We start from the raw sequence: 121,896 nt of genomic DNA on the forward strand, positions 1-121,896 counted from the left end.
ATACGCCCTGATGGCAGAGCAGTGGCCCAGGTACAGTAGGGATCAGCCCACATGGGAGCTCACCATCCTCAGGGCAACAGAGAGCTCAGTGGAGCATCTCAGCTCTATCAGTAACAGCTACAGGTCAGCGGAACCACAAGTGGGTTTCAAGAGAAATCAGGTGCTATCAAATAACAAATACCCACAATATTTGTGCACAATTACAGTACTTACTGTTTGTCCAAGTGAGTTGATTCCATTGCTCTAGATCACAACTGTGAATGAAAATAATAATATCCAACAAGACGGAATTTTCTGGGTTAAGAGCAATTAACTATTCACGTCAGGCATAATGTCTCCATAAGTCTTTTAATTCGGAGGAATAAATACTGTATACATCAAGAATGAAAACACAGCAACAGGGTATTGGAGTGACAAATTAAATTCTGTCCCAGCGCCATATACAGTAGTCTATGAAGTATAAGGCGGTGTGAAAGCCTGCCAGCCATCAGGTGCTGTTTAGGAGCTGATTGAAAAATATTCTGTGCATTTTTATGGAGGGTGGTTTATTACACAGGCCATACATCATTGTCATATTGGTGTCCATGTTGGTCCTGCATGTTTAGACAAGCTCTGTGTGTCAATCTGTAGAGCAGTGTCCTTTTCACCAACATGTTATGAGTTCAGCTCAGTGCTACTCATTCTTTCTGCTTTAGAATGCTCTGTAAACAATTTCTTTCATTTTTGAGATTTTACTGCATACACTACTTACCTGACTGAAAATCCTTTAGTTATTATTGTGTAATTCTTATGCAACTGTCTAGGATATTAAAACACACCATTATCAATTCACATATTTGACTCATTCTACAATATATGCATCTGTTTCCACAGCACTGTATCCTTTCTGGCAAATATAGTCCTCTATCATCTGGTGAGGAAATCATGTGATGAAGCCAGTGCCAGCTTCCTCCTGGTGCTTCCCAGCAACCCCTGGTGACAGTTGAAGGTTTCAGGTTTTAATGCTGGCCTGAGAACAAGCATTGACACCCTCTAGGTTCAGAGGTACTGTATGTGATGGACATCACCCGGAGCGCGGTTCATAAGAAAATCATTATTCTACCCCACTGTGCCTGTGTCTTCCAGCCATACTGATAAGGATGTCCTAGGGGGTGACCATTAAAACATACCTAATGAGAATGTATCTGTAAGGCAGGATTTGGATCCACTTTGGGAGTTTTTATTTTATTTTGTATCACCAAGCACAGTGCGCATTCAGTACTGCTGCCGGATGAGCGAGCCTTGTGAAGCTTCCTCTCACCTGTGACAAAGTGCCCACATTCATCCCTCCTTCACTCTATACGAATAGGGCTTTTGAACGTGTCCCCCATGAACGGTAATGCTGGGAAGGTCCTGTTTAATCAGGTTGTGGGAGGCTGTAAGCGAGGCAGATTGTCAGTGAGATTCCCATAGGTGCAGGGACACTAGCCTTTGTACCTGCGGTTGATTCTGGATTGCTAACTATATACTCCGTGGGACAGTGAGAACAATCTTCCCTGCAAACTGTCCTGCTGGCCTAAAACCTAAAACCTTGTTGCGCTGAAACAATCCGGTGAAATTGTGTTTGCCTTCAAGATAAACAGGACTGAGTCTTGTAAGAATATTGAAAGGGATTTACACACATAGTTTTAGATAGGCCTAAACTTAGAATATATATTTGAATGGATATGGAATGTGCATGCATGGCACATGGTATTGAAGTCTAGAAAAAAATACAGTGCAGCATGATCTCACAAACCCACTGCTAGAGTCTTGTTTTTTTACAGTCTTGAAAAAAATGTCAAGCAAACAATAATGGACAAATTGAGAATGATGTTGTCTTGTCTCACACAGTATTACAGTATAATACCCATATTTAATGGAGGGGCAAAAGACTGGATTGTTTTGGAAACTGTAAAGCAAGACAAAGTACTGATGTTTTAAACTGAATTACATATGGATTGAGTGGCCTTCTATCAATGCGGTTGTTCTGTTGAGATTCCTCTGGCAGTCTCCTAGGTTAACAGATTATTAAAAACAAAGTAGCGATTTTGGGTCCTGTGTGTCTGCCACAGTCTTGACAAAATAAATATCCCTCATGAAATATTGATCCACCTTCCCAACTCCTTTCCCATTAGCTGTATAAAGAATTTCTGAAACACAAAGTTATCAGAGTACACATACGATTTGAGAGAGAGCAGGCAGAATGTTGATGAGATGTTCCAAGAAAACATGTCTTTGATTCATCAAGGCCTCCTGGAGTCAGGTGAGGATGAACCACTTCAAACTCCATACAAAGAATGACTTCATCAAAACAACACTGGTTGACTCACTAATGCACTATGTTCATTTCATCTCTTGCTGGCTACTTGTTACATCTGCTCTTGCCACGCCCTCTACTGCTCATCTTGTGTCTCCTTGACCTGCCACCACTCCCCCAGTGCTCTCTCCCTCTCCCTCTCTCTGTGTGTGTGATTGTGTGGGCAGAGACAGGTGTGCTGGAGTCCGAGCAGATCCCCACCAGCTGCAACCTGTTCCATAATCAAGACCTCTACAAATACTCAGTCCTGCCACTTCCACACTGCCAGATCGTAATCTCTGCTCAGTCCACATTTCTAGCCGTTTGTTACTATCTAGATCCTGTAATCCTGTTGTGCCTGTTTTCCTTGCCTGACACAGTTTTCCCCTCCGCTACAGTTCTGCCCGCTCTGACTCTGGTCCCTGTCTCCAGTCCCACGTCTCCTCATCCTGCTACTCTGCCCTGGATTCCCCACACTACTGCTCCCTTGGATTCCCCTCCGGACCTGCTTACCCTGTCCCAACCCCTCTCGCTCCAGCCTCAGCACCTGGTTTCCTGCAACCCACCCGAGCTTCCCCTGGCCTGCATTCCATCTTCCCAGTGTTTCAATAACCACCTTGGTTACTTCATCCCAGTCTCCTCGTCGGAGTCTGCTCTTGGGTTTCCTTGTTCCACTCCATGTAACGCTACATTTTGTTAAAAATCACTTTCGACTAGATGAGTTCATGACACCAACATGATTGGACTTTTTCAATTGATAATGGTGCCTTAGGATGTAAGGTATCCCATTTTAAATGTATCTGGCATGTCATTTACACTGACTGTGACAAGTATCTGACTGGTCAAAAGTAGTATTGCTACTGCCCCTATTTTCCTCTGCATTAAGAGGTGTGATATTGTCCTCTGAAAGGGATCAACTCATACACCTGTCATGTTATTTGGTGAATTGTAAAAAATATCCACATAGTTTTGGGATTCTTGATATACTGATAGAAATAGTTTTCACTCTCAGAAAAGGATTTGACTTGCAATAATTCTATTTGAAATAATGATGTAAAATCCAAAGACGTCAACTGAATCAAACATCAAATAATGTTTTAGTAGCGCATATGTCTATCAGATGTTCCAACCTGTTGAATTTAGGTTGAACATTTTCTCAGTTATGTTTATTTGTTTCAATGACACATCCAGCCAGTGCCACACATCATAAAATGAGAAAATATCCAACAGCCATCTGTGGCCACTTCCTTAGTTTATTTTGTTTGGATACTTGATTAATGGTTTTTGAGCTTAAACATCAGTGAAATAATGTGCTGTTTTGTTTGACGGCCATCTGCTTGTACTCAAAGTTGTGATATTCCCCATAATTAAGCTCAACAACATCTAGACTAAACAGCTAAACCCACTTGATCCAGAGAGTCTTACAACAAACAGTAGGGTGGAACAGGTAGCAGAACATCCTATCAGGCAAAGGATGAATTCATACTCCAACATACCACTTGCTGAAGTGAGGACACACGGCAATAGTCTGTCCTAACTGTGGCTGGAGTGCAGATTACATGAACAGAGTGGTTTGAAGACATACAGTACATGCAGAAATGACAAGCTGGTTGTAATGCCACACTGTCATTTCTGTAGCGCTCTACTTTAATTGACCTTCATAGTTCAAACCCCAGATGGTGTCTAAAAGATGGAATCCATTAGTACACCCTGCCGGCTAATTTAGCACTTTAAAGACTGATGTTTGATAGCACTAAAAATAACACATCTCTGTCGTAACCACATGGATGCCATCAAGAATGGAAGAACAAGCAAAGCAAGTAAACTATATTATGCTGAAAGTAAGGTGAAAGTGACAAATGTCATGTGTTGCATTTGTCACTGAAAACCTTGCAAAATTGGATTCGAGGGAGTTGGGTTATATGACTGATTTATATTATTTGCACTGAATAAAACCACAAGCATAAACAATACATCCTCTATTATTTTCCAATGATAAACTATTCTGGGGCTAAAAATGCATACCTCTTCTCAGGATAGCTTTACTGCTTTATGAGGACTTGGAGAGTGTATGGATGCACTGAAGCTGTGAGGTTACTGCATTACATGGAGGATCAGGGTACTTCTCGCCTCTGTTGCGCAAAGGGGCCTGCTGCATTTCAGCCATGGTGTAAATTGATTTCTCGTGTTGCCACCACTGGTGCTATTGGGGGAGAAGAAGCGCCATGTCGAGGAACTCACAACATATTTGGGTCAATCAATAAAAAGAGCAGAACCAGCTCTGAATACAGTCCCTCGAGTGGTGTCCTTTAGCTCTCCCAAGAAAATGTCAGAATACACCAGTCGAGGAAGTATCAGCTGGTGCAGTGAAATATCAACCATCAATGCCTGATGATTCCGAAAGGTCGCTAGTTTGAATCCCTGAGCCGACAAGGTGAAGAATCCCTGATTGCTCCAGGGTCACTGTTGTAATGGCTGACCTTGGCCGTGACCCCACTCTCCGAGGGTGTCTCGTGGAGTTGGGAAATGCAAAAAACACATGCATATAATACACACTTGTACAAATATGACATAAGCACCCAGCAAATTATTATTATTCAAGGTCCAGTTACAGTTAAACTAGACATGATTTTGGCAATAACCTAAGATTTGAAAATGGATGTGATTTTAATCGATATGAAATGGACAACCACCAAATCAATCAATAAAAATATCTGTATAAACTATATAGCGAGTGTAAACGTCACGAATGCTCTTGCACTTTTCATAAGTCTATGAATTTATTCTGAGTAGTGGCAGCACTTCAGTAATTGTACTGAACACCTATTGAAGATGTTATCTTACTTTTTAAAACCAGTGTGGTGTGTTATTGAGTTCATCTTTGCACAGACACGCATTCTGTCAAAATGAAAAAGTGGCTCTGGGAAAACAAAGCGCCTTCAGACACATTTAATTGTCACTAATTTTTTTTGTTTTATGTGGTGCAGATAAATTATACGCTGCAGGTGTTCGGATAACGGAACCATAGTTATTTCTACTAACTGCCCTAGCATGATTATCTTTTACCGTTGATTTGGAGAGTAAATCATCTGCGGTCCCTCTGATAATGATGTAAAAAGTAATAGGCAATTATAGTTGTAGTAATCTCCCCAATATAATATAGAGACATAGGCCAGTCTAAAGAGTCATTCTAAATTTAAAATAACAATTCATATGACATGATCGGTGCAGATCTGGGTTTTAAAGAGCTGGTCTGGTCATCCTGGTTGTTCAGATGAAGATGCTACTGTAGGTTTGATCATCTTTAGGGAACTACCATGTTAGAACATATTCTGTACGTGAATACAAATGTCATCTCAAGGAGACATTTTCCAAATCAAATCAAACTTTGTTTTCCACGTGCCAAATACAACAAGTGTAGACTTTACTGTGAAATGCTTACTTACAAGCCCTTAAAGAACAGTGCAGTTCAAGAAGAAGAAAATATTTACCAAGTAGGCTAAAATAAAAAGTAATAATAAAAAGTAACACAATAAGACTAACAATAACGAGGCTATATACAGGGGGCACCGGTACCAAGTCAGTGTGCAGGGGTACAGGCTAGTTGAGGTAATCTGTACATGTAGGTGGAGGCGAAGTGACTATGCATAGGTAACAAACAGCGAGTTGCTGCAGTGTATAAGAGAGGGACAGGGGGGGGGGTGTCAATGTATATTGTCCGGTGGCAATTTTTATGAATTGTTCAGCAGTCTAATGGCTTGGTGGTAGAAGCTGTTGAGGAGCCTTTTGGTCCTAGACTTGGCACTCCGGTACCGCTTGCCGTGCAGTAGCAGAGAAAACAGTCTATTTCTTGGGTGACTGGAGTCTGGGTGACTGGAATTTTATGGGCTTTCCTCTGACACCACCTATTATATAGGTCCTGGATGGCAGGAAGGATTGGCCCCAGTGATGTACTGGGCCATTCATACTACCCTCTGTAGCGCCTTGCGGTCAGATACCGAGCAGTTGCATACCAGCCTGTGATGCAACCGGTCAGGATGCTCTCATGGTGCAGCTGTAGAACCTTTTGAGGATCTGGGAACCATGCCAAATCTTTTCAGTCTCCTGAGGGGGAAAAGGTTTTGTCAAGCCCTCTTCACAACTGTCTTGGTATGTTTGGACCATGATAGTTCATTGGTGATGTGGACACCAAGGAACTTGAAACTCTAGACCAGCTCCACTACAGCCCCGTCAATGTTAATGTGGGCCTGTTCGGCCCGCCTTTTCCTGTAGTCCACGATCAGCTCCTTTGTCTTGATCACATTGAGGGAGAGGTTATTGTCCTGGCACCACACTGCCAGTTCTCTGACCCCTCCCTATAGGCCGTCTCATCGTTGTCGGTGATCAGGCCTCCCACTGTTGTGTTGTCAGCAAACTTAATGGTGTTGGAGTCATGTTTGGCCATGCAGTCGTGGCTGAACAGGGAATACAGGAGGAGACTATGTACACACCCCTGAGGGCTCCCAGTGTTAAGGATCAGCGTTGCAGATGTGTTGTTGCCTACTCTTACCACCTGGGGGCGGCCCATCAGAATGTCCAGGATCCAGTTGCAGAGGGAGGTGTTTAGTCCCAGAGTCCTTAGCTTAGTGATGAGCTTCGTGGGCACCATGGTGTTGAACGCTGAGCTGTAGTCGATGAACAGCATTCTCACATATAGGTGTTCCTTTTGTCCAGGTGAGAAAGGGCGGTGTGGAGTGCGATTGAAATTGCATCATCTGTGGATCTGTTGGGGCGGTATGCGAATTGGAGTGGGTCTAGGGTGTCCGGGACAATGCTGTTGATGTGAGCCATGGCCAACCTTTCAAAGCACTTCATGGCTTCCGACGTGAGTGCAACGGGGCGGTAATCATTTAGGCAGGTTACCTTCGCTTCCTTGGGCACAGGGACTATGGTGGTGTGCTTGAAACATGTAGGTATTACAGACTCAGTCAGGGAGATATTGAAAATGTCAAGACACTTGACAGTTGGTCCGCACATGCTTTGAGTACACGTCCTGGTAATCCGTCTGGCCCAGCAGCTTTGTGAATGTTGACCTGTTTAAAGGTTTTGTTCACATCGGCTACGGAGAGCATTATCACAGTCAGCCAGAACAGCTGGTGCTCTCATGCATGCTTCAGTGTTGCTTGCCTCGAAGCGAGCATAAAAGGCATTTTGCTCGTATGGTAGGCTCGCATCACTGGGAAGCTCGCGTCTGGGTTTCCCTTTGTAGTCCGTAATAGTTTTCAAGCCCTGCCACATCCAACGAGCGTCAGAAACAGTGTAGTAGGATTCAATCTTAATCCTGTATTTACGGTTTGCTTGTTTCATGGCTCGTCTGAGGGCATAGCGTGATTTCTTATAAGCATCCGAATTTGTCTCCCGCTCCTTGAAAGCGGCAGCTCTAGCCTTTAGCTCAATGCGGATGTTGCCTGTAATCCATGGCTTCTGGTTGGGATATGTACGTACAGTCACTGTGGGGACGATGTCATTGATGCACTAATTGATGAAGTCGATGACTGAGGTGGGTTATTCCTCAATGCCATTGGATGAATCCCGGAACATATTCCAGTCTGTGCTAGAAAAAGTCCTGTAGTGTAGCATCCGCGTCATCTGACCACTTCCGTATTGAGCGAGTCACTGGTACTTCCAGCTTTAGTTTTTGCTTGTAAGCAGGAATCAGGAGGATAGACTTGTGGTCAGATTTACCAAATGGAGGGTGGGGGAGAGCTTTGTACACACCTCTGTATGTGGAGTAAAGGTGGTCTAGGATTTTTTTTCCCTGTTTGCATACAGTGCCTTGCGAAAGTATTCGGCCCCCTTGAACTTTGCGACCTTTTGCCACATTTCAGGCTTCAAACATAAAGATATAAAACTGTATTTTTTTGTGAAGAATCAACAACAAGTGGTACACAATCATGAAGTGGAACGACATTTATTGGATATTTCAAACTTTTTTAACAAATCAAAAACTGAAAAATTGGGCGTGCAAAATTATTCAGCCCCCTTAAGTTAATACTTTGTAGCGCCACCTTTTGCTGCGATTACAGCTGTAAGTCGCTTGGGGTATGTCTCTATCAGTTTTGCACATCGAGAGACTGACATTTTTTCCCATTCCTCCTTGCAAAACAGCTCGAGCTCAGTGAGGTTGGATGGAGAGCATTTGTGAACAGCAGTTTTCAGTACTTTCCACAGATTCTCGATTGGATTCAGGTCTGGACTTTGACTTGGCCATTCTAACACCTGGATATGTTTATTTTGGAACCATTCCATTGTAGATTTTGCTTTATGTTTTGTATCATTGTCTTGTTGGAAGACAAATCTCCGTCCCAGTCTCAGGTCTTTTGCAGACTCCATCAGGTTTTCTTCCAGAATGGTCCCGTATTTGGCTCCATCCATCTTCCCATCAATTTTAACCATCTTCCCTGTCCCTGCTGAAGAAAAGCAGGCCCAAACCATGATGCTGCCACCACCATGTTTGACAGTGGGGATAGTGTGTTGCTTTTACGCCAAACATAACGTTTTGCATTGTTGCCAAAAAGTTCAATTTTGGTTTCATCTGACCAGAGCACCTTCTTCCACATGTTTGGTGTGTCTCCCAGGTGGCTTGTGGCAAACTTTAACCGACACTTTTTATGGATATCTTTAAGAAATGGCCTTCTTGCCACTCTTCCATAAAGGCCAGATTTGTGCAATATACGACTGATTGTTGTGCTATGGACAGAGTCTCCCACCTCAGCTGTAGATCTCTGCAGTTCATCCAGAGTGATCATGGGCCTCTTGGCTGCATCTCTGACCAGTCTTCTCCTTGTATGAGCTGAAAGTTTAGAGGGACGGCCAGGTCTTGGTAGATTTGCAGTGGTCTGATACTCCTTCCATTTCAATATTATCGCTTGCACAGTGCTCCTTGGGATGTTTAGAGCTTGGGAAATCTTTTTGTATCCAAATCCGGCTTTAAACTTCTTCACAACAGTATCTCGGACCTGCCTGGTGTGTTCCTTGTTCTTCATGATGCTCTCTGCGCTTTTAACGGACCTCTGAGACTATCACAGTGCAGGTGCATTTATACGGAGACTTGATTACACACAGGTGGATTGTATTTATCATCATTAGTCATTTAGGTCAACATTGGATCATTCAGAGATCCTCACTGAACTTCTGGAGAGAGTTTGCTGCACTGAAAGTAAAGGGGCTGAATAATTTTGCACGCCCAATTTTTCAGTTTTTGATTTGTTAAAACAGTTTTAAATATCCAATAAATGTCGTTCCACTTCATGATTGTGTCCCACTTGTTGTTGATTCTTCACAAAAAAATACAGTTTTATATCTTTATGTTTGAAGCCTGAAATGAGGCAAAAGGTTGCAAAGTTCAATGGGGCCGAATACTTTCGCAAGGCACTGTATGTGACATACTGGTAAAAAAATTGTAAAACTGATTTAATTTTGCCTGCATTAAAGACTCGGCCACTAGGAGCGCCGCCTCTGGGTGAACATTTTCTTCTTTGCTTATGGCCTTATAGAGTTGGTTGAGAGCGGTCTTAGTGCCAGCTTCTCTTTGTGGTGGTAAATAGATGGCAACGAATAATACAGATGAGAACTCTCTTGGTAGATAGTGTGGTCGACATCTTATCATAAGGTCCTCTACCTCAGGCGAGCAATACCTCAAGACTTCTTTAATATTAGACATTGCGCACCAGTTGTTATTGACAAAAAATACTCACACCCCCACCCCTCTTCTTACCAGAGGTAACGTCTCTGTTCTGCCGGTGCAAGGAAAATCCCGTCAGCTCTATAATGTCCGTTTCTTCGTTAAGCCACGTCTCGGTGAAAAATAAAATGTTACAGTTTTTAATGTCCCGTTGGTATGATAATCTTAATAGTAGGTCATCAATTTTATTTTGTAACAATTGAACATTAGCAAGGATAATGGAAGGTATTGGGAGTTTACTCGCTCTCCTCCGGCTTTTCAGAAGGATCGCCGATCTTCGTCCCCTTTTCCGGCATATTTTCTTCATGCAAAAGGCATGGATTTGGGCCTGTTCCAGTGAAAGCAGGATATCCTTCTCATCGGACTCGTTAAATTTCTTCCAGTCTGTGGTGAGTAATCACTTTTCTGATGTCCAGAAGTTATTTTCGGCCATAAGAGACGGTAGCAGCAACATTATGTACACAATAAGTTAAATAATAAGTTACACAAAACGCAAAAAAAAATAATTCCATGTGTGGAATGAAGATATACTGTAGATATTTAGTTTCAATGCTGGTTGTCAATTTGAATTATGAAAACCATGCAGCCTACCATGCAGCTCTTTGCACACTACAAGTATGTATGGTTGGCCAGGAGCATTGGAAGATGAAATCTGAAGCCAGACCATCTGGCCCCTCCAGACAAGGCCACAGCATGCGTCTCTCTCCATCCCAGTGAAAAGCACCAGGGCCAGCAAAGAAGCCAGCGGTACCCCTGGCCAACACCCGTGATCTAGACACCCCTCTCTCACACTCACTGGGAGAGCCTGTACATGGCCACAGCTCTGTGGGGCCCACTCCCAGACCAGCTACAAACACCTGGTTAAACTGCATGTACTCTCAGCAGGGAGCCTCAGACAGGATTTCCTGAAATTGAGATATAATGGAGGCTTGTGACCACTCAGAAAAACATATTTAGACATTTTCTTTATACATATTGTAGGACTGTATTTATTACGGATGAACCAATAGCCGTTTCTCCCCTGCAAACATCTGACAGCGCTCTGACAAAATAGTGGAAGGACAAACTTGAACTTAACATAAATATAATTGTTATATTTACTCTATGAGGCTAATAGTGGCTGCATATACCAAACATTGTCATCTGGATGCTGTTGAATGAAGACATTTTGAGAGGAAAATAAGGGTGAAGCAGTGAACCAAAGATAGAGCTAACTATTCATTCTTCATGTTTTAAAAGCCAGGGAAAATCTTACATTCTGAGAATGGATCATATTTTTCATAACAAAGGCATTTTGTTTTACAGCGAGAGCTGCTGATGCTAGCATAGCCCCTCATATCATAACTGGAGGATGGAAAGTGCTTTGTGTTGGGGTGGACTCCCAATGTTTTGTGCTGTGACACTTTATATTTATGCAGAGGACTGTCGGGACATCAACAAGGTAGTTAGAGTCAGGCTGTTTTTACCTGTGGAGATGTCTTCTTACAATTGAATCCTGACTTGAATGTGCTGCACTATAGTAAATGTTGGTTGAAACCCAGTTTCAAATGGTTCAATCACTTCTCTGTGTGTGGTCACTGCTTGATATGGACACTTATCAGTGGAAATGCTCTCATACTCTTGCCTGGCTACCCAGACTCCTTGCTCCGGCCTAACTCTACACCATGCCCACGGACGTTAGTTTCTTCTCCGCAATGAGTCTGGATCTAAATTACTCCCTGATGATTTCTAGAGCGCAAACACATTCTAACAGTTTTGATTAGTCCCAGAAACTGATGGGTAGGGCCAGAGCCAGAACACGTGGGTAAAGCAGCGTTTTGAAAATGTGTCACTGGCTTAGATACTCTGAATGGTACAACTTTGTTTTGTACAACAGCCCTTGTTTTGACGTCCCCAAACGACTTCAACGATGGCAGTCTCAGACTGACGTATGTAGCGAACATAGAGCAGCGTAACAATTCAGTTTTACTCATGAAAAGCCCTGAAAATAAAGACTTAAGAATTCAGACTTCAATTGGTTTTATTCACAGCATGAATCCAAGTAAAACATTTGGACACTTGACCTAAAACAGATGACCACCACATCTTGTGTTTTCTTAATTTAATTTTAACTAGACACTCCGTCAAAGGGATTACGTAATTAACAGAAATGAGAGATCTTGATCTCACATATCCCCTCAGAGCTCCAGTAGGATGATCACAGGAATTTCCAACAGGATATGTAAGATTATACTGGTATTATTACAGTCCGTTCACTAAGGTGATGTGAGCAGGAGAATATAATCCATGTTTTGTATTCAATAAAGTACAACTCTCTCTCACTCACTCACTCGCTCACTCGCTCACTCGCTCACTCGTTCACTTACTCGCTCACTCACTCACTCGCTCACTCGCTCTCTCTCGCTTTCTCTAGTGTGCAATCCCTCTTCACCAGTCGTGAATATTTATCTTCATTCTGACAGCTCAGCTTGAATTAAACTCACCCATTCTCATTAGCATGCCCACTCTTGACAGGGACATTAAGTGCTATATCCCATGTATGACAGGTCTTGAAGCTTGATTTGTATGCCCTGTGAAGGCAGTATCTCTTTCACATCAGACAAGAGATGATTCCAAAGTTTAATTTTCAATAACAAGAGGTACTGGGAGAAGATCATGTCTCAGACTGACAGAATCTGTCAATGCTGTCAAGAAGCTGATGGGAATGAAATTTTATTTCTCCCAAACACAAGAACACTCAAAAACTCAAGACAGAAACTGGATGCAAACATATCATTTGAGAACTATGACTATTCAGACTATTTTTGTATCATCATTCAACAAGATATAGCATTTTCTAAACATCTCCATAAAGATATTTGCCACTAAGGACCAGACCTGATATACTAACTGTAAAATAATTAGAAAATGAAGCACCCATATCAGAGCACCAATTACCTCCAACACTTTACGTATCTCCCTGCCACCATACATTTTTCAATCCCTCCTTTCCCCCTTGAACTTCATGTGCAAAAGGTATTGCATATGATGTGCTTCACTGACCAACCGCTGTAAAATGTTTATGCAATGCCATATGAATGGCATATTCATACATTTAAAATTAGTTTGGAAACAAGAGTAATTGAGGAGATATCCATATTAGGCATTCATTCATATTAGGCATTCAAGTTGCCGAAAAAATTATAGCCAAACATGCATATGATGGGAAAGATCGATGATAACACTTGATAGAGGAATATCTATACATCCTTTAAAAATAAGCCCCAAAAAGACTATGTCCATGTTGCTCAGCTTTGTAACAGGTTGTAGAGCCATTATTTTATTAAATAGACTTTTATAAGATTTTGCCAAATATATACAGCATCTTTACCAGAGGCATTCCTTTTTTCTTTATATAGACAGTACATGCCAAGCCAATGAAAATGGAAGATTTCTCTATCAGAACTTTTGCAATGCTTTGCAACTATAAATTACAACAACCCAATGAGCCAAGGCAGCTCTGTCCTGAAACCCTTTCTCCAACAAGCCACCTGTAGATGCTCTCACACAATCAGTTTGAATACACCAAAGATAAATTATCTGCCAAAGGTCCATTGATGTCAGGCAAATAAATTGCCCTTGCCTGTGTTTTGAGAGAACTAGTTTTCCTCACCCCGGTAATAAACGACATGGTAGTTTGGCCTTGCTAGAAGCATGCCCATCAGACCCAGAGCTGTGTACCTCGTTTGTCTTGACAAATGGGCATATTCAATAACAGGCTGTGCTCTTTAATCTGGAGTTAGTGTGCAGACTGCTTCTTGGTGTACTCTATGCTAATAAAAGTACCAATGTCTTGTTTGATTGCTTCCTTCAATCATACATTCTTTCCCCCTCTCCTTTCCTCTCACCTGGAGAGAAGGTTTGACTGAATGCATGGATGACTTGCAAATTACGCCACGTTAATCACAGAGAACCCATCGAACCAATGTCTTATGAGGATATGGAGGCCATCCCGAATGTCTCCTGGAGGAACTTGATTTGCTCCCCACAGAAATTCAATCGCCAAGCAGCCTTGCAGCAGGAATCCAATAAGAATTTCAAGAATCCTAATAAACATCGGAACAAGGAACAAGTTAATGTAGCTTTTCTGCCCTACTGCCAAATACTTTCCAAAGATTTTATGGGTTTTACTTTAAAAATGGTTTAATAATCATTCATGTCAGTCAAAATTAAGTATGGCACCTTAAAGCTAGAGTCCTTAATTGAAACAATAGCAAAGAGGTGACCCAGTTTTGTTAAAAAGCTGAGGAATGGGCCTAGAGAAATGTAACCACTCAAATTCACAGAAAAAGCTATGAATGCAAGGACTGGCCATTCATGATATCAAAATTGTAGTTTTAACCATATTTTGAGACTATACAGTGTTTGTTTACATTTACATTCCCACTGGGCACAGATGTAATTTCAATGTTTAGTTTTGATTTACATTTGGTTGAGTTACAAACGTGAATTCAACATTACAACGTGAAATCAACCAAAAATGTCCCCCTGCCATTGGATTTAGATTAGATGTTGAGTGAAAAAAAGAAATCCCCTTACGTTGATGACTTTTTGCAAATCCAAACAGTATTCCACTTTGATTCAACATCACTTTTTAAGTTTTTGTTGAAATGACGTACAAACATTGAAGTTAAACCAGCTTTTTTTGTGTGTGGGGGGGGGGGGGGGGGGGGGGGGGGTTCTGATGGGGTACGAGTTGAACTAAGCTCTTGAGGTATTGTATATTCTTCAAGAGTCAATGGGGTATACAGTATATAATTAACGGATGTAACGGATTTAAGAACTAAGGATTCAAGATTTCCATTCTTCAAGCTTTATCTCAACCTAGCTTAAATCTAACAATTAATGGGATGAAACCCAGAAAGGATGTCATAGATACAGACGCCAGACATAATTTTCCTTTATTCATTGACCTGACTATCCTTAACCAACACAAAAACATCCTATGGCGATCTGCATCAGCATTGAACAGCCCCCGTGATATGCAACTTTTCAGGGAAGCTAGAAACCAATATGCACAGGCAGTTAGAAAAGCCAAGGCTAGCTTTTTCAAGCAGAAATTTGCATCCTGCAACACAAACTCAAAAAAGTTCTGGGACACTGTAAAGTCCATGGAGAATAAGAACACCTCCTCCTAGCTGCCCACTGCACTGAGGATAGGAATCTCTGTCACCACCGATAAATCCACAATAATTGAAAATTTCAATAAGCATTTTTCTACGCCACCGATAAATCCACTATAATTGAGAATTTCAATAAGCATTTATCTACCCCTACCCCGGTCAACAGTACTGCACCCCCCACAGCAACTCGCCCAAGCCTTCCCCATTTCTCCTTCTCCCAAATCCAGTCAGCTGGTGTTCTGAAAGAGCTGCAAAATCTGGACCCCTACAAATCAGCCGGGCTAGACAATCTGGACCCTTTCTTTCTAAAATGATCTGTCAAAATTGTTGCAACCCCTATTACTAGCCTGTTCAACCTCTCTTTTGTGTCGTCTGAGATTCCCAAAGATTGGAAAGCAGCTGTGGTCATCCCCCTCTTCAAAGGGGTGGGACACTCTTGACCCAAACTGCTACAGCCCTATATCTATCCTACCCTGCCTATCTAAGGTCTTCGAAAGCCAAGTCAACAAACAGATTACCGACCATTTCTAATCCCACCGCACCTTCTCCGCTATGCAATCTGGTTTCAGAGCTGGTCATGGGTGCACCTCAGCCACGCTCATGGTCCTAAACAATATCTTAACGTCTATCGATAAGAAACAATACTGTGCAGCCTTATTCATTGACCTGGCCAAGACTTTCGACTCTGTCAATCACCACATCCTCATCGGCATACTCGATAGCCTTGGTTTCTCAAATGATTGCTTCGTCTGGTTCACCAACTACTTCTCTGATAGAGTTCAGTGTGTCAAATCGGAGGGCCTGTTGTCCGGGCCTCTGGCAATCTCTATGGGGGTGCCACAGGGTTCAATTCTTGGGCAGACTCTCTTCTCTGTATACATCAATGATGTCACTCTTGCTGCTGGTGAGTCTCTGATCCACCTCTACGCAGACGACACCATTCTGTACTGTTCTGGCCCTTCTCTGGACACTGTGTTAACAACCCTCCAGACGAGCTTCAATGCCATACAACTCTCCTTCCGTGGCCTCCAATTGCTCTTAAATACAAGTAAAACTAAATGCATGCTCTTCAATCGATCACTGCCTGCACCTGTCCGCCCGTCCAGCAACTCTGGACGGTTCTGACTTAGCATATGTGGACAACTACAAATACCTAGGTGTCTGGTTAGACTGTAAACTCTTCTTCCAGACTCACATCAAACATCTCCAATCCAAAGTTAAATCTAGAATTGGCTTCCTATTTCGCAACAAAGCATCCTTCACTCATGCTGCCAAACATACCCTCGTAAAACTGACCATCCTACCGATCCTCGACTTTGGCGATGTCATTTACAAAATAGCCTCCAATACCCTACTCAATAAATTGGATGCAGTCTATCACAGTGCCATCCGTTTTGTCACCAAAGCCCCATATACTACCCACCACTGCGACCTGTACGCTCTCGTTGGCTGGCCCTCGCTTCATACTCGTCACCAAACCCATTGACTCCAGGTCATCTACAAGACCCTGCTAGGTAAAGTCCCCCCCTTATCTCAGCTTGCTGGTCACCATAGTAGCACCCACCTGTAGCACGCACTCCAGCAGGTATATCTCTCTGGTCACCCCCAAATCCAATTCTTCATTTGGTCGCCTCTCCTCCCAGTTCTCTGCCGCCAATGACTGGAACGAACTACAACAATCTCTGAAACTGGAAACACTTATCTCCCTCAATAGCTTTAAGCACCAGCTGTCAGAGCAGCTCACAGATTACTGCACATGTACATAGCCCATCTACAATTTAGCCCAAACAACTACCTCTCCCCCTACTGTATTTATTTATTTTTCTCCTTTGCACCCCATTATTTATATCTCTACTTTGCACATTCTTCCACTGCAAATCTACCATTCCAGTGTTTTACTTGCTATATTGTATATACTTCGCCACCATGGCCTTTTTTGCCTTTACCTCCCTTATCTCACCTCATTTGCTCACATCGTATATAGACTTATTTTTCTACTGTAGTATTGACTGTATGTTTGTTTTACTCCATGTGTAACTCTGTGTTGTTGTATGTGTCGAACTGCTTTGCTTTATCTTGGCCAGGTCACAATTGTAAATGAGAACTTGTTCTCAACTTGCCTACCTGGTTAAATAAAGGTGAAATAAAATAAAAAATACAATTTATGTTCCAATTCAGATATTTTCAAACTATTTGTCATGTTAGCAATCGCAAGGGAGGTCATTTCCATATCTTTCCTTTTTATAGGATATTTAGGGCCAAATGAATAAACTGCAAGATGTAAATTGTCTGTAGGCATACGGATGCACCAACCTCCTTGCTTTATTTTTCCGATGCAGTAGATCATACATACATATACTTTCATATGAGTTTCTCATGTGGAGGACAGGAAATGTATAGAAGCATGTAGGGGATATGAGAGGATATTTGTTACGTTTCACAAATAAATTAATTTACAGTCTAATTCAACAAGTTTACCAGCCCCCAGGCCTCAGTGAACATAGCTTGATTTCATAAGCAGGTACACATCGAATAAATATGATTTCTTATCTTGTTGCTTCAGAGTGACAGTTTGGGTGCAGTTAAACGTGTTTTGGTGGTTCATTCTGTTATAATGTCACTGTCTGCCTGCACTCTAAACCTACATGTTAATGTAGCTTCTCTCTCTGTATGTTAACACACACACACACACACACACACATTTCCTCCATGGAACATTTGAAAATAATTTCACTTGGGTTCTATGGTTTGTCTTGTGGGTGTATGGAGCAACTAACACATTGGTCACCAATGTCAGAGTTATTTCTTTGGCATAAAACACATCAGCAGAGAACAGGTTAAATCTTCTCACTCCACTTTAGGGGGCCAAAATAAAGCAGCTTCCTGGCATGGCCTCTTCAACCTCAATATCACTTCCAGGACTGTTTCCACTGTTTATTCTCTCTAATCCAAAGATGGATGCATCGCATGCCCTGCCACTAACTCATTTCTCTGTCAGAATGTATTGATCCTTTTTCTTGCAGTTGCAGCTATGAATAAATTACAAGACCGTGACAAACAGTCTGCAGTGGCATCAGATGGATGTACTGCTGGCTAGCTGACTTGGGGGTGATAGGGATGGGATGCACTGCCATTTCTACAATGCGAACACAGCAAACAGGGAGCGAAGACAAAAATACAGGGTTGTGATGAAAAACAACGACATTTAGCCCCTTACTGGCAGCAAATGATTTAATTGCTGAGGGAAATGTCACTTCTTTGTCCGGCCCGGCAACAGTGTTTTTTCCTCCCACTTTCAAAGACAAGAGAACTAATTGGTTCATTATTCTGAAAAGAGCCCTGTCATCCTTTTCCCAATCTAAAGTCTCCCCAACCCCTGGCTGCCTGTCTGTGTGACCGATAGGCATCAGTAGTGTCATTAGAGTAAAAGCAATGTCTGTCAGGCTGAGATTTAAGGCCCATCTCCTCTGAACCTCCCCAGGTATCCCATTAGAAACACATCTCTATGGCGATGTGCTGACCCAATGCAGTCATGATCAACATGCACAAAGATCTGTAATGGCATTCCTCTGATGTTCTGTCTGTCTCAGTGTAGCTGAGGATAATCTGTGAGTCGTCTGCTCTGCCGTGCAGCCCTGCTACATCGCCTGAATTAAGATTGTAACCTCAGCAACAAGATCATGGCATGAAGTTGAGACAGGAAATAAATATCTTTGTAGCTGCATAATGAAGAATGAGTAACGTATAACCTTTAATTGACTCCTGGTTCAAGTAATTTTGTAAACATCTTGTTAATGTTCAACTAAAATGAGAATCAGAAGGTCATGTTAAAAGTTCAACAAATCCTTAAGAATTAAGTAGATGCTACAAAGCTTCCCTGTTTTATTTGCTGCCTGCATTAAATATTGATCCAGTGGTGCAGACAATGAACTGTTTATGCATTATCTCTTAGTAGAGGGAAGTATAGGTTTTAGTCAGGCCTTTGCATGGTGTACTCTCTTTATGGCAACAGGTTGTCAATTAGATATGGAATATAAGACAGACCAGAGACTCCACATCAACAAAGCCCTGTGGCATTCTTGAACTGACATTTGAGTCCAAAATAAACCAGACCAATACTGTAGGTTGCAGAAATCCCCCTCCCCCCGGGTTTAGTTTACTATTTTCTACATTCTAGAATAATCGTGAAGACATCAAAACTGTGAAATAACACATATGGAATCATGTAGTAACCAAAAAAGTGTTAAACAAATAAAAATGACAGCTCTGCACACTCTTGGCATTCTCTCAACCAGCTTCACCTGGAATGCTTTTCCAACAGTCTTGAAGGAGTTCCCACATATGCTGAGCACTTGTTGGCTGCTTTCCCTTCACTCTGTGGTCCAACTCCTCCCAAAACATCTCAATTGGATTGAGGTTAGGTGATTGTGGAGTCCAGGTCATCTGATGCAGCACTCCATCACTCTCCTTGGTCAAATAGCCCTTACACAGCCTGGAGGTGTGTTTCGGGTCATTGTCATGTTGAAAAACAAATGATAGACCCACTAAGCGCAAACCAGATGGGATTGCGTATCACTGCAGAATGCTGTGGTAGCCATGCTGGTTAAGTGTGCCTTTAATTATAAATAAATCCCTGACAGTGTCACCAGCAAAGCACCCCCACCCCATCACACCTCCTCCACCATGCTTCACGGTGGGACCACACATGCGGAGATCCAATCGAGAATCTGTGGAAAGAACTGAAAACTGCTGTTCACAAATGCTCTCCATCCAACCTCACTGAGCTCGAGCTGTTTTGCAAGGAGGAATGGGAAAAAAATTCAGTCTCTCGATGTGCAAAACTGATAGAGACATACCCCAAGCGACTTACAGCTGTAATCGCAGCAAAAGGTGGCGCTACAAAGTATTAACTTAAGGGGGCTGAATAATTTTGCACGCCCAATTTTTCAGTTTGATTTGTTAAAAAAGTTTGAAATATCCAATAAATGTCGTTCCACTTCATGATTGTGTCCCACTTGTTGTTGATTCTTCACAAAAAAATACAGTTTTATATCTTTATGTTTGAAGCCTGAAATGTGGTAAAAGGTCGCAAAGTTCAAGGGGGCCAAATACTTTCGCAAGGCACTGTAACTATGTCTCCAGAAGATAGAGCATTGCTTACAAGCATGAGCAAGCAGTTCAAAAAACCAGGAGCTATTGCCTGGGCTACTGGGTTAGGTTGAGGCCTTAAAAACAGGAATGGATTACAGTAATAATTGATGGAAATGATACGAGCGTAAAATAAGATATTGAAAACTCCCTAAAAGACACTACAGAGAGGGTACAGTATGACAATAAAACAATGAAAGCTGAATTACTTGAAGTGCAGAAGTAGGAGAAATAATATTGTTATAATGGGAATAAAGGAGGATGAAAACTATCAGTCAACGGAGGAAAAAGTCAAGGTGTTCATGAAACGTAATCTCAAGATGACGGACGAACAGGTGGAAACAATTGATTTTCAAAGAGCTCAACGTTTTGGTGGCAGAGCAGAGGGAAGGCCCCGTCCGATCGTAGCTATGCTAACCCACTACAAAATGAAAATTGTCAGGGTAGGGAATTGAAGAACACCCCATTCTCTTTTTTTTCTCTGTTAATGAACAATTTCCTCATGAAATAGTGGAGAGACGTGCCCTGTACCCCACTTTCAAAAGGCTCCGAGCCGAGAAGCAGAATGTTTGTCTCGTGGTTGATAAATTATATGTAAATAATCAAATGTTCAAGGACTCGAAGATTACAACGTGGCTGTGAGTGATCTCTACCTCCTGTTGAAGTAGTCCCCGATACATATTTGCACCGCATTATGCAATACAAATATGGATTCATTGATTTGTTTACAAAAAAAAAATGTTTTTGGTATGAACTACTTTTTGTTTTGTTTTATATTCATGCATTATGGAACTGTGGACTTAAAATAAGGTTGGATTTGTGGTAATGCAGAATGGGTATGATGAACTTATCCTTTTTCTATTTAGGCAATATGGAACTTTGGACTATATGGACATAATATCAGGTTTTGATTTAGGGGAAGGTGAGGATGGGAATGGCTGACCTTTTTTTCTTCATGATTTTTTATGTATTTAATTTGAAGATTGTACATAAGAAATACCAAGGTACTTTTTTTAGTTTAAAATAATATATCCTAATTGTAGAGGTCGGGTATATTATGACTTTAAAGCTGTTATATAGAGCGGCCCTTGTTCGCCGATGTGAATCGGAATGATTAGCTTTTAAGCTAAAACCTAATAAATATGTATAGATGTATTATAGGGCTAGGATAAAGGATTATATAATTAAAAACCTGCCTAGGTTCTCTATTGGAATAGGCCTATACGATCCTAAAATATTTGCTATTACTCTTTTACATTTAAAAAATAAATCTCAATATAAAAAATGTAAAGGATGATTATTCTTCCGATAAATGGATGGATTAGGTATTGTCAACAGGGTTGTTGTCTCTAGTGTGTGTGGGCTGGTTAACACTGGGATAAAGTGATTAAAGTTAACGGTAAAACTAATACAAAAACTGGCTTATGAAAGCACTTCTCTAAGCGAGAGAAAGGTATAGTATATATTTCTATATAAGCTATTTATGCTACCTTTAATATTCCTGATCCTAATGATATAGGCCTAGGTGTAAAACAGCCGAGGTAATAGAGCAACGACCCTGGAATAAAAAACAATGTGTAGGGTGGAGAGAGCGTTGGTTTTACAGGTTTACTTGCTCTAGATTGTCAGTACTGCATGTGTTCTTGGCTGTCGTGCCATGGCTGTGTCAGAATCGATTGTGAGTTGAACTTGAATATGCCTTCCCATAAGGAAGTGACCGGGGTTGGCTTGCGGTCGGCTCTGGCACAGCCATGGCACGATACAACAGGATAATGATATAATGTGATGCCTAAGACAATTTTTTTAACTTGCATTGTTAGAATCTATGTTCCTTTTTCCTTCTTCCTTTTTGGTCGGAATACAACAGGATATAATGAGGACTACATGAAATATGTCTTGCATGTAATTGGCCTAAAAAAAGGTGACTGGTCTTGCGGTATATTATGTTTTCTCTTTTTTTTCTCTTTTGTTTTATTTTTTACAAACAATTGAATCCAATGAACTGAGCAGGCTGGGCTGACATGCTTATAGCCTTGCTAGGACTTTCAAATTTGAGCATGCATGTTTAAGATTGTGCTGTTATTTTTTATATTAATATTATATATTATTGTTACTATTTATTTTTTTCTGACTGTTTTCCATGTTATTTGGTTAGTTCCTATAAGCACCCTCATAGATAATTATGTTATTAAATTATATTTCTCTCTGGCCAATGCCATTTGGCAACCAAGGGTTTGCCTTAGGACGCACAGGTGCGTCATGAGTCAGGGAGAGGGTCTGATGGTCTTAGTGACAACAGACCTAGACATGGGGGGAGGTTTTAGTGGGTGGAACATTAGGACAATTGGAGGTTTACAAAAATCATGGATACATTAGAACTTGTGGATATATGGAGGTTGAAAAACCCTGACCTAGTGAGATATTCTTGGAGGAGGCTTAATCAAGCTAGCCATCTTGATTACTTCCTAGTCTCGTTCTTGCTGTCATCAAAAGTTTAAAAAGTATTAATAGGAGACCGAATGCAATCGGGCCACCATCTAATTGGCCTCCATATAACTCTTACAGAATTTCCACATGGATGGGGATTTTGGAAATTGAATCAAAGCTTTTTGGCTGACAAGTTGTTCTTAACTAAGACAAAATAATTAATAATGAACTTTTTTTGTACGACATAGGTACAGCAGACACTTTCAAATGTACTTTTAGAAGCAATTCAATACAATACTAATCATTAAAACAAAAGTAGTTTAGGTCAAAAGAGATGAGACTAATAAAGGAAATAGAGGAAGTAACAGCGCAGGTAGATGGTAAAGGAAACTGTACTATAGAGGCACAAAATAGGTTAGAGGAAAAACAAAAAGAAATGGAGTTACTTATTCAAGGACGATTAAGTGTAGTGTTTTACAAAAATAAAACGAATTGGATGGAAAATTGTGAAAAATGCAAAACATTTTTCTTGATTCTTCCACACAGAAATTCTACCAAAAATAATTTACAGAAACTCGTTACAAATTATGGAGTTATCCATGATTCACCAAATTATATTTTGAAAGAGGAAGCAAAATATTTTAAGCATGTGTTTTTTTTTTCTCAGTCTCCTCCATGTCCACTGAATGATGTTAACTGTAAGGAATTATTTCCTAATAATAATAATAATGTCAAATTAACACATTTACAGTAAGACCGGTTTGAAGGCCAACTCACAGAAGGGGTAATTTTTGAGGCAATAAAATGTTTTCAGTCTGGAAAAACACCAGGGCTTGACGGTATACCAGTATACCAGTAGAGGTATATCAAACCTTTTTTAATATACTCAAATATCCATTATTAGCATGTTTTAATTACTCTTATACAAATGGTAGACTTTCAAGTACTCAACAAGAAGGTCTGATTTCATTACTACTAAAGCAGGACCCAGGTGGTAAGTATAAAGATCCAGTCCGTTTAAAGAACTGGAGGCCTTTAACACTTCAATGTTGTTATGCGAAAATCCTGGCGAAATGCATTGCATATAGAATAAAAAAGGTTATACCAGATATTGTTCATCCTGATCAGACAGGTTTTTTATATTTTTGCATGGATGATATATTGGGGATAATATATGACAATTATTTGAAACAATTGAACATTATGAAACATTGAAGATACCAGGTCTGGTCTTTATAGCTGATTTTGAAAAGGCATTTGATAAAGTACAATTAGAATTTATATGTAAATGCCTGGAATACTTTCATTTTGGTGAATCTCTTATACAATGGGTTAAAGTTATGTACAGCAACCCCAGATGTAAAATAGTAAACAATGGTTACTGCTCAGAAAGTATTGAGCTTTTAAGAGGAGTAAAACAAGGCTGCCCGTTGTCTCCATTTCTATTTTTTATAGCCATTAAAATGCTAGCTATTAAAATTAGATCCAAGAAGAACATCAAGAGGTTAGAAATCCAGGGGATAAAAACAAAAGTGTCAATGTATGCTGATGACTCTAGTTTGGATCCCTGCACAGTCTCATTGAAGATCTTGATCACTTTTCTAGCCTCTCTGAATTAAAGCCTAATTATGACAAGTGTACCATATTACATTTTGGATCGTTAAATAATACAGTGTTTACACTACTTTGTAGTTTGCCAATAAAATGGGCGGTTGGTGAAGTAAAAATACTTTGCATTCATATCTCAAAAAATATAAATGAACTTACCACAATTCATTTCAATAGAAAGTTAGCAAAAATAGATAAGATTTTGCAACCATAGAGAGAAAAATACTTGTCTATTTATGGACACATTGATTAACTATTTGGTCCTATCACAGTTTACTTATTTACCAATGGCATTGCCTATTCCAGATGATTCGTTTTTAAAATCATATGAGCAAAAAATACTTCATTTTATTTGGAATGCTAAGCCAGATAAAATTAAACGTGCCAATTTATATAATGAATATGAGTTTTATGGGCTACAATTATGAAATAGTAAAGCTTTAAACCTCACTAAATGCTTCACTCATAAGTTATACTTAAACCCAAAATGGTTCTCCAGTAGAATATTAAGAAAAGCTCATCCTTTGTTCAAAAATGGCTTTTTTTGCCTCCATACAGATTACAACTTCTCATTTCCGACTATTTGAAAATGAAATTTTGTTTAAAGTATTGCCCTTTCTTAAACAAGCCATACAAAGCTGGTTACAATTTCAGTTTTATCCTCCAGAAAAGATAGAACAAATATTAATACAAATGTTATGGTTAAACTAAAATATATTGATTAAAATAAAAAAACATTTTTTATGGAAAAAAGTTAAAAAATTGTATTATATGTATTAATGAAATTATGAATAAAAATGGAGGAGTTATGTCACATATGCAGTTATTGAAAATATATGGTAATATCTGCTCAATACAAATTTACAACCAACTGATTGCGGCACTACCACAACAATGGAGGAGGCAAGTGGAAAAGGGAGGAGGTAGGGAACTTGTTTGCCTGCCATATATTAAAGATACAAATTGGCTGAAAGGAACTTGCAATAAATAGAAAAACATACCAGTTTATCTGAGGACAAAAATGTTGACAGCTGCGCCATACAGGTTGCAAAATAAATGGGAGGAGATCTGATGTACCAATTCCATTGCACATGGTTTATGAACTGGTACAAACTGCACTTGATTCAACACTTAAGAGTTTTTCAATTTCAATTATTATATAAAATTCTTGCCACTGACAGAATGCTATATATATGGGGCATACAACAATCTCAGCTCTGTAGATTTTGTTGTGAAGAGACAGAATCAATAGATCATTTATTCTGGTATTGCCCCTATGTAGCTTGTTTCTGGTCACAGGTTCAATAACGGTTAAAAAAATCACAACATGCTCTTAAAATGAACCTTACAAACAGCAGTGCTGGGTGATCTGGAAAGCCATAGCCAGTCCATAAATAATATAATAATACTTGTATGAAAGGTTTTCATCTTTAGATAACAATCTGTGGATAATATACGATTACAAAGATTTTAAAAAGTAGTAAAACATCACAGCATAATAAAAAAATATATGGCACCTGGAAACCAAACAAGGGCAGTCTATGGTGATAGGTGGGATGGGCTGAGAGTGGCTGAGGGTTGGGATTAAAGAGCTGAGGTCTATGGTGATAGGTGGGATGGGCTGAGCGTGGCTGAGGGGTGGGATTAAAGAGCTGAGGTCTATGGTGATAGGTGGGATGGGCTGAGAGTGGCTGAGGGTTGGGATTAAAGAGTTTGTTTGGTAATGTTTGTTGTTATATATAAAAGTACCATGTATGTAAAATGTATATGTAAAATGTATGTATATGTAACAAAAAAAAACAAAAAAACAACGATGTTTGTCCTCCGTAGAGGACAGCTTTTCTTGCTACATATACATACATTTTACCTATACATTTTACATATACATTTTAAATATACATTTGACATACATGGTACTTTTATATATAACAATACATTACCAAACAAACTCTTTAATGGAGGTGTAAAAAAAGAAGAAAAAAAAGTATATTTTTATTATTTGTGTCCTTTAGTTGTGGTTTCTTTGCAGCAATTCGACCATGAAAGCCTTATTCATGCAGTCTCCTCTGAACAGTTGATGTCGAGATGTGTCTGTTACTTGAACTCTGTGAAGCATTTATTTGGGCTGCAATTACTGAGGTGTAGTTAACTCTAATGAACGTATCCTCTGCAGCAGAGGTAATTCTGGGTCTTCCTTTCCTGTGGCAGTCCTCATGAGAGCCAGTTTCATCATAGCGATTGAAGGTTTTTGCGACTGCACTTGAAGAAACGTTCAAAGTTCTTGAAATGTTCCGTAATTGACTTACCTTCATATCTTAAAGTAATGATGGACTGTCATTTCTCTTTGCTTATTTGTGCTGTTCTTGCCATAATATGGATTTGGTCTTTTACCAAAAAGGTCTATCTTCTGCATACCACTCCTACCTTGTCACAACACAACTGATTGGCTCAAATGCATTAAGAAGGAAAGAAGTTCCACAAATTACTTTTAACAAGGTGTAACGGATGTGAAACGGCTAGCTTAGTTAGCGTGGGCGCTAAATAGCGTTTCAATCAGTGACATCACTTGCTCTGAGACCTTGAAGTAGTAGTTCCCCTTGCTCTGCAAGGGCCGCGGCTTTTGTGGAGCGATGGGTAACGATGCTTCGAGGGTGACTGTTGATGTGTGCAGAAGGTCCCTGGTTCGTGCCCGGGTATGGGCGAGGGGACGGTCTAAAATTATACTGTTACAAAGTGTGCACACCTGTTAATTGAAATGCATTCCAGGTGACTACCTCATGAAGCTGGTTGAGAGAATGCCAAGAGTGTGCCAAGCTGTCATTAAGGCTACTTTGAAGAATCTCAAATCTCAAATATAATTTGATCTGTTTAACACTTTTTGGTTACTACATGATTCCATATGTGTTATTTTATAGTTGAAATGTCTTCACTATTATTCTACAATGTAGAAAATAGTAAAAATAAAGAAAAACCCTGGAATGAGTAGGTGTGTCCAAACTTTTGACTGGTACTGTAAGTGAATGTGTCCCAATACTTTAGGTCCCCTAAAATGGGTGGACTACGTCCAAAAAGGGCTGTAATTTCTAAACGGTTAATCCGATATGGATGAAAATACCCTCAAATTAAAGTCTGCACTTGAACCTCATTGTATCATTTCAAATCCAAAATGCTGGAGTATGGACCCCCCCCCCCCCAAAAAAAATTAAATCTCTCATTTGTTGCATGCCAAACAATACTCAGCCCAGTTTCATATTTTTTTGTTTAATCTCTTTGGGTCGACGGCACGATTTGCTAACCTTTGGAATATTCGGGCAGCCCTCCTTCTGTCAGCTATGATTTAGTATCTCTCCCCGAGGTATATTTACATTTAATGTGAGTCAGCGCTTTCCTGATGCACCACTGCCCTGAATGGAAGAAATCAAATGCCATGCATCTCTGAGGGATATTAATCAGCCCGTCTAATTTGGTGTACCCCCCCGCTGGGACCCTAGAGCCACAGGCTCAGCACTTGCTAATGTCCATGGAAGGTGAGAAAATGTAAACACTCCTTTTATGGGGCACATCAGATTCAGCACGTCAGGACTGGGCTGCACTTTTCAGGGGCTGGATTACTGAACAAAGAAAAACAAATCTGAACTTCCCGTAGAGGTGTTACTTTCACTGAACAACATGTTGTTGTTTACATTTGGCTGTCCTCCATTTTTTTGGTCTGCCCTTCAGAATAACGAGGAGATTGCAAGTTTGGGTTGTCTGACAAGTTTGTGGGGAAGTGGAAAGATGTATTGTGAGTCATGTAATAAAGACAAATGGACAGTGTCTAGGGCAACAGTATGCCTCTCAAGATTTAGGCCACTGGCTGATTCTGCATATTGATTTTTAGATAACTATCAGTGGAGACAATTATTTCAAACAAACAAGGATCAGACTTGGTCTTCATTAGAAAATAAGGTGTCAAGTCAGATTCCTCCACTAAATGGAGCTCTCAAATGCCATACCTTGTTTCGTTCCTGAGTTCTAGGCTGGATATAGCAAATGGATGTCTTCCTGTTTTTGAAAATACTACACAATAATACAGGTTTAGTGGTTTAGAGTTGGATTGCATTGTAAAATACGCTAAGGTATGAGCTTCAGATTTGACAGTCCTGCAGTTTTTCATGTGCATATACGGTCTAGTGAAACGTGGAGAACCTTAGGGATGCACCAAAATACTTCAAGCTGGTGCAAACAAATGTTATCATTATACTATGGGCAGAACATTTAAGTCTGGGGAGGGATTGCTCTGAGCAAGAAGGATTTAAAAGAAACAGACTTAGTATTTGCAAATGTAGCACTTTTATTTGCTCAACTTGAAAACATCCTTAATATGCCAAACCAGTATCTCGATGCACTTTAAACTAGCACATATAATACACACATGATAACACAATGGACTGTTACAGTAATATGAATATGATTCGGCACCAAATAAAAGAGGAAATCTCTGCCTATACACACGTCTCTGTCTGGACGGTTTCTATGTATAGTTGTGTTTCATTCCAAGATGTGTCAGTGATTGTATGTGATCGACAGAAAAACACAGCCGACATCTTACAAGCAAGCATGAGGTTCGGGGCAACAAAAGACAAATAAAGATGACGACACCGATGTCAGTCAGAAGACACAACATCTTTGCTCCAGCATCGAACTTATAATCAAATACATTCGATATTTTGTCTCTGCCGGAAACCTCCCATTAAATGATCCCCCATTACCTTCCATGTGAAAGACCTAATAGGCTGGAGCAGCATTTGGGATGTTATCTAAATGATGGCCATGTGTCCCTACATTTAACTCGAGACTAATTGACTTACTTTCCCTTCTAATTCACACTGGATCTCCTGAGAGTAATATAACAGGCCATTAGCTAGCCAAATCACTGCTGGGTATGGGATTGCAACATTTAGTCCAGATGAGGGATGCATTGTATCCCCTGTTCAATGGGGAATTATATTCTCCCTCTGCAATAACTGCCACATAATGTATTGAGTATTGTAAAAAAAATACAAAATAAGACTGCAAGAGCAGCACAGAGCGAGAGGCAAGGACTTGATTCACAGAAGTGTCCGTGAAAATACCACTGTGCCAAAACCAATCTGGCCTTTTTTCTTCAGGTCAATGATTCCTGAAAGCAAATGCTTTTGTCTTCTCTATCGTAGATGGGGAACATAAGAATATCAGAGACATCTTCTCCTAGTCATGAAGAGAAACACTCAAAAGAGAAAGAGCTAAAGAAACCTTTGGTTAAAAATACATTTTAAATGCAAGCATACCCCACTGTGAACAAAAACCCTGGTGAACGTATTTTCTCTGTAGCATTGAACTTGAACTTGTTTTATGTATCCACGCCAAATAGCGTAACTTGTTCTGTCTTTTCTTTTCAGTTCTGTTAAATAATCCATCAGAGGCTTTCTCTTCTCTTTCGATGTCAATCTATTCTTGGCAGGGGATATGTATCTCTAAGCTAACCCTCTTGATGAAATACATGTCTGTCAATCATGTTGGCTGATGATGGAACCTTGTATGACTCTCTCGCAGTATTTGCACTGTCTGAGTTTATATGAGCCAACTGATATAGGCTACAAGTGAATTTTTTTCTGCAATCTAAGAGGACACAGTATATGTCTGTTCCTTTATGATACAGTTTTAGACAATACAGTAGTTACTTCTTCATCAAAGAAGATGCCGTTGATATAGGCTACAACTGTATTCCTGATACAGTTTAAAGGGATAGTTCGTCATTCTGGCAATTAAACCCCTTTTTTCTACTTACTCAGAGTCAGATGAAATCCTTCTAGCTGCACCAGTAGAGAACCAGTCATTGCTCTAATGCTAGTTAGCAATGTATCCAGAAACGACCTTCAACTTCCTTCAAACTGCACTCAGACATAAAAATGGTAGAGTGGAGTAAGTAGAGCCATTTTTTACCTTCAGCATCACTCCATCAACAGAAATATAGTATTATTTCTAACAAAGACACTGTATATATATATATATATATATATATATATATATATATATATATATTCAGGATGTGGTGTATCCCTGGAAATAATCAGAATTAATTTAAACATTACAGTTTTGAAAAAATAGCTTGTCCAAAAAAAGTGGTCTCTTGGCACAGCTTACCCGTTATGGGTTAAGTTGAGCCAAGTTGAGCCCCCTACAAACTTCTGTACTGAATGAAATATTACCACTACCTTTTTAAAACCATGTCTATCTTTATTTCCCCAAACACAATTTAACTCAATCACAATCATTTTTGTATTTTAATAATTTTAAGGATCATTTAACACAGGCTTAACAATTACCAAAACCTTTGTACTTTAAAAAAACACTTTTAATATAGGCTAGGCCCTTTTGGTACCTCATATCCCAGCGATAATGCCTTCTATTATGCCTGGAAAGAAAACACTTCCATTTTCTAAACTTGCCATTGGCACAACCATTGCCACAACGTATCCCAAGGAAAACATTTTGACTATAATCCCACACAGCTACAAGGAGGCACTTTCATGCTAGGTTTAGGACCTCATATTGAAGCTTATAGAGACCCCAACTGATACATAGAAGATCTTAAAATTATCTACTTTGGTTTAGATACAAGCATCATGAAACATCTAACACAATAAATTAATTTGACTTGTTGAAAATCATTTTTTGGACCTAACTTGCTTACCATTTTTTCCATGGGATTTCTTCCTTCGGACTCCATGACATGATGACCTCTTCCTACATTTTGGTCAAATTATTACTTTTGTGTATGGTTTCCTAGAAACAAGGACGGCTCAACTAACCCTTTTGACTCAACTTATCCCACTCTCCCTTATCCATGAGTTCATTTGACTCTGGGTAAGATTACAAAATGGCTTAACTGCCTAAATGTCTAACTATCTCTTTAAGAGGAGACTCTAGAATCCCTCACCAGAGAAGATGTTGTTGATGTTCTCCAGTTTCTCCTGGACCCTGAGGCGAAGAATGTCCAGTAGGATGTCCTGAAGGTGCTCCCCCTTCACCCCCATCCTCTCCAACTGATGCTCACCCATCATCAGCAGTGCTCGGCCTGGGGAGGGGCAGAGCAAGGAGACAAGAGAGGTAGTGAGGGGAGGCCACTAGAGTTGGAGGCAAAATTATGCCTGTCAATTCAGGCTGGGTACATGGATTTTAAATTGAAAATTGTCTGAATTGCATGATCAACTTTATTTGTGTCAAACATGAGATCTGTGTTCGGTATGATTAACAGCAATTGGGAAGATCATTGGAGGCAGTTAATGTTCCATGTCATTTTGTGGTGAACTGTCTGCAGGCATCCGATGCACACAGTACAGGGCTGGAGTAGGCCAGGGATAAAATGTCACATATATTCACAATTTAAAAAAATATTTTTTAAGATCATAGCAGTGTATTAATAATGACTGATATACATGACCATATCTTGTTTTGTTCTAAGACAAGATTTGGTAAGTAGAGGAGCTACTGAAGATAGTTACCGGATATGTCATGCTTCACGATGGCCAGTTGGAGGACACTCTTTTGGTAGGGGTGCTTCTCCTTGACCCAGTCAAACACGTCCACCATGGTCCAGAGGGAGACCCTTTTAGGGAGGCTCATTGTGGATTTCTAGCATGGGCTGCAATGTATATGCCAGGGGAGGAATAAACAGCACAAGAATCTAGTGTAAATCGGAGATTAGCATCACACAATGGATCCTTGGATTGGCAACCCACTTTCAGTACATCACTGCATTCTATACCAGAAAGTAGGCTGGTCCTCTTTGAAGTCATGTACAGTAGGTCGATTCATTTCTGTCTTTCTATGTATAAAGCTCTCTTACAAAAACTTCCGTCTTTAGACGTACAAATTACCATGCCCGGTGTTAGGGTTGGCTAACTCTGGAGACTCCTTTGGTCTCCACAGAGTTAGGTAATTCTGCTTTTAGTTTGTTCCATACATGGGGTGCAAACAATCTACAGAGTTCCCTACAACTAGATGTACTGGTGCCTCTCAGACAGTTCAACATGTTGATTGGGGACATCTTTGCTGAGGAATGGGATTGTTCCTCTTGAGTGTGTTTTGAAATGGTGTATATTTGTATTATGTTGGATTAGTGAATTGTGTATATGCAGGGCTCCCTTGTAAAAGAGACCTTGGTCTCAATGGAACTCCCTGCTAAAACAAATTAATACTGCATTCACAAATGTTATGACAGTGAGATTGTTGCTTTTGTAAATCAACTTCATTATAGTACTATTTCCTCAGTCATGTCACCTAGGGTTCAACCAGTAACTTTTATAGAGCTAAAACTGCATCAATGTTTATTTGGCCTTTACATGCTGTGGGGCATAGTATTGTTTTTGTGATGTTGGATATATAGGAATGTAATTTTCTGATTTAACAAAGAGACTGATCTATGATGGAATGAGCTCCCATATGAGTAATTACTGGACAGTCAGACCAGACAATGAGAACCTCTCTCCTTGTACAGATGTAATTTGACCGCTCAGTTGCAGGGTGTAAAACGTGTAGTGTATTGAAGGTTTAAAAAGTCTTCTGAAGTTTGTAATTTCCATTTCACACTCGATTTTCCCTTACGAAAAATGTATCAACCCCTACAAAAGTGTCCATTAATTATAATCCATATAATTCATATTTCCTGTTACTGCAGGATTATTTTCCTGATGTAGCAAACTGGCTCAAATTAAGATCCACATCTGTATAGTACGTATCACCAGGAGTTTTTCCTGCCCACATTAAGAAAGCTCTAAACACTCTGAAATGTTGCAGTAAGATCTTCTCCCCGGAGCTAGGGGCAGTGGGATTAGATCTGTATACAAACCTCACGACAACCTGTATGAAACAATCTGAGCAGAGAAGCACCTTTCTTTATCAGTCTTGCTGCTTTCCAGAAGGATTACATCACCATCTTCCTGATCTGACCGGAATGAAACCACATAATCTGACCCAGTGCATTTCTGACTGGTGTGTAATTCGATGTTTTGTGTGATTCAAAGTGTAGAGTATTTCATTTCTTACAATACACCCGGGTTAATCACATGATACTGGAGAGATAGGATCTAAGTCGTGAAAAAGACATCCTGTGCATATTGACCATTACTCCCAACCCCAAATCTCCCCTTGGGCAGTTCCCTTCTGTTTGTTTTCACAAACTCTTGGAGAGTAGACCACGGACCAGACGGGGTATGAGGTTTGGAGTCAATTTCACTTAAGACTGACCTAATCAAATACTATATATCAGTTTTAGAGTAAAGCTCTGCGGGCCTGGAATGTTATAGGAAAAAGGTTCAATAAACATTATATGGGTTGGTGGAATAAAGATACATAGAGAAGGTAAGAGGAGAAGGAGGGAAAATGAGAGGGAGATGATAGTACGTTTCTATGTGAGGAGGTGCATACAGTAGGTTACCCTTGCTCAGCTAATTAATCAAACTTGCCAAGTAATTGAACATACCTTAAACAGATGTTTAATGTTTTGAAGGACCTGGGTATACAAGAAGTGTATATATATTACGGACAGTCTTTTGCCAACAGAACTCCCAGTGGGTTTTTACTGAACAACATTAGGCCCAATGTGAGAAATACACCACCTAGTGGTGACATGTAATATCACAGAACATTCACCTCCCAAATTCTACTACTGACTGTCATTCAATAACGTTATAGTGTATGTTCAAGCGCGACACAGGTATACATTTAATTAACCTTTCACTGCAGTGGGCTAAATCAGGGTCCCACAGAGTTTTTCTTGGTAGTCTTAAACAAATCTGCTTTGAAACAAAAGAATAAACCTCACACACATGGTTATGGGCTTAGAAAAAAGAAGACACCTGTACCATGTCAGATATAGAGTTGAAATATATTCCCATAAAATGGGGGGGACTACAGTGCCTTGCGAAAGTATTCGTCCCCCTTGAACTTTGAGACCTTTTGCCACATTTCAGGCTTGAAACATAAAGATATAAAACTTTATTTTTTTGTGAAGAATCAACAACAAGTGGGACACAATCATGAAGTGGAACGACATTTATTGGATATTTCAAACTTTTTTTAACAAATCAAAAACTGAAAAATTGGGCGTGCAAAATGATTCAGCCCCCTTAAGTTAATACTTTGTAGCACCACCTTTTGCTGCGATTACAGCTGTAAGTCGCTTGGGGTATGTCTCTATCAGTTTTGCACATCGAGAGACTGCATTTTTTTCCCATTCCTCCTTGCAAAACAGCTCGAGCTCAGTGAGGTTGGATGGAGAGCATTTGTGAACAGCAGTTTTCAGTTCTTTCCACAGATTCTCGATTGGATTCAGGTCTGGACTTTGACTTGGCCATTCTAACACCTGGATATGTTTATTTTGGAACCATTCCATTGTAGATTTTGCTTTATGTTTTGGATCATTGTCTTGTTGGAAGACAAATCTCCGTCCCAGTCTCAGGTCTTTTACAGACATCAATTTTAACCATCTTCCCTGTCCCTGCTGAAGAAAAGCAGGCCCAAACCATGATGCTGCCACCACCATGTTTGACAGTGGGGATGGTGTGTTCAGTGTGATGAGCTGTGTTGCTTTTACGCCAAACATAACGTTTTGCATTGTTGCCAAAAAGTTCAATTTTGGTTTCATCTGACCAGAGCACCTTCTTCCACATGTTTGGTGTGTCTCCCAGGTGGCTTGTGGCAAACTTTAACCGACACTTTTTATGGATATCTTTAAGAAATGGTTTTCTTCTTGCCACTCTTCCATAAAGGCCAGATTTGTGCAATATACGACTGATTGTTGTCCTATGGACAGAGTCTCCCACCTCAGCTGTAGATCTCTGCAGTTCATCCAGAGTGATCATGGGCCTCTTGGCTGCATCTCTGATCAGTCTTCTCCTTGTATGAGCTGAAAGTTTAGAGGGGCGGCCAGGTCTTGGTAGATTTGCAGTGGTCTGATACTCCTTCCATTTCAATATTATCGCTTGCACAGTGCTCCTTGAGATGTTTAAAGGGAAATATTGGGAAATATTTTTGTATCCAAATCTGGCTTTAAACTTCTTCACAACAGTATCTCGGACCTGCCTGGTGTGTTCCTTGTTCTTCATGATGCTCTCTGCGCTTTTAACGGACCTCTGAGACTATCACAGGGCAGGTGCATTTATACGGAGACTTGATTACACACAGGTGGATTGTATTTATCATCATTAGTCATTTAGGTCAACATTGGATCATTCAGAGATCCTCACTGAACTTCTGGAGAGAGTTTGCTGCACTGAAAGTAAAGGGGCTGAATAATTTTGCACGCCCAATTTTTCAGTTTTTGATTTGTTAAAAAAGTTTGAAATATCCAATAAATGTCGTTCCACTTAATGATTGTGTCCCACTTGTTGTTGATTCTTCACAAAAAAATACAGTTTTATATCTTTATGTTTGAAGCCTGAAATGTGGCAAAAGGTCGCAAAGTTCAAGGGGGCCGAATACTTTCGCAAGGCACTGTATGTACCCTCAAATTAAAGCTGCACTTTAACCTAGTAGTCATTGTATAATTTCAAAAATTATGTGCTGGAGTACAGAGCCAAAACAACAACAAAAAATGTCACTGTCCCAATACTTTTGGAGCTCGGTGTAGACATGGTTTTAAAAAGGTAACCTTAGTGGTAATATTTCATTCAATACAGGCAAATGCTTAACTTTGTGATCAAAACTGTAATGTTTATATGAATTCTGAATATTTTCAGGGATACACAACACCCTGAAATATATGTAGACATCATTTTTTTGGAAGAATACTATATTTCCCTTGATGGAGTGGTGCTGGATGTAAAAAGGGCTCAACTTAACTAAATGACCCCACTCCCTCTAAAGTAATGGTATGTGCCATTCACCGGAAATGTATTGAACTGCACTAAAAACCGATAAAGGTCTAAAAGTGATGAAACCAAATCGGTAGTCTTTGTTTACAAGTGCCACTAGTATACAATCTACCGTAAACCCCACCACGTCGTGTTTGTAAAGTAAACCTGGCTCTGGTAAGGCAGACTTGAGTAGGCTAGTCCTTGTCGATGTCCTGCTTTCACTATCACTATTCACTATTCACTATCTACTAGGCTAGAAATTCATAACAGTTAAAGTAAAAGTTGTTGTAGTGTTTAATCAAGTACAGTTCATCGTTTTATCGGCAGTCAGATCTTACCTGCCCAACCCTATCTGTGTCTGTTACGCCCGCGTCCTGCGCACCTGGTTGGAGGAAGAACCGCTACTCGAGGGCGGCCTCGTGTGATCTTGGACCACAGCCATATTCATCCAAATAAAAATCGCATTTCACGCAGAGGCAATAAAGGCTATTTTATGACGGACATGCTTTAATTTAGGCTATTTATATACTGGGCCCACAGAGTCATGTTTACAAAATAGGCCTAAAGACAGAAATTAACATTAGTCTATTCTAATATTTTTGCAGACGAATTACTTTCGATTAAGAATAGTTTATTTTCCTCTGACGATATTGAACTATCTATAATGTATGTATCTTATGAGGAATTAGGATGGTAGTCTTGGTAGGATCTGTAGAGATACATTGCGCCTTTTCTGTAGGCCTGACGTGCCATGCTTAAATGCCCAGAGGATGGCGCATTTGTTCAGAAATGTGTAAAAAAGTTTTACCGCGGTACAAAATTTATACTGGACCCTGCCCCGGGCGCATGAATTGAGAAACTAGATACTATATAGAATGAGATACGAACACATCTAATCAGAGTTGTCCAGGAAGCGGTATTCGTCACATCGTAGTCTCCATGCCTCCACTACAATTTTTAAACAGGGATTAATTGACCCAAGCATCACAGACTGGCTGTTGCACGGATCTCCACCCTGCGTTTATCTGCTGAGAGAGACTTCAGTGAATTGTCTTATGTTGAGAGGAAACATTTATTGAGATTTCAGTTCATTGGCAAAACATGCACCCTTTTTAGATAACATTTTGAGATGTGCATCTGTAATACTTTGTAGTCAGAACGTCGACAAGGTGAGTGACAAACTTTTCGAAAAGTTGCATCAATTTCTGTCGTGTAATTGTGACACCTGTTCTATGAGTTATTTGAAAACATCAACAGAGTGAACCTGAAATGCATTTATACCCGCGGACCTTCTTACATTTATGTATGTCCATAGATACATTATTTTCAGTATTTTTGCATCATGACTTTGAAATTGCAAAAAAGATAAACGAGACAATTCACCTGTAGCCTCTTCATAATGGCATCTGAATTAAATTATTGTGTGGACACGTTATTTTACACCTGTGCTCTGGTATCCAAAAAAATAACGGGTCTGTGTTTCTCGTTGACTTCATGCCAAGAAAATGCACATCCAAAACCATTGAACGTTTTTTGTTCTATATTTCTCCACTCATGGGTGAAATGTCTGCGCGTTTAATTAACTGGGAAATGGGTTAATTCCCCATGGACGGATGGACATGGGATGTCTCTATAAGGTTTCCGCTGATGTGAGACTTCTGAGCCCACATGTACTGCTGACCCAGTGCACTCTGCAGAGAGACGCCACTCAGCTGTGAGGTGCACCCGAGGACATTGGACATTTGAATTGTTTTCGCTCCTTTAGATTCCATCACTATCCAAGTATGCTGGTTTTCAGTGCGTCTAGTCTATTCAGACCTACCTGGCTGGCAGAGAGAAGGCAAATATTACAATGGCATAGTCATAGCCCACAGTGTGGCTTTTTGTCACAGTGATGGATGGAGAGCTCTGTCTTCTCCCTTTGCCTATAGGGACTTTATTTTTCATGATACATAATGACCTCGTGGAGATTGGACATGCTCAAGGGTTTGTTCCTGTATTTGAGGAGACATCACAAGGCGCACTCATTGCCAAGTAAAGCAATACCATGGAGGAGTTGTACTGTAGCTTCCGACCACAGAGGAAAAATACCCTGGTGGGAACCTATCAGTGCCCTGCCTCTGGGGAAAAACACACAGAGATGTGAATGAAGGCAGGATGGAAGGGGTGTACATTCTCATAGTCCTGCATGGGGTGACCATGATCAGGGATGGTGTTAGCATACTGTACAGGTTTCCTAGCAGCCTGGTTCGGTAATGGCTGTCTGCCCTGTATCCAAAAATGTCAACTGACACTCCCTCTGCGTAATGAAAAAGGCCAGATTGAACTCTTTTTAATGACTTTGTTCAACAGTCCCACATCCGTCTCTGTATTCACTATCTATTCTCTATTACGGAGTTATTAATGACCTACTCCCCACCCACTAAAGTCCAAATGGCACTGTTTTCTCAGCCATAGCATACTGTACATGTACATGCACCTTTCTCCTAAATCTAGTGGATTATTATAATATTTTATTAGGTACTAGTTTATTTCCTGCTGCTACTTGTTCATAGGGGGAGGAGTTCATAGGTCTGCCTCTGCTGTGGCCCAGGAATGTGGGAGTGCTTCTCTCTCTCACAGCTGTTCAGATGGGAATGTTCGGCTCTCTCTCTCTCTCTCTCTCTCTCTCTCTCTCTCTCGCTCTCTCTCCCTCTCTCTCTCGCTCTCTCTCTGACTACAGTCTGATTTATGGCACTAGATGGCAGCACAGGAGGCTTCGAACCCTCTACATTCTTGTCATTGATTATTATAATTCAACCCATGCCCCTTGCTTTATGTTTTAGATTCTCTGCTGTTTGCTTTAGAGACAAAAGTTATGACCTTGGTGTTGTATTCCATGCTAAAAAGATAAGGTAATAGATTGGTAAGGATACTTGTAATAATATGTAGTAGTCTGAGAGACAGGTACAGTGCTCGACCGACGGCCCTACATCCACACTTCAACTTCAAGTTAATAACGAACGCTTTGACACTGACAGCCTGCCACATTAGTGAGACTTGAGATTGTTAGCCATGGCGTATAAGAGACAGATCACTCAGATCAATGTTGGAAACAAGAGTGGGGAGATATAGAGCTTGATAGAATGTAATAAGTCAGCTTTGTCCTGCCAGAGATTTTACTGGAACATTTCATCTATTCATGCAATCTGGAGTGCATTCATTGCAAGTATTTTTTCTCTCCCCTAAAGCAAAGACAGTGACTTCATCCAAGTAGTTCATAATCAGAACAACAGGCAAAGGGGGGGAGGGGCATGGCAGTGGCACACTAAATCTAAAATAGGCCAGTAGAATAGAGCGGTGGTCTGGTCTCTTTAGTGCTCCTGAGCTGCTGTGGACTGCCAGACCATTACAGCCTGATTGTAATAGCTGTTATTACACTGGAAGGTAGTGTGGTTAGTCTGGTGTCTGCTATTGTATGCCAAAGACAAGCATTTCTGAAGGAGATACATCATCTTGTCCAGAGGGGTTAGAATCAGCATGTCAAGATGATGAAGCTCACGTGCTTTACATTACATTTCGGCTGTGATTCTCTGTTCCATGAATGACTATGGAAGTACATGCATACAGAGAGATTTTTATTGTTCTCTTGCATATTGCTTTGATTGCATGGAAATCATCTGTTTTGTCCACCCTACAGTTCCTGAATGGAGAATAAGGCCATGTACCTGAGTACATACGAAGAGAGGGAGAACGGATCCTTCTGTGAGGAGGGCTACGATGGCAGGAACCTATCAAAGCTGAACCTGTGTGAAGACGGTAAGAAGCAGTTTCCCTTATGTTCTGTATAAATCCTTGCCCCTTGACCTTTCACACATGGGCCCACAGGCCCATGTATAATCACAGCATATTAGAATCTCTTTGAATTCTGCCATTGATGGAAGAATTCATTTAGTGCCTCCATATGTGAGGTGCTCATATTTCAGCTCATGAAGGGATGCAAGCAGAGTTCCTTTGACCCGACTTAGTCATGACCTTTTTAGAGGATATGCTTGTAACTGCAAAGATAAACATGGGAAATCTGACTCCTGTCCCCCAACCCTCCTGGGGACTGAAGAGTTATCTCACCCAGCGAGCGGTGAAAAAACACTAAGTGCTGATAGAATGTTGTGTGTGTTAATGTGTGAGGGTTTCGGGCTTGGACAGGTGTAGCGGAGAAAATCTACTTTAGTGTTCTCAAGTTATGACCTCCGGCATGGCACGCTGGTGGGAAAGGCTTAACGAGCCTTACCAGTGAAATGGTTATAATTCTGTTGGCCTCTTCTTGCCCAAGTCAACTAGTTTGTCCCTAAACTTGCCAAGCATACACACTGTAAACACTGAAGGACATTGTTGCCATCACACCCCCTTTAAAAAAAGTTAGGCTGTATATGCAGCCACATACTGCCAATTTAACTTGTGGTCTTTGGTGTTGTGTCTAAACGTATTACAATTTCTGTCTTCATTTTGCAGGATTTTTTTAAAAGTCGAAGCTGTTCTGCTCCACTTCCTCTATAAATATTCAGTCGCGCTGCCTGATGTCAGCTTGTGTTTAGACTTTATTGACCCCTATGAATATCTAAGATAAGTAGATATTGTAATGTACACTATATGTGGTAAATACTCAGGGTGTATGGTAGGATATATGATACACATGATGCCATGAAGTAAACACTTTAAAGCACCAGTGTTTTTCTGTGGAACATTTTTATTTACGCGTTTCTCTTCCACAGAAAAACTAGTGTGGTTTAGTTAGCAGGCAAATTTGACTGAAAAATGTCAAACGAGTCACCCTTTACATGACCAGCATGCATACCTTCCAAAATGGAAATGTATTTTATGTTTTCACTCTAACATTCAAAAAGGCACATTTCAACAAACAAATGCTTAGTATTTGTATCATTGAGGTCCACGTTTGCACGGCTCAAATATGCAAAGGCCTCAACATTTCTATACATTCCATATATTTCACTCGCTTAAACAACCGTATTTTTTTTATTTTGCCTTAAGAAAAGGTACTTTATCATGGTGCTCAGCCTAGTGGGATGTGATGTGAAGTGGCTCTTCTGCGAGGTTATTGTTCACACAGAATCCCTGCCTGTCTCCACTGACATGACATCACCAGTCTTAGTACAATTGAAACCGGGCTGCAGAGCAGGCACAAGGCTGTTTATGGAAAATAGGCTGAAGGCCTTGTCTTCTAAAGCAGGCTTCTCAGTGACTTCAGAGCTACATGTTCCACAGAGAGGAAGAGAAAGACCATAGAAGAACCATGTTTCAGGCTGTTTCTAAAAACAAGTCATTTTTTTTGTCTTGTGGCTGGGATAAGTTGCCAGGTGAACATAAAATCAAAGTGTGTAGTAATTTCCTCTCGGGTCTCTCTCAGGGCTTGTGTCGCCTTGAAATAAGACAATGTGCTTCATGACCTAATAGCATAATACACTCTGGAATTGATACCAAATTCCTATTAGACTGAAATCTTCTTAGTATGACTAATGATGTATTCTGTCACCATTTCTTGGGGGCCTATTTGACCAGCACTGAATGTTCCCTTGCTTGCTCAGTAATCCTTGCTTGCTCACACACATGTCGCACACACTTCCAACTGGAATGTCACGATGACAGTTTTATCAGAATGAATTCCCCTGAAACCGTTTGACCTGGACAGTGCAATAAGTGTTTAATGAATGTATATATTGCTCTGTATCTGGGTGGCAGCCCTGTGATGTATGGTGGTGCAACAGCGGCCAATAGGCCAAATGCCAGACTTGCAGACTTTGTTTTGACTCTCATGCTCACTACAATATCAGCCCAGTGGGGAATCAAGGCCTCCAAGTCGCTACGTCAGTACTAATAGAGCAATAACACAATCATTTGGGGGGATTTCTTTGCACTCATAAAGTTGTCCTATAGTATGAGAGATGCTCATATTGTATCTGACCGCAACAAGTCATTCAGTCTACGGTCAGGCATGCATTTTCATGTAGGACATTTTTATTACCTCATGACATGTTATCCTAATTTCATCCGACTTCTTTTATCCTCTACCCCTCACTTCAGACCTCACCTAAGAGCCTTTATGTTTGTCTTTGTCGTCCATTTCTAAAGAGATGTTTTCTTTTTCAGCCGGCTCTGCCAAGAGGAGAAGAAAGTCAGACAATTGCTGCAGCCACCTGAACTCCCTGTCTGCCATCAAGTATGCCATCGTGTCTCTATACATCCTGGTACTCCTGTGTATCCTTGGCCTCTGTTTAGCAGGTAAGTCAAATCACTTGAGTTACAAACGGGCTCTTTGTGAGTTTAAATTAACAACCACAGCGACCCTATCTGGGTAGTTAAAAAAAGATAAAAGACTATATTGGACACTGTCAATGTTATTCTAGTTCCCAAGAGGTGAATGGTGGATGTTACAATAATATCCTTTACATTTTTCCTTGTGGGATCAAATGTGATCGAAATCAATGATGTACACTGTCTGAAACAGGTATTCTGGTTGACTTGTGTTCAGATGTGTTCAGTTCTCAAGTTCTTCAAGTGAAATTCCAAATTGTTAGTACATCTGACTTCACTTGAGAACTCTGGTCTTCAGCCGTTTGCAACCAATGACATTAGATTAAGATTAAGATGAAGAATGAATTGGTAAATGTATGGGTACTGTGACATTAAAACAGTTAGTCTGTCTGAGGTAATACATAAGGATTATGTTTTGCAATTGTACTCCACTTTAAATTTAAGTAACTGTCTCATTCAGTATATGGAATAATGTAATTTGACACAGGCCTTTCCAACTCCTTCCATCAGGACCATAATAACTGAAGTTCTGTAGGTTGAAACAGGCAACATTTACATTCCCTGTTTTCCCTGTCCCAGTACTAGATGGGTGTACCTAATAAACTGTCCACTGTGTGTATATTTATTGATTGTGCAAATCCTATAAATTAAAAGGGCCAATTTTGGTGCAATTAATTATCTTAATTTGTCAGATGAAATTAAATTTCAACAAAATAATGTTGCAGGAATGCTAATCTTATCTTTTTCTAACAACGGCAACAATTTCAGAACAATCTGAGATGGTGGGTGTCATGGCTTGATGAGATGGTTCCGGAACGACTCTCCTGTCAAGCCGTGTCCAGAGCCTCTCCCCTCCTCCAGGCCTGAGTCTGTGTGTGTCTGTGGAAGGATGTCTATAACGTGACTTGTCAGGGTTAGAACCAATACTCTGGTGACCTGCAACGCTGATATGTCAGACGTGGGCAACACCTTGGTGCTTTACTTAGACAAGAGCAGCAGGACTAACAGAAAGGGGCTTGAACAGGGGAGTGATGTGAAGTCACTGTCTTGACAGGTTTTTCAAGACTAATGACCACTCTGGTGGGATGAATGCAAAACTGTGGAAAGTTTGAAGTTGGATTTATGTTCATGTGTTTTGTTGTCGTTTACACCGATTTTGAATTATACCATTGTTGCCTAGATTGATTAACACTAGCTGTGACCCCACTCCCCGACGGTGTCTCAGGAAGAGTGGGATCTGCAAAAAAACACATTTCCAATTCCAACATGCGAATGAATTACACGCCTGTACATGTGTGAAATAGGACAAACATAAGCACCAGTTTTGTTTTAGCTTTTTGATTGATTTGGAAAAATCCAAAGCATCTGAAAAGAATGAGGCTCTTGGTAGCCATGGCTGACAAATGAATAATGTTTCACTGGTAGATACTAGGTCTGTAGCCCAGTGAAACCCTGCAGTGTTTCCCTGTAAATCACACCTCTGCATTATTCTTAAAGGGGGACAGTTCCCGGACACAGACTTAAGTGTTTGGGTTGGTGAACAGCGGGAATCTGAATGGATAAACTCTGTGTAATCTCTATGTAATTTGAAGCAGGCCTTTCCAACTCCTTCCATCAGGACCATAATAACTGCAGTTCTATAGGTTGATACAGGCAAAGGCATTATTGGGACCGACATGCAATACCAGTGACATCATTTGAAAAGGAGCCTGAAAACTGTATGAGACAAACACTGTCATGTAGGTATTTAGTCATTTGTGGTTTAAATTTAAGCTAACTTAAAAACTAATCAAACAGAGCTTTCAGATAGTCCCTATAGAATGACATGTGGATCATTAGATGCTGAATGAGATTAACATAACATGAGGACCGCTGTGGAGGGGAAAATTACATAGTGATCCTGCCAAGTTTCCAGTGTGAACACGAACCAACACCCAGTGCACTTTTTAATCCACATTCATACATATACTTTGCGTTCATATGTGAATATTTATGACGTCTCCCTATATGACCTGGGCTTCAATCTCCGAGCCAGCACAAATATGCAGACCTGACATCTGAACCTTTAATCTATGCTTTTAGATAGATACTGTAAGAGAGAGGGGTCATATCACTCGATATTTCAGATGTACTCGTTGACCCATGCTGAGCGATTACATCTCTGTAAGGTCGGAGAAGGCACGGCAGGAATACAGAACTGAACCCTGTATCAGAGGATGCTCACACGCTTTCCGTAAACAACCTCTGTTGCTTTGCCTCTGGCCACTGCACACTGACTGAGAATGGCTGTTGCAGCTGTTAAACAGTTGAACAGCTTACATACAGTACAATCAAAGAAATCTGCTACTTAGTAGGATTAGCATAACTACATATTACTCGGGCCATCACAGTAACTATCACCCTCCTCCTCAGGAATTGAGATGGAATGGAAGTGCCAAGGACAGTAAGGAGGGACATATGGAGAGAATAGAGAATTGGGATACTGTATAACAGTCTAAAATCTCAGGGTTCAGCTTGGCAGAGCAGTGAAGTAAACCTGAAGCACTTGTTCTATGGCTACTTGACCTTAGCACATGATGTTGAGAGTATATGAGAAGTGAGTGACCCAGCTATTATTTAGGTTCCAGTGGGGTCCTCCCTGATTAAGTCTGGCTCTCTCAGCTGCCTGAAAGTGTTCCAGTGAGTTTAACAACCTTTAGGATCCTTACTGTCTCTCATAGTTTTGATCCTCCATGTTTATGTGTAAAAGTAATGCACTTGTTCGACCAGTGTTTTTAGATGGGAAGGAACCGGTGCAGTCAAGAGGGAAAAGGCTGCAAAAAATAAATGAAATGCCAACCCAAAAACTGTATGTAGGATAAATGTGAGGGAGGATGTCACAGAGAGTTCATGCTTTTCTACTGTCAACAACTGAGCGTTGACAGTATTCCTATTCCAGGTACATAACCAATGTGTCGTGTTAGAGTTGTTCTATTTCAATAGCTAAACAAATTGCAGCTGCTTTCAAAAATGTTTTTAACTTGGCTACATTAGTCTGTATAAATGGCCCCTATGAATCATAATCAAGTGCCTAGTTAAGCTTCAGGCATTGGGAGCTATTACCCCCTTACAGTGGGTTCATGTTTCAAAGCGTGAAAACACCAGGATTTGCTGGTAATAACTGCTCTTCCCAACCTTTTTCCTGCATAGTCCTGTTCCAAATGCCTACAAGTCATCTGGACAGTCTCTCTACATATGAAATAAACCACATGGACCTGTTCAGATCATCTATTGTTTTGAAGGCCGACTAGTTGCCTATTCCTTGATACGGTCATAACCCACTGCGCACAGGCATCAGTTCAATGTGTACTTTTGATTTACATTTGGTTGAGTTTTCAACCTAATGTGAATTCAAGGTGAAATCAATCAAAAATGTCACCATGTTATTGGATTTAGGTTAAAAGACGAAATGCACCTAAGTTGATGACTTTTTGCAAATCCAAGCAGTTCTCCACATTGATTCAATGTCATCACATCGATTGGTGGTTAAAGTCCTCTTCCTGTTTTGTTTACCTAGTTTCTTTCTGACAAGACATAAGTTATGTTCTCGAATTTGGCCAAACTACGTCGGTATTTTACCTCCTGTTTTGGGCTCGGTGTGTCAATGTATGTATGTTTCTTACAAGCTTAATTCAATTAAACAGTCACTTTTTTTTGTTACTTACCTCATTTAGCCAGCAGATTCCTGGTTTGAGAGAAACAGATTTGTTTGAAGCTGTAGGACAACGTTTTCCATAGGCCTGTCTGGCATACATTTGAAATATAAGAGATTTAAAAGAGCGTTGTTGGGCGTGTTTCAATGTTGTGCAAGCCCAGTTCCATCAACTAAACCTCATCCATCTGTGTAAATAGTTAAACAGAGGAGCACTGCTGAGAGAGAACATTCAACAGGAAAACCTTTCTGCTCTGTCATGAGTCATGACGGCCTCACCGTCACTTCTCCCCAGATGGTTATTAGTTGGAACGATGGTGACTTGATTTAGTTCTACAGGCTCAGCACCAGCTTAACATGCTCTGAGGCTACTTTATAAGGAACGCAGTCAGACCTGAGATGATATTGTTTTTTTTATGTCTAAGCAGTTTCGAGAGATCAAGATCAAGGCACCACTCGCTGTCCATGTTTTTATAGTCTTGGTAAAAACATATTGGTCCGTTCACTGATACCAGTGTCTAGTTATTTGCTTTTCTCAATCAGAGTTTTGCTATATTTAGGAGTCCCTATTCTTGGACCTTCCTCCCTGCTAGGCTGTCTGGATGGAGACTTACATCCTTCTGTTGAGAGGAAATGACCTTTTATAGATACAGGCATCTACAGTATTTTACTGTAGGCATACTTAGGCTATTAGGCTAAGACTTAGGCTATTGCTAATCATTGGCGTCCACAAACAATGTTTAGAAATGCCCTCCAACCCCTGTGTATTAATACATGTTATATGGCATGATTCTCTACCACAGGAACCATTTCCTGTATGCCTCTGTTTCCCCTATACATTTGAGTAATGTTCTCCATTTGAATGTACTGTATGGAACCAGTCAAACTTGTGCACATTTTTACTTATGGCTTTTATCCCGAATTGGATCGTTGGAAAAGTTGAGGGCTGCTGATTTTCCTTACAAGTTGCTGGTTAGCATAAATGACCATAATACTGTAGGTTTCTGCTATGAAAAATCAGACCTCCGATTTTGTTTTCCACTTAACTTGTTTTTTTATGACATGGCATTCCTTAGATGTTCTGCTTTTTGGGCTGGACCTCGACTCTGCATGGATAGTCAATTGAGCCGCTCCTCATAGCTCAAAGATAACCTCAGTAGTACTACCACACCCAACTCTATGGTGCAAAATCTTTCTAGGGTTTAATATTTAATTGGTTTTATATGTGATTTTGAAGTCATATGATTGTAAAAGAGCCGTGTGCTATTGAACTTCTCCTGCCTTGCCGAAGTCAATTTGGACCAATGAAACCATCTTCCTTGTCTTCGGTATGATGTTTGCAGGATATGGTCTGGACAGGGCGCTGGGGCTTTCTTGGCCCAGTTTGTGTAAAGCAGTAAAGCTTAGTCCCAAACCTCTCTGCTTACTCTCAACCACACTGCTGGCCAACATAACCACAAACTGACAGATTAAAGGAAGGTCTGTGGTCTGATGCCAACCTTGTGGCGTTTTCATTATCTGTGACCAACTAGAAAGGCACTACTCAGCCAAATTATTAGAAGTGTAGGACTTGGGCGAGGCAGGAGACATTCATATCCAGTCTGAGTTTTTGGGAAAATAATGAGAAGTTGAGCTTAACATAACCACAGACAAGTTTTTTATGGTGTCTGAAGTTATTTATGACCATATTTACACATTTCATATAACATGATACAAGATTTTAAAAAGCATGAATCTATAACACATGTCATGCCCAGTTCACCCATAGAGTAACTTTCTCCTCATAGCTGAAAGAGAACATCAATTGAACTGCCACACCCAACTCTGAAAAACTATTGGGTTTTCGTGCACATTTTTATGTGTTTACGTTTGATATTAGTGAGAAGTGAACTTTTATATGGGCTTCATAAGCATTCCGAAGAAGACAAAGATTTTCCGCAAACACGTGTAGCTTGGCAACAGAGTTAAAGCCCTGGCTGGAACCCTCTCTAGTTTCCAAGTGCCCCTTTTTGCCCCAGTTTCTGTCCATTCTTCTTTGGAAAAGCCCCTCTAATGAACTTCTGAGCTGACGTTCAGGCTCCTTTGTGCTGAACTCATTACAGACAAGGATGAACCCTTGGGTTCCTGTTGGATAAGTCCTGCTCCCTATAGGCTTACTAGGAAGTCATGAATGCTAAAAAGATGCCCATTCAGACAGAGAGCTAAACAGCATGTCAATTAACATTGTAGCCATAATTGGTCTGGCACGTTGCTGGACTGTGCACTTTGCAGTTCCTCACTGTTATAATGAGTTGTCCTCATGTGCTGAGTTCATTCCACGCAGAGAGCTTTGTCAGCTGTTCTATCAAAAACAGTCAGGGGTTAGTGACGAAAGGGCCGATAAGCTCTGACACAATATCTGGACTGGATGTTAATAATATCCTTTCATTAAAACGTTCTGTTGGGAATTGTTGATTTGAATCTTAGTTTTTCCTTGGCTGTCGGTGGTCCCTCCTAATCGACCGGGACAAAACCCCTTCATGTCAAGAGGTTAATAGGATATAAACTATTCCACTTTCAAGGACCTCAAGTAGTTCACAACAGACAAGTTTTAGAAAAATTTACACCGGAAAACCAAAGCTTTGCCTGTCCAATAAACCAGCAGTGTCATTGATACAACTTTTCACAAATGACGACAGTGATTCTAGAAGTCTGCAGGAGAGGACTATAAATGTATATCACACTCGAATGTCGCAGCAGGCTACAAAATGAAACCTCTAAATGTTTCTCTGTTTTACAAAGGGGTAATTAAGCACAAGAGATTCCGAGGCCTCATGCTGGGCTGTGTTTGTGTCTTGGCCGTCGTAGGGTTTCCAGCCTCAGTGATTATACTGCTGGGAAAACACACAATGTGTGATGGCTGCCATCAGGGGCTTGCATAGTTGTTACTTTCAAACAGTGTATGGGGAGTTGATGAGATGGCAAAGACAAATTAAACAAACGGTTGGAGAGCAAAAACCGAAGGGATTGTTTGTCTCATGTCCAAACCCCAGGTTATAGATAGTAAAGTCACATGAGCCTGGTATCGGTTTGTGTTGACTCTACAGTAAACCTCTGAGATCAACATCATGGGCTTCTTTTGTGGCTGTAAAAGTTGTTTTGCGGCATTCTTATAAAAATAGTGTTTAGTCTCGGGAAACGAACGTTTGAAGAGGGAAATGTCATCTGTCTCATTACTTGGTTTACCAGTGTTGTTCAAAGTTGTTTGCCTCAATGCTTCTTCAAGGTACAGCATCTCATAAAACTGTAGTGTTGACAAACCTGCAGGCAATGATGTAGATAATGCCCTCCCTCCCTGAACGTCAGAAGCAGTAATGAATAGATGCAGAGATAAGCTCATATGAATTGAGAGAGAATACTGTCATATAAGTTTCCTTAGGCACAAGACATTTTCAATTTCCATAGTGAAAGCCCTCGGGAGAGAGCGAGAACAGGTGCTTTCTACCTCAGGGGCTTCAGGGAAAAGCTCCCCCTGTGGTCCTAGAATACATCACTTCAACCAGCCAACCCCCCTTTCAGCCGGACTTGGCTTTGATCCCTCTCACACCAGAGAAAGTAAAGCAGAATCAAACAAAAGCCTGGGTTCTATATTCCAGCAGCAAGGTTTCAGATAGCTGGTTAAAATTCCATTCCACACATCCCGAGCTAGCTACAGCCTGCTGGTCAGGTCTGACCTTCTCATTGTCCAGCAGACAGTCCCTTCATGGCCACCCCTGGATCACATGGTCCAGATAGAGTTGGTTAACTCCCTGTCTGGGACACTGACTGATCTATGTAATCCACAGCAGTTTAGCGCACATACCGTCCAAACGACCCCACACTCCTCAATTACGCATTCAATCCCATAGGCTTCTGAGTATGAAAGGTTGTTCTGGGAACAGGACTAAGTCGAGCCTTTGTCTTGTCCAGACAATATGAATAATGGATTTTCACTGATGTGAAACAAAACAGATTTAACCTCCCATAATTGTATTATTCCACCTGGAAAATGTCAAGGTCTCTCTATAGTTCTCAAGCAGCTCTAGTTGCTCGGACAGTTCAGTAGTGTGCCCAGATGAGATTTCTCCCTTCATAGCAGATGTCCACTGGAGTACCTGACTCTCTGTTTGGGGTATTACATTCGGAGGTTGCCATCACAACATGGAACTACTTGATGTGTATCCACCACAAACAGAACTCACACTGTGGGGATAGATGGCATACTGGAAGCACAGGCAGCTGTTTTTGATCTGCTCACTCATCCTCCCCCACAAACAGCTCAAATGTACATACATTTGACTGGTGGACATAACGAATAGCTAGTAGACAGTATCAGAGTCAACATTCAAGTGACACACTGGCTTTTAGCATAGTTGGTGAAGGCCAATGTAAACCAAGCATGGGCCATGTTTTTAGACTCTGAAGATCACTTGGGCACACAGAGGAACTTTTATCATTAATTAAAGCTCCAGGGTGGGGAAGGGTTTAATGGCATCGAACACTGCGATTAGAGAATGTTTATTATTAGATATTAAAGTTGGACGACAGAAGGATTTTTGTCCTGGGAGAGGTTGCTAATTTCAACAGGAACGCTTAGTCAAAGGTCAATATGATAACGGTTGACCCAAAAAGGATTTCTCCAGTTGTAATAACAGAACTGAGAGTCAGGAAGCAAGTGCAGGTGAAACATTTAATAAAACAACAAAACCAGTAACGAGCCAATTACATAAGGCTACACTCCGGTACACAGGAACAATACCAACTGGTGAGAAAACATAAGGGAGTGACATAAAGGGGAGGAAATGAAGGTAATGAAGTTCAGGTGTGAATCATAATGATTAACAGGTGCGCGTAATAATGAGTGCCAGGTGTGCGTAATGATGAATCCCAGGACGGATGGTTAGTATTCTGGCGACGTCGTACGCCGGAGGGAAGGAGCAGGAGAAGATGTGACACCAGTGGAATATTAATCTTGACTCAGGCGTCCAATATCGCTGTTTGTTGGGGCAAGACAGTCCAAAATAAATTACGCCAGTATACATTTCCATGGCCACCTCAGCAAATTCAGTAGGCCCTTTTAATAACCTTATTGAAAACCCTGAGAGGCCTAAACGGCCAGCTTAGCATCTATGCCTACAGGGTCAGGTCCGTACATGCACTGTGCAGTATTCAGTCAATCCGATGAGACTCTTTTTCCTGACCTCCCCACCACTTTTACTGCAGCCTGAGTACAAGTTAATGCCCTGTTTAATGTGCGCGTGACTCCGAGAGCAGAACACATACTGAAATGTGTTCCAGATGACAGTCATGTCACAGCCTACACACTCTGATGTGCTAAAAAAAAGAGTGACTTGGCACCCTGTGACAGCGCTCTGTGCTGCTCTCTGCTCTCGGCGCCGAGAGGAGCACTCAGCAACACTGACGAGGCCCTGACACGCATTCCCAGAACGAAATGACGCCACTGACTCACTGCTTTCAAAATTGGCTCTCGGGGGAATGCGGCTCTAATAGTCCTCTCCGTGCATCTTCTTGACAGTGGCACTGTGAAGTGGACGCAGATGGAGCCAGCCCAGCGAGCCACCCTGTAAATGTCATGTCAGTTTGTGCGTCCCATGGCTCACATTACGTTGTTCAACTGTAAGAGCCTGGTTGTGTCTGTATGTTTTCTCTCAAAGCCCTTTAACAATTTGAGATCCCTTTGATTTGAGAGTGGGCTGCTTCTTGGCCAGTCTGTGACACTGTGGATGAAAGAGCCAAGCTGGTCTGAGCAGGATCTAGGATGGCCTCCACTCCCAGAGAATGGTCCTATTGTGGGGTGGGTGTGCTGGCTGAGCCCTATGGCTGGGTGTGCCACCATGGATCCAGCATGGGAGTGCAGGCCTGGGTGATAACGTAGTGGTACAGGTTTCTACTGGGCTCTGGCCTGGTGTCTACTCAAACATTCTGTGACACTGTGTCCTCCTCAGAAAACAAGAGCGCCGTTGTAGGCCTATTGTGTCCCTGCCAAGACATGGCCAGACCAGAGCTCCAGAGCATTGCTGGGTGGACAAGGTTGTTGATTCTCCCCAGAGAGCCCTTTCGTGATGTCTAAAACACCCAGACCTGTGCATGAGATTGTAACTAATCTGCATCGTTGTCTGTCACCTGGAGAGAGTACTTTCTCACATGCAATGAGCGACGACGGAGGAAGAATTTGTAATGATTTCATCAGGTGCAAGATCATCTGTAAATCAGCTTATTGGTAGCTAGACACTGTCAGAAGTATACTCATATTCCACTTCTTTCAGTAAATGACTCATATAGGATAAATTATGTTGAACATATCTGAATGTGATATATAATTTGTTTTTGTAATGACAGAGCCTATGCAGAACCCAGAACCAGTCAGAGACATAACAGATAAATGTGAGGACAGGGAGCCATAACTGTCAGGGCTGATAGATGGACCTTTAAACTTCCCCAGATTCAGGTTTAACCTGCTCTGTCCAGATGCACTGTTTGTCTGTCTGGAGCATGAACACTGTCAGCACCTGCCCTGTCCTGCCCTGCACAGTGTCTTTCTCTATCAGGGTGATTCACTTAAATGCATGCCTCTAAGCCCTAACCCTTCTTCTGAAGGGCCCTTGACCTTGGGTCAGAGGAGGAGAATGGTAACAGGTAAGACCGAGAAACAGCTGTTGGGGTTGCTTTGATGTGGGTAATTGACTGTTTATTAATAAAGACTCTACATATGGATGTACAGTGGAACATAGACTCACCGGCCAGCTTATTAGGTACACCGTCCTTTTATGAAAATGGTTAACTCCTACAGACATTGAGTCACGTGGCCATGGCTTGCTATATAAAGCAGGCAGACGGGCATCAAGGCATTCAGTTACTGTTTGATTGAACGTTAGACTGGGCAAAACGAGTGACCTAAGCAACTTTGAGTGTGGTATGATTGTGGTGCCAGGCACGCCCGATCCAGGTACCCAAAAACACCTACCCTCCTGGGCTTTTCACGCACGACAGTGTCTAGGGCTTATCGAGAATGGTGCAACAAACCCAAAAAATCCAGTCAGCGGCAGTCCTGTGGGTGAAAACAGCTTGTTGATGAGAGAGGTCAAAGGAGAAGGGCAAGAATCGTGCAAGCTAACAAGCAGGCCACAAACAGACAAACAATGACGCAGTACAACTGTGGTGTGCAGAACGACATCTCGAAACGCACACCTCGCTGATCCTTGTCGCGGTTGGGCTACTGGGTTTCACTTCTATCAGCTAAAAACAAGAAGGAGCCGCTCCAGTGGGCACAGTGGTCACGTGATCACCAACACGGGTGTAGAAGGAGTGGAAAAACATTGCCTGGTCCGACAAATCCCAGTTCCTGCTGTGTCATTCTGATGGCAGAGTCAGATTCTGGTGTAAGCAGCATGAGTCCATTTACCCATCCTTCCTGGTGTCAACGGTACAGGCTGGTGACATCTCGTCTGCATGGACCAACATCGCTGTGGAACGTTTCAAACTTGTAGAATCCATGTGTTTACCTTATATTCACATTGAACTGTAGGCTGTATATTTTGAAGTATTAGATTCATGCTGTAATATGTTGGCAATATTTTACCTGGTCGTAGGTTAAGGTTCCCTTTAACTTATTCAATTCTATATTCTGTGATGGATACCTTCATATATTTGCACCCTTCCTCTAGGCACGTTCAGATAGAGATGAGAAAAACCTCCTTGACTGCATTACTACTTGTACACTGATATACCAAACATTAGGAACACCTTTTGCTCTCAAAACAGCTAACAGTTTGTCGGGGCATGGACTTAACAAGGTGTCGAAAGCGTTCCACAGGGATGCTGTCCCATGTTGACTCTAATGCTTCCCACAGTTGTGTCAAGTTGGCTGGATGTCCTTTGGGTGGTGGCCAATTCTTGATACACACGGGAAACTGTTGAGTGTGAAAACCCCAGCAATGTTGCAGTTCTTGGCACAAACCAGTACACCTACTACCATACCCCATTCAAAGGCACTTAAATCCTTCGTCTTGCCCATTCACCCTCTGATGGCGCACACACACAATCCATGTCTCAATCGTCTCAAGACTTAAAAATCCTCTTTTAACCTGTCTCTACCCATTCATTTAAATATTTTGAAGTGGATTTAACAAGTCACATCAATAAGGGATCATAGCTTTGATCTGGATTCACCTGATCAGTCTATTTCATGGAAAGAGCAGGTGTTCTTAATGTTTTGTATACTCTGTGTATTTTGTAATGGTTGCCATGCATGTCTGTATGTGGTACGCACTGGGAAATATCCCACTATGAATGAATATCACACGTCCTCAGGGTATTTCTTATAAAAGGCTGATTGACAGAGACAGTAGAGGAATGCATTGCAAATGATAATATTGGCAGTTTAATGGTTCGATGAGATTGACTTCATCCACGAGAAGATTCCAGCTGCAGGAATGTAAGCAGTTGTCCAGTGACACAGAACTCAACATCACACTACCAGTCGGTACACAACCCTGCACCTTAGACACTGCTGCCCAACAGTATGTACATAGTCATTGAACACTGGTCACTATAATAATGTTTACATACCGTTTACCAGCTTCATATGTATATACTGTTTTCTAGTCAAGGCTCATCCTATATAACTACTGCTGAACACACCTTTTCTATTCATATACTGTCCATAATGTCTATACACAACATCATATACTGTATGTATATATATATATATATATATATATATATATATATATATATATATATATATATATATATATATATATATATATATATATTTGTATTCCGGACTCTGACATTGCTCATTCTAATGTTTCTAAATTGCTTATTTTTGGGGATTTGAGTGTATTGTTAGGTATTACTGCACTGTTGGAGCTAGGAACATAAGCATTTTGCTACACCCGCAATAACATCTGCTAAATATGTGTACGCGACAAATAAAATGTGATTTGATTTGATAACACAATGAAGCAATGTATCACTCATCCTTGTGAACACAATTTTTGTAGGATATAGCTTAACTTGTCTAACTTGAACGTCTAACTTGAACTTTAGATAAGTGTGTTATGATCTTGATGTATTATTGATAGAGTGCGGTCTAACATTAACTGGTACACTCTATAAATTGGATGTTTGACATATTTAAACTCTTAAAATACTGAATATCAGTGACAAGTTTTGTTTAACTATTGATTTTCACCAGAACACCCAAGGCCAAAAAGAGAGACATGAGCCACATCAGACTGTACTGTTAGAATATTGTGCCATAACATGTTTAGAGTTTCAGGCACTGTTGTAATCTATCCCCTCAACTAATGCCCATTCAGGGAGAGATTCAGTGATCCTCTGAGAGCTAGATGGAGAGACAAGTGGGCCAAGCCGCTCACTTTGAGGCTGCTCTCTCTCTGTTCGAGAACAAATGAGTCACAGCGGGCTGTGGCGATCGCCTTCCTCATACTTGGTATGTGTAGTCCATTAGGCCGGTTCCAGACCAGCTCTGGGTGTGGGGCCCTAATCCTCATCAGCCCCAACCTCAGCCCCCTTTGGTCATTTGAGCCTCTGAGTGCACACAGGTGCTATGAGCCTGGCAAACTGTCAAACTGCCACTACTCCTTTTCGAAAACCTGTATATTGTTTGGACTTTTCTCAGAGACAGGAATGAGGACCATGCTTAAAGCAGGTTGTCCATGGATAGTTAGCAATGCAAGTACCCCCTTCCCCCTCTACTAACCCTCCTCGGGAGTTGAAGCCCTAGTCGCCCCAGACTCATGGTTCTCCAGGGACTAGTCAACTTTATCTGTCTAATCATAGTGGCTATGTTATTGTTAGTTCCAGGTCATTTGGTGATAGAACCCATAACGAGCTATGGTGGGTATGTTTTGGTTTTATATTTACAGTACATTCACTGGTAGAGGAGGTGTGTAGCTGAAAAAAACATATGGTTGTTTATTGAGGTATTGATGTTATTAGTTTACAAGAGGATGTCAATTCTTATTGCCAATAACACACTTCCACGAGGTCAAAAGTCTCCTGCATACTGAACTCCTGGGACAGGTACAGAACATGTATGAGGCTAGAATTTATTTGAAGAGGCTTGTTAAGAGGCAACACTGTGGATAATCAGGAACCTGGGTGTGGGGATGTGAAATCCTAAAACAGGAAAAGGAGAGGTGCATGGCCTGTATGTTTCAGACTCCTATTTTTTTTAAACTAGTTTGAGAGTAAACAGCTGACCAGCACCTGGTCCTAGAGATGCTCTTGCACAGTAAGATCCTGTAAAACCCCATGATGCACCAGAACAGTGAGGACTCTGGGAATAACAGGTCTGCCACCACACTCTCACAGGGGATAAATGACTCTCCATTGACTCTCCATATCTTTTACACATTCCGCAGTCCTCATGGTAGGTAGTCTAGTGGTGGATTGGGGTTGTTGACCTCACCTGCTGGCTGTTTCCATGAGCAGTCCAGTTTACTGGTCGCCACACCCCTGTTTGCAATTTTGTTTGGCTCTGGTGCGCAGGTAAATTTTGCATGGGCGATGTTGAAATGTATACATTAGATTTTCTCCCAGTGCATTGCTTGAAACTTAATTGGGCTCCCAGATTCTTGGAAACTGAAATACATGAGTAGGAGCAATAGAAAAATAGGAGTCTTTGTGCATTTTGGAGCATTTCAAGGAATGTGTCTGTTTTCTTGCAACTGGCCTTCGGTAGAGCAGGTCACGCCAAGAGCCTCAATGTGTTACCAGAGACTTCGGTGTCACCCAGGATGAGTGATTGAATGCTAAATGAGTGCAGACCTTCACCAACTCTATATTCACCCGAGTCTAGTTCAGGAACCCACATCTCTCTCCTCTTAATTTATCCTGCTGGGAAACAAATCCATCTGTTTCGGTTTTGGGGTTTTTGCCACGTTAGAACCGAAGTCAGTGAATTCCCGATGAATAAAAATTAGGCTTATCTTTGTGTGGAAATAACATACTGTACGATAGACTGTCATTTTGGAAATGTGCACAACATAAAATGACAAGGAATATAAAGTCCCTTTTGTGCAGCCATGTAGGCAACATGTCCCTCATATTGAAATAATTCATTTATTTCTGGCCCACAACACACACATAGGCAACAATGTTATAATAGCTGTGGACAGGGATGAGAGGGGTTCTGAGAATCTGTGCTGGGAATTAGCCATTTCCATCCATTTCTCTAACATTCTCCTTTTCTCTCATTGAGCAGCATTACATTACATTGAAAGTATAACAGAGGATGTTGTCATTGCAGAACTGAGAGGATTTGGTTTCAACATACTGTATCTATCTGGCTGATGGTTGCACTGTTACCAAGAAACTTCCCTCCAACAGAACCTAAACTTTAAAGGCCCAATGCAGCTGTTTTTATATCAATGTCAAATCATTTCTGTGTAACAATTAAGATCCTTACTGTAATAGTTTTCCATTAAAATTGTAAAAAATAAAAAAAAACATAATGGCTTTTGTGGGAGGGGGAGGGCGCCTGAAAACTGAAAACTAGCTGTAATTGGCAGATAGGTTTGGGACTCTCTTTGTTATTGGTCTATTAACTGAATTAGGCAAGCCGAAACTCCACCCATTCAAACCCTGCTGATTAGAAGATCATGTAGATTTTATTTTCAACCAGCAAATGTCAGGAAATAACATTGATCCAATTTTTTCACACTTTACTCTAGTAAGCATTCTTCATCTTTAGTGTTTTCCATGTAGGCGTTGTAAAATCCCCTTTCTCCACTCTCCATGTGTCCTCCTCAGTGTCCAGGTCTCAGATGTCCTCAGAGAAGCAGGAGGCACTGATGGAGAACATGACCCGTATGGGGGACCGCTCCCGGGAGCTCCAGCAGTCCCTGGGCGACATCTCCTCTCAGGCAAACCTCCTGGAGAAAATCTGGAAGCTGGAGAACCTGTTCCAGAACCACAGCGAGTCCTTACAGCAGCTGGGCCGGGCATTTCACGGCCTGGAGAGGGACATCAGGGATCTGCAGGGCCACTCCCAGTCGACAGACAGTGCAGTGGAGCAGCTGGGGGGCCGTGTCTCTACCCTGAACCAATCGTCCCAGAGGAACGTGAGTGGGCTGAGCAACCTGCTGGCCCAGGCCTCTGTCTCGCTGCACGACCACGACCTACTGCTGAAGAGCGCAGCGGATCAGGTGGACCAGCTCAAGGAGAGGCTTGAGGAGGTGGGCTGGACGGTGGACGCGGTCAACCACAAATTCACGAGTGACATCAGCATCCATCACCTGAAGATCCAGGACCTGCAGGTGCAGATCAGCAATGTGAGCCAGGACACACGGTACATGAGGGAGACACAGGTGCAAATGGAGGAGACACTGAAGAACGAGGTGGAGATCCTCAGCACCGTCACAGAGGACCTGAGGCTCAAGGACTGGGAGCACTCCAATATCCTCAAGAACATCACCTTCCTAGAAGGTAATAACGGCCCCAACACTAATCACTGGCTAGAAGTTCATGTCATGATTATCCCAATAGAGTCGATTGACACCCCGGGTCATCAATCTAAGTTACATAACACAAAAATCCCCAGCAAAATCTGTGAGTTTAAGCTAGAGACACAGTATGTGTTATTGTATATCTCGCACTTCCACAGTGAAAGGGTGGCAGAGCTAGAGCAGTGTTTGTCAGACCATGACACATCCCGAAAATCAGTCTTCTCACATAGAAGTCTGTAGCATCCAAACGGTTTGACCTACAAAACTGTGATGACCACTCTATGGAAAGGGGAAGATGTCAAAAACACGATGGTGTTCTCTGCTTTGCTCTACGACCCCCACAGTACCAGTTTTTAAAAAACGAATGGAAGTATGATGGTAGTTTTGTACCTACCCCAAAAAAGGAGTTAAATCTGTATCTCCTAGATTTAGGACAGACACTTTCAAATCTTGTTTTTATGATACATTTTTTGACTGTCCTTTTTGCCGTTTATGAATTTGCTATTCAATGGCCAAATTCAATATTTTATCAAAAGAAAACATAAAAAATGTCAAATGTATACCTAAAGGAGTCCTAAAATTCACAATCAAATAGCTAAATTATCCATAGTATGACCATTTTAAAACAATTCCTTATGTCATCTTAACCTACACCTCCATGTTGATAGGAGTTGAGTGATGTTAATCTTTGCATAATAAGACTTTAAACCAGTATCTGATGTATACTGTTTGTAGGTGGGACAGTGGTTTATTTAGGCTGGAAACAATTGTGGGTTACATTTAGAAGCCTCCAAAACCAAGGAACTCAGCCCTGTCATTAGTTCCCCCTCACATCACATTTGTTTGTCATTAAGTGTGGGTTTAGCCAGGAAAGCTGCACCTCGCCATGGTACTTGGTGTTTCTGGCCTGATGCCTCCTCTCCCTCCCTCTATCCCAATGCCTTTTGCTTATGTTTCATGCCTACCTTCCAATTTGGCAGCGGTGGACAAATGAGAAGGGAAAAAAAACATATTGCAAAAACACACATTTTTGCAAAGTTGAGAGGTGGATTAAGAAACTGTGATGTGTTGGTCTGAGGAGAGCGTTAGCATGGAAACATTTATAATCATCACACAGCCACTTGATTAACAGTAATGGCCTCAGGAGTGACCTGTTTGCTGTTTTAGTGAAGTGTCTTCAGGCTGGGAGGAGCAGTGTGTCTATTGACTTAATTCTCATGGAAATGTGATTTTCATTATATAACATTGATCTTTCATTGTGCACAAATGGTGAAACAAAATAAGGAAAATGTTCTTTTAGATAATTTGAGAAATGGACATCCTGGTGTAAAACAATATCAGTCACCTAAAATAGCCTACATTTTTTTTAAAGCAGTCTAATGTTTTCAAATAATCTATCTATCAGCTTGATATTAAACGTGTCAAAACTGATTGCATTGCAGCCATTTTCCCTTGACATGCAATTAGCCCATTACTAACATATGGATTCTGCTCAGCCAAATCAGATTTGCTGACCCATTGTATGTTAAACATTCTCAATTTAATTAATAGAAGACTCTAAATAAGAAGTGATGAGTGGTACCGTTGATCCTACTAAAACAAACCAGTCACCGATCAATTCAATTCAGTGTTTTCTCCTTCAGGCCCCCCAGGATGATAGGACTTCCAAGTCAACCTGACTTCTCACTAGTCACTATTTCACTCCAATAGATTAATATTTTCCCAGTAAAGTTTCAGGCCAGGCCAGGGGATGTTGAGTGGCTCAAAGCATGGCCAGGACAGTATCTTAGGATATTACAGATGTAGGATCTTAGTTTGATCACCCTGTTGCAGGATAAATTTCCTGCAAAGCAGGAAATGTAAAACTTGTAGTGTATTTGAGGTTTAAAAAGTCTTCTGTAATTTTTGAATTTCCACTTTGAAACGTCAGACTTGATTTTCCCTTGTGGAAAATATGTCAACCCCTACAAAAAATGTCAATTCATTATAATCCACATAATAATGCACATTTCCTGTTACTGCAGGATTATCTTCCTGCTGTAGCAAACTGTCTCAAATTAAGATCCTACATCTGTAAGGATCAGATCACACCATTATGTGAAAAGCTACTTTGGAACATGTCAGTTGGACAAAACAAGACAAATGTCGAACTATTCCATTGTGGTTCCATTGTGGTGTACCTTGTGTAACATGTGCTTTCCATCAAGGCCAAGCTAATTCTACAAACAAGTCTGAAGTCAGTCAACTGGTTCCAAGTACAACAAACCATTGAACGATGTCCCTTAACCATGTTTCAGATTTTGCCTTAAGCTCCTCTGCTTTAGTCAGAGGGTGTGGTGAAACAAGAGTGACATACCAACAGGAAACCAGTGTGATTTATGGGATTACACAACTTCAATAATCATGTTGTCTTTATATTACAGTATATTAATCAGTTTATATTATCTTGGGATCAACTTAATGCTTTAATTACGTTGTTTTCAACAGGGCCTCCAGGACCAAAGGGTGAGAAGGGCGATGTTGGGCCACTTGGGTCCCCTGGTGTGGCAGGCCTCACAGGGATGAGCGGTTCGTACACTGTACAGTACTGTCATTTGTCCTATTCTAGCTTTCAACATACATTACTTTCTTCAACCATTATTTAAACCAATTTCTTGTAAACTTATCTTACTGTAATTGGCCCAGGTCCCAATTGTGATTTATGTAAACCCTCAAGGACCCTCAAAGACTTATTTCCAAGAAGAATGCTGAAAGCAAGCCTCCCTTTAGGAACATGGGACATTTGTTATAGCCACCCAAAGCACTCCTCTTACCACATTCAAAATCTCAGTTGTTCCACTCATTCCTACTCATTAAAGAGTTGGGTACTCCAGTACATTACCTTGTGAGTAATGCAGTGACAATATCTTCAATACCTAGTGAACGGGACCACTGGTGGTTCCAAACCCATAAATCCACTGTTTGCTAACAACCTAATAACAGCCCCTCAAACTGGGCTCAAAGCATCCTGGGAAAGGGAGTAAGGGCATTCCATTAGATAGTCTTTCATGACATAATGAAATGATGAATAAAGAAAGAGAACATTGGAAAATGTTATTATGGCATGCAATCGTACTCAAATATCCCGATAAGATAGGTTGTTTTCATTCTTTGAAATGCATGCCAGATATCCTGTTTGAAAAGACTTGGGAAAATACATGTATCTATGTCTTCCCGGCAGGTTTTACAGGAGAAAAAGGCACCCAGGGTCCAAGGGGACTAAAAGGCCCGAGCGGCCCCGACGGCCTACAGGGTGAGAAAGGGGATATGGGACCCAAAGGGCCCAAAGGTATGTCTGATATTATTACTGTCTGACAGCTGTAGAATCATTAGTTAAACTATCATCTGTACCTTCCTGTCTCTTTGAATCTTAAAGGGGTGCTCTCACCGATTGTGCCACCGTGCTCTCTCTTTGGCTCAGGCTCCAGAGAAGGTAATCCAAGGCAGATGGATGGAGGATCAGGGTCAATTCCGTCTGATTTGTTGTGTCTCATTGACAACTATATCTGCAGGCCCTCTGCCTTCCCATCCTAACCCATAGCAGACCTACCTTATCAGCTGATGTGCTGAGCCAACCTAAAACCTTGAAGATAGAAATACACTTCATGACCAAAAGTATGTGGACACGTGCTCATCGAACATATAATTTCAAAATCTTGGTCATTAATATTTATTTTTATTATTTTTACCTTTATTTAACTAGGCAAGTCAGTTAAGGACAAATTCTTATTTTCAATGACGGCCTAGGAACAGTGGGTTAACTGCTTGTTCAGGGGCAGAACGACAGATTTGTACCTTGTCACCTCGGGGATTTGGTTACTAGTCCAACACTCTAACCACTAGGCTAACCACTAGGCTACCCTGCCGCCCCAATATGGAGTTGCCTACACCTTTGCTGGAACATTGCTACGGGGACTTGCTTCCATTCAGCCAAGTCAGTTAGATTTTTACACGCTACGCACTTCAGCACTCGGCGGTCCCATTCTGTGAGCTTGCGTGGCCTATCACTTCGTGGCTGAGCCATTGTTGCTCCTAGACGTTTCCACTTCACAATAACAGCACTTACAGTTGACCGGGGAAGCTCTAGAAAGGCAGGAATTTTACAAACTGACTTGTTGGAATCCATCCTATGACGGTGCCACGTTGAAAGTCACTGAGCTCTTCAGGGATCAATTAGAAATGTCCTCACATTTTTTGTCCATTAAAATAACACCAAATTGATCAGAAATACAGCGTAAGCATGGTTAATGAGACATAACAATAATAATGTCTACACTGTATTTCTCTTCAATTTGATGTTATTTTAATGGACCAAAAATTTGCTTTTCTTTCAAAAACAAACTTTTGAACAGTAGTGTATATAGTGTATGTCTTGCTCTTACCATACTAATAGAGGAAAGCCATGTCTGGGCTTTAATTGGTCCAACCTTAGCCCTGAGAACTGGCTGTAGACTCCTATGGTGCCTCGACACCATTGGAGTCTATAGCCATGTCTCAAAGCCTCCTAGAAGGCCGTTTCCTCGTTCGTCACCTTGTGTGTTGGAAAGCAGCACTTGTTTTGAAAGATATGTGTGAGAGATACTCCTCTCACACACATGATTTGAGACACAGCGCCTTATCGTATTGGTCATAGATTTGACTCTCCACAATAGGCCTATTCTATTTCTCCATGCTAACCAAGCAGCTGTTCTGGATCAGTTTAGTTTGGCTGAACTGTCCGGTGCTGGAGGCTCAAACCCCTGTGAGCCAACGACATTAAGATGGGATGTGGATGCCCTGTGCTGTCTATCTGCCCAGGCCTCCCAGGCCCAGCTCTATTAGACTGACTCACTGAGACTACAACACGCAATTAACAGGGTTAGAGAAATATCAGTGATGCTTGCAAAAGGGTCCTTGTGGAAAAGGCAGAGGTGTTTTGGGGCTTGTTAAAGCAGGCCTATGAATAGTCAGGCAGTTTCATTAAGTCTGTTTTTCTGTGAATAGTGGTGTTTGCAGTAGGTGTTTGAACCAGAGTGGTCAATTTCTCAACCTACAATGAGGATGTGGTCAGCACAGAGCACTACCCGACACTTGGTGGTTCGGTCTGGGCGCCACTGCAATTGGTCCCTTTCCTGTGATTTTGAATATGAAAATTCACGAAGTAAACGTGGGATAATGGTCACTTTATAATCATTGTGTAATGTTACTTTATTACAGTAACAGCTCATAACCACACCTTGGGGTTTTAGACTTGCAATTACAGAGAAATGTTCCCACAGAACTGAGCGGTAGGACTTCAACAAAGGCATATCTTTAGTTTGTTATTTTCATGAATATTCTACTAAATAGTACAATAATGTTCCTTTTTGCCAGATTTCGTGGTGTCCTCTATTATCATGGACATACTTCTGGTATTACACATTAAAATACAACAAATCTGAAGATTTTATTGAGCGGAATTAAAGATTGAAATGGAATGATTACTTCATTTTCTACAGCCTCTCTCAAGTCCAGACAGTAAATCTAGAATTTCAGATGAAACTGCAAGGCTCCAGAATGTCCCTGCGTCCACACTCCGCTCCTCATCAGATCAACATCAGATGCCCTCATTCAGGGCACAAATGTCTTCAAGGAGGATCTACTTTCAATCGCATTTATAAGACTGTTAACTGGCCTCAAGTAGTGAGGCTTTTCTATGTCTGTAAAGCATATAACATCATCGGACAAGCCAGAAAGATGCCATAACGATTCTCTCTGCTCACTCTGAAAGAGGAGATGCAGGACAACTGTGCTTTCAGCCTCTCAATCCCAGTCATTTTGTTAATTAAATCCTTTAATCGTTAAATTGATGTTGTCTTTTGCCCTGACCCCTTTTTGTCTTTCAAAATTTGGCATACAATCCACAGACAGCTGAGTTGCCTCAGATGTTGAGAGCGGAGCAACAAACAAAACAATGGCCCACAATAATGGACTTCAGATCACAGAGAATCAAGGACATATGGGTTCATGTTGACTTTTGGGGAAACATACACCCTGACCATATTTGCTATTTGTACTGTTTCTAGTCCGCTGCATTGGCTAGGAAAACCAAAAGCCGAAGGGGGTTGTAGTTCACAAGGGGGTTGTCCTATAATTTGTATGTCTAATGACAAGGTGATTACATTTCGTTCGTGAGGCTTCAATTCAGGTTAACAAGATAATAAGGTATCCAAAGGGAAATTGAGCTGAGGGATAATGTTTAAAATCAGACCTAAGGTTGGTATATCTGGCGTTCTTCTCAGGGTGAGGGGGGCTATTTTAGAGCTACTTTATGTTCCCCCAACCAAGAGCAAAAATACCCTCTCATGTCTCCCAAGTATTCCAGTAAGGCAATTTGGAAACCTCAAACCATAGCCTATCTTTAGGCCTAATCCCTGCCCACCCAGAGTCAACCATGACAGACGGAAAGGGCACCGCTCAGAGAAGTAGCATGCTGGAAGGTTCTCTAGGGACATACACGTAATACTGTTCTTCTTCAAGTGAATCACTTGTGTTCAGTTTAATTTTGTACTTGCATGATGTTATATACACTGCTCAAAAAAATAAAGGGAACACTTAAACAACCCAATGTAACTCCAAGTCAATCACACTTCTGTGAAATCAATCTGTCCACTTAGGAAGCAACACTGATTGACAATACATTTCACATGCTGTTGTGCAAATGGAATAGAACAGGTGGAAATTATAGGCAATTAGCAAGACACCCCCAATAAAGGAGTGGTTCTGCAGGTGGTGACCACAGACCACTTCTCAGTTCCTATGCTTCCTGGCTGATGTTTTGGTCACTTTTGAATGCTGGCGGTGCTTTCACTCTAGTGGTAGCATGAGACGGAGTCTACAACCCACACAAGTGGCTCAGGTAGTGCAGCTCATCCAGGATGGCACATCAATGCGAGCTGTGGCAAGAAGGTTTGCTGTGTCTGTCAGCGTAGTGTCCAGAGCATGAAGGCGCTACCAGGAGACAGGCCAGTACATCAGGAGACGTGGAGGAGGCCGTAGGAGGGCAACAACCCAGCAGCGGGACCGCTACCTCTGCCTTTGTGCAAGGAGGAGCAGGAGGAGCACTGCCCTGCAAAATGACCTCCAGCAGACCACAAATGTGCATGTGTCTGCTCAAACGGTCAGAAACAGACTCCATGAGGGTGGTATGAGGGCCCGACGTCCACAGGTGGGGGTTGTGCTTACAGCCCAACACCGTGCAGGACGTTTGGCATTTGCCAGAGAACACCAAGATTGGCAAATTCGCCACTGGTGCCCTGTGCTCTTCACAGATGAAAGCAGGTTCACACTGAGCACATGTGACAGACGTGACAGAGTCTGGAGACGCAGTGGAGAACGTTCTGCTGCCTGCAACATCCTCCAGCATGACCGGTTTGGCGGTGGATCAGTCATGGTGGGGGGTGGTATTTCTTTGGGGGGCCGCACAGCCCTCCATGTGCTCGCCAGAGGTAGCCTAACTGCCATTAGGTACCGAGATGAGATCCTCAAACCCCTTGTGAGACCATATGCTGGTGCCTTTGGCCCTGGGTTCCTCCTAATGCAAGACAATGCTAGACCTCATGTGGCTGGAGTGTGTCAGCAGTTCCTGCAAGAGGAAGGCATTGATGCTATGGACTGGCCCGCCCGTTCCCCAGACCTGAATCCAATTGAGCACATCTGGGACATCATGTCTCGCTCCATCCACCAACGCCACGTTGCACCACAGACTGTCCAGGAGTTGGCGGATGCTTTAGACCAGGTCTGGGAGGAGATCCCTCAGGAGACCATCCGCCACCTCATCAGGAGCATGCCCAGGCGTTGTAGGGAGGTCATACAGGCACGTGGAGGCCACACACACTACTGAGCCTCATTTTGACTTGTTTTAAGGACATTACATCAAAGTTGGATCAGCCTGTAGTGTGGTTTTCCACTTTAATTTTGAGTGTGACTCCAAATCCAGACCTCCATGGGTTGATAAATTTGATTTCCATTGACATTTTTATGTGATTTTGTTGTCAGCACATTCAACTATGTAAAGAAAAAAGTATTTTATAAGAATATTTCATTCATTCAGATCTAGGATGTGTTATTTTAGTGTTCCCTTTATTTTTTTGAGCAGTATATTAATCTGTGTTACTTCTTATTCTGCCACTGAGCGTAACACAATATTTTGTTGTCTGTCTTTCGTTTCCAAGGTGACAAAGGAGACAGAGGACTGAAGGGCGAGAAGGGAGACCGAGGTGACCGTGGTGAAAAAACAGGTGAGACCAGTGAGCAGTGAAGAGTTATGGGATTGCTGATCCCTCCTCATCCTCCAAATGATCTTGGTCGATGATGGTGTCCATTGTTATCTGCGTACATATCGCTGACACTGCTGCATCGTAAAATGAGTTATTGGAATAGGTTGTAATAAAACCCAGGTAGGCTATAGAATTGAACCCTAACTGACCTACCAATCAACTTTCACTACCTCTGCACTCCTTCGGGGGGTGAAGGAGTGCAGAGGGTCTTTTGAGGCCTTTTCCCTCTCTGTTTTGCTTTGGAATGCTGTTTACTCCATCACAACACATTCCAAAACTCAGCACCAGAGCTGAAGTCACATGCTGGTCTCAGTCTAGTGAGTTCATTACTCATTTACATCAGTAGCTGGAGGCTCTCACCTGGCAGACCCCACTTGTAAACAGGGATGCCAGTGGATCAAACAGAAAAATAAACTATTTTTATGGACCGAGCCACAACAGGCATAAATCTCTGCTCTACTTGTACATGGAACGGTCACCTCATATGTTGAAGCAGTTATTAGCGTGACGTTTTACAGGTTTCTTCCTGTATCCAAACCACTCAATATGGCTTACCTCACCAAATAATAAGTATCCAAACATTTATTCACCGAGTTTGAAGCATGGGCAAACTGGTTAGTAGGCCTGGTTGTACTGAGTGGGCCTGTCGTATCGTTGTACAGTATACGCCCTCACACCCCCACTGACAGGTAATTTCAATAAAACCACAATGTGTTTTCAAGCAGGGAAAGAAAACAAACCCGCAAACCTCAATTTCTTCCCTCACACAGGAAATATTATTCTTTCTCTATGACATCATTAAACCCATTTTGGTGTGATGAGAGCTGGAACGGTGTTCTTCTTAAAGTGACAGCTACAAACATCTGAAATACATTTCTCTTCATTAGCTACAACCAGGAAAAGATCAGAACTCCACATTCAAAGCCATGTGATTTAAGAGGTTTTCTTCTGGTACTTGGTCTGGATTTGTTTCCATAATTGTCAAGCTCTCATGCTAGTGGTTGATGGAAAGCAGTGGTGTCACACAAAGTATAGGTCCTCGTAGTGAGAGGAAGGTCTGTCACAGCTCAGACACCGTGGGGCTCTCCCCCAGTCCCCTTGTTCATTTATCTTCTTTACCCCGCTATACTTTTAGAATGTCACAACTGACAACCATGCTTCTCCTAGAAGGTTGAGAGCTGGCGCTTACCTCAGGCTGAGGGTTAGGGCTGATAGCTGGGGCTGAGAGTTGGGGGTGCAGTTGAACCTAAAGCCCCATATACCGTAACATGACAAGCTGTAAAATGTCAGGTGCTTTAAAGCTTACTTGGTAATTGTTGCCATAGCGTTGCCTTTCACCCTAACAGCCACACACTTCTCAGGATGGGGGTACCGAACTTTGATACGATATCCCAAGAGTCCAACAGAAACTGGAGTAAGCTTGGATTGGAAAGATTATTTTTACAGGACAGGCACAAGCTCCATTCTCCACATTTGAAGTGTCAACCCGGTGCTGAGTTAGACACTTTACTCATATACACATGCGTGAGCGGTCACATTTACACATGAACAACCTGAAGTTGAGAACATAACACACACTCACGCGTGCACTCAGAACTGCACACACACACGCCCCAAAATGCACAACATTGTCTTAGTCCATTGGTCCAGAAATGTTGTTGCAATGGGCCGAACATTGGTTCCCTGCCAGATGTTGTAAGCTGTTGCGCTAAGATTCAGATTCACTCCCTTCCTCTTCCCTAAGAGTAGAGAGGAAGGTATAACGTTTGGTTGACTGCCAGTTTTATAGGTCAGTGTAGCCATTTTTGTTTTTTTAATCAGTTATTGTTTATGGCCTTATTATGTCTTCATACATGCCAAAATCAAGTCAGATATCATTTTTCCCCCAGTGTATTTGTAATGAGTATGATGGGAGACAGAGTGCTTGTTTCAAGCACAGGGCGCAGCAGGTGTTTATTTAGTAAAGGACCACAGGAGGAGGCAGGTAGCTGGGTCCAGGAAAAGGCAGAAGGTCATACTCAGGGAATACAAAAAGGTAACAGTACAGCCAAGGAAAATGGCTAATGACGTAGTCCGGGAGATCAGGCAAGAGGTTGATGACAGGAAATCTGATAGGTAAAAGTACAGGTAGGAAAGAAAAAAATAAAACTATGTTCGTGAATGGATAAAATGGACAAAAACTATGATACACAGGAGGACTAATATGGCCCTAAACAGCGCTCCGCCTAGACCGTGGACAAAAACAAACAATACCTCACAATGATGGGATGCAATGGACTGAACTAAATAGTGTGTGTAAATGGCATATAGGTGTGTGAACAGGTGATCAGAATTCAGGTGATTGGGAGCTGGGAGCTGGAGAGTGAGCTGCGTTCAGGGGATCTACATGTTTGAGAGTATGAGTTAGAAGCAGACGTTACAGTATTTTAATAATGAAAAGACCTAGTTAAAATTGTAGCTGTAAGTATAACAAAGTGGGCCAGTGCTCCAATTGCCAAATGCACAGTTGGAAACGTGCCTGCTTTCATAAGGTATTGACAGCACTGTTTTTAGTGTTTTCTCCCATAAGACTAAACAGCTCTTTTTCTAGAACAAATACTTCAGTTGTGAAACTACAGAGAGATGTCATGAGCGTATTTTAGTTGGCAGTGATTATGATTTTTGTGGAAAAGCAGAATGGAGGGTGATGTCTTTGAATCCAAAAAATAGTAATTATACAGATGATTAACAAAACACGAACACAACCGTATTCATACCTTGGTTTTTATTGTAAATGTGAATTAAAAAACTTTGGATTATGGTTTTCATACGCATACCTTGTCCATAATGTAGAGAGGCCTATGTGATTTTCATTGAAGAGGTAAGGGAGGAGGATGTGATTTGCATAACATACCAATACTAATGGACATACAGTACCAGTCAAAGGTTTGGACACACCTACTCATTCAAGGGTTTTACTTTACAAAACCATGAAATAACACATATGGAATCATGTAGTAACCAAAAAAGTGTTAAACAAATCCAAATATATTTTATATTTAAGATTCTTCAAAGGAGCTACCCTTTGCATTTGTCACACCCTGATTTGTTTCACCTGTCTTTGTGCTTGTCTCCACCCCCCTCCATGTGTCGCCCATCTTCTCCATTATCCCCAGTGTATTTGTACCTGGGTTCTCTGTTTGTCTGTTGACAGTTAGTTTTGTTTGTCAAGCCTATCAGCGGTTTTCCCCTTGCTCCTGTCTTTTTCTTATTGACCATTCTGCCTGTACCTTGCCACACCACCCTGGATTATTGACCTCTTCCTGCCCTTGACATGTCGTTTTTCCTGCCCCCTGTTCTAGTAATAAACAGTTGTTACTTCGACACTGTCTGCATCGGGTTCTTCTCCTGAAACGTGATGGCTTTGCACACTCTTGGCATTCTCTCAACCAGCTTCATGAGGTAGTCACCTGGAATGCATTTCAATTAACAGGTGTGCCTTGTTAAAAGTTAATTTGTGGAATTTCTTTCCTTCTTAATGTGTTTGAGCCAATCAGTTGTGTTGTGACAAAGTAGGGGACGTATACAGAAGATAGCCCTTTTTGGTAAAAGACCAAGTCCATATATGGCAAGAACTGCTCAAATAAGCAAAGAGAAACGACAGTCCATCATTACTTTAAGACATGAAGGTCAGTCAATCCGGAACATTTCAAGAACTTTGAAAGTTTCTTTAAGTGCAGTCGCAAAAACCATCAGGCACTATGATGAAACTGGCTCTCATGAGGACCGCCACAGGAAAGGAAGAGCCAGAGTTAGAAGATACTTGTTTGGGCCAAGAAATACGAGCAATGGACATTAGACCGGTGGAAATCTGTCCTTTGGTCTGATTTTTGGTTTCCACACCAGACGCGGAGTAGGTGAATGGATGAGCTCTGTATGTGTGATTCCCAACCTTAAGCATGGAGGGGGAGGTGTGATGGTGTGGAGTTGCTTTGCTGGTGACACTGTATGATTTATTTAGAACTCAAGGCACACTTAACCAGCATGGCTACCACAGCATTCTGCAGTGATACGTCATCAAATCTGCTTTTGCTTAGTGGGACTATCATTTGTTTTTCAACAGGATATTGACCCAACACATCTCCAGGCTGTGTAAGGGCTATTTGACCAAGAAGGAGAGTGATGGAATCCTGCATCAGAAGATCTGGCCTCCACAATCACCCGACCTCAACCCAATTGAGATGGTTTGGGATGAGTTGGACTGCAGAGTGAAGGAAAAGCAGCCAACAAGTGCTCAGCATATGTGGGAACTCCATCAAGACTGTTGGAAAAGCATTCCAGGTGAAGCTGGTTGAGAGAATACCAAGAATGTGCAGAGCTGTCATCAAGGCAAAAGGTGGCTACTTTGAAGAATCTAAAATCTAAAATATATTTTGATTTGTTTAACACTTTTTTGGTTACTACATGATTCCATATGTGTTATTCATAGTTTGATGTCTTCACTATTATTCTAGAAAATAGTAAAAATAAAGAAAAACCCCTTGAATGAGTAGGTGTGTCCAAACTTTTGACTGGTACTGTACCTTTGTGTGCCTCCTTGTCTTTATACCTGCAGACAAAGACACAAAAGTGAGCAGTTCAATCATCTTCACCCAAAACAGCTAGCCTTCAACATATTCTAATGGCCTACATATTATTACCTCTCTGTTGATTGATATCCATTGAATTGTGTCCTTTTTCTTTATGCACAATATGAAAAGGTAGATGGTATCATCATAAAACAATGTCAATTTAGATAATACAAGAACCAAACCTTAAATTGTGCCGGCACTTGCTGTCCTTTCAAATTCAAATCCAAATGTTTCAGTTGGGCAGTTAGGTTCCTGCAAGGACCCCCACCAACTAAAGAGGTTCCTCGATGAACCCCACCTCATATGGGCTTCTTGGAAGAACCTTTTGGGGGGCATTTTCAGTGCCAGGAACCCTAGGGTTCATAGAAGAACCCTTGTTGAACCCCACATTTTTTGAATGTGGTGGACAGGAGGCACCCAGATCAGCCTCCCACTGAGTTTGCTGGGGGAAAGAGACGCTTGCACGCACACGCACACACACGCACACACACACACACACGCACACACACACACACACACACACACACACACACACACACACACACACACACACACACACACACACACACACACACTCACACACAAGGATAACGACAATACCCACCCAGAACCCTCTTTAAACAAGGCAGAACACAGTCTAGCATCAACACATACAGCAGAGGTGACTTGAGATGGAGGAGATGGCCTCAGCACAGTTACGATATCACATAGACTGGTCCCTGTGATGGCCATCTCTGGGAGGTGAGGTCTTGCATATGAAACTCCCTTAGGGACCGTGAGCAGGGGCACCTACAGTCCAGGGTAGAACACAGATTGTGTTTGCCTAACCAAAGAACTGACAAACACATTTAGTCAATGAAAGCCAGAGAGATGTAGTGGTGTTTGTATTCAGACGCACAGATATCAAGCAGAGATACATTATAGAGTAAATGCTTGTACAAGTTGACAAATTCAACATGGGAGATTGTTTGTTATGTTGTCCTTGTTCTGCAGTAGGCTACAGCTATTTAGTTTATCTTGACAAACGGTAATCATTTCACTTGATGATATGGCTGATATCCTGTCCCTGCATCTCTATTTCTTGTGACAGCATTCTCAGACCTAATTCCACTAACGGATAGGGGAGGCTTTCCTTCTACTGCAGCACATAGTCATAAATGTCTCTCTGTAACAGTGTAACATGGCCCTCTAAAGTGCACTCAATTCTATTTCTCATTTCCCACTTCCCTAAAGGAAGTATTTCATGATTCACTTACAGCTGTACGACTGTTAAGTTTTAGTGATACTACAGTGTCGTGTCTGGCTATGCCGGATTAAGTGATATAACATGATATTCTATCAAATAATTTCTCTGTAATTAATATTACCTGATTGAGCTAATCATGTAAATGTAATTAACTGGGCACCAAAAAATTATATTTATAGAGCTGTTATCTTTCGAATAAACTCTTAAAGACCTAGTCATATTTTACAATATTAATCGTCATCTTAATTCAGTCTCATCTGAAAGTTGTAAATTCTTGGTGATCTAGTTTGGAGTGGACTACATCGTATTTAGTTTGAGCTAAATCGAGTTGTTCTTGGAGACAACGGTTTTGTTGAAGAGTTTGTGCTCGTTCATCGTCATAAGTATTTGCAATTACTTTTAATTGATCAGATTTCAAACGCAGTTCCTCGACTAGCAGAATGTTTTAATTTCCTGCTTTTGTCAATAGTTGCTCAGTTCTCTCCATCTGTCCCCTCATGTTAGCCATGTCTGGCACGTGCATCAGCTGTACACTGTGTTATTGGACCGATGCCACATTTTTATGGCGATACATCAGTGCAAAAGTGGGGAGAACCGTCACAAAGCCTGATGGTTGATTTTGGAGAGTGTTCGCAATTTCGGCTGTTTTTTCGCTAATGGCATAATTAGGGTTGGTATCGCTGCTGAGGTCAGAGATCAATGCTTTTATGGGTGGAGGTTCACTAATTAGCAGAGGAGTGGTGACCACCTCCTTTGATAGCTTGCACATTATTAGAAACATTTAAAGGAACATTTTTCCTATTTTCTTTCAAAGTTTGGAATTCATTGGAAGCTGCAAAGACAAGTTTAATCTATTTATAGATGTTGACGAACTATCAGTACTGTACCAGTAATGTGGAAGTTGGACGTGAATGAATATGCAAAAGCAAACTGAATTAATTAATCAATGCCAATGATTAATCCTACCTGGGTAGGCTATCTGGGTATTAAACTTTAATTAATCTGAGAAGTTGCTTCATCTAGGTTAGTTTGGAAAAAGTTTACAATGTCTTATTTAGAAAACTCATCAATTTGGATATTATTTAAAATGTCTATTTCAGAATATAAATTGCCAGATTTACACTTTAGTTCAATTGGATAAGACATTGATATCCGTCTGGATATCATAAGTAATGACTTGAGTGTGACATGAATAATTCTCCATGAACAAATATCCTGGGCACACGTCAGCGGTCAGTGATTTCACACAGATACATTTCCAGATACTATATGTTTCTATTTTTGTCAGAAAGTCATTTTCATATCAAGTTAAAGCGTACTATTAGCTAGCTAGCGAACATTAGCTTGCTGGCTCGCTAGCTAACTTTACGTGTATGATCTGTGTAGTAATATCATTTGCATTGCTAGTTATAGCCTAATGTTAGCTAGCTAACATTGCACCTAGTTGGTTAGCTGTTTAGCTACCTGCAGATTTATACTACAGCTATGAAAATGTTTGTGTTGGGAGTAGTATGAGTTTATTCCGGTTTATTGTGTAGCTAGCTAACTACATGTCTAAACAAAAGACTCCACTTCGCCAGCTGATTACATAATCCATCAAGTTAGCCAAGTGTGTCTGCGGGTGATTACAGCCATCTATTGTATTTCATGAACATGGGTACATTTCTAGACAATAGTGACCCATCCACTTAACTAGATGTGGTTGCGGAGTGGTTAAAGCATGTTCTTCACGTGTCAGGAAATCAAATGGAACTATCCGGAGAGGGACTTCCGTTCCGCAAGGCGGAGGAATTTCAACGTAGCACAAGAAAACAAAATGGCTACTTTCCCTTGTTAGCTTTAGCATGCAAGCTAAACCCTCCTTTGTGCATGAGAATGCAGCACATAGATTACCTTGGCAAGGGAAAGGTTTTGCTTATAACGTATTATGGTCAAACCCTTTTCGGCGTTTTTTGACAATGTTTTAACTGGAACACACGACAAACAAGGAAATGCACCTTGGTCAACTCGTGGGAGAGACAGAGATATATATCGCTGGTCAAGCGTATATCTCCTGAATTTAAATCGGCTGGCTCTTTGTCCTCGCTCGAGAAATTAATAATGACCGAGCCTACCCGCATCTGAAACGCTCCAGGCAGAAATAGCCCTGCGTTTGGCCAAACGCTCTATTTCTCAGATTTCTATAATTCGCTTTTTCGGCCCTCATACAGAAATGTGTTCGCTTACGTTACCCACTGACTACGTCAGCGAACAACATGGAGGCGGGGAATCTTCAGCACACACACACAATCATTTTTGTCTTTATCACTCCAAAAATGTGTACAATAACTTGGTATATTATGTAATCTGCTTTTCAATTTTATACAGGCTGAATCAAAATGAAAGCGTCATTCTATTTTAGAATCCTATCAGCGGGCTCCAATAATGTTGACTTAACCCAGACGTGTGGCCTAGTTCCATAAATGTTCAAATCCTTTCCGGATCATCGAACAATGGTACATTTTTAGATTACAGAGTATACTCTTGGCTAACAAGTTGAATCAGCAATACACAATTGGGTTTAATTATTTATTTACTAAATACCTAACTAATCACACAGAATTACACATACACATATTTAAATCATAACTTGATTACAAATTACGTCATAAAGGTAAACGTCCCTAGCGGGCGGAACAGATATGACAGCTGGTTACACAAAAGAAAAGGGGCTGAGTTTGAGTGAAAGAGCGGGAAGACTGAGGAACAAAGGGCAAAGCTGTGCTATCGTAAATACAGTATCTTATGCATTCTAAATTACCGCCCATTTGGAAAAGTAAAATGCAATAAATATTTACTCTGAGCTGCGCTTCGGTAGGTTGGTGGTAGATGGAAGGCCGTGTTGCCCAACCGAGGCCTTTGTCCTTTGAAGAATGTCTCTGCTGGTAAATTGAATACGTTGTAGTAACGTCGTTGTGTGGTAGACGGGATAGTCTGTCTGTTCCTTCCTAACCCTTGTTTGCAGCGGCTGTTGCTAACTCAACAGCTAGGAGGTATCACTTCTGTAGTGAATAAGAGTTCAAAGTTCATACCATTCGCAACCAAAGCTCTTGCTGATGTTGGCTTCGTTCTGTAGTTATTATCTGAACCATTCTAACATCGGACCGTCGTCCTCACGTCCTCGGAACAGGAGGTTATATTGTCTTCAAGGGCTTTTATAGGAAGGGAGAGGAGGGCGTGTTTGAAAAGTTTTATAGCCAATGTCCCTTCACAGGGGCGGGCCACTGATTGAGCAGAGCCCTATCTTATGAAAACCCAAATCTCACATTTTAGAAGCTAAAATCACATTTCATCCCATCATGAATAATTTCATATTCAAACATTTAAATTGAACAACAATTCCATGTGAATCCGATAACTCTGATGTGTAGACTTTCCACTGTAGAGTTTATGTCATCTTATCATTGATGAGAATGTCTCAGATGACAACCGAACTGACATCATATTCATTAAGTACCACCGCATATGTTCAATTGGTCGGATTACCAGAATATAGTTCATTTCCCCCCACCTTCTGATGTTCCCAGAATCTCTATGTTAACCAAGGGTTTTGCAAATGTAACATCAGTAGGGTAGAGAGAGGAAAAAGAGGGAAAGAGATATTTATGACTGTCATAAACCTACCCCCAGGCCAACGTCATGACAACAGTAAGTACGCGTATCTCTAATTTGGCTCTGTGGGCTAAATCAATCTGACCACATAGTGCCAGTCAAGTAGACCTATGCATCATTGTGCCGAATTAGCCGTTTATAAGAGCGTGGGCTTCTCCATGTCGGTTCAGCTACCTACTGCACACAGATCCTCATCCACTGTGCCATGTTAGCTACCCTGCTAATACCACCATGGCTCTGGCCTAGCCCCATCACACCCCTATCAGAGATAACCTGGGTCTGCGTCTCACTGGACAGATTGAAGTTTCCTGAGCCATTACCAGAGTAAAGTTATGCCTACATATCTGCAGCAGACACATGGTTTCAGTCTGCCAGATTGGCTGCATGTCTCAGGCTAAGACTAGAGCGGAGCTCAGGCTGCAGCATCTGCAACACATTAACAAGATGTTCCTGTGCTCTTCTCGAGTCTATCCTCCAGATTCATGTTCAGCCATTGGAGCCCCAGGCTATTCATCTCCTAAAAAGGTCAATAAAGACTAGTTGAGTCAGAGTTAATCTTCCAATGGGAGGTGCATTTACACATGAACAACCTGAAGTTGTGAACATATACACACTCACGCGTGCACTTAGACCTGCACACACACACGCACCAAAATGCACAGCATTGTCTTAGTCCATTAGTCCAGAAATCTTGTTGCAAAAGGTCCAGATGTTGTAAGCTGTTGCACTAAGATTCAGATTCACTCTCTTACTCTCCCCTAAGAGTAGAGAGGAAGATATAATGTTTGGTTGATTGCCAGTTTCATAGGTCAGTGTAGCCATTTTTGTTCTTTAATCGGTTCTTGTTTTTGTCCTAATTATGTTGCTCATACATGCTAAATTCAAGTCAGATATAATTTTTCCCCCAGTGTATTTTCATAATGAAAAGACCTAGTTCAAATTGTAGTTTTGATGATGTAAAGTACAGCAAAGTGGGCCAGTGCTCTAATCGTCAAAGGCACATTTGGAAACGTGCCTGCTTTAATAAGGTATTGACAGCACTGTTTTTAGTGTTTTCTCCCATAAGACTAAACAACTCTTTTTCTAGAACAAATACTTCAGTTGTGAAACTACAGAGAGATATCATGAGTGGTGGTAGAGATGGGAAGTACTGGTTTTCATCTTATCAATTAGCTGGACTTTAATAGGCCCTGTATTGTACTGTGCATGAGTGTCTCTCAGGAGAAGTCTGCTAAGAGGTTTTCTGTTGGATGTGTGATTAACTTAACTTAAGTTTCTGTCTGAACTTCTAAAATGATTTGAACAAACCAAGCCTCATGCTGGCTTGAAGGTAGGTCCATACCTGGCTGCAACATGTTTTTCATTAGGTATTTTGTTACAGGATTACAGGACTAGGCTTCATTACAGGACTAGTCTTCATGTGCAGGGGAGCTGTAATATGACATCCTGGCAAGAAATAGCATTTTCTCTCCATCCTATTCTTACTAAATCTTCCCAAACATGATGGTGGACCTCCCACTGTGTGTGCTGGGGGAAAGAGATGCCTGCTGTCTTGTGGGGCACACGGTCATGCACACACACACGCACGCACACGCACGCAAGCACGCACGCACACACACACACACACACACACACACACACACACACGCACACGTACACGTACACACACGTACACACACACACACGAACGAGGATAATGACAATACCCACCCAGAACCCTCTTTAAACAAGGCAGTCTAGCATCAACACACACAGCGGAGGTGACCTGTAATGGAAGAGATGGTCTCAGCACAGTTACGATAGCACATACAGTGGGGCCAAAAAAGTATTTAGTCAGCCACCAATTGTGCAAGTTCTTCCACTTAAAAAGATGAGAGAGGCCTGTAATTTTCATCATAGGTACACTTCAACTATGACAGACAAAATGAGAAAAAAAATCCTGAAAATCACATTGTAGGATTTTTTCATGAATTTATTTGCAAATTGTGGTGGAAAATAAGTATTTGGTCAATAACAAAAGTTTGTCTCAATACTTTGTTATATACCCTTTGTTGGCAATGACAGAGGTCTTCACAAGGTTTTCACACACTGTTGCTGGTATTTTGGCCCATTCCTCCATGCAGATCTCCTCTAGAGCAGTGATGTTTTGGGGCTGTTGCTGGGCAACACAGACTTTCAACTCCCTGCAAAGATTTTCTATGGGGTTGAGATCTGGAGACTGGCTAGGCCACTCCAGGACCTTGAAATGCTTCTCACGAAGCCACTCCTTCGTTGCCCGGGCGGTGTGTTTGGGATCATTGTCATGCTGAAAGACCCAGCCACGTTTCATCTTCAATGCCCTTGCTGATGGAAGGAGGTTTTCACTCAAAATCTCATAATACATGGCCCCATTCATTCTTTCCTTTACACGGATCAGTCGTCCTGGTCACTTTGCAGAAAAACAGCCCCAAAGCATGATGTTTCCACCCCCATGCTTCACAGTAGGTATGGTGTTCTTTGGATGCAACTCAGCATTCTTTGTCCTCCAAACACGACAGAGTTTTTAGCAAAAAGTTCAATTTTGGTTTCATCTGACCATATGACATTCTCCCAGTCTTCTTCTGGATCATCCAAATGCTCTCTAGCAAACTTCAGACTGACCTGGACATGTACTGGCTTAAGCAGGGGGACACGTCTGGCACTGCAGGATTTGAGTCCCTGGCGGCGTAGTGTGTTACTGATGGTAGGCTTTGTTACTTTGGTCCCAGCTCTCTGCAGGTCATTCACTAGGTCCCCCCGTGTAGTTCTGGGATTTTTGCTCACTGTTCTTGTGATCATTTTGACCCCACGGGGTGAGATCTTGCGTGGAGCCCCAGTTCGAGGGAGATTATCTGTGGTCTTGTATGTCTTCCATTTTCTAATAATTGCTCCCACAGTTGATTTCTTCAAACCAAGCTGCTTACCTATTACAGATTCAGTCTTCCCAGCCTGGTGCAGGTCTACAATTTTGTTTCTGGTGTCCTTTGACAGCTCTTTGGTCTTGGCCATAGTGGAGTTTGGAGTGTGACTGTTTGAGGTTGTGGACAGGTGTCTTTTATACTGATAACAAGTTCAAACAGGTGCCATTAATACAGGTAATGAGTGGAGGACAGAGGAGCCTCTTAAAGAAGAAGTTACAGGTCTGTGAGAGCCAGAAATCTTGCTTATTTGTAGGTGACCAAATACTTATTTTCCACCATAATTTGCAAATAAATTCATTCAAAATCCTACAAGGTGATTTTCTGGATTGTTTTTCTCTCATTTTGTCTGTCATAGTTGAAGTGTACTTATGATGAAAATTACAGGCCTCTCTCATCTTTTTAAGTGGGAGAACTTGCACAATTGGTGGCTGACTAAATACTTTTTGGCCCCACTGTAGACTGGTCCCTGTGATGGCCATCTAGAACACAGATTGCGTATGCCTAACCAAAATGCTGATGAACACATTTAGTCAAATAAAGTTTGTGCCATGTTACCTACCCTGCTAATACCACCATGACTCTGGCCTAGCCCCATCACACCCCTATCAGAGATAACCTGGGTCTGCGTCTCACTGGACAGATTGAAGTTATCTGAGCCATTACCAGAGTAAAGTTATGCCTACATATCTGCAGCAGACACATGGTTTCAGTCTGCCAGATTGGCTGCATGTCTCAGGCTAAGACTAGAGCGGAGCTCAGGCTGCAGCATCTGCAACACATTAACAAGATGTTCCTGTGCTCTTCTCGAGTCTATCCTCCAGATTCATGTTCAGCCATTGGAGCCCCAGGCTATTCATCTCCTAAAAAGGTCAATAAAGACTAGTTGAGTCAGAGTTAATCTTCCAATGGGAGGTGCTAATTGTTTTCAACACCTTCTCCTGCCCTGACAAGACCACAAATTTCACTCCAAACTCTTTATAACTGCAGTTATGGAGGTTACCAAGTATGGAGGCAGTAATTACCCCTAATAGCAAACCCCTTTGAACAAACAAGCTTCATGGAAAGCATTTCCTAAAGATGTGTTCAAGTGTTTTGTTTGATTTTCCCGCTTATGAAAAAATAATTGACATTAAATAAAGTTAGAAAGATGTTTGGCTTGTTGCTCCATACCTGATGGATTTATTGTGTCTACATGAAATGTACAAACAGTGTTTTGAGCAAACTAATCCAAAAGGTATGACTTCATTAATCCAAGACATGCTGGTAAACCAACCTGGTTGGGAAATCAACAGCAAATTAACAAGCCATTGTCCTCTGAATATTACTGTAATTTAGTTGACTTTACAGAAATGCACTCTATGATCCATCTTTGAGGTTAATACACTGAGTCAAGCCACCTCAATCTGATCAGTGTTCTGTGGCTAGGGGTTTTGTTTGGCACATGACCAGCTTCCCCTTTCAAACCACCATCCATGTCTCTCTCCCCTGCTGTGTGCGTGTGCGTGTGTGTGTGTGTGTGTGTGTGTGTGTGTGTGTGTGTGTGTGTGTGTGTGTGTGTGTGTGTGTGTGTGTGTGTGTGTGTGTGTGTGTGTGTGTGTGTGTGTGTGTGTGTGTGTGTGTGTGTGTGTGTGTGTGTGCATGCGTGCGATTCAGTGGACGAGACACTGGTGAGGCTGGTGAATGGATCAGGCCCTCACGAGGGGAGAGTGGAGGTGTTCCACGAGAGACGCTGGGGAACGGTGTGTGATGACGTCTGGGACAAGAAGGACGGCGACGTGGTCTGCAGGATGCTTGGCTACAAAGGAGCCTTCGAGATCCATAAAACAGGCCGGTTTGGACAAGGTAAGCCTTTTGGCTGTTTTTTATCTCTATGGAGATTTGAACTAACTACAGTGCAGACTGTGATAAACTTGTGGAGGCGGATTAGGATTTGTACCATTTTTATTTGTAATTGTACTTTTTTATGGTGGGTATTAGTGCACAAAGCATTTGAAAGCAACTGAAATTCATATACGTTTATAGGGAACATCATAGGAGCCAGATGCCATCAAAAATGTGCCAGTGGTAATATCCATCTGTTTCCTCTCTTATGACCTATTTTCCACAACCATCATTACATCATGCATACACACACATCTATGTTTGGTCCAATCAAAATATTAGGGTTTATTAATACTATTTAGTTCAAATTAATCTGGAAAATTAAAAATAAAAAAAATCTAATTCCGATAACCATTTTTTTAAATTAACAATAATTCACATTTACTTTTGAGGATTAATTAAACAGTTGTAAATGTATCTTTCATAGACCCCATTTGCGAAGCAAAATGTTGTTTCTTTATTCTTGACATCATCCTGACCCATATTTGTATCTATAATAATGTTAGAGGTGACATTGTACATGGTCAATACAATAAATTATTCTCACAATAAGTGTTGAGATGCTGGGTAAACCAGTTTAGGAGGCATGTCTAGTTAAAATAAAACCCAACAGTGATGTATTAGGCCCAGTCCAAACATCTGTGGTGAATGTACACTATACTATACTGGTCCTGGCCAAGTTTCCTTTTCAAGTTCATGCTGCACTCAAGATGTTTCAGTTATTCAATGTTCTGTAGTTGGTGGTGCTCAAACTTGGAGTCTTCTCTCATGGTGCTAAATGTGGTAGAATGACCTTAAAGCAGAAACTCTGATCATACAGAGTGTGTTTGCCAACATTCTGAGGGAAAATATTGCTCACACTCAAAGTTCAAAATGCTTCTGTGAACAAACGGATAGAGTAGACAGACGGTAGGTCTACCAGGTCCTGGTCCCTTCCCAACAGTACTGCTGGTCATAAAGTATATGGAAAACAATACGGAACGATATTTCCGTACACACAAAAGGCCTCCTTTGAGCATTAGTGATACTACTACTTGTGAGGGAAGACACACAAATACATCAAATAAAATAGCTGAAATGGAGACATTAGTTCCTAACTACACACATAGTTCTCATTGTAGACGTATATTTACACGATATATCAGACAAGCCCAGGCATTTAAAGGGTTGATGGTCTAGTCTGCGACCTCCAGCCAGTGTAGGATATTTTTTGGCCTCTTATCTTATATCAAGTCCGTCTATGAATCCCCTCACTGGTACACAGCCCCGATAGGCCTATGGGGATGAGGCCCACATGCACATCTGTAAACTGTCATCTTAGAGTGAAAGAAATGAATGTCTGATTCAGGATATAAAAAGCATATTGTACTTTTTGTGCTCATTATGATGCCAGCATTCGAATATTCGAAACCCTGAAGCAAACGAAGACCAGGAATTATAACGTGAAATCTCATTCAAATGTGGGATAAGAAAGACATGCTTATGCTAATGTTATTAACTTTGTGGGAACCTTTTGTGGGGAGAGTGATATCCTTATGACATATTGCATTTAAAACATATATTATTCTGGATTGGTTTGGTAAACTGTATATAGTGAGTATAAAAAACATTAAGAACACCTTCCTATTATTGAGTTGCACTCCCCCCTTTTGCCCTCATAACAGCCACAATTCGTCTGGGCATGGACTCTACAAGGTGTCAAAAGCTTTTCACAGGGTTGCTGGCCCATGTTGGCTGGATGTCCTTTGGGTGGTGGACCATTCTTGATACACACGGGAAACTGTTGAGCGAGAAAAATCCATCAGCGTTGCAGTTATTGACACAAACCAATGTGCCTGCCACCCACTACTATAGGCCGTTCAAAGGAACTTACATTTTTTGTCTTGCCTATTCACCCACTGAATGGCACACATACCCAATCCATGTCTCAAGGCTTAAACATCATTCTTTAACCTGTCTCCTCCCCTTCATCGACACTGATTGAAGTGGATATAACAAGTGACATCAAGAAGGGATCATAGCTTTCACCTGGATTCACTATGGTTTTCCTGCATGTATATTATCCCTTGTTGTTATAAATCAAACAAAGTTGTAGTTATGTTAGGCATAAAGTGCATTCGGAAAGTATTCAGACCCCTTGACTTTTTCCACGTTTTGTTACGTTACAGCCTTATCCTAAAATATATGTTTTTTAAAATCAATCTACAGTATACTATAATGACAAAGCGAAAACATGTTTTTTTTTGACATTTTTTAAAATGTATTAAAAATAAAAAACAGAAATACATTATTTTCATAACTATTCAGACCCTTTGCTATGAGCCTTGAAATTGAGCTCAGGTGCATCCTGTTTGCATTGATCATTCTTGAGATGTTTCTACAAATTGATTGGAGTCCACCTGTGGTAAATTCAATCGATTGGACATGATTTGGAAAGGAACACACCTGTCTATATAAGGTCCCACAGTTGACAGTGCATGTCAGAGCAAAAACCAAGCCATGAGGTCAACGGAATTGTCCGTAGAGCTCTGAGACAGGATTGTGTCAAGGCACACATCTGGGGAAGGGTACCAAAAAATTTCTGCAGCATTGAAGGTCCCCAAGAACACAGTGGCCTCCATCATTCTTAAATGGAAGAAGTTTGGAACCCACAAGATACTTCCTAGAGATGGCCGCCCGGCCAAACTGAGCAATCAGGGGAGAAGGGCCTTGGTCAGGGAGGTGACCAAGAACCCAATGGTCATTCTGACAGAACTCCAGAGTTCCTTTGTGGAGATGGCAGTCATTCTGGAAGGATCTCCCATCTCTGCAGCACTCCACCAATCATGGTAGGGTGGCCAGACGGAAACCACTCCTCAGTAAAAGGCACATAACAGCCCACTTGGAGTTTGCCAAAAGACACCTAAAGTACTATCAGACCATGAGAAACAAGATTCTCTGGTCTGATGAAACCACGATTGAACTCTTTGGCCTGAATGCCAAGCATCACGTCTGGAGGAAACCTGGCACCATCCCTACGGTGAAGCATGGTGGTGGCAGCATCATGCTGTGGTGATGTTTTTCAGCGGCAGGAACTGGGAGACTAGTCAGGATCGAGGGAAAGACGAACGGAGCAAGGTACAGAGAGATCTTTGATGAAAAACTGCTCCAGAGGGCTCAGGACCTCAGACTGGGGCGAAGGTCCACCTTCCAACAGGACATTGACCCTAAGCACACAGCCAACACAATGCAGGAGTGGTTTCGGGACAAGTCTCTGAATGTCCTTGAGTGGCCCAGCCAGGGCCCGGACTTGAACCTGATCGAACATCTCTGGAGAGACCTGAAAATAGCTGTGCAGCGATGCTCCCTATCAAACCTGACAGAGTTTGAGAGGATCTGCAGGGAAGAATGGGAGAAATTCCCCAAAAACCGGTGTGTCAAGCTTGTATCATCATACCCAAGAAGACTCGTTGCTGTAATCGCTGCCAAAGGTGCTTCAACAAAGTACAGAGTAAAGGGTCTGAATACTTATGTAAATATGATATTTTCGTTTTTTTTATATTTATACATTTGCAACATTTTTCTAAAATCTGTTTCTGCTTTGTCATTATGGCGTTTTGTGTGTAGATTGATGAGGAAAAACACATTTTAATCAATTTTAGAATAAGGCTGAATACTTTCCGAATGCACTGTATATTTGAGGTCCTATGTCTTTCTCTAACCTGCTTATTTGGCAAGTAGGCAAATTAGATCGGACACAGTGTATTTTACATTAGTTATCTTTTGTTTGTTTTGAATCCAATCCTTCAATTACCCTCAACCCCTCCCATCTGTATCTGAAGACCATCCAGTTTAGTTTTCTATTTACCATATATTTTAACTGTGCTGTTTCACAAATGTTCTGAACCTATACATAACGATTGAAAGTGAATTTTGTTCTCAAACCCAATGATGAATTTAGTGTCCCACATCTACCGTTGTAATTCACAACTCATTATCATGAACAATGGAGTTCCTAAGTTAGTGTTCATACGTTGGACATTCATTTTGCACATCATTCTTCAGTCAGCAATTATTACTTAAGCCATCGAGAGATTTTGACTGGGTCTTGAAATGATTTTAATTTGGACCGGGACACAGGCACTAGAGGGTGTCGTCTCGTATGTTTGTTGGCCTCTCAGTTCTGTCTTCAATGTAATTGATACCACAATAAACCCAATTTCAGACATAGATTCCATGCCAGAGGTCCCCTCTGGTGGCTCTTGGCTACCCTGCCTGGTGCCTGTGGACAGGGGAGAGGAGAGAGGAGAGGCTTGCGCCAGTCTCCAGAGCCTCTGTGTTTGTGAAGCCATGACATGCTCTCATCCCTCTGCCAGATATCTGCCTCACATTGACGCTTCCAAGGGCTCTCAGAGGAGAGTAGTGTGATGAGTAAGAGGAGCCTGAGTATGACCAGACCAGACTGCTATCACACTCTCTTTCATTCAGATAAAGGCTGTGATTTGCGAAGAAAAACAATAGAATAGCAGGTGCCTGATACTTGGCCGCCCCTATATTCCCTCCCTGTATATCCCTCCTTTATCATCTTAGCTGTGAATCATACTTTTCTGTAAGTCCTGAATACTGGAGTCGATCTGGATTTTTTAAAATTAATAACAGTGGGAGGCTGAGAGGACATATGTTCACTGTTAGGTTCATCTTGACTAAAGTATGTCTGCCCTCTTAATTTCTCTGTCTGTCTATCTGTCTGTCTGTCTGTCTGTCTGTCTGTCTGTCTGTCGCTCTCTCTCTTTCTCTATACAGGTACTGGGCTCATCTGGATGGATGATGTGGCCTGCGTTGGGAACGAGGACACCATTCACCAGTGCAAGTTCTCAGGCTGGGGTAAGACAAACTGTGGGCATGTGGAGGATGCGGGGGTGACATGCAACACCTAACACCGACCATTTGAACCCCCACCGAGTTCAGTTACAAACTGCTGAGATTAGTTGCAGTTGACAGGCAGCGTGAGGTAGAGCAGAAGAGCTGTATCCTGCTGTCCTACACCCACCCACCGCTGTGGGCAACTGATTTGACAGTTATGTGCAAACATGCTTTGATTTCAGACCCCTTAGGGCCTCTTGGATGGCTATTGTTCATGTAAAGTAGGTTTATCAATAGCAGATACTTCTTAGCTGAACTAGATTCAGTGCCAAAAATGGATCAACTTAAAAAATGGTCAGTCACAAATGTTTGTCAAATTTTTGATAGATAAAGCGATTACAAAGAAAAGAAAGGGGAAGAGATGCCATTTTAAATGGATGTATGACTTGGCCCTAGTACGATTTATTGGTTTGTGTCTGACAATTTTACTATTTCTGCCTGTAGAGCCAAGCATTGTTTTTTATCATCATGAATGAGAGTTTCTCTCTCTCTCTCGTTTTTGCTTCTCCCTTCAACAGTTTTTTTTGTTAGAGCCCAAAAATGTCACCCTCTTCATCGATAATTGCATGGGCGGTTGGAAGATTGACGCTTGGTTTACGTATGGAAACCATGACTCTAACGATGAGTAAGACAAATTACAGCCTAAGAGAGTAAGTTACAGTTTGGGGAAAATAAAGTGAAATGGTAAAACATGCACAATGTATTGAGGTTTCTCACAGGAAATGAAACAGGGAAATATGTATTATTGTGTGAAATAAACAAAACCAACCCCTGATGTAAGATACTTTCACAAGTAAATCACGTGTTGACATGATATGATGGCTGTAAGAAAAATATTTCTGTAGATGATCCCTTGCCAAATATTGATTTGGGATAAACAATGAAATGTGCGGAGGTCCTGAGGACTAGGTTTGATCCACTCTCAGACTCATGAATCTGGACTATCTCAGTATTTCATCTGGAGCAGTAGAGCAGCTCCCCTCAGAAATGGTCCTCACTTTTATCAACTTAGGTTCATGTGCAGACAAGTGCTATAGAGGTGTTGCAATGCACTCGTTTTCTAAGCCAACAGCCAAGGAGAATACCTTACAATCTCTATATATTTTCACTCAGACTGATCATGCTTCCCTCTTGGGAAAGGTCCTTCAACAGAAAAGAAAGGAGAAAAAATGTTTTCTACCTAAAATATTTTCATACAAAACATTTATTCTGGTAGATATTATTCTGATAGATATTCCTACAGTACGTGATCATCTCTATTATAATCCTGTCTCAGATATTCAACCAGGGTGCAGTTAGTCTGTGAACATAACAGAGGTTATTCTTGCATGGATCTTCAACTGTGCTGGAAATGAATCACTGTCATGCAATGCTTTTTCACATACGTTTAAGGGAGCAGACTGCACACATTTGCTTTGTATAATAGGGACCACAAACCCAGGTTTCCACTTTGGGAACATACTATCAAATGCCAGGATGGTATGATTGCTATGTGAAGTCGAGATTGGTTGATTTGTTATACTATGGTTATACTTGGTTATACTGTGGCCCTAATCACCACTTTTATTGGACAAAGGGACTGCTGAGGAATGTAAATATCTGCTTATCGATTGTGCTGGTCATAACACCCAGACAACAATACCTGAAGTAGTATGAAATAGATAAATAAATACAGTGAATATGTGACAAGAATATTTCATATGTCCATTAAACAATACTTTGTACTAGATTTTTCAGATGTTTTAATTGTTCATGTACCATGGAAATAATAAAATATACATTTGTTTATACATGTGGACTTGATTATTTTCTGATTAAGATGAAAATGGTTGAGGCAGTTCAGTTGAAAGCTAAGTAATCCTAGCCCATACCCTAGATACAGTACATCAAGAGAACAGGTGAGGAGGGATAGAGGAAGTTGGGTATGTCATCTCTGGTTTGACAACTGAGAAGCAATTACCTTAAAAGTGGTTCCACATGGAAGGACGAACATAGAAATGATTGCTGGAGAATCACCTGATCACCTCAGCATATGGTGAGCCTAGGGAGAACAAAGACCCTGAATTACGGCTGAGGGGAAGATGCTTCTAAACAATGTTTGAATAAGAACATATTTAATTTTGCATTGTGAAATGTTTAGGTTAATCTGTTTCATACACTCCCATTGTGAAAAGTCCTTAGCATCTGGAACTGTCTCAAATTATTTTCTACCCTCAGTTTTATGTCAAACGCAGACAAACAACAAGTATTTTATTTAAGGTATGACCAAGGACAATATTTCTGAAGTGATAATTCAGGGGAATTCACAGATGGACACAGGAACCGTTGGACTCCATTATCCTCTATAGTTCCCAGAGGACCTCTCTCTGGCATTAACATCCATGGCTGTCACATTGAGTCAGCTCTGTAAGAGGGGTTTGAAATAACAGTGCAACCATTTATAGAGATTTTGTGCAAGGGGTAGTGGGCTCAATAACTATACCTCTTCAGTCCATTTATAGAAAGAAACTACATTGTTCAGAGCAGTTTAGGGTCACGTCACAGAACTCAGCGAGAGAAAGAGCAGTTCCAGTAATCAGCACTGCTAGAAGTGTAAGCTTCCCCAGAGCCTTCCTGAACTCCCCCATGTGTCCATGTGTATTCTGGACAGGATAAGTTCTATAAGAAAGAGTCCTCCCTTGAGATTTGACAAAGGCTGTTTGCTATTGTAAACTAGAGAGAGTTATCAGTGGCTGTTGGCCTGGATTTCCTGAACAATCTTCTGTCTCCTGTGTCTGGGAGGATGAATGATTGAATGTTCAGATGAAGATGCTGCTGAGAGCTGTGTTGGAACACACATTCTGTCAACATGTCCATATAGCTACAGAATGTATTAATATACAGTACCAGTCAAAAGTTTGGACACACCTACTCATTCAAGGGTTTTTTATTTTTTACTATTTTCTACATTGTAGAATGATAAGACATCAAACTATGAAATAACACATATGGAATCATGTAGTAACCAAAAAATATTTTAGATTCTTCAAAGTAGCCACCCTTTGCCTTGATGACAGCTTTGCACACTCTTGTCATTCTCTCAACCAGCTTCATGAGGAATGCTTTTCCAACAGTCTTGAAGGAGTTCCCACACATGTTGAGCACTTGTTGGCTGCTTTTCCTTCACTCTGCCGTCCAACTCATCCCAAACCATCTCAATTGGGTTGAGGTCGGGTGATTTTGGAGGTTCAGGTCATCTGATGCAGCACTCCATCTTGGTAAAATAGCCATTACACAGCCAGCCTGGAGGTGTGTTGGGTCATTGTCCTGTTGAAAAACAAATGATCATCCCACTAAGCGCAAACCAGATGGATGGAGTATCACTGCAGAATGCTGTGGCAGCCATGCTGGTTAAGTGTGCCTTGAGTTCTAAATAAATCACTGACAGTGTCACCAGCAAAGCACCATCACACCTCCTCCTCCATGCTTCACGGTGGGAATCACACATGCAGAGATTATCCAATCACCTACTCTGTGTTTCACAAAGACACAGCGGTTGGAACCATAAATCTCAAATTTGGACTCATCAGACCAAAGGACAGATTTCCACCGGTCTAATGTCCATTGTTCGTGTTTCTTGGTCAATGCAAGTCTCTCTTATTGTTGGTATCCTTTAGTAGTGGTTTCTTTGCAGCAATCTGACCATGAAGGCCTGATTCACGCAGTCTCTTCTGAACAGTTGATGTTGAGATGTGTCTGTTACTTGAACTGCAATTTCTGAGGCTGTTAACTCTAATGAACTTATCCTCTGCAGCAGAGGTAACTCTGGGTCTTCTTTTCCTGTGGTTGTCCTCATGAGAGCCAGTTTCATCATAGCGCTTGATGGTTTTTGTGACTGCACTTGAAGAAACTTTCAAAGTTCTTGAAATGTTCCGTAGTGACTGACCTTCATGTCTTAAAAGTAATGATGGAGTGTCATTTCTCTTTGCTTATTTGTGCTGTTCTTGCCATAATATGGACTTGGTCTTTTACCAAAAAGGGCTATCTTCTGTATACCACCCTACCTTGTCACAACACAACTGATTGGCTCAGACGCATTAAGAAGGAAAGAAATTCCACAAATGAATTTTTGACAAGGCACACCTGTAAATTGAAAAGCATTCCAGGTGACTGGGAGTACCTCATGAAGCTGGTTGAGAGAATGCCATGAATGTGCAAGCTGTCATCATGGCAAACGGTGGCTATTTTGAAGAATCTCAAACATGTTTTGATTTGTTTAACACTTTTTTGTTTACTACATGATTCCATGTGTTATTTCATAGTTTTGATGTATTCACTGTTATTCTACAATGTAGACAATAGTACAAATAATGAAAAACCCTTGAATGAGTAGATGTGTCCAAACTTTTGACTGGTACTGTGTATACACTGGACATGATCTAAAATACTGTAAAGCTAAACAATAAGACGGTGGTCAAAATGCAGTTGATTATTCAAGTAAAATAATGGACAAATAAACCATGTCTACAGAACAATGTTTGACATTGAAAACATGCATGAAATGATTCAATTGTGGATTCCCCCGAATCTACCCAATTTGAGCAGAGCCAGGGACAGCTCCTTCTCCCCAACCAGAGCCCATGCTGAGGTTTGACCAAGGAACACACTCTACTTTTCTATAAAACCAACCACAACATGTAGCAAGCACAGACAAATTTGCTAATTTCCCTCTGAGGTTTAGTTGAACATTTGTTTTCTAACCAAGGTACTGTGTTCTTCATATTATACTATGTTTCTGCTATATCAGGTTGAAGGAAAGAGAGGAAACTACATGTAGCCTGGCGGGTAGGAGCGTTGTGCCAGTAACAGAAAGGTTGCTGGATCGAATCCCTGAGCTGACAAGGTAAAAATCTGTTGCTCTGAGCAAGGCAGTGAACCCACTGTTCCCTGGGCGCTGATGATGTAGATGTTGATTAAGGCACCACTCTGAAATGTAGAAGAGCCATTTCAATTGAATGCATTCAGTTGTACAATTGATTAGGTATGTCCCTATTGAAATCCGTTTTTACCAAGGATTAAACAGCATGCAGTACCGCCTGGAAGTGCAATATGGCTTGGGCATGGTCTGCCATGGCTATGTGGAGAAATGTGGCGAGACACTATCAATGAGCCCCAACTGTGCTTGGGATGATTGTAGACACACATGCAGGCTGCAGCAGACATCTGCTCAAATGTGGCTGGATAAATAACAAATGAAACATGGAATTTGTTCCTGGATCTGCAGAATATCTGAAATTATGGATATCTGTAAACTACTGGAATCCAGGATTCGGGCCCAAAGATAAAAATGTAAGAAAAAGGAAGTTTCATTATAGTGCTTGATGGTTTTTGCAACTGCACTTGAAGAAACTTTCAAAGTTCTTGAAATGTTCCGTAGTGAAGGTGTTCTTAATGTTTTGTACACTCAGTATAGATGTGCCCACAGTCCACACACAACTTTCCTCTCTATTTAGCGCCTAAGTCTGCTCTCTGGTGGTGTAATCAATGTATTTTACATTACAAATATTTACAAATATTTACAAATATACTACAAGCATAAACAGAGTTTTAATCAAACCAGAAACACCATTAGCTACATCAGTACTTTATATTATACACAAAACAATGTGTTAATGCCCCTGACCTGTATTTCAGATAGTTGGGAGGCTACATATTTTAGAAACGCTTTTTTCAATAATTTTGACAGATTGCAGTTTGTCCTTCTAGGGTGCCTGTATTTGACCTACGAAAACATTTTGGATTTTTAAACGTTGGGCGCCTATTCTACTGCATCTTTTGTGATCAAGACAATACAGGACAGAAACATTGGTAAGAATAATCACTGAATTTGTTCATAAACCTTTATCACATTATGCTGTAACGTTAGTTACGTAAAAATATAATATTCGCACTTGAGTAAATTGATCGCTAATTTTGGGTCCTTGCGATAGATTATGATTGTTATTGAAGTTAGCTAGCCAGCTTTGCTAGCATTGAGGTACTTTGACTCTGTCTTATGTGTTCACAGATCGGTGAAAGAATGGACTCTTCTATTGCCAGTGATGTGAATGCATTTAAGACGCCCTGCAAACCAGACAAGATTAAAAGCCCTCTATCTGATGGCGCACCCAGTCCTAGAACCCCTATAATCATCCCTGCCTCCCCTTTCATGAAGAAACTGGGATGTGGAACTGGGGTGAATGTTTATCTCATGAACAGGTTTGTTTTGTGGGATATCTCCATATGTTAAATACACATCATTGGTATATCTTTCCTATACATCTCTTTACAGTATATTCTGTCATTTAGCTTCTCAATATTACCTATGGAGTTGGTATGTCATGTTCCTATGTGCTCTTTTGCAGACTTGGTACATTTAACCAGTCTCCATGGGCTGTCAAAAAGATCAACAGCAAATGTGCCTCAAAACAGGTGGGTGTATTCCAGAGAAGACTCAGTGACGAGGCAAAGATCCTGAAAGGCCTGCACCACCCAAACATTGTTGGATTCCGTGCCTTCACCACTGCCAAGGATGGCTCCAAGTGCCTGGCCATGGAGTATGGTGGGGAGCAGTCCCTGAACGACCTGATAGAGAGGAGGAGAGAGGAGGGCCTGAAGGCTTTTCCAGCTGCCACCATTGATAAAGTGGCCTTACATGTGGCACGTGGCCTACAGGTAACATCCTGCTCATCTTTTGAATCTAGTTTTCACCTGGTCTGGAATGGGTTACAGGGGGAGGAATGGAGATATTGCTTGTAATATAAAGCTGTAATACCAGGAGTACTGTAAGTGTCGACTGGATGTGATCATCCAGCTCATCGATATGGATTGGCTCTATTCTCATGCTTTGGGGCAGAGAGGTCATGTAAGCAAATGTAATTCAAGATTACTGTTATACATTTCCCCTCAATCAACGTGAATAATACGTGGTGATGAAGGGTATTTGAGTTTCTCCTCCATTAGTGTCATTACGTCAACAATTTCAGGTTTAGGATTTCAAATGTTCTGTAATCCCCTGAAGGGGTGTTGCTTCATGCAGCAGTTCTTAAACAGCACCATTACTGAGTATAGGAATCTTTGATTCATGGCCTAGCTATGACCAAATTAACTGAAAAACCACCATGAAACACCCCTCTTAAATGGAAATGATTTTCCTGTTTTCTCATTCACTGTCAGTTACCAGATGCTTCATGTTATTCCATATTTTAATGGGAATCAAACGCATATGGCTGTGTACAATTGGTATAGAAAATATATTAAGGAAATGCTTGAAATGTATATTTGTTTCACCTTCAGTACCTTCACAACGCGAAGAAGCTACTACATGGCGACATGAAGTCTTGCAATGTTGTCATCAAGGGAAACTTTGAGACTGTCAAAATCTGTGATGTGGGAGTCTCCTTGCAGTTGGATGAGAATATGAAAGGTAGATATCAACATCTGAGCTCAATACATACACTCAAACACTGGTAAAATAGGCAGGACTTGGTATTTTGGTCTGTTGCTGTTGTTAGACAACCTGTCTTTGTCTCTGTTTAGAAAGTGTGAACCTGAGAAATTAGCCGGATGTAGGACCTGAACAAAATGCATTCCTAACCCTCTTTAGTTTAGGTCTTGGGGTGTAATGCCAAACATCTGTTGTTCTTGCAACATAGCTGTTGATGATTTTCATAGTGTTGCGCGCACTCATGTCCTGGGCCTAATGGAACACATGCCCAGTGGTTACATCATGCTCATGCTTTCTGGGAAACACAGCGTTTCTATTCATAGTAGGGAAGGGTATAGAGTAACAAACAATGTGCAGGTGGTTTGCTATGTAAACAATCTATTTTATTCATCAAATTGTATTTGTCACATGCACCGAATACAACAGCTGTAGACCTTACCGTGAAATGTTTACTTACAAGCCCTTAACCAACAATGCAGTTCAAGAAATATAGTTAAGGAAATATTTACAAAATAACCTAAAGTAAAAAAATAAATAAATCAACAGTAAAACAATAAAATAACGAGACTATATACCGGGGGTACCTGTACAGAGTCAATGTGCAGGGGTACCGGTTAGTCGAGGTCATTAGTACATGTGCAGTAGGTAGGGGTAAAGTGACTATGCATAGATAATAAACTACGAGTAGCAGCCGTGTTAAAAGAAAGGAGAGGGGGTGTCAATGTAAATAGTCCGGGTGGCCATTTTATTAATTGTTCAGCAGTCTTAGGACTTTGGGGTAGCAAGCCTTTTGGACCTAGGCTTGCCATGCGGTAGCAGAGAGAACAGTCTGACTTGGGTGACTGGAGTCTGAATTTTTTGGGGGCCTTCCTCTGACACCACCTGGTATATACAGTGCATTCGGAGAGTATTCAGACTCCTTGACTTTTTCCACATTTTGTTACGTTACAGCCTTATTCTAAAATTAATTACTTTTCTTCCTCATCAATCGACATACAATACCCCATAATGACAACCAGAAAACAGGTTTTTAGAAATGTTTGCAAATGTATTAAACATAAACTGAAATGCCTTACTTGCATAAGTATTCAGACCCTTTGCTATGAGTCTCGAAATTGAGCTCAGGTGCATCCTGTTTCCATTGATCATCCTTGAGATCTTTCTACAACTTGATTGGAGTCCACCTGTGGTAAATTCAAATGATTGGACATAATTTGGAAAGGCACACACCTGTCTATACAAGGTCCCACAGTTGACAGTGCATGTCAGAGCAAAAACCAAGCCATGAGGTCGAAGGAATTGTCCTTAGAGCTCCGAGACAGGATTGTGTCGAGGCACAGATCTGGGGAAGAGTACCAAAACGTTTCTACAGCATTGAAGGTCCCCAAGAACACAGTGGCCTTCATCATTCTTAACTGGAAGTCGTTTGGAACCCCCAAGACTCTTTCTAGAGCTGGCCGCCCAGCCAAACTGAGCAATCAGGAGGGGGCCTTGGTCAGGGAGGTGACAGAGAACCCGATGGTCACTCTGAAAGAGCTCCAGAGTTCCTCGGTGGAGACGGGAGAACCTCCCAGAAGGACAACCAGCTCTGCAGCACTCCACCAATCAGGCCTTTATGGTAGAGTGGCCAGACGGAAACTACTCCTCAGTAAAAGGCACATGACAGCCCACTTAGAGTTTGCCAAAAGGCACCTAAAGACTCTGACCGTGAAACAAAATTATCTGGTCTGATGAAACCACAATTGAACTCTTTGGCCTGAATGCCAAGTCTCACGTCTGGAGGAAACCTGGCACCATCCCTACGGTGAAGCGTGGTGGTGGCAGCATGCTGTGGTGATGTTTTTCAGCTGCAGGATCAAGGGAAAGATGAACGGAGATCCTTGATGAAACCTGCTCCAGAGCGCTCAGGACCTCCGACTGGGGCGAAGGTTCACCTTCCAACAGGACAACGATCCTAAGCACACAGCAAAGACAACGCCGGAGTGGCTTCGGGACAAGTCTCTGAATGTCCTTGAGTGGCCCAGCCAGGGCCCGGACTTGAACCTGATCAAACATCTCTGGACAGACCAGAAAATAGCTGTGCAGCAATGCTCCCCATCCAACCTGGCAGAGTTTGAGAGGATCTGCAGAGAAGAATGGGAGAAACTCTTCAAATACTGGTGTGCCAAGTTTGTAGCATCATACCCAAGAAGACTCGAGGCTATAATTGCTGCCAAAGGTGCTTCAACAAAGTACTGAGTAAAGGGTCTGAATACATATGTAAATGTGATAGTTTAAAAAAAAAATATATATATATATTTGAAAATATTTCTAAAATCCTGTTTTTGCTTTGTCATTATGGGGTATTTTGTGTAGATTGATGAGGGGAAAAAAACTATGTAATCTATTTTAGAAGAAGGAAAGGGTGATACCTAGTCAGTTGTACAACTGAATGCCTTCAACTGAAATGTCTCCTGCATTTAACCAAACCGCGCTGAATCAGAGGCTATAATGTAACAAAATGTGGAAAAAGTAAAGGGTTCGGAATACTTTCTGAATCCGCTGTAGGTCCTGGATGGCAGGAAGCTTGGCCCCAGTGATGTACTGGGCCGTACGCACTACCCTCTGTAGTGCCTTAGTCGGATGCCGAGCAGTTGCCGTAACAGGCGGTGATGGAACAGGTCAGGATGCTCTCGATGGTGCAGATGTAGAACTTTTTGAGTATCCGGGGACCCATGCCAAATCTTTTCAGTTTCCTGTGGGAGAAAAGGTGTTGTCGTGCTCTCTTCACGACTGTCTTGGTGTGTTCGTTTGTTGGTGATGTGGACACCAAGGAACGGGGGTGTGTTCGGCCCTCATTTTCCTGTAATCCACAATCAGCTCCTTTGTCTTGCTCACGTTGAGGGAGAGGTTGTTGTCTTGGCACCACAATGCCAGGTCTCTGACCTCCTCCCTATAGGCAGTCTCATATTTGTCTTTGATCAGGCCTACTACCGTTGTCTTCAGCAAAATTAATAATGGTGTTGTAGTCATGCTTGGCCACACAGTCGTGGGTGAACAGGGAATACTGGAGAGGATTAAGCGCGCACCCCTGAGGGGCCCCAGTGTTGAGGATCAGCGTAGCAGATGTGTTGTTGCCTACCCTTACCATCCTGGGGCGGCCTGTCAGGAAGTCCAAGATCCAGTTGCAGTGGGAGGTGTTTAGTCCCAGGGTCCTTAGCTTAGTGATAAGCTTTGTGGGCACCATCGTGTTGAACACTGAGCTGTAGTCCATGAACAGCATTCTCACATCGGTGTTCCTCTTGTCCATGAGGTTGTCGAACCTCTCAAAGAAAAAGGCAGGACAATACAGTGCCTTGCGAAAGTATTCGGCCCCCTTGAACTTTGCGACCTTTTGCCACATTTCAGGCTTCAAACATAAAGATATAAAACTGTATTTTTTTGTGAAGAATCAACAACAAGTGGGACACAATCATGAAGTGGAACGACATTTATTGGATATTTCAAACTTTTTTAACAAATCAAAAACTGAAAAATTGGGCGTGCAAAATTATTCAGCCCCCTTAAGTTAATACTTTGTAGCGCCACCTTTTGCTGCGATTACAGCTGTAAGTCGCCTGGGGTATGTCTCTATCAGTTTTGCACATCGAGAGACTGAATTTTTTTCCCATTCCTCCTTGCAAAACAGCTCGAGCTCAGTGAGGTTGGATGGAGAGCATTTGTGAACAGCAGTTTTCAGTTCTTTCCACAGATTCTCGATTGGATTCAGGTCTGGACTTTGACTTGGCCATTCTAACACCTGGATATGTTTATTTTTGAACCATTCCATTGTAGATTTTGCTTTATGTTTTGGATCATTGTCTTGTTGGAAGACAAATCTCCGTCCCAGTCTCAGGTCTTTTGCAGACTCCATCAGGTTTTCTTCCAGAATGGTCCTGTATTTGGCTCCATCCATCTTCCCATCAATTTTAACCATCTTCCCTGTCCCTGCTGAAGAAAAGCAGGCCCAAACCATGATGCTGCCACCACCATGTTTGACAGTGGGGATGGTGTGTTCAGGGTGATGAGCTGTGTTGCTTTTACGCCAAACATAACGTTTTGCATTGTTGCCAAAAAGTTCAATTTTGGTTTCATCTGACCAGAGCACCTTCTTCCACATGTTTGGTGTGTCTCCCAGGTGGCTTGTTGCAAACTTTAAACAACACTTTTTATGGATATCTTTAAGAAATGGCTTTCTTCTTGCCACTCTTCCATAAAGGCCAGATTTGTGCAATATACGACTGATTGTTGTCCTATGGACAGAGTCTCCCATCTCAGCTGTAGATCTCTGCAGTTCATCCAGAGTGATCATGGGCCTCTTGGCTGCATCTCTGATCAGTCTTCTCCTTGTATGAGCTGAAAGTTTAGAGGGACGGCCAGGTCTTGGTAGATTTGCAGTGGTCTGATACTCCTTCCATTTCAATATTATCGCTTGCACAGTGCTCCTTGGGATGTTTAAAGCTTGGGAAATCTTTTTGTATCCAAATCCGGCTTTAAACTTCTTCACAACAGTATCTCGGACCTGCCTGGTGTGTTCCTTGTTCTTCATGATGCTCTCTGCGCTTTTAACAGACCTGTGAGACTATCACAGTGCAGGTGCATTTATACGGAGACTTGATTACACACAGGTGGATTGTATTTATCATCATTAGTCATTTAGGTCAACATTGGATCATTCAGAGATCCTCACTGAACTTCTGGAGAGAGTTTGCTGCACTGAAAGTAAAGGGGCTGAATAATTTTGCACGCCCAATTTTTCAGTTATTGATTTGTTAAAAAAGTTTGAAATATCCAATAAATGTCGTTCCACTTCATGATTGTGTCCCACTTGTTGTTGATTCTTCACAAAGAAATACAGTTTTATATCTTTATGTTTGAAGCCTGAAATGTGGCAAAAGGTCGCAAAGTTCAAGGGGGCCGAATACTTTCGCAAGGCACTGTACAAGTCTATATATTATTGTATTTCAGAAATAGGCTGTAGGCCTATACATATGTCAAGACACAATAGTGAATCATTTGAACTGTCAAGTGAAATGCAATAAGAGTTTTGTTAACCTCAAACCAACTGCAGAAAAGCTTTGTTTGCATATCGATACTTGTATTTAGAGTAAAATCCTATCCTAACAGCCTATCATGGTAACTTGAATGCTTCTTTTGGTAAATATTTTGAGCAATGTGTGTGTGTAATTAATTATAGTTATAGACATTAACATGGGTATGAACAAAAAGGGTCTAAAAAAGTTTACAATACCTAAATGTATTATATAATTGGGCTTTTAGGCACATCAATTCCTCATCTGGAGAGCACCTCCTCCCAGCTGCCCACTGCATTGAGGCTAGGAAACACTGTCACCACCGATAAATCCAAAATAATTGAGAATTTCAATAAGCATTTTTCTACGGCTGGCCATGCTTTCCACCTGGCTACCCCTACCCCGATCAACAGCCCTGCACCCCCCCACAGCAACTCGCCCAAGACTCCCCATTTCTCCTTCACCCAAATCCAGATAGCTGATGTTCTGAAAGAGCTGCAAAATCTGGACCCCTACAAATCAGCCGGGCTAGACAATCTGGACCCTCTCTTTTAGAGGTTGACCGATTATGATTTTTTTTAACACCGATACCGATTATTGGTGGACCAAAAAAGCCGATACCGACTAATCGGCCCAATTTATTTTTTTTTGTAATAATGACAATTACAACAATACTGAATGAACACTTATTTTAACTTAATATAATACCTCAATAAAATCAATTTAGCCTCAAATAAATAATGAAACATGTTAAATTTGGTTTAAATAATGCAAAAACAAAGTGTTGGAGAAGAAAGTAAAAGTGCATTATGTGCCATGTAAAAAAGCTAACGTTTAAGTTCCTTGCTCAGAACATGAGAACATATGAAAGCTGGTGGTTCCTTTTAACATGAGTCTTCAATATTCCCAGGTAAGATGTTTTAGGTTGTAGTTATTATAGGAATTATAGGACTATTTCCCTCTACCATTTGTATTTCATTAACCTTTGACTATTGGATGTTTTTATAGGCACTTTAGTATTGCCAGTGTAACAGTATAGCTTCCGTCCCTCTGCTCGCTCCTCCCTGGGCTCGAACCAGCAACACAACGACAACAGCCAACCTCGTAGCAGCGTTACCCATGCAGAGCAAGGGGAACAACCACTCCAAGTCTCAGAGCGAGTGACGTTTGAAACGCTATTAGCGCGCACCCCGCTAACTAACTAGCCATTTAACATCGGTTACACCAGCCTCATCTCGGGAGTTGATAGGCTTGAAGTCATAAACTGCGCAATGCTTGACGCACAACGAAGAGCTGCTAGCAAAATGCACGAAAGTGCTGTTTGAATGAATGCTTACGAGCCTGCTGCTGCCTACCACCACTCAGTCAGATACTTGAATGCTCAGTCAGATTATATGCAACGCAGGACACGCTAGATAAACTAGTAATATCATTAACCATGTGTAGTTAACTAGTGATTATGATTGATTGAGTTTTTTATAAGTTAAGTTTAATGCTAGCTAGCAACTTAACTTGGCTTACTGCATTCACGTAACAGGCAGTCTCCTTGTGGAGTGCAGCTAGAGGCAGGTGGTTATAGCGTTGGACTAGTTAACTGTAAGTTTGCAAGATTGTATCCCCGAGCTGACAAGGTGAAAATATGTCGTTCTGCCCCTGAACGAGGCAGTTAACCCACGGTTCCTAGGCCGTAATTGAAAATAAGAATGTGTTCTTAACTGACTTGCCTAGTTAAATAATGATTAAATAAAGGTGTAAAAAAAAAAACGGCCAAATCGGTGTCCAAAAATACCGACTTTGTTATGAAAACTTGAAATCGGCCCTAATTAATCGGTCGACCTCTACTCTCTTTCTAAAATGATCTGCCGAAATAGTTGCAACCCCTATTACTAGCCTGTTCAACCTCTCTTTTGTATCTCCTGATATTCTCAAAGATTGGAATGCTGCCGCAGTCATCCCCCTCTTCAAAGGGGGAGACACTCTAGACCCAAACTGCTACAGACCTATATCTATCCTACCCTGACTTTAAGGTCTTCGAAAGCCAAGTTAACAAACAGATTACCGACCATTTCAAATCCCACCGTACCTTCTCCGCTATGCAATCTGGTTTGAGCTGGTCATGGGTGCACCTCAGCCACGCTCAAGGTCCTAAACTGTATCATAACCGCAATCGATAAGAGACATTACTGTGCAGCCGTATTCATCGACCTGGCCAAGGCTTTCGACTCTGTTGATCACTACATTCTTATCAGCCTTGGTTTCTCAAATGATTACCTCGCCTGGTTCACCAACTACTTCTCTGATATAGTTCAGTATGTCAAATCTGAGGGCCTGTTGTCCGGACCTCTGGCAGTCTATGGGGGTGCCACAGGGTTCAATTCTCGGGCCGACTCTCTTCTCTGTATACATCAATGTCGCTCTTGCTGCTGGTGATTCTCTGATCTACCTCTACGCAGACGACACCATTCTGTATACCTCTGGCCCTTCTTTGGACACTGTGTTAACTAACCTCCAGACGAGCTTCAATGCCATACAACTCTCCTTCTGTGGCCTCCAACTGCTTTTAAATTAAATGCAAGTAAAACTAAATGCATGCTCTTCAACCGATCCCTGCCAGCACGTCCAGCATCACTACTCTGGACGGTTCTGACTTAGAATATGTGGACAACTACAAATACCTAGGTGTCTGGTTAGACTGTAAACTCTCCTTCCAGACTCACATCAAACATCTCCAATCCAAAGTTAAATCTAGAATTGGCTTCCTATTTCGCAACAAAGCATCCTTCACTCATGCTGCCAAACATACCCTCATAAAACTGACCATCCTACCAATCCTCGACTTCGGCAATGTCATTTACAAAATAGCCTCCAACACTTTACTCAACAAATTGGATGCAGTCTATCACAGTGCCATCTGTTTTGTCACCAAAGCCCCATATACTACCCACCACTGCGACCTGTATGCTCTCGTTGGCTGGCCCTCGCTTCATACTCGTTGCCAAACCCACTGGCTTCAGCTCATCTACACGTCTTTGCTAGGTAAAGCCCAGCCTTATCTCAGCTCACTGGTCACCATAGCAGCACCCACCCGTAGCACACGCTCCAGCAGGTATATCTCACTGGTCACCCCCAAGCCAATTCCTCCTTTGACCGCCTTTCCTTACAGTTCTCTGCTGCCAATGACTGGAACGAACTGCAAAAATCACTGAAGCTGGAGACTCATATCTCCCTCACTAGCTTTAAGCACCAGCTGTCAGATCACTGCACCTGTACATAGCCCATCCAACTACCTCATCCCCATACTGCATTTATTTATCTTGCTCCTTTGCACCCCAGTATCTCTACTTGCACATTCATCTTCTGCACATCTACCATTCCAGTGTTTTAATTGCTATATTGTAATTGCTTCGCCACCATGGCCTATTTATTGCCTTACCTCCCTCGCACACACTGTATATACTTTTTCTACTGCATTATTGACTGTATGTTTGCCTATTCCATGTGTAACTCTGTGTGTCAAACTGCTTTGCTTGATCATGGCCAGGTTGCAGTTGTAAATGAGAACTTGTTCTCAACTAGCCTACCTGGTTAAATAAATAATACATAAAAAAAAATCTTTATTCTTAGCGTTTCTCACATATGTTCCCAACTTTGATCTTTAAATTCTACTTTTGGATTTTCTGAGAACCACCAATACTCACAAATAAACTGTTGGTCAAATATACCAATGCCCAGTAAGCCTGAAAACCAATGCTTTAATCACTGTATGACATGTTTAAACCTCTTCCTGTTTCTGCTCCTCTCTCAGTGAGTAACCCCAAAGCAGAGTATGTTGGCACTGAGCCGTGGACGCCCAAGGAAGCTCTGGAGGGAGGAGTGATCACTGACAAGGCAGACATCTTTGCCTACGGACTGACCCTTTGGGAGATGATGACTCTGGCCATGCCTCACATGGAGATTTTGGACAGTGAGGAGGGGGGTAAGGAGTGTTCTATATGTCTAGAGCTCATTTAAAAAGGCAATTTCACTTGTTTTGGATTTATGTAAGACTTCTGTTCCAAACAAGAATGGTTTTAAATAATTGGATAGACGTTATATTCTCAGATGATTCATTGGAGGACGGCTTTGATGAGGATGCCTACTATGAGAAGTTGGGCACCAGGCCAGTGCTGGACTCTGACAGTCTCGGGGGAGCCTACCAGAGAATGGTGGAGCTGTTCTGGCTCTGCACGGAGGAGAATCCACAGAAACGCCCCTCAGCTACCCAAATAGTTCAGGTTCTGGAGTCCAACATGCAGGTGGACAACAAAAATAGTGAGGTCATTGTCATAGACTGACCAGTCCCATCAAGCCATACCATACTGTCATGACTAGACCGGTGTCCAGAAACCTTGACTTTTGTAATATCATTGTATTATTCTGTCCTGTACTCCTTTTTCAGGTGAAACTTGTAAATCATTTTATTTACATTTCAGTATACTGCTATGAGAAGGAATTCAAAGAAGTAGGTTTTTCCTCCAGTTGTTTAAACTAGAGTTGACTAATACTTGAGCATTTGTGTCCTGTGGGCATACATGGTTTGTGCTGCATAATCTAAAATGGAATGTGTAGTGTATATTCATTATATGCTGTAAAGTGTAATGAATGTCAATCATGTGATTAAATAAATTGCTCAGATGCTCTGCCATACTCTTTATTTAGCTCCCACAACATTTCTGTGAATAGCAGTGGCACAACTGTCATATTACAGACAAACTAGTGAAATGGGTGTATTTTGGGGAGAAAAAAAAAACCCATTTAGTGTTGATGGAGCATGATGTATTTTGTCAAGAAGTTGGGCTTTGAAGTGTGAGAAATTTTATTAAAACTATATATAAGCTTTAGAAGAGAATATACTTGAGTTCAACACTAATGGAATTTGACTGCAACAGCCATAACTTGCATGTTCAACAAACCAACTTTCTGATTTAAATTAAACTCAAAAAGGGGCAAACATTGATCAAACTCAAAGCATTAAAAAAAAAAGTCTGAACTTGTGCTTTAAGTTAACCAATGAAATTGTAGACCATAAATGCAGGCTTCTCGCAGTACTTTGTGGCGAACAGTTTGCCATCTGGGGTGGGGTCAGAGAAGGCTATTTCCTCCTTGGTCAGGTGGCTCCCATACACGAAGGAGTTTCTGAAAATGACATACATTCAGATTTTAAAAAAGCCATACATACATCTTCCATTTAGCTATACGTCCCTGAAATTGGCCCTCAAACCAGTATTGGCCGATTTTAATTGTTGTACTTCTCGGTTTAACAAATCAAAAGTAAGTTTGCACTACCTAACCTGTAATAATTTCCTAACCTGACTGTGTCGAGCATGCGTGTGGCAATGCCCTTCCTCCGGGCCAGGCTGAACACCCAGATGCGGCTGACCCCACAGATGGCCTTTTCTGGCGTGGTAGAGCAGCACCAGGCTCTGTGGTGCTCCATGAAGTCCTCCCTGGTCATGTCCTTGGTCTGCACTGGCTGCTCCAGCACTCTGAAGCCCTGGAAACAAAGGGCAAGATAGACTAATCACTTAGTCACTCCGCTAAATACCCCTGTAAGATAGCGAGTGAATTGCTATCACCTCCAGTGTGCTACCTTTCTATCTCTGAAGGAGACCCGTGGTCCCTTACAAGCTCTGCAATGAGCCAGGTAATGACCACCCCTTTACTGTCCGCAAAAGCTAACGTCCGATTAATCGTATTTGACTGAGCGTATATTTGTTAATTTCTTGATCAAGCAGACAATCTTTCACGTGCACACCACACACAAAAAAAAAGTACATTATCACAGGCCATTACATCATATTGTGGTAAAAAGACTCCTGATCCATTACTGAAAAACCCACCATTTGTTTGGCACGTTACACATCGGAGCAGAGTGCAAAAGTTTAGCAGCACAGGAGGAGAGAGAAGTTACCTGTCGTATGTGCTCGGCAATGAGGCATCCGACCACCATCCCGTCACTGTTCACATACAGGTACGTTTTAGCCTGGCTGGGGCAGCGGAGGGACACTTGCTGGAAGCCCAACTCGTTGTCAGCAAGTCGCCTCACATCTTCTGCCTAATAAAAAATAAAGAAATCATTAAGCATGAGCAAGTGCGTTCACGATTCCATTCACACCAAGTGCATAAGCTCACCCTATGGGCCTAAAGTAGTGCACTATGAAGGGAATAGGGTGCTGTTTCAGACCCAGGCACTGATATGATTGATAAACCTTTTTGACAGCGTATTTTGGATCATCAGGTAGAACCAGAATGATTTTTCCATCCCAGAACTCGGCTACCACCCGCTCTTTCTTCCAGCCCTGGGGACGAGAAGGAAACACTGATTAAGTAACCGTCAGAAATCAAGAGTGAGTGGTCAGTTTCACTTTATTCGCTAAACCACGGCAACGGTTTTGGCTAAGCTTTTGTGGGGGGAAAAATTAAGGAGCCACTCTAAAAGCAACATGCTTAGGGCAACTTGTACGCGTCGATGAAAGGGAGGAAATGCATAGTCATACGTACCACAAACTTAATTCCGTCCAGAAAACTCTGGTGGAACTGTGTGTGCTGGAAGTTGTCTTCCAGGCTGTCTGCACTGTAGATCATGCCACAGGACCCACACACAGTGGCACCAAACTGCTTCTGGCCAGCATCCTGAGGTAAACACAGAACAGAACAAAGAGCATTGGCAAAGCTCACAGATGACAGTGTGAGAGGCAGTCAACGGTCATCATCAATGTTTCCATCCATCATCTTTCCAGAGGATTTACTTACGATGATGAGTTGATCATCAGCCTCAGCCTGTTTGTTAGTCTCCCTCTTCTTCCTGGCACTCCTCTCCTTGGCAGCAGAGGGAAGGGGGTGACTAAGGTTCGAGGGGGTGCTGCAGTTCACTGGAGAGTCCAGAGCTGCCTTCCTCTGGGGCCTAAAGGCAGAAAATAGAAAGTGATAATGCATATATACATCGATACACATGTTGACAGTGTGTGGAGTTACTACTATTTGTCCATGTGCAAGACCGAAAATAATACCATCCCTGGAGGGCAGTAAACCATTCTAGCTATAAAAAAAAAGATTAAATGGAAGTGTTTTTGCCTACCTCGTTGATGCAGATCCAAAGATTGGATACACAGCATCGGCTGAGGATTCCATAAAGGGGAGAGAAACCATGAATGAAAATTAAGACATTAAGTAAAAACATGAATGCTAATTGACCAACGATAAACAACCAACCTTTGACTGGACTGATGATGCCGTTTAATGGGCTAATGTCACTGAGATCAAACACGGCATCAGAACCTGTATTTGTGATCAATTCCTCCTACAAACAGAAAGAACAATATCCTAAATGTAATACAGATACAATATGCTTACAGACAGTGAGACCTATGCTAAACACTAGTCAAGTGATATACAGCTCACCTGAGTGTTTATTTCTGGGGATGCTGGACGTGTGGGAGACGGAGATCGGCTTAACACAATCCTGACTTCCTTGTTCATGCCGTATTTCTCTGCTATAGCTCTGGGTGACTGGGCCTTGAGTGACTCTGGACTCTTTGGTACATCCTGCACACCGGGCAGAGACTCTGGCTCTTCCTGCAGTATCTTCACTACAACAGCATGTCGCTGTGGAAAGGGGGCTTGTACTTTTTCTTGCTTTCCCTCTAAGGCAGGAACCATGGCCTTTATTTTCTCAAATCTCAAAGCTGGCTTGGTAGATTTCGAGGCAGACTTTTTGTACATGGAGGAAGTTTTTTTTCCTGTGCTGAAAAAGGCAGCCCCAATGAAGATTTTAGGCTTAGGCTTTAAACCGCCAAAGTTCAAGGTGATGCCTTTTTTCAGCTCCACTTGCTCTGTGCTGGCGGGTGCTTTAGGCTTTGAGGAATTGATTAGGCTTGATTTGGAGTTTCCCGTTACGCTAGTCTTCATTCCGTGTACAGTGGCCACCTTTTTGGCCTTGGTACTTTTAATCTTCATCCTTTTCTTTACAGCAGCCGTCGGCATTCCATAAGGATCCACACTGGTCAGCCTTGGAGGTGATTTGGTCTCATTCAGCATCTTCCTCTCCAGGGGTGTCAGGTACAAAGGTTTGCGTTTACCATAGAAGGACCCTGTTACCACAGCAGCCTTGAACGGAGAGCCTCTCTTCAGAGCAATCTTTAGGGGAGATGGAGCTGGGGATCTCTGGGGAGAAGGGCAGTTCTCTTTCTCCTGGTGTTTTACGGACATCTTTAGTGGAGACTCGGGCAACCGAGATGACTTCCTTTTTAGGGGAGATTCTCCATCTGTAACAGGCCTTTTGGCTGAGTTACTAAAAATGTTGGAGAATTACAAGGATGTTAGGCCATACTTAATGTTTTATGCATGAATTATTGATTAATAACTGATTTAACACATGACTTACTAATAGACATCATGTCACTCACCTGTCAGAATCAAATGAAGAGTGCTTCCTCTTCCTTGTAGTATTGGGCATGTTTGTAACTTCACTGGAAGAATAAGTAGAAGTATTAACGTTAGCTAGCTAGGTCCCGCATTGGATAATCAATAGATAGATAAATTAACCACGCAGAATCAGCTAGCATATCTAGCAATAATAATAGATAATTGCAATACAAACGTAATGGTGTATTATGTATAGACAGCGCAGCCGTTGCCAGCTGGCTAACGTTAGTTCAGTGTCTGAGTGAATAATTATTGGCGGGATGGATCTGACACAAATATTACACTGTGTGGCATATAGTTACAAAGTTAACGAAATGTTTGAGGGAATGTCCTTTGTATGATAAAACTTGACGGCGACTTTTCACTAAAAAGTTACTAATATAAAAACTAACTTTAGCTAAGTTGTTATTATTGTGGTTGAAATTATTATTGGCTTGTTAGCGAGCTAACTATTTTAGCTAGCAACGTTTTGGTGCAAACAAACAGCTGACAGGCAAGACAAAATGTTTAATGCCATCTAAAGAGTTAGCTAACTTTGACCAAATAAATTGTTCTTCAAAAATGCATACCAAATCCAAAGTGATCCAATACGTAGCAAAGTTCTGGAGTGTGGCTTGTTTTCCCCGCGGTTCCCGTGCAGACTGTTTTTGAACAGCGCGCCCAATGACCATATGAGCGCGTCCCACTTTGAAAAAAAAGTGGAGCAGCATGACCTAAGCGGAAATAGTTGGTTTGTGACCGCCGCCAACTTCCGGGTCAACTTTCCATGCGAAATTGACTGTCAGCACAGTTATCATCTCGTTATGAGGGACATTTAGTTATTTGGAAAGTGTGTAAAGTACTCCATTCCTATTTTGTTTCTAAAGTTTAAAACAGTTTCTTCGATTTATGCAAGATGGTGTTTTACTTCACAAGTGCCGGTGAGTAAGTGAGCTTTTCTTTAGCTGGCTATCCCGCCCATAGTTAGCACTGAACTAGCTAGCCTAGAGAATATTCTTGAATCATTTTGTTAGATAGCTACGTTTGATTTCTAGCTAGAAAGCTTTCTTGACAAATATAATCATGAGTTGTCATTCGTCATGGATGTTTGTTGACATATTCAGGTCAGCAGATGAAGCTAGGCATTTAATTAGGAATAATAATCATGTGGAGTGGATGATGGCAGAGTTATTGTCCTGTTCTGAGAATGGACAGGAATGTGTAGCTAGGCAAATTGTCATATTATTCGTGTTTTATTAGCCCCAAAGCCTTGTTGATATAGCTAACTAAAACTAACATTTGCTTTTTTTTATTTTTTTTTTATTGTACAGTTGTTACACCTCCCTACACTATCTACATGGGGAAAGACAAATATGAAAGTAGGTAGCTGGTCATTTTAAAGTGTTGTTTTCTAACAAACCATGATTCATGTTGTCAGCGGCATTAAAGATGCCTACTCAGCTAACTGTCTGCTTCTTTCTCACAATTAGATGAAGATCTCATCAAATATGGATGGCCTGAAGACATTTGGTGAGAAACTCATATATCTCTCTGCTTATAACTGAAACCATGAGCCTCTTATTGGGATTTGACCATTGAGTCTGAACATTTGTCTGATACATTACTCTATGCAGTGTTGAAAAATATCCACATGGTGGCACCTAGAGCTAAGCAAAGGTACAGTAGTCCTATATCAGCTAATAGGGCTGTGGTAGTATGTACAGTACCAGTGAAACGTTTGGACCCATCTACTCATTCTATTAAAATATATATATATATTTTAAACTATTTTCTACATTGTAGAAGAATAGTGAAGACATAAACTATGAAATAACACACATGGAATCATGTAGTAACCAAAAAAGTAGCCACCCTTTCCCTTGATGACTGCTTTGGACACTCTTGGCATTCTCTCAACCAGCTTCACCTGGAATGCTTTTCCATCCAAAAGTCTTGAAGGAGTTCCCACATGCTGAGCACTTGTTGGCTGCTTTCCTTCACGCTGTGGTCCAACTCACCCCAAACCATCTCAATTGGGTTGAGGTCGGGTGATTGTGGAGGCCGGGTCATCTGATGCAGCACTCCAACACTCTCCTACTTGGTCAAATAGCCCTTACACAGCCTGGAGGTGTGTTGGGTCATTTTCCATTCTGCTCCAGAATGCTGTGGTAGCCATGCTGGTTAAGTGTGCCTTGAATTGTAAATAAATCATTGACAGTTTCACCAGCAAAGCACCACCTCCTCCTCCATGCTCCATGTGGAGATCTTCCGTTCACCTAATCTGCTTCTCACAAAGACACGGCAGTTGGAACCAAAAATCTCAAATTTGGACTCATCAGACCAAAATACAAGTTTCCACAGGTCTAATGTCCATTGCTCGTTTCTTGGCTCAAGCAAGTCTCTTCTTATTATTGGTGTCCTTTAGTAGTGGTTTCTTGGCAGCAATTTGACCACGAAGGCCTGATTCACACAGTCCCCTCTGAACAGTTGATGTTGAGATGTGCTGTTACTTGAACTCTGTGAAGCATTTATTTGGGCTGCAATGACTGAGGCTGGTAACTCAAATGAACGTATCCTCTGCAGCAGAGGTAACTTTGGGTCTGCCTTTCCTGTGGCGGTCCTCATGAGGGCCAGTTTCATCATAGCACTTGATGGTTAATGCAACTGCACTTGAAGAAACTTTCAAAGTTCTTGAAATGTTCCGTATTGACTAACCTTCTTGTCTTAAAGTAATGATGTACCGTCGTTTCTCTTTGCTTATTTGAGCAGTTCTTGCCATGATATGGACTTGGTCTTTTACCAAATAGGGCTATCTTCTGTATACCTCCCCTACCTTGTCACAACACAACTGATTGGCTCAGACGCATTAAGAAGGAATTAAATTCCACATATTAACTTTCAACAAGGCACACTTGTTAAGTCAAATGCATTCCAGATGACTACCTCATGAAGCTGGTTAAGAGAATGCCAAGAGTGTGCAAAGCTGTCATCAAGGCAAAGGGTGGCTACTTTGAAGAATTTCAAATTGAACAATTATTTTGATTTGTTTCACACTTTTTTGGTTACTACATGATTCCATATGTGTTATTTCATAGTTTTGATGTCTTCACTATTATTCTACAATGTAGAAAAAAGTTTAAAAAATAAAGAAACTCTTGAATGAGTAGGTGTGTCCACACTTTTGACTGGTACTGTATGGCATTGATTATTTTAGTATGTGTGCCTTAAGGCTGTTATAATAATTATATCATAATTGTGTCCACAGGTTTCATGTGGATAAACTCTCCTCTGCCCATGTGTACCTGCGAATGCCTAAGGGACTGACAATAGAGGATATTCCCAAGGAAGTCTTGATTGACTGTGCACAGCTTGTGAAAAACAACAGCATCCAAGGTAATACATTGAGTTTCCTGGTGAGTTTGATACAAATAACAGAGTAGTTAATACAATATCACAAGTATTTCCAGGAAACTTGGTGATAGCCTTTTAACTCTTAATTACTCTTTAACAGGTTGTAAAATGAACAACATCAATGTTGTCTACACACCATGGGCTAACCTAAAGAAAACAGGAGACATGGATGTAGGCCAAATAGGTTTCCATCGACACAAGGAGGTCAGTGATCTTTCTGGCAAAATTAATCTGTGTTACTTTCAGATCTGTCACTTTTATATGTGTCTCATCTTGTATTGTTCATATGTTCTTTGTTTCTATAGGTTGTTATCAATAAAACGTCACAATAAGGTGCAGAGCGTTGGATTTGCCTGCTGGGTTGCAAGGAGACCCTCAGCTCTGCTAACACCATTGATAACTGCGTGTCGTTTTCAAGGGATTGTTAAATAAATGTGAACTATTTGGTTTTAATATCATCACCTCTTGAAGAGCATTGTCAGACCTACAAATGTCCAATTATTCCACATTTAGCTCTGTCATCAGAGTTATACAGCAAGTAACTGCATGATTTCATGATCAGTAAACATCAATTGATCATGTAATTTCAGATACCTGAGGGTAGACTCACGATGTCTCTCAATGTTATCCTCCATTAATTGGATTAAAGTGAACTATACCTGACAAGTATGTGTGGTTTAGGTTCATTTGTGTGCTCTGCCTGTCAAGCGGCAGGACACATACAAATTATTCTCTTCAACATTGTTTTAAAGAGGGTTAAATCACAATTGCTGCTGACAGACATGATTGGCTACATCGATTGATGGACCATGTCAAATTGGCTTGCTAGCTAATAACAGATCACGTCAATATGGCTAGTTAACAAGCTAACTTTCAGTGCTGATGACAGTAGTCCGACAGAACTTTACCAGGACGAGGATTTGCCGATGTCAAGCTCTTTCCAAAAGCCTAATCTCTGATGAAGCAAGCTAAATGAAACATGTTGTAGCTAGCTACATGCCAAATGGATAGACTACCCTCGCATATCTAAAAATATATTGTCAATTTATGTTTACTGATCATGAAAGGGATGCAGTTACATGCTGTATACGTCTAATTATAAAGCTAAATGTGGAATAATTGGACATGTGTAGTTCTGACTATGCTCTTCAAGAGGTGATGACATTAAAACCAAATGGTTATAACATTTATTTAACAATCCTTTGAAAACGGCATGTAGTTGTCAATGGTTTTAGCAGAGCAGCCAAATCCAACACTGCACCGTATTGTGAGGTTTTGGTCATTTCTATAAAACGATCATTTAGACCTGTTTTGTCAACTGTTTTGTAGGTGAAGGTCGTGGCAGTAGAGAAAAAGGTCAATGAGATAGTGAACAGGGTGGAGAAAACAAAGGACGAGCGATACCCTGATTTAGCAGCAGAGAAAGAGTCTCGAGACAGGGAGGAGAGAAACGAGAAGAAGGCCCAGATACAAGATCTGAAAAAGAAAGAGAAAGATGACATAAAAAAGAAAAGAGAGCTGGAGGAGCTCAAGTAAGTTATCTCCCTAGCTACATCATCTATGTTCGACTGGCATCCCAAAACACCACGTGTCACTTCTGTGAATGATATGAACTTACACTGTAATTGTTCCTAAACAGAAGTTATTCTTCGCTGATGACGAGTGACAATATGACAACAAATGAGGTGAGTTGATTAACAAAATCCGAACATCCGAGTTATAATCTGAGTTATCTGTTTCTTTCAGAAATAGACTGGCCTGTTAATCGTTTATATGACTGTTGTTGCAATACGACCATTCAGTATGTCAGAAACGGATAATGGAGTCTTTTTCAGGATGGAAATGATTCGGATGACTTCATGTAAAAAGAGAATCTGGGACATCGGAGAGACACCATCCCCTGAAATTTAACATTGTTGGATTGCACTGTTATACACACTGTTATACCGGACAGTGCTTTGACATTGTGTGTATAGATCGATAAACTTGCTACTGTATTTTTGGAACAGTACTCGTGCCAATTATGCACAATTTCAGGACCATAGTGAACTGCTTGTTTTCCCTACGCTTCTTGAATTTCAAAGGAAAAATTCAAACATCATTGGTATCTTGTACTTTTACATCCTCTGCTTGACTGACGAGGGTAACGGCAATTCCAGATATCTTTAGACAAGTGCTGTCAAGGATTTAGTCTTGGGACTGCTATTCCTTACACGCTCTATGATCTAATTCAGTATTGGTGCATGTTGACCTAATGAAATGAATGAATATATGATCTCCTGACCAGTATGTCTAGCTATGGGTGAAATGAATATGTACTTTACATCTATTATAATTTACCTGGCCGATGGTGCAGACTTTGTCCTGTCCAGAGACTGGAGTCTAGTAAATGTGTCCCCATGAGGCCATGCAAAATAAGTTTTTATCTTGAATGTTTCTTTGTAATAGCCGAAAGAGCGCTGACGTTATTAATAAAATTCCCCTTGTTTATCCATGCAAAGTTCCATTTTTGTTTTAAATTGAACTGCCCAGAAGGTAGAGTAATTGCCCAGGTCATTATTTCGAAAACATGTTGAAGTAGCTTTGCTAATGAAGAGTGAGACATTTGAATGGTTTGAGCTACTTGGTCCTTTATTAGTCATATGGGTACCAGTCTCTCCCCTACCTATTCCAAGTGCTTTTTGTCAGGGTAACGGATCAGGTTTCTCTTTCCTGGGTCATGATCAGAGCTAGGATTTAACATGCTGGATTTTCAGTATAAAGCACGACATCTCTTCATTTCTCAATGCTGTGTATGTATGAATGGAAAGCAGCTGTGGCTGACCTCTGGTCCACATCACACAGACTGAAACGCGTGGAGCAGGTTAAGGTATGAGGAGCGCGTCCAAATTAATTCTCCAAGAAGACTTACATTTCATTTCACATCTGCATAAACATTTTCACTCCAAACAACTGAAAAGCAGAAGAAAAGGCCTTTGTTTCACTCTGCATGTGATTTGCTTCCCACTACATGAATACAAGTGGGTTATTCTCAGTGACAGGATGGCATACAGTTGAAGTCGGAAGTTTACATACACTTAGGCTGGAGTCATTAAAACTCGTTTTTCAACCACTCTACAAATTTCTTGTTAACAAACTATGGTTTTGGCAAGTCGGTTAGGACATCTACTTTGTGCATGACACAATTAATTTTTCCAACAATTGTTTACAGACAGATTATTTCACTTATAATTCACTGTATCACAATTCCAGTGGGTCAGAAGTTTACATACAATAAATTGACCGCCTTTAACAGCTTGGAATATTCCAGAAAATTATGTCATGGCTTTAGAAGCTTCTGATAGGCTAATTGACATCATGTGAGTCAATTGGAGGTATCTGTGGATGTATTTCAAGGCCTACCTTCAAACCCTGTGCCTCTTTGCTTGACATCATGGGAAAATCAAAAGAAATCAGCCAAGACCTCAGAAAAATAATTGTAGACCACAAGTCTGGTTCATCCATGGGAGCAATCTCCAAACGCCTGAAGGTACCACATTCATCTGTACAAACAATAGTACGCAAGTATAAACACCATGGGACCACGCAGCCATCATACCGCTCAGGAAGGAGACACGTTCTGTCTCCTAGAGATGAACATACTTTGGTGCGAAAAGTGCAAATCAATCCCAGAACAACAGAAAAGGACCTTGTGAAGATGCTGGAGGAAACAGGTACAAAAGTATCTATATCCAGAGTAAAACGAGTCCTATATCGACATAACCAGAAAGGCCGCTCAGCAAGGAAGAACCCACTGCTCCAAAACCGCCAATAAAAAGCCAGACTAAGGTTTGCAACTGCACATGGGGACGAAGATCATACTTTTTAGAGAAATGTCCTCTGGTCTGATGAAACAAAAATAGAATTGTTTGGCCATAATGATCATCGTTTTGTTTGGAGGAAAAAGGGGGAGGCTTGCAAGCCGAAGAACATCCCAACCGTGAAGCACGGGGGTGGCAGCATCATATTGTGGGGGTGCATTGCTGCAGGAGCGACTAGTGCACTTCACAGAATAGATGGCACCATGAGAAGGAAAATTATGTGGATACATTGAAGCAACATCTCAAGACATCAGTCGGGAAGTTAAAACTTGGTCGCAAATGGATCTTCCAAATGGACAATGACCCCAAGCATACTTCCAAAGTTCTGGCAAAATGGCTTATGGACAACAAAGTCAAGGTATTGGAGTGGCCATCACAAGCCCTGACATCAGTCCTATAGAACATTTGTTGGCAGAACTGAAAAAGCGTGTGCGAGCAAGGAAGCCTTCAAACCTGACTCAGTTACACCAGCTCTGTCAGGAGGAATGGGCCAAAATTCACCCAACTTATTGTGAGAAGCTTGTGGAAGGCTACCTGAAATGTTTTACCCAAGTTAACAATTTAAAGGCAATGCTACCAAATACTAATTGAATGTATGTAAACTTCTGACCCACTGGGAATGTGATGAAAGAAATAAAAGCCTAAATGAATTATTCTCACTAATATTATTCTGACATTTTCACATTCTTAAAATAAAGTGGTGATCCTAACTGACCTAAGACAGGGACTTTTTTACTCTGATTAAATGTCAGGAATTGTGAAAAACTGAGTTTAAATGTATTTGGCTAAGGTGTATAAACTTCTGACTTCAACTGTATGTAACTACAGGACCCTGTGTGTTCATCAACTAACTGTGAATATGCATATTTGTCACATGCAAGTATAATTTAAATCTGACTGGAATATTGGTAACACCTTCAATCCATTTTTTAATGACAGTTATTTCATGGTTGAGGCATTTATTTAAAATATTTTCAAGACATGAACTGTTGGAGAAAGGCATGATATTGAAGTTATAGCTGACCTAACAGTTGGATGTGTGTTTAAATTGCTCTTATCACAACAGGCCTACACGGGAATCAAATCCAATTTTATTTGTCACATACACATGTTTAGCAGATGTTAATGCGAGTGTAGCGAAATGCTTGTGCTTCTAGTTCCGACCATGCAGTAATATCTAACAATTAATCTAACAATTTCACATAAAAAATAATGGATGAGCGATGGCCGAACGGCATAGGCAAGATGCAGTAGATGGTATAGAGTACAGTATATTCATATGAGATGAGTAATGTAGGGTATGTAAACATTAAATAAAGTGTCATTGTTTAAAGTGGCTAGTGATCAATTTATTACATCCAATTATTAAGGTGGCTAGAGATTTCCTTTGAATCTGTCGTGTTTCAGTGTTGATTAGAAGTAGCCTGCATTGTATTGTTCTAAAGAGATGTACTTCTTGAGAGGTACCGCTGTGGCAGTTCAGTTGTTCCTTTGCAAGAGAGTCATTAAGAGTTCAGCCAGAATTTGTAATTCTTGTCTCGTTTTATTAGTCCTGTTGTATGAGTCAGTTCCAGGACTGAGAAGACGTCCCAGTTCTTTTTATAATGAGATCTACATAGATTTACAGCTATGAGTGCAGAGTCAAGAACTTATGCTACACCCATTGTAGCAACATGTACTTTGTACTAAGTCTGAAAAATAGTTGCTGTTGCTTTATTTCACATTTTGAGATTCCATTTTCTTTAAGACCACTAGATGGCAGGTTATTGCTTTATTTCCGGAGGTTCACATTTACTAAATATCACGCTAGAGTTGGTCACTCTGACATGGTAAATGGTATAATTTGTCATTCATTGATTGATTTGATCTATAATCAAACTTGATGTCGACTACAGATTTGTTTCTTTCGAAGTGTTTCTTCAATATGATCTCACAGAGACAAAGCTATATGCCTATGTTTTCAGCGTCACAATTTTTACACCTTTGTCTTGTTTTGGCATAAATTAATATGTACATTTTTAAAAATATATTGTAACTTTAAAATGTTTTTTTGGGGGGGGACAAAACCAGGAATTTTGGTGGCTAATTAGCTGTTGTCAGGAGCCTGTATATTGTGGAAAATAAAACGTTTTTTTTGGTGGGCTGTATGTAATTTGCAGCGGGATGCAACGGTTACCCAAATCACACAAAATAATAGTTTGGCAGTGACATTCTAAAAGTAAAGCACTGAACCAGGACAAATACGGACAGGCCTCTACTAGGGATCATTTCCAGCTCTGTCACAATAGTTTAATTTCATATTTACAAGCGAATATCCTGCCAAAAAGCCCTATGTTTCCCATAACTTTGAACTCGGTGCTCAGTACCTTTGCTTCAGAAACCTGAAGGTAGCCCCGTTTAATCTCTTACAAAGCTTTTACAGCTCTGAATTGACTGTTTCTCCCACAGTAGATTTAAGAGGGTACATTTCAGAAGAGCTGGCCTACACAACATAGAGATGGCACACGCAGTAATGGAAGCCTGAGAAAGGAGTTATTCTGCAGAGGAGGGCGTCAGCCATGCTGGCAGGACGTAAGGTCCTGTGGAAAGAATGACCTCTTAATGCTGCCACCTCTGATGGTCCTCTTCTCTCCACGTGGAGAAGGCATGTTTATGTGTTTATTGGAAATATGCAATCATCTCCTCCAGTAGCCCATGACCCTGCCAGAGCTTCAGCTTCAGCTTCATTCCAGCCCAATTCTCACAGAACCCAAGCACAGTGCAGCAGTGGGGTGGAGAGTGGAAATGACTAGAGAGAGCGTGGGAGCAAATTGTTGTTAATTTGCTTCGGTGCAGTACACTATTGAGCCAGATGCTTATGTGCTTTATGGCTGAGATTTAGGGCTGGTGGTTTCCCGGACCCAGATTAACCCTGTTCATGGACAGAAATAGCATTTTCAATGGGGATTCTCTTATTCTGGGTCCAGGAAACCAGCCCATTCAGGGTGGCAGGTAGCCTAGTGGTTAAGAGTGTTGGGCCAGTAACCAAAAGATGGTTGGAATCCCAGAGACGGCTAGGTGGAAAAAATCTGTCGCTCTGCCCTTGAGCAAGGCAGTTACGACTAGGTATCTCCCTTTCCCTGCAGTACAACATGTATCAGACATGTATACTGCTTTACCACAGTGGGGTACCACCTAGTCTAACGATGGTGCCCCCAACTTGTGGCCCATTGTAACTCCTACTCTAAAAATGTCTGCTTTATGGATGTATTGTCATCTATAGCTAGACAGTCCTGTAATTTCCTGTTTAGAGAGAGAGGAGGAAAGTTTCCCTAACTGTGGCTTCTTTCAGCTATGCTTTACCCCTGTGCTGGTTATAATAACATCTGCCTGTGGCTGACAGAGGCAGGGGGACCACACACCGCCACTTATGGAGGGTCTGGCTCTGGAGGGCAGACTAAGATGTACTGCCGACCCTCCGACCAACAGACCCACCTGCTCTGCTGTGGTCCCCGTGTCCAGCCTGACCAGCTGAAGCCTCCAACAAAAGCAAACAAGGCCGTAAAATGCAGAGTCGGGGTGCTGTCTTTGGAAAGGCCTCCTTCTGATGTAAGGAAACATGGCTTGCACATGGGGTTGATAGAGAGCACTCTATACAACAACATGGACTGTGCTTCTCTTTTTATATATATATCATTTCTTTCTTTATTCAGATGAGACCAAATTAAACAAACAAGATACACACACAGACATATGCAGTCTAACATCAACAAGACTATTTCCATTCCCACCCACCGCATCCCCTCCAGAGGTAGGCAGACCTACAATTAATAGTCCGTTCATAATCTGGCCTAAAGTATTTTATGAAACTGCCAATAGGTCTACTGAATGATGAAGGTGCATACATCAGCAACACAACGGGGGGGAAAACAATATTAAAAAAAACAATGGATGGGAGATGTGCCTGGAATTTTGACAGGTCATTCTTTCAAAATAAATGTTAAGATGGGCATCAGATACATGTGGACCACCATCCTCTGCCCCAAGTAAATAAATAAATAATAATCACATATTCATTATTATACATTGGACAATATACACTACTGTTCAAAAGTTTGGAGTCACTTAGAAATGTTCTTGTTTTTTTAAAGAAAAGCTCCTTTTCTGTCCATTAAAATAACATAAAATTGATCAGAAATAGAGTGTAGACATGGCTAATGTTGTAAATGACTATTGTAGCTGGAAATGGCATATTTTTAATCGAATATCTACATAGGTGTACAGAGGCCCATTATCATCAACCATCACTCCTGTGTTCCAATGGCACGTTGTGTTAGCTAATCCAAGTGTATAATTTGAAAAGGCTAATTGATCATTAGAAAACTTTTAAAATTATGTTAGCACAGCTGAAAACTGTTGTTCTGATTAAAGAAGCAATAAAACTAGCCTTCTTTAGACTAGTTGAGTATCTGGAACATCAGCATTTGTGGGGTTGTTTACAGGCTCAAAATGTCCAGAAACAAAGAACTTCTTCTGAAACTCGTTGTATTTCTAAGTGACCCCAAACTTTTGAACGGTAGTGTATATACAATTAAGGGAGACAATTTCATTAATCGTCAGTCATAATCTGTTACGGTTACACATTGATGGAAGAATGTCATTAATGCTATAGAAATATTGTCATATCTAAGAACATGAATAATGAGTTACTAGCTCCACCTGCTGATCACTGCAGGAACGGAGCCCGTACTAGGTGATAGTCAGTGAGGGTCGATCCTGCTTCCAATGTCCCTTGTAGATCGCTTGGTAAGAGCACGATGCTTGCAACACCATGGTTGTGGGTTCTTATACCTCCTGAAATCTGCTCCTGCATTCATCACAGTCATCAGCAACAGAGAATTGGGGTATGTGCATGCCTGACATCAATTTGTGCGCAAAAAAATGATAAATTAATGGAATGTTTTCCCTTGTGTGGTAGGTTGTGTGGGTTTTTACACTCTTATGTAGGTGTCATAACCAGCCATAAAATATCTACCATCCGTGGTAGGTTTTGTGGGTTTTGACACTCTTATGTAGGTGTCATAACCAGCCATAACATAATGCAATATATGTCACAACAGGTCTAAATATACAGTGTCTTGCAAAAGTATTCACCCCCCTTGACATTTTTCTTATTTTGTTGTCTTACAACCTGGAATTAAAATAGATTTTTTGGGGGGTTGTATCATTTGATTTACACAACATGCCTACCACTTTGAAGATGCAAAATCTTTTTTCATGTGAAACAAACAAGAAATAAGACAAAAAAAACGGAAAACTTGAGAGTGCATAACTATTCACCCCCCAAAGTCTTTACGTTGTAGAGACACCTTTTGCAGCAATTACAGCTGTAAGTCTCTTGGGGTATGTCTCTATAAGCCTGGCACATCTAGTCACTGGGATTTTTGTCCATTCTTCAAGGCAAAACTGCTCTAGCGCCTTCAAGTTGGATGGGTTCCCCTGGTGTACAGCGATCTTTAAGTCATACCACAGATTCTGAACTGGAATGAGGTCTGGGCTTTTACTAGGCCATTCCAAGACATTTAAATGTTTCTCCTTAAATCACTCAAGTGTTGCTTTAGCAGTATGCTTAGCGTCATTGTCCTGCTGGACGGTCCACCTCCGTCCCAGTCTCAAATCTCTGGAAGACTGAAACAGGTTTCCCTCAAGAATTTCCCTATATTTAACGCCATCCATCATTCCGTTAATTCTGACCAGTTTCCCAGTCCCTGAAAAACATCCCCACAACATGATGCTGCCACCACCATGCTTCACTGTGGTGATGGGGTTCTGAGAGGTGATGAGAGGTGTTAGGTTTGCGCCAGACATAGCATTTTCCTCGATGGCCAAAAAGCTCAATTTTAGTCTCATCTGACCAGAGGACCTTCTTCCATAGAGTACCTTCTTCTTCTTCCAGTCTCCCATATGCCTTTTGGCAATCACTAAACGTTTTTGCTTATTTTTTTCTCTTAAGCAATGGCTTTTTTCTGGACACTCTTCTGTAAAGCCCAGCTCTGTGGAGTGTACGGCTCAAAGTGGTTCTATGGACAGATTCTCCAATCTCCGCTGTGGAGCTTTGCAGCTCCTTCAGGGTTATCTTTGGTCTCTTTGTTGCCTCTCTGATTAATGCCCTCCTTGCAATGAGTTTTGCTGGGCGGCCATCTCTTGACAGGTACTTTTATGGTGCCATATTCTTTCAATTTTTTAATAATGGATTTAAAGGTGCTCTGTGGGATGTTCAAAGTTTCTGATATTTTTTTATAACTCAACCCTGATCTGTACTTCTCCACAACTTTGTCCCTGATCTGTTTGGAGAGCTCCTTGGTCTTCATGGTGCTGCTTGCTTGGTGGTGCCCCTTGCTTAGTGGTGTTGCACACTATGGGGCCTTTCAGAACAGGTATATGTACTGAGATCATGTGACACATAGATTGCACACAGGTGGACTTTATTTAACTAATTATGTGACTTCTGAAGGTAATTGGTTGCACCAAATCTTATTTAGGGGCTTCATAGCAAAGGGGGTGAATACATACAGTGGGGCAAAAAAGTATTTAGTCAGCCACCAATTGTGCAAGTTCTCCCACTTAAAAAGATGAGAGAGGCCTGTAATTTTCATCATAGGTACACTTCAACTATGACAGACAAAATGAAAAAAAAAATCCAGAAAATGACATTGTAGGAATTTTAATGAATTTATTTGCAAATTATGGTGGAAAATAAGTATTTGGTCACCTACGAACAAGCAAGATTTCTGGCTCTCACAGACCTGTAACTTCTTCTTTAAGAGGCTCCTCTGTCCTCCACTCGTTACCTGTATTAATGGCACCTGTTTGAACTTGTTATCAGTATAAAAAACACAACCTGTCCACAACCTCAAACAGTCACACTCCAAACTCCACTATGGCCAATACCAAAGAGCTATCAAAGGACACCAGAAACAAAATTGTAGACCTGCACCAGGCTGGGAAGACTGAATCTGCAATAGGTAAGCAGCTTGGTTTGAAGAAATCAACTGTGGGAGCAATTATTAGGAAATGGAAGACATACAAGACCACTGATAATCTCCCTCGATCTGGGGCTCCACGCAAGATCTCACCCCGTGGGGTCAAAATGATCACAAGAACGGTGAGCAAAAATCCCAGAACCACTCGGGGGGACCTAGAGAATGACCTGCAGAGAGCTGGGACCAAAGTAACAAAGCCTATCATCAGTAACACACTATGCCGCCAAGGACTCAAATCCTGCAGTGCCAGACATGTCCCCCTGCTTAAGCCAGTACATGTCCAGGCCCATCTGAAGTTTGC

General features: G+C 41.4%; 4 protein-coding genes and 1 long non-coding RNA gene across 7 annotated transcripts in view; 4 read left to right on the forward strand and 1 right to left on the reverse strand.

Moving 5' to 3' along the window:
* LOC110522230 overlaps positions 1-2,065 on the forward strand; it is a 5,662-nt gene extending 3,597 nt beyond the window's left edge. The window contains exon 3 of the long non-coding RNA XR_002473273.2: positions 874-2,065. This is a non-coding gene — a long non-coding RNA (uncharacterized LOC110522230). The remainder of the gene's footprint in view (positions 1-873) is intronic.
* A 35,031-nt stretch (positions 2,066-37,096) lies between these two features.
* Positions 37,097-86,818, forward strand: LOC110522231 (scavenger receptor class A member 5). 2 transcript variants are annotated; one of them, XM_021600448.2, is made up of 9 exons: positions 37,097-37,433; positions 39,944-40,062; positions 42,409-42,540; positions 58,085-58,759; positions 61,267-61,347; positions 62,000-62,107; positions 67,011-67,076; positions 81,215-81,403; positions 86,225-86,818. In XM_021600448.2, the coding sequence occupies exons 2-9, from the start codon at positions 39,951-39,953 to the stop codon at positions 86,356-86,358; spliced, it is 1,497 nt and encodes a 498-aa protein (XP_021456123.2). In that variant the 5' UTR covers positions 37,097-37,433; positions 39,944-39,950; the 3' UTR covers positions 86,359-86,818. The 2 variants fall into 2 exon arrangements, with proteins under 2 accessions (XP_021456123.2, XP_021456124.2); XM_021600449.2 differs by lacking the exon at positions 37,097-37,433 and adding an exon at positions 39,565-39,690.
* A 5,213-nt stretch (positions 86,819-92,031) lies between these two features.
* On the forward strand, positions 92,032-103,534 carry pbk (PDZ binding kinase). 2 transcript variants are annotated; one of them, XM_021600452.2, is made up of 6 exons: positions 92,032-92,191; positions 92,391-92,581; positions 92,728-93,037; positions 93,659-93,788; positions 102,666-102,836; positions 102,947-103,534. In XM_021600452.2, exons 2-6 carry the CDS (start codon positions 92,403-92,405, stop codon positions 103,192-103,194), a joined length of 1,038 nt encoding a protein of 345 aa, XP_021456127.1. In that variant the 5' UTR covers positions 92,032-92,191; positions 92,391-92,402; the 3' UTR covers positions 103,195-103,534. The 2 variants fall into 2 exon arrangements, with proteins under 2 accessions (XP_021456127.1, XP_021456128.1); XM_021600453.2 differs by having other exon boundaries at positions 102,962-103,534.
* A 2-nt stretch (positions 103,535-103,536) lies between these two features.
* On the reverse strand, positions 103,537-108,019 carry esco2 (establishment of sister chromatid cohesion N-acetyltransferase 2). The gene is made up of 11 exons (XM_021600451.2): positions 107,893-108,019; positions 107,305-107,367; positions 106,301-107,189; positions 106,112-106,199; positions 105,978-106,017; positions 105,653-105,803; positions 105,401-105,532; positions 105,109-105,198; positions 104,811-104,954; positions 104,209-104,393; positions 103,537-104,035 (listed from the first exon to the last, which is right to left on the reverse strand). The coding sequence occupies exons 2-11, from the start codon at positions 107,352-107,354 to the stop codon at positions 103,903-103,905; spliced, it is 1,902 nt and encodes a 633-aa protein (XP_021456126.1). The 5' UTR covers positions 107,355-107,367; positions 107,893-108,019; the 3' UTR covers positions 103,537-103,902.
* Positions 108,020-108,049: 30 nt separating this feature from the next.
* Positions 108,050-113,213, forward strand: ccdc25 (coiled-coil domain containing 25). Its single transcript, XM_021600454.2, has 8 exons — positions 108,050-108,243; positions 108,634-108,681; positions 108,793-108,832; positions 110,568-110,695; positions 110,814-110,917; positions 112,043-112,245; positions 112,353-112,398; positions 112,549-113,213. Exons 1-8 carry the CDS (start codon positions 108,219-108,221, stop codon positions 112,576-112,578), a joined length of 624 nt encoding a protein of 207 aa, XP_021456129.1. The 5' UTR covers positions 108,050-108,218; the 3' UTR covers positions 112,579-113,213.
* Positions 113,214-121,896: the final 8,683 nt, after the last annotated feature.

The sequence above is a fragment of the Oncorhynchus mykiss genome, chromosome 4 (assembly GCF_013265735.2).
Source record: "Oncorhynchus mykiss isolate Arlee chromosome 4, USDA_OmykA_1.1, whole genome shotgun sequence".
In the NCBI taxonomy this organism is placed as follows: domain Eukaryota; kingdom Metazoa; phylum Chordata; class Actinopteri; order Salmoniformes; family Salmonidae; genus Oncorhynchus; species Oncorhynchus mykiss.

Bases quoted from the DNA above. Each gene is read 5' to 3' on its own strand.
- esco2 (XM_021600451.2), bottom strand. From the start codon at position 107,354: ATGCCCAATACTACAAGGAAGAGGAAGCACTCTTCATTTGATTCTGAC. The intron at 107,190-107,304 runs GTGAGTGACATG...CAACATTTTTAG, and splicing joins TCTTCATTTGATTCTGACAG to TAACTCAGCCAAAAGGCCTG. The intron at 106,200-106,300 runs GTGAGCTGTATA...TTCTGTTTGTAG, and splicing joins CCCCAGAAATAAACACTCAG to GAGGAATTGATCACAAATAC.
- LOC110522231 (XM_021600448.2), top strand. From the start codon at position 39,951: ATGGAGAATAAGGCCATGTACCTGAGTACATACGAAGAGAGGGAGAAC. The intron at 61,348-61,999 runs GTTCGTACACTG...TCTTCCCGGCAG, and splicing joins AGGCCTCACAGGGATGAGCG to GTTTTACAGGAGAAAAAGGC. The intron at 81,404-86,224 runs GTAAGCCTTTTG...TTCTCTATACAG, and splicing joins AACAGGCCGGTTTGGACAAG to GTACTGGGCTCATCTGGATG.
- pbk (XM_021600452.2), top strand. From the start codon at position 92,403: ATGGACTCTTCTATTGCCAGTGATGTGAATGCATTTAAGACGCCCTGC. The intron at 93,038-93,658 runs GTAACATCCTGC...TTTCACCTTCAG, and splicing joins ATGTGGCACGTGGCCTACAG to TACCTTCACAACGCGAAGAA. The intron at 93,789-102,665 runs GTAGATATCAAC...CTCCTCTCTCAG, and splicing joins GTTGGATGAGAATATGAAAG to TGAGTAACCCCAAAGCAGAG.
- ccdc25 (XM_021600454.2), top strand. From the start codon at position 108,219: ATGGTGTTTTACTTCACAAGTGCCG. The intron at 108,833-110,567 runs GTGAGAAACTCA...TTGTGTCCACAG, and splicing joins GGATGGCCTGAAGACATTTG to GTTTCATGTGGATAAACTCT. The intron at 112,246-112,352 runs GTAAGTTATCTC...GTTCCTAAACAG, and splicing joins AGAGAGCTGGAGGAGCTCAA to AAGTTATTCTTCGCTGATGA.